General features: G+C 40.4%; 1 protein-coding gene across 3 annotated transcripts; it reads right to left on the bottom strand.

The window, feature by feature from the left end:
- Nucleotides 1-90,078: 90,078 nt before the first annotated feature.
- Nucleotides 90,079-142,048, bottom strand: LOC147636355 (SWI/SNF complex subunit SWI3A-like). 3 transcript variants are annotated; one of them, XM_086801796.1, is made up of 7 exons: nucleotides 141,608-142,048; nucleotides 130,438-130,616; nucleotides 129,625-130,344; nucleotides 129,290-129,465; nucleotides 129,120-129,178; nucleotides 90,706-90,920; nucleotides 90,079-90,618 (listed from the first exon to the last, which is right to left on the bottom strand). In XM_086801796.1, exons 1-7 carry the CDS (start codon nucleotides 141,843-141,845, stop codon nucleotides 90,472-90,474), a joined length of 1,734 nt encoding a protein of 577 aa, XP_086657922.1. In that variant the 5' UTR covers nucleotides 141,846-142,048; the 3' UTR covers nucleotides 90,079-90,471. The 3 variants fall into 3 exon arrangements, with proteins under 3 accessions (XP_086657922.1, XP_086657920.1, XP_086657921.1); XM_086801794.1 differs by having other exon boundaries at nucleotides 129,625-130,616; nucleotides 141,608-142,047; XM_086801795.1 differs by having other exon boundaries at nucleotides 90,706-90,893; nucleotides 129,625-130,616; nucleotides 141,608-142,047.
- Between the last annotated feature and the right edge of the window lie 2,131 nt (nucleotides 142,049-144,179).

The following is a 144,179-nucleotide window of genomic DNA, read 5'->3' as shown; positions in this document are numbered from 1 at the left end:
AATCCAAGAGATCTGTGTCAGCTAGAGATATTTTTGGTCAGCTGAGTGTCAGTTGTGGTCCGGACATGCTCTTAAGTGGAAGTCCAAAGGTGCTGGAGGTCTATGCTAACCTGGGAGGATAGTTTGGGGAGGAGAAAAATGGGCTAGATAGGGAGGTTGGTAGGGTTTTGAAGAGTGTTGAAGTGCTCAACTGTGTCAGCTAAGGATCATGGATTGTCAGTTTGGGGTTGTTGGTGGTCTCTAGTGGTGTTTCTACTGGGTTGTGGTGCTTGTATTAGCCTGCTCCTTTGTATGGGACTATAAAGGTACGTTCTCCCAAACATATCAGCATGATATCTTGAAGCATGTTGTAGTGATGAAATTCAAGAGAGGGTGGTAGGGGCAGGGGAGGTGGTGGGTAATGAAGGGGGCCTGGTTTTGGCCATGGGTTAGAGCTTTAGGCATGGTTTGGACATAAGGGAATCCCATGGGCATGGATATGGCTGGACAAGTGTGGGGGCCCAACATTAATGAAGTGTGAAAATGTGGGCAAGTGTATAAGTTAACAAATTGTAATTAGGGTGAACTAATCATTTTAGTAATCAAATCATAATTTCTTTGAGCTTCAAGCTTCCATGGCTATGGTGGTACTCCCTTGACTGCATGTGGTACTCCATTATGAGTGCATTTCTCTCTCTCTCTCTCTCTTTCTCTCTCTCTCCATCACTACAGTGGTATTAGAGCTATGTCTTTGATCTATATCTACCTTAGTTTCAAGAAAAATTGAGGAATTCTTGGATTTCTTGATTTTCTTGATCAAGAAATGGGACTTGATGATCTTGTTGAAGGGAATTGATCTTGCTTGAGTGGAATTAATATTTTGATTCACCCTTTTCCTAAGCTTTTGGGGCCATGGATTGTAGAGAGCTAGATTCTGAGGGATCTACCCCTAAATTTTGATCTTGGGACCTAAATTGGGGGAAAATTATTAATCTTGATTAGGGAGTTAATCCAAAATATTTTACTTGCTCCTCTTCTTCTTGCTTGATATTGGGAGAAATTAGGGGTTCAATCTTAGAGATTAGCAAGCATTACCCTAGGGTTTTGGTGGTAATCAACCTTCTCTCTTCACGCAAGAAACCAACGTTTCATCACGATTCCATGGACTTCTTCACGTTTTTTTCTACATTCTATTTTCTGTAGAAAAAAAACCTTTAAACGCCGCTAATCACGAGTGTTTTGGCTTGCATAAGACCCTATGGCATGCCTAGGTGTGTTTTCAACGTTTTGTTTTGGTGCCGTCTTGGCCATGAAGATGACTTGCGAACTGTGCAATTTCAAACTGCGAACTGTGTGATTTCATCACCATTATGGCGTTTGGATGTCTGCAGCAACTATGGCATTTCTTCTACCCATTTTGGTTGTGTACATTTGGACATCTGAAGCTATGTTTTAAGGTGCCATTGCTTCGAAATTGTTGCAATCTTATAGTTCGATGATCATTTCTTTCCTCTAGATAAGCTTCGATTAGGTGGAGATCAGGAATGTGTTGTTGCTATCCGAGGAGTGCAATAAAGAAGATAAGAGGATTCCATGGTAGCTTGCATAACATCACCATAATCTACTGTTTCATCAAGTTGATGTTCTTGCATAGCTCCTTATCATTGAAGAGATCTTGTAGCAACGACTGCACTTCGATGTTGGTGAGAAAACCTTATGTTTACATGGAACATGTTGAGGACACTATGCCTACTTCTTTAAGTGTGGAGCTATTTCTTGCAAGTACTTTTGTCTTATGACTCACATGATGTTGAAATCTACTTGGATGTCATTTTGATGTGATTTGGTGTATTGGAGCTATTATGATGATTGGATGAAAGCATGAGAACATGTTCATTGTGTAATTGATAAAATCAAAGTAGCATGAGTCATGCTAAACACATTGTAAGTGCTCCTACCTTCACTTTTGAACTTACATCCACATACACTTCACTATGTACTCTCACTTCAATTTCCTAGCATCAATATGCTTGTGAGGGTACCTCAGGCATTGAAGGAGAGGCCTGAGGGGAGCATGGCATGAACTCTCCTTGTCATGATGAGTGCTTTTGAAAAAGCGGCAAGGAGGGGGATTAGGTACATTGGATGTCAAGACATGGCCCTAACTTGTGCCTAGATTCGGACTAGGTACGAAGGTGGGAAGGCTTGGTTGGGAGATCGGCAAGCATAAAGCACTCCTCCCACACACAACTTGACTACATTGCAAGCATGCCGAGGCTATGAAGGCTAAATGATACTTGATTAGGCATAACGTGGACACTTGGAGGTGATCAAAGCATGAAAGTTGCATTGGCAAGTGAATGCTTGTGGTTGTGAACAACTGGGACATTGTTCATGAATAGACATTGGGAAAATGCTAATGGATTGTTATTAGGATTTGGTCTGTTTTGTGGGGAGATTATGCCCAAAATTTTGTGGTTTTCCTACACTCTGCTCAATGAATACAAAAGTTCAATTTAGTCCCAAAAACCACTCAAGATCTCTCAAGGGCATTGAGAAGATACTTAAGGGCATCTTAAGGCAAATCTAACAAGCCATCAAGTGGTTGATTTGGACACTATTTCAGGCTACAACAAAGAGACTAGTTTGGTCAGACTGAAAGTTCTAATTCAGTCCAAAATAGTGTGGACTGAATTCAAGGTGTTTACATAGCTTGAGAGCACTATCTAAGAGCTTCCAAACTAGCTAACAAACTCCCGATTCCATTACCGTTTGGGTGGTCAACCTCACATAGTTGACTTTTAGCTAAAAGTCAAAATAGAGAGATATAGGGGTGCTCAAAGTGGTAATTTAGGGTGGTAGGAGCGTTCCTCTCATCAAGACGAATGTGGAAAACTAAAGAACTTACCGTTTGCCCTACTAACCACTTGGTAGCATGGGAAACCATGGAAGGCCATCCAAAGTTAAAGCACAAGTGCCCATGGAGGGGAACCAAGTTCAAGATGTTGGAAATGAGGGGATTAGTGCTCAATTAGCACATGTGGTCAACACTCCATTGGGTGATGAACCACATGATTAAAATATGGCACCACATTCCGTTTTTTTACATGGGCAAAGCTCAAGGGAAATGCAACAAGAAAGGATACCTCTACATGACATTAGTGGAAAAATAGTGAATGAAGGCATACCGATGCACACTAGTGGATATGATCAAATCTCATTGGGAGAAACATTACCTTGGATATGTTAAGGATTGCTCTCATCGATGAAATCAAGAATGCACAAAGAGATGCCCAAAAGGAGGTCTTCTACATTAGAAGTGAGCTCGTGCATCAAGGCTATGAGACCCTTGCCCACTCTGCGTGCATCAAACTCTCGAGTGCTAGTAGCAGAAGTAGCAACCTTGCGCGCAGGGCAGAGCTTCCCACTTGAGGCCTCGTCCACGAATGTCAGAACAAGAGACTAATCCGGCGATTCTTCCAAAAACTAAACCCGAAAAAACTTCCCTCACCCAGAAAGCATAGGCGATTCCTCCAGGAAAATCTTATAACGTAGTCAAGGGCCTTATCTATCCTCAAAATTTCGACCGAACCCGTGGGTCACATGGCTGAATCAAGGAGGAACTTGCACTTGGTTCATAGAAATCATCACTTTCTTTCCCTTGAGTGAGGCACACCCGTTGATTCTTTCCCATAGAACAAGAATCTTCCTGGGACTTACTTTAACTACCCTAACTTAATCTTAACTAAACTAAGTTGTAGGAATCCATCGATCAAGCCAACCGTCCAACCACTTTATTGGTGGGATTCCTTTTTATAAAAATTTGGTTGTGTTTTCTCTCGAGTACCAGGGAAAAGAGTTCCCAGGCCCCCTAGCCGGCACTCATGCAAAATACAAAATAGACACACCACTTATGCACCCAATATGAAATTTCCTTTTCTCAGATTCAACTATCTTCAAATAGAATTGGAATGAAACCACAATGTTTCCATCATAATCCTCAAAATTCCAGTTCCATTGTTTTACAATCAAATTGTCATCTGGACTCTCCATTGAAGACCAGCTAGTCAACCAATGAGATCCAATTTCAAGTTTCCAGTTCACTTAGATAATTTCTTGCCAATCCATGAATATCTTCCTCGACATACGCATGGGTGTCCTAGCAGCGCGAGCCCGTGCATCGCCTGGTAAAAACCCTCTAGGATCCTCTTGAGGTGTCCTAGCACTTCACTTAGGGACCGCTTCGTCAGCCCTCGCCCGTCGTACCAAAAGCACATCATTTTTAACCATACCAAGGCTGATCAAGACCTTAGTAAGCTTTGCCGCCCGCGAGAGACGTCCTTTGATGACTCCCCGCCAGCTGCAACGTTAACTCTCCTTAGTTTAACAATAAGCCAAATGCTTCCTCCAGCATTCTGGTATAAGACAGTCCTTTACAAAAACAGAGTTCCTATGCAAGTAAGAATTTTCCATTGAGTTGATTTCACAAGACCCTCTTTCCCAAAACCCAGACTCTCTTTAATGAAAATCACGAATCTCGTATCTCGTTGATCCATCCATCAATTACAAATGAATTTCTAACTATTTCTAGATGGTTTCAGGCTTAGTAGGGAAGACTTCTCTAAGTCAGCCGGTTATCCATTCTTTGTACTGAAGAAATGGAAATGGACACAAGACTTAGCTTAGTTTCTAATTTAAGAGATGGGCAAGCATCTTATTGACCCACCTTTCTCACACGGTCGTGGTCTAACCCTGAATTACTCAGATTTAATCCTAGATTTATTTCTTTAATATTTTTCTCCTATTTATCTGATAAAATAACTGTGATTTCCAATCGTAAGGGTAAAAATCCAAAATTTTAAAAATTCATTCTTTCCTGGACATAATATAATTATGAATGATTCTATTCAAGAATAATGGAATTTCATAAGGATAATTCTTTTTCCAACAGATAAAATATGCTTACATCATTTTATTCTCATAGAAATATTCTAAAATATTTCTTTCTCCATTTGAACCTCGGCATCAATATGCCCTAAATTATCTATGTAAAATATGATAAAACCTTCTCTTTTGACACCAAAATTAATTTATTCATTTTTCTAATTAAAGGTACAATGAAAATTCCTCTTTTTGATAAATAAGTAAAAATACCCATGTATATACATACCATGAATACACCTATTTTGAAATATGACTATTATTCCTCTTTTGATATTTAAAGTGTTTGTACTTAGAGTATCGTGGAAATTTCTCTTTTTTGCATCTATATTTTTATGCATGCACATACTAAAAAAATAATATAACAAAAATTCATCTTTTCTGCATTTAAATCTTTATGCATAAATACTATAAATGTATTTTCCATAAATGTAACAAAAATCCTTCTTTTAGCATAAAAATGTTTATGCCTAGAATATGTGAGAATTCCTCTTTTTGCATTATCAAATTTATGCATGAAATTAAATTCATTCTTTTTTTGGTAAAAGTTTGCCAAAGCTTTGCTGTAATTTTTGAGAATGCTCAAAATTCTACTTTTAAATATTTACACCTAATTATGAAATATGGTGGGACTTCCTCTTTTAAACTAAAAATTCATTATGCATACATAAGCATAATTATGTTTAAACCTCTTATTTATTTTTAAAAATATCCATTTATCATTCCTATATGAAAATAATTTCAAAAATGTTAGCATAAACTCTCTTTCAACTTAAAATAAATAAATATGAATTTTTTAAATCATAAACAAGCTTAAATGAATTAATCCTCATTTTAACTAGATTAAAAATTATAAAAATACTCAATCTTCTTCTCTAGCTTGTTAGGCCTAGAGTTATGGTTAAGAAAATGAGATTAACACTATGATCCATCCTTCCAAGAGGGATTCAACCATAAAGATGAGTAATCTTACAAAAAGAAAATGAGATTAACACTATGATCCATCCTTCCAAGAGGGATTCAACCATAAAGATGAGTAATCTTACAAAAAGAAAGATTTACGAATCAAAAATATTATATTTAAGCATAAAAGATTAGCATTAATCCATTTAAGCAATATGAATCACTAAAAGCTTGGATTTAAGAAAAAAACCATTGATTAAAATGCTTCCCAAGCATTAGAGAGATTGGGAAGAATATTACCATTGAAAAAGATAGAAAAACACCATTGATTAGGCTTACCCTTGGTTTTTGGCTTGATTCTTTAGAGAGAAGTGAAGCCCACAAGAGAAAGCTTGGCCACCAAGAGGAAGAGGGTAATCTCCAAGAGGAAAAAGATTAGTGAAGCTCCAGAGCTTCCCAAAGAAGAGGCAAAATAGAGGGATAATAAAATTACACTAATTTGAAGATTATACACAAAGATGAAAATACAAAGGAATGAGGGTCTATTTATAGGTGAGGGAGACCACCAACCAAGTCCAACTAGGATCTAGAAGCTTTCGGCTTCAGTTTTCTAAGATTCCTCCCTCTGGCTTTTGAGGTGTAAAGGAGTAAGAACCTCCCCTTCTGTTCTTAAAAATATTCCCCTCTCTGGAATTAAAGAAAGATCTTTTTTTACCCTGTTTTGACATGGAGAGAGATAATCCAAAATTGAGATATTTTTGGATATAAAAATCCTCCTAGTGTCTAAAATTGTTTTTCCTGAAACAAAAATTCAAAAAGAACTTTCCAATGTGCATTTGGAATTAATTGAAAATGTGTATAAAGGACCTTAGCCTAAGGGTCTAGATTTTCAGAAATTTCTTGATTATGGTCCAATTAAGGTTTCTATGGACCAATTGAATTAATCCAAGTGTGGGGAGGAGATAAATCCAATGAATATAATAAAATACCCAAAAATGAGTAAATGCCCACATAAGATATGAAGAGTTGATTGAGTACTTCAAGGAGGCACCTATTTCACACATGTGGTAGAGTTTTTGATACATTTTTGACAACTTAAGGAGAGGGGGAGACTTCAAGGAGGCACCTATTTCACACGTGGTGGAGTTTTTAATCCAATAAAATTATGATATTTTTATCTCTCCTCTCTCCTGGATGAAACCAAATCAAAAGGGAGCCAAACTAGGTCCAAATCTTGTCCAAATTCAGCCAAACTAAACTTGGAAAATTCTAGAACCTCGTTGGACTTGGTTAGAGGCCTCCCTCACCTATAAATAGATCCTTAGTCTTTTTTAAAAAAAATATGTGAACTATACCATGCCAGTATTACATTAAAATAATTATATTTTTTATTATCCCTTAAAAATCCTCTACTTTTGGAGAGAGTGGAGCCTCTCTCTCTCTTCAACTATCCTTGGAGCTTTCCTTTCAACACACTAACCAATTGATTGGTTGGGGACTTCTTCTAAGATAGAGAAGCAAGCAAAAACAAGAGGTAAAGTGTAATTTTATGGTTTTTCTCTACTATTCTCAATGTTTTCACTTCTCAACCCCTCTCAAGCTTGAGAAGTTTCTAAATTAAGTGTTTATAATGCAAATCAAGCTTTTCTTAAGAGTTGTAATGAATAATTAAGAAAAGTTTACATTTATGCTTAATTAGGATACTTTTATGTTTATCTCTCTCTCCCCAAAGGAATGGTCATTCCTATGACCAATTCTCTATTCAAATGATGCTTCTCATTGATAAATTATCAATTCACAAATCAAACTCTAGGCTTGTGAAGCTAGAGGCTTTTTATACACTTTTATGCTTCTAAAATTATGATAATCTTATGATTTAAATCCATTATTGGATTTAAGTTTAGAAGATAGTTATATTATCACAATTGTATTACTGAGTTTATTCTTTTCAAAAATATTAAAAATTATCAGTAATAGCGCAGAGCTATGGTAAAATTTTTAAGAAAATGATACATAATTCATTCTTATGCATAACGTGAAAAGAGGACTTCCTACCATATTCTAGGATTGGTCATCCTATGCTAAAAGAATGATTTTCATCACATTCAAAGGAAAACTAATTTTTAAGGTTTATGCATAATTAAATAATTAAGAAAAGAGAAAATAGTGGTAATTTTATTTAAATGATAAAAGAGAAATTTCCATGACAATTGGAATTCAATCATTTAAATGGAAAAAGTGGAATTCTTAGCATATTGAATTAATGAATATTTTTATTAAAGAAAATAGAAATTTTAGAAAAATTTATTTTATGCATGAGAAATATTTAAATGATAAAAGAGGAATTTTCATGATATTTGAAATTCAATCATTTAAATAGTAAAAGTGGAATTCTTGGCATATTGAATTAATGAATATTTTTATTAAAGAAAAGAGAAATTTTAGATAAATTTGGTTGATGATAAAAGAGGAATTCCCATGACATTTAGAATTCAATCAATTAAATCTAAAAAGAGGAATTCCCATGATATTTGAGATCCAAGAAGTTAAATGGGAAAAAGATGAATTTTTAGTATAATTCAATTTATGAATATTTATCAAAAGTGGAAATATGGGTAGAATTGATGTTTGTAAATCCCATGAATTCTTTTATTCAAAAGAGGAATATTGAATATAATTCACTTGAGAAATTGAGAAAGAATATGGAAATAGCCGTCGAGAAAAAGATCTAATCCAAGTAATTGGCAAAAATTTAGAAGAAGTCCCATTATCGGTATTGAAGTAAGAAAAGCTACTAAATGGGAATAAGATGTGAATGGGATGTGATAGCATGTTAATGGATGTGATAAGATGTAAATGGGATGTGAATAGATGTGATAAGATGTAAATGGGATGTGAATAGATGTGATAAGATGTAAATGGGATATGACAAGATATGAATGAGATGTGATAGGATATGAATAGATGTGATAAGATGTAAATGGGATGCGATAGGATGTTATTAACTTCACTTCTTCATCTGAGTAGTTTGTAATACTAATATGCATTAACCTTATCAAAACAAAATTATTTTTTTGATGTGAATATATCTGATATTCATGGCCATGAAAAACCATTCTAGTTTTTCATGTCAGCAAAAATATTTAGGAATGGCTTTTCACACACACTATCTGCATCTTCTCATGACTTACTGAATAACCTTTTATCTTTAAATACTAACATTTTTTTTATGTGAAAAATCAGACTGATTTTTCATGTTAGTAGAAGCTATAAAAAAATGGCTCTATTAAACTTACATTTTTTACGATGCTAATGTTCCATTTCCAATAGGTTTTTGCTTTCCAATGATGACATTTTTTTATTGTGAATATCTACAGATATTCACGACTGTGAAAACCAAACTAGTTTTTCATGCCAGAAGAAGACCTATCTAGATCATAACAAGCATACATATAACCTCACTAACAATAGCTTGTAACACTAATGTATTAACTTTCCAAAAAATAAAAAAGCAGGTAAAGCAATTGAGGAGTCTCCCTCTAGCTAGTTTGTGGCTAACAAGCGTCTTTATCACATATACAAGAGTACAAGGACTTAGACTATGTGTCTAGAGAACTCGAAACCTCTAATGATGTTGGAATCACCTCGGCAAACAAGAAAGGAAATAAGAAAGTCTCAAGGGCACAGACGCTCACCCACCTGGGGCCATACCTCAAGAATGTAGCTAGAAGGACTACAAAGGAAAAGTTATCATTCCAATACAATTCACCCAAATTCTTGTTGTTCATTGAAGCCTATTCATTGAAACCCTAGAGATTAAAGCTAAGCTAGAAGACATAGGGTTGGATCAGTCTGTAGAGTAGCTCCTCAAAGTCATCAATGTGTAGAATTTATTAATTCTATGATAAAAGGATAAAAAAAGGTGAAATGACCTTACTAGATGGGACCATGAAGAGGGTGATGATCAAAGAAGATGATATTAGACTGGATTAGTATGTAGAGTAGCTCCCCAAAGTCATCAATGTGAAGAATTTATTAGGTCCTATGATAAAAGGATAAAAAATAGGTGGAGTGATCTTGCAAGATGGGACCACAAAGAGGGTGATGATCAAAGAAGATGATATTAGTTACCCCTAGCCACACACACACATAGGGTAGGTAGAACATAAGGATCTACCTTTTGATATAATGCTAAAGGATAAGATTTCCAACTAGAATGGTGTGGAGTACACCAATGTCAAAGAAAAAGCAAATGAGCTGACAAGCACGATAATGTGGAGCACTTAGGAAGAAGCACAGGAGCAAAGTGAAAGGTAGAGCTATATTGTTAATTACCAATGGTCGAGGAAAGCAACCCCAATAGGTACCCTTGCATGCACTAGATGCTTTGTCACCTCTGTGAATTTACTTATTATTTTGCTCTTATTGTCTCATGTCCTTGCCATTTGTTTGCATCATGTTTGTGAGCATGAAGAACCCTACTAAAGCACTCAAGTTTTCCCAGCCACAACACCTCATCTTTGTAGCAGTTGACCACAGTAGGAATGGCTAAAAAATAACCAGGTTATGTGACATAATGATGAATTATTACCCTAGATGCTAAAAAAGTAGGAGTAAGAGCTTAGTGAAGTAGGAGTAAGAGCTTAGTGAAGTAGAAATAAAATCTCTAATTTAGTAAGATGAGGAAGAAGAAGGAGTGCAAACTTGCATTAGCAGAGCAAGAATAAGGGAGTCCAAATTAGGAAGAAAGCAAGATAACATGCCCCAATAACATAATTTGAAAATGTTCAAAAGCTACAACAAGAATTGGAGTAACTCAAGGAGACCCTAAAGAGAAAGATCAAAATCTTAAAAAAATAATAGATTTAAGATTGACACTAGAGTCACATTTATTGTGCTTCTAGGACTAGGCAAATATTAGCACTCAATAGACCAAGAAATGGAACTGCACAAACAAAAGGTTGAGCAACTAGAGAAGGAACTACATGATAAAGAAGGACCAAATTAGGCAAAGAATATCAATATAACAGACCTCCAAATACTATAAAAACAAAACAAAATTTAAACTTAAGGAAGATAATCAAAGGCACGAACATCAAAAGTGCCTTGCGTGCTATGGGTTCAAGAGGTTGGCAAGTACATAACTGAGCATAACCTACCCATGTCGCCTTAGTTCTCTACCTTTTAGAATCCTTGCTAACTACACATAATAAGATGGAGGAAGAAAAAAGCACCTCACAAACCAAATAATGGTGTTAGGATGACGTCAGATATGATCCAGTAGCATGTATGACGTCTAGCCTCTCATGTACCCACCCTCATCGAAATTGATACATTTGCAACCAAAGGATTATGTAGAAGAATTACTAATGTTTGCATGGATTGTAGGTATGCAACATAATGTTAAGTATTCAGGTACATTTCTTCTAACACCAATGTGGAGGCATCCTAAAAACATAGAATCATTAGGGACTATAAGGGATGAATGGGACGCCTATTAGAAGTGAAAAGCATTTCGTTTTGATGTCGAGGAAATGGATTTTCCACCACTAGGCGTGCCAAGTGTTGGTGGATCCGACACAATAGCTAGGATCATTGAGGTCTTATTTGATAAATCAATCGTGGACATCTAACCCATGATTACCACTCTCACTATGACATTAGGCACGTGTGCCACTTGTAACTAAATTGTAATGGTACATAGGAGTAGGAGGGCTATTAACTGTTAGGATATTGTTTTGTTGATATTGTTATAGTTGGCCCCACAAGAATATAAGTGGACAATCCATTTAGTAGAATAAGAGATTAAGGGAGTTAGAGAATTGAATCTATATTACACTTATAGTAGAATTTTCATCAAAACTCTGTCTGTCTCCCTGATGGTCCTTGTTATAGTTGGCCCCACAAGAATATAAGTGGACAATCCATTTTGTAGAATAAGAGATTAAGAGAGTTAGAGAATTGAATCTATATTACACTTATAGTAGAATTTTCATCAAAACTCTGTCCGTCCCTGATCGTCCTTGTTAGTTAATTCATATGTGATATTTGTTATAGTTTTCTATAATCTTCTCTTATGTTTTGACTTGTTCTTTAACATGTTTTTCTTTTGGTACTTTCAAGCTCTATGATATTTGTTGGTTACACATGTGTGTAGATAGGTATTGACATAGCCTAACATTTCGTATTAGGTTGTCTTACCATTAGCCACCCACTGACACCATTCTTCTTGGCTTACAGATTTTATCATCAAAGTTCCATTGGAGCCATACTAACCCTTAATGCCATATTGTTGCTATAGCCCAAATGGTACCTATAATATATGTAGAACCACCTAGTCTAGGATAGGTGTTTGAACAAGCTACAGTGGCCAAGTGAGCCCTAAGACCTAATTTTTAACTTTGGCCACCCAAGAGTGTAAACCCTAGTAGCCGCACATAAGAGGCAAAATGTAACTCTCATCACTCATTCTTTTATGCATAAGCTAATAGAAATCTCTTCTTCTCTACTCTCCTATACTATTACTTGTCTTTTTCTTGTTTGAGCTCTTATGTGTGCTTGCTTGCATGTGTGTGAGAGAGTGAGTGTGTAAGATTGAGTGGCAAGGAGATCGAGCTTCCAATGGGGTGCGGTGATGGTAGGAGTGCAGTGGAGCTTTCGGGTGTGGCTGTGCGACAACATCATCTCCTACAAGAATCCCATGCAACTAGCTTTCTCGAGATGAGTGACAAACTTGACTATGCATTTGTATGCTATGCCACGATGGTAAACTAGTTTCTCGATTGAGCTATTGATACTCTCGAGTGTGGTTGGTAAAAATAGGCACACTTGTCTATAAACTCCCCAACATACACCCGAGAGAATTACATGTGGAGGGATTTTTTGGCAAGCGATTTCAGGCAAGCAATTTCCAAAAAATGGTGAGCGGTTTTAAAATAATGGCATCTACAATTGTGTGACATCTACCTCTCTTTCTTTATGCTCTTACTAGCATCACTCTCTCTAGGCATCTCTCGCTTCCTCTCTCTCTCTCTCTCTCTCTCTCATCACATGAGTATGTTCATTATTATTTTCACTCAAAAGCATAATAAAAGTATTTCATTAAAATGATAGCCCCAAACAATCTTGCACTAACTCCATGAACCATTACACACGCCATGCATTTCACTAATACAACTCTCTCTAGCGTTTATCTCTCTCTCTCTCTCTCTCTCTCTCTCTCTCTCTCTCTCTCTCTCTCTCTCTCTTTATCTATCTATCTATCTATCTATCTATCTACCTATCTATCTATCTATATCTCTCTCTCTTTAAATGAGTATGTTCATTATTCTTTTCACACAAAAGCTGAATAAAAGTATTCCATTAAAATGACAGCCCAAAATACTCTTGCACTAATTCCATGAACCATTACATTCTAATCAAAATCAAAATAAAAGTATTCCAATAAAATGATATCCCAAAACATTCTTGCATATACCATACATCTCTTAAGTTATATTTGGAACATGAGTTGTCCACTAAACCAATACAGGATAAGTATATCATCTTTACCTCTCCTATAAACGGTTCTAGCAATCAATTGGTAGGTCTCCGCTTCTTTCAACAATTTCCTTTTGCTAGATCGTGCCTTAAATTTTTTAGTGTTGGAAATCCATTAAAGAGAAAGTTAACAATTCTCTCACTCCACCCTAGCATAGCTTCGACCTTGAGAATAGTGTAGCATCAGGTAGATTGTCATCAACTCTAATTGGTGCTTCACCCATTAGGTACGTGTGATAGACGATCCACCATGACATGTTTTTTACTAAGCATCATAACTATGGTGAAATCAAATTCAAGGAGAATCAATAACCACCTTGTGATTATTCCTGTGGTTATTCAAGGAGAATCAATAACCACCTTGTGATTATTCCTGTGGAGCATGGTTTGTTAAAAAGGTACAAGAGGACTTGATGTGATCAACGTAAAAACAAATTTATTAGCGAGAAGATAATGCCTAAATTTCTTAACATCATAAACCATTTCTCACTCCTAATGCTCTGCACTTTCAGCCTCATTCAATTGACATCTTACAAAACTAATAGGGTGGTCCAATTTATAATCACCTGGCTGGGTTAGGACACTTCCAATGGCAATGTTTGATGCATCAATATGCACATGGAAGATGACATCCCAATTTGGCACTAACAATATTGGATCACTAGCCAAGGCTTGCTTCAATAGATCATAGGTTGCTTGACACTCCTCGATCCACACAAATGCAATGAGTAGCTTGTACACAAAGGAGTCTAGCTATCTTAGCATAGAATAATATGAACCATCGATAGTAGCCAGCATGACCCATAAATCTTTGAACCCCCTTATAGTTTGTGGATGGTGGTAAGTCCAAAATGACTTTGATTTTGCCTTCATCTATAGAAACACCATTTTTGGACACTATATGTCCTGAGATCTCACCATGCTTGACCCAAAATTGGCATTTGAAAGGGTTCAATGATATGCAATATAAATCCTACACCTTTCAAAGATCTTTCTTAAGCATGCTAGATGTTCTTTCCAAGATGAATGAATAGATAAATCATCTAAGGAATCTTCAACAAACTCTCTTAAGAAGTCCTTAACTGCATAAATCACATCAGTCTTTGGTATGTGGATGTTGTGTTGGTTATGCCAAATGGCATAACACGATAATCATACACCCCACCTTTTGTAACAAATGTTGTTTTAGATTTGTCCTCAAATGCAATGGAAATTTGATTGTAGCCCGAGTATCCATCTAAAAAGCTATAAGCTTCCTTGCCTATAACTTGCTCTAGCACATGTTCAAAATAAGGCAAGGGGTAGTGTTCCCTATGGGTGGCAGCATTCACCTTCTTGAGATTGACACACTCTAAGTTTTCCATTTTTCTTGGGCACAACCACAATAGGTGAAACCCACTATGAGTGCTCAATCTCATAAATGAATTTGTATTCAATAAGCTTGTGAATTTCTTCCTTCACAATTTTGGCATATTGAGGATTCATTGGATAGGGTCATTCTGGAGGACTGGTCTAATATTTGGTACCATTGGCATGGTGTGTTGTAGAACACTAGTAGGTACTCATTTCATGTTATAATAACTCCACGCAAATCAGTCCCTATACTCCTTGAGGAGAGCTATAAGTTCAGCCTCCTTGGACTTACTTAAGTCCTTGGCTATGTAGATAGGCTTAGGACCTTCTCGTGGTTTAGCCACAAGTCTACTTCCTTGACCTCTATAGGCTCGTCATAGACTCCTCCACTCTCACTTATGTAGTTACATTTTGCATTGTCAAACACTAACGGTCCCCCCAATTGTAAAAGATTTATAATTCTCTTGGGCAGGGCACGAGTTAGATGTTGGCTCTTGATTTTTATCACCCGCCTTAGCTGCAGCTGTGTAGCTTCCGCTTCCCTCTCTTTTTGGGCCAACTCTTTGTTCTTGTTCCACCTCATGGAATGATTAAGATTTGGTTCATCTGCGACATTGATTTTGGCTATTAACTCAGTGGGAGGATGATTGCAATATAACTTTTTGTAATTCCTCTCCCAAGTTGTCAATAAACTTATGATGTGCTTTGAATACACCAACATATTGCATACACTAGGTGGTAATTTTCCTCTCTTGTAGCCTTCTATGATGATTCACTACATAACATTTACACCTCTTCCATCTTTGGGGATGCTCCTTGGCATTTTGAAGAAATTCCTCTCTTTTATTAGAATGGGAATCTATATTAGATTCAGAGCTCCTCCATGTAGTGTCCATTTCACTTTCCACTATTTCTTTTGATGTTGTCAACTCTGTTTTGCTTGTAGTAATTGAGGAGTTGGTGTCGCTTCTAGTCTACCGAGCTCAAAACTCCAAAAATAGGCACAAATTAGTGATTTTTTATTTCTATATCTTTGCTTCTCCGAGTGCAACCAGTGAGCCAAATGACTCAAGATTAGAGCTGTGTGGAGCTTGGGGGGGATAGCCCAATTTGGAGCGTATGCAGCCAATAGTGGAAAAAACCAATCAAAAGAACGGCGCAGTTTGTAGGCGCAGAGACGAATTTCTCAAATCCCTCTGATGGAGTTGGACGCCTAGGTAAGAGCACTATGTGGCTTGAAAGGCTTGAGCAATGGCTAATGGAATGAGAAGCATGGGGCTTGAAAAATCTAGGCCACAAAGGGGCAAAAGGATAAGATGATGATTAGTGACTAATTACTTGATTAGTGAGGTATTTAAGCTAGTGTGAGCTGAGATTAGTGATATGGGGGTAGGGAAGGCTCTGATACCATGTTGAAATCCATGGGCAACATGTGCATGAGCAAGATGATTAGCATTAATCCTATACTAATCTAATGTGATTAGAGTTAATTAATATAAGGTGGATGTAATCTAAGCTTACTCATAATGATGAGTGTGCGTAATAGACTCAGGCACAATTAGGTTACAAGATTAAGACTTATACTCATAGAGAGGCTTGTGATGTATGCAAGTGATATGATTTCATTGCTTGAAATGGACCTCTTTTATATGAGGAGGTACACCCTTGGGCTTGTACATCAATGTGGGATATATCCCTTTGCTCATGTGGCTTCATGCTATGCTTTGCACTTTCTTAGCTTACTCAACTCACTCCCTACCTCTTCCTTGTGCTCTTTGGTACCACATTTCTCAACAAAGATAGACACTAATGATGGAATCATCAAATTGGAGGTAGACATGGTTCTTAGACTAGTCATGTACCATCTTTGCCTCTCATGAAGGGGCATCCTAAGATCATTTCATAAAATTGAGGTTGTTTGGAAAAGTCCATAATAATGAACAATGTTTAACCCGATGTTTAAGAACCTTGATCTTTAGATCTCATAACATCCCAATAAGTTTGGCGACAGTTCTATCAGCCATCTTGACAATGATCTGAGACTTCTAGATGTGGCTTGTGTTGAGAAATCGAGCTCATCTAGTGAGGCAGTGGACTGGGGGATAGGCCCCACTTACACCACTTGCATGGTTGGTGAGATCATGGGTGATATGTGGCCAGTGGGATGACAGGCTATGTGACAGTCATTCTAGAGAAGACTGGCATAGTTATAGCGCTAGCTCATTTAGTTGGGTTCACACTATAGAGAACCCTAGTATGTATTTGGTTGTGTACCATTTTATCTTGTGTGTACTCTTATCTTGTATATGGTGTGTTGAGTGTTGTGTGAAGAAGAAGAAGATTTTCAGCCTCTCAGCTTGTGTGTTCTCTTTTAGGGTTTTGTGAGTGTGTGTGTGCTTGCAAGAGCTCAAGCTCTCTTCTCCTCTGCATCTTTTCATGGTATCAGAGCTTGGTTTTCATGCTAAGGGCTGAGCTGCAAGTAAGAGAAGCACAGGAAATGGTACGAGGGTAAGAGCACAGTACCACTGCAGAAAATACAGCAATTTGTGTAGGACAGACCAGAGTGTTGTTTCTGGTAAATTTGTGTGTCTGGCAAGATGTCAAATGATGGCATAAACCAGATTATTGCTGAGAAGCTTGATAAGAACAACTTCCATGCTTAGAGGTTCAGGTTAACAAATTTCCTGATGGGAAAGGGTTACTGGGACTACATAGAAGGTGAGCATGAAGAGGCACCGGAGAAACCGACTGCTGCAGATGTGAAAGACTTCAAGGAGCCAGAAAAGTTATGTATTGGCTCTCTATCAGTATACAAGACACCATGATTGGGAACATACAGGATGCCAAGTCCCCCAAGGAGGTGTGGGACACCTTGGTAAAACTCTATGAAATGAATACCAAGGCACGAAAGATACAGTTAAGGAATGAACTTCATACTGTGGAAAAAAAGAGTATGTCTGTGAATGACTATGCATTGAAGATCAAGGGTATTGTGGAGTCCCTTGCATCTATTGGCGTTTCAGTAGATGATGATAAGGTGAAAGTCTATCTACGTGGTCTCGGGCCACAGTACAAGGCGTTCAAGATGTCTATTCAGACTTGGGAAAACATTCCCAATTTTATAGATTTGGCGTCTATGTTGATTATAGAAGAGAAGAGCTTAGGTGAAGACCAACAGTCTTCACAAAACAAAAACAGTTCAGAGCAACAGGCCTTCTACACAAGTAATGATGCACGTGGATGCCTTTATTGTGGTTAGCCTGGACATGTGCAAGCAGATTGTTATAAGAAGCAGGCTGACATGCAAAATGGAAAATTGCAGCAAAACAACTATGCATCCTCGACGAGCAGAAACAATGAGGATAATGAAAGGTTATTTGTTATGGAGCATGTCGTTAATGCCATGTCTGAAAGTGTTGAAGCAGCACATAAAGATGATGTATGGTACGTTGATTCAGGTGCTTTGAACCACATGACAAGTCATGGGGAGTGGTTCAAGGAGATGAAAAACCTTGAAAGACCAGGTTTTGTGGAAACAAGGGATGACACTGCTCATCCAATTGCCCATGTTGGAGATGTGCCATTGTCTATGCAGGATGGCAAAGTGAAGTACCTTGCAGATGTACGCCATGTTTTGAACATAACAAAGAATGTTGGATTCATCACCTTCAAAGTATTGATCCAATTTATTTAATAAATTTTGACCATTGATTTAGTATACTCATCCTCTACTTGGGTTATTGCATCTTCTATTACTTGAGTTGGCAAAATCCCATAGTACGGTTGAGTCATGTGGGTTTTTGCAAATGGTGGTAGTCCTACGTTGAGTTCTCTATTTAAAAGATCTTTCTCCACAAGCACATAGTAATCTTGGTCTTTGTTTCAAAAGCCATGAACTCCAATAATTTAGGGATGTTTAGAGGAGTCTCTGACACCTCTCTACTACCACATGAAGGCACTAGGAAGACTAGACTCTCCACTGCTTCTATGGGGTCAAGGTTTTCAACCTCAAACATTCTCCTAAATAGTTTGGGGCCCATACTTGGAGCCGATGAGTTTTCTTTTTCCTCTAAGATGACACTAGGAATATCTAATGGTTTGTGTGCCTCCACGGGCTAGGGATTATGGATATATACCTCAGAGAGGTAGAGGTAATCCTCATGGTAGAGGATGTTGGCAAGGCCAACAAACATCTACGCAAAATGTGGAATGCCATTACTGTGGGAAATTTGATCATATTGCACGTGATTGTTTCCGCAAACAAAATGATTTGAGAGGGGGTAGAGCACAACATGGTGGACATTATGCACAACATGGTGGAAATTATGCAAGTGGTGGAAATTATGCATCAAGCAGCAGTAATGATGGCAGCGCAAGTCACTTTTTTGCCATGAAACATGTTGTGGGATCTATGATGACAAATGGTGAAAGTGATGACACTTGGTATATGGACTCTGGAGCATCAAACCATATTACTTGTCATGGCGAATGGTTTGAGAATATGAAGCCTATGGATGTGAAAGGCTATGTGGAGACAGGAGATGATACCCAACATGCTATCACACATGCTGGAATTGTACCATTGGTTATGCACAATGGTGAAACAAAGTCTATCTTGTATGTGCCTTCTATTACAAAAAGTTTGGCCTCAGTTGGTCAAATGGTGGAACAGGGTTTACAAGTTCGTTTCAACGAGCATGGTTTCTTCGTTGAGGATTTCAAAAATGGATGTAGAGTCATTGCCAAAGGCAAGAAAGAAGGCAGGTTATTTAAGTTAGATGTTGGGATTCCTGAGTTGAAATCAGCCATGTTCTCTAAAAGTCAAAATGTGGTACACAGGATATTAACATGTGGCATAAAAGGATTGGACATGTGAACATACAAAGGTTAAAGAACATGCAGGCAAGAGGCATTGTTAGTGGGCTGCCTAGATTCAAGTATGATGGGAATATGCATGTTTGTGATGCCTGCCAGTTTGGAAAGCAGGCGAGGTTGCCATTTCCTAAAGAAGGCAACATGAGTAGCAGGCCACTTGAGATAGTTCATAGCGATGTATGGGGTCCTCGCCTGCCAGTTTGGAAAGCAGGCGAGGTTGCCATTTCCTAAAGAAGGCAACATGAGTAGCAGGCCACTTGAGATAGTTCATAGCGATGTATGGGGTCCTGCACAAAACCCATCCATTAAAGGCAGCTTGTATTATGTGACATTCATTGATGATTTCAGCAGAATGACTTGGATTTACTTTCTCAGAGAGAAAAGTGAAGTGTTGGGAAAGTTTATGGACTTCAAAGCTTTTGCAGAGAAGTAATATGTATCTTGGATAAAATGTTTGAGGACAGATGGAGGTGGTGAATACACCTCACATGCTTTTGAGAATTTCTTGAGAAAGCATGGCATAATAAGGCAATTAACTTGCAGGTACACACCTCAGCAAAACGGTGTTGCTGAGAGAAAGAATAGAGTCATTTGTGATGTGGCCAGGGTGATGCTCAATGAAAAGAACATGCCAGACTATTATTGGGCACAAAGCGTGTGCCACAGCGGTGTATGTACTTAATAAGACACCCACAGCCATACATGGAAGTACGCCAGAGATGCGGCTTACAGATTTTAGGCTAGACATTGGACACCTCAAAGTGTTTGGTTGCATAGCTTATGTACATGTGCCTGATGATGAGAGAAGAAGGAAGTTGGATCCTACGGCAGAAAAATGTGTATTTGTTGGATATGCATAGGATAGCAAGGCATATAAATGTTACAATCCACAAACTAAGCAAGTGGTTATCTCACGAGATGTGGTGTTTGATGAACTTGCGAGTTGGTACAAAGCAAAGGATGAGGGTGTCATTGATTTCGTTGATGCTGATGTGCATGTGAACTTGCCACAAGCAAGTTCTATTTCTATGTCTGGGCTAGCAGAGTCTAAGAGTAGCACTATACGTCCATGGTCAGGACGCTTGAGACATGAGAGTGTGAGCACTAGTGTTGTGGATAAAGGGAAAAAGAAGGTTGAAGGAATTGGCATTACAGGTTATGAGTCGTCAAGTTCAGAGAGTTTGGATGAGGAACTTGGCATACCAGTTTTACGCACACTTGGTGCAAGGCAAGATAGATATGTGCCTCCACACACATGCTAGAGTGACAGGTGTTCAGAGTGATCCGCATGCATTACGGAGATCCCAAAGGGTCACGTATCCAGTTGTTGATAGGTTGACATATCGTGATTTTGCTATGCATTATGCATATATGACCTCTTTGGTGAAGCATGTGGAACCTACATGCTATACAGAAGCTATTGGGAAGCATGTATGGGAGAAGGCAATGGATGTTGAGATGGACGCTTTGGTTCATAATGAAACATGGGATTTGGTTGCCTTACCACAAGGTAAAAATATCATTGGTTGCAAATGGGTTTATAAGGTGAAATGCAAATCAGATGCTTTTATTGAGTGCCATAAAGCGCGATTGGTAGCTAAGGGTTATGCACAAAACCAAGGCTTGGACTATGATGAAACATTTAGTCCAGTTGCAAAGATGGGAACAGTGAGAGCAGTCATTGCTATGACTGCAGCAAATGGTTGGGAAATGCATCAAATGGATGTGAAAAATGCATTTCTAAATGGTGATCTACAAGAGGAAGCTTATATGGCACAGCCTACTCCCGAAGTATCCCACTCATGTATGCAGATTAAAGAAAGCATTATATGGTTTGAAGCAAGCACCTCGTGCTTGGAGTGATAAGATAAGCCAATATCTTATCTCCCTTGGATTTCAGGTTTCTTCAGTAGATTCTTCACTCTGTGTGAAGAAAATAGATCATGGGATTGTCGTACTTGTCATCTATGTGGATACTTGATTGTCACAAGAGATCATGCTACAGATGTTATGCATGTCAAGAAGGCATTGAGTGGGTAGTTTGACAACATGAAAGACTTGGGTGAATTGAGATATTTTCTTGGGATTGAAGTGATCAAAGACCATGCAAGTACATGGTTAGTGCAACGCCAATATGCATTGGATATGTTGGCCATGAGGTAGATTTGTCAAATACTAGGTGTAATTCTTGAGTATAGAGTTATACTCATCCTGCATAGCATGCATCCAATGATCATCATCCTGTGCTTCCTCAAAGGAAACAGGTTTCTCCTCATTACATAAAGTAGAAATGAGAACATGACCTACATGAGAATAATCTGTAGGATGAGAACCTGCACAAGTTTTACTAAGTAAAGGAGCTGCCAACTTGCTATCTCTCAATGTCTGCACAAGCCATTTTGGCATATGCCTAGATTCTTTTATGGCTGCTCTCTCCTCATCCACTACATCCTTAATAATTGCCTCATCATCAATAGGCTGATTTTGCACCTACAAAGGCCAAATCTCAACACTTGGTTGAGCATTCAATTGCTCTACATATGGCTGCCCTCCATTAAACAAAGGTAGGAGCAAATTAAACATGTCTTATGAGCATACATTCTGCTATTTTTTGCACATGAAAGCATGGGCTAAACTAAGTTTTTGACAAAAACAACATCACTACTTACCAAAATCCACTTTGAGGCCGGATGGTAGAGTCTATATCCCTTGGTTTCTGAACTGTATCCCACAAATATGCATTCAACTACCTCATCAAGCTTACTATGTTGTTGCTCAGGCACAAGATATTAAGAGACTAAGGTTATGTAGAAGGGTGAGAGAAGGGTGTGAGTGTGAATGGACTTGAGGTCCACTAGCTCACCTATTTAAAGGTGGAGCTATGAGGCATTTTGTAATTGAGCAAGGCCTAGTTGTATTCATAAACAACTTAATAAGCAAGAGTTTGTTCTTGTAATTTGTGAGTCTCTCCTCTCCACACACTTGATCTAACATGAGCACCATGTTTTCTCAACCTGGTATCTAGAGCTTAGGTGATTTGAACCACTTGTGGTGTGTAGATTAGGTCAAAAATCTTCATTTTTCTCTTATCTTTCTTGTGTGGAGCTCAACCCTCTTCCATTGGAGGCCTTCCAGCCGGTAGAGGCAAAATCTCTCTGATATTTCAACATGGGAGATGTTAAGGAGGTCTAGGCGCATCAAAACATACAGAAAATTTCTGAGAAAGATCACTCTCCGTCGCAACATTGTTGACTCAGTGAGCTGCCTGCGTCTGCGCCGCTGGCCATACAAGCATTCGTCGCCTGTGAGTGATTATTGCCTATGGTGTTTGAGGGCTTTAGTAGTCCATTGAGTAAGGACTCTACACATCAAATCTGAGCCTATTTCATCCACTGAAGCGGCGGCTACAATCAAAAGACCAGGCGCCCCTTCTTCTTCACCTTCAAGCTTCCATTAAAGCTTTTTTTTTGGTGTTTTTCTTGCTCATATCATCACCTCCTTTGCTCTAATCAATCAAGTGATGAAGTAAATGTTTGTTGCTGAACTTTCTCTTGATTTTGAAGAGATTCTAACCACATGAGATACTCATAAATCTCATTCCCGTCAAGCTTCAACATCAACATCAACCTTCAAGTCTTCAAAGCTTTCAAAGTGTGCTTTTAAGCAATAATTGTGTTGTTTAAAATTAATTAAGTTGTTAATCCAACAAAGGGAGGCTATTATAAAGTGTTCTTAAACACTAATAGTGTTATTAAACACTAATGGTGAACTAATCACCAAAATAAGTGTTATTTTATACTAAAAATGTACTTTTTAGCACTAATTGTGTTTTATACACACTAATGGTGATATTAATCATCAACCAAAGTGTTGCTTAACACTAAGGTGGTCTTAACCATCAAAGGAGGAGGTCATTTACATTAAGAAGGCTCTTCTTCATCAACGTGGAGGCCAGGCACACACCATAAGTGCCACATTCAAGTCTTCATCTGTCAACCCGTTTCTTCCAAGGAGAAATGGTGCAACCATGAACCAATTGTCTTCATCTCATGAGTCAAAGAGGTTGAAGATCTCTGGTTTTTTCATCAACAAACTCAATACTTGAGTTTTTTAAACTTGAACACATGTACACTAAGTGTTCATTTACAATGTTGTTGTGTATTACCCTTGAGGCTCTTGTTTGTAAGAGGCATGGGCATGTAATAAGCCGTATGCTCTCGTTTCCCAAGCCCAAGGCATTTCATTTCGCTGCATATTCTGTACTTTCATCGTCTAAGATGAGTTATAAGATTGAGCATAGCATCCCTAAGTGCTCTACCTTATTGGTTGTCATGATTTTAAGCATCTTTTGGCATTACTTTTGTAAGAGGCATTGGCAACATTATGAGCCATGTCCTCTCCTTCTTGAGCCAAAGATGATAAACCTTATTTGTTTGAGTATTTACCTCAACCAATTACTCATTAAGCTTGTAACTTCAAACCCTAAAGGGTATCATTTAACCAACATGCATAAAAGCTATTGTAATTGTGGAGTAGACACTGCCCTTGACCAATCCATAAGGCAAGTGGTAAGACCCTCCCTTTCCCTTCCCTATTTAAATCTACCTCATTACTCATGGAGGAGAAGGCCTAGTTGTATTCATAAACAACTTAATAAGCAAGAGTTTGTTCTTGTATTTTATGAGTCTCTCCTCTCCACACACTCGATCTAGCATGAGCACCACATTTTCTCAACACAAGAGAATAAGCAAGACAACCAAAAACATGCAAATGAGCCACAGAAGGCTTCCTGCCATGCCAAGCTTCATAAGGAGTTTTAGACTACAAGGCCTTGGTAGGGCATTTATTCAACACATAGTTTGAGCACATAGTTGCCTCTCTAACCAAAAACTATGAGGTAAATCTTGGGATTTCACCATACATCGTGCCATCTCCATGAGAGACCTGTTCTTCTTCTCAGCCACACCATTTGCTGAGGTGTGTATGACACTGTACATTGATGCCTTATGCCTTTTTCAGCCATATCTACATGAAATTCCTTGGACATATACGCCCCCCCTCAATCTGAATGAAGGGTGCCAACTTTACATTCACATGCATTTCCAGCCATGGATACAAAGTGCCTAAAGCACATAAAAATCTATGTGATGTCCTCATAGGACCACATACATCACTATGTATAAGCTATAGTTTCTTAATAGCTCTCACAGATCCATCCTTTGAAAATGATCCCCGCCCGATGCATTTTACCAAGAATACACCCCTCACATACATGTCTAGCAGGGGTCTCAAGAGTTGGCAACTCAGACATCATATCATACCTTTGAAGGCATAACAAACTGCCATAATTCAGATGGGCAAATCGTGCATGCCATAATTCTGCATCACTCATAGCACGAGTCGTAGAGACTGAGCAAGCATCATGCTACAACTTCTCAAATACATCCATCTTGTATAGGCCATGAAACAAGGTACCTGAGGTAATGATAGAATAACCATCATTTCTATCCTGAACTGTACAGCTATCATCCACAAATTTCACCATCAAACCTAATAAGGCTAAGGTTGAAACTGACAACCAGTTCCTCTTAATGCGTGGCATATATAAAACTTTAGAAAGAGTAAATGCTCCCCCATTTGCAACAGTGAGCACAACTCTACCAACTCCTTTGACCGGATATGAGGAACCTTTTGCACATGTGATGGTTTCTGCACTTAGGGGACAGATTCCAAAGATGAGAACAATTTTTGTATCATTATTATGAAAGTACCAAGCATCTGATTCTGCCCACTGACATGCATACATCACATGAAAAAAAGGGTCATAACTGTAATGTAAAGTCCATGCCCAATCATCTTGAGCAAAACTTGTAGATTCCTTCTTCTCTGCACTTGGTGCAGATGCATCAGCCACAACCATGTGCCCGATTCTTTCCTTTTCTCCTTCTCTATCTTTTTCTTGAGACTTGCACTCATCTATGCAGTGCCCTGGTTTCCTGCAATAGTGACACTTGCTCTTTTTTTAGGTTTATTAGCTTCTTTTTGTACATCCTTACTTGAGGATTCAGATTTTGGATTATAGCCACCATGCAAAGAAGCTTTTCCTTTTCCTATCTGACTGGCAAAAAAATCTTGATCAACAACTTCCATAACAGATCTGTTTTGCCTAGACTGCTCTTCTTGCAAGAACATTGAAACCAACTCATCAAATGTAAGGGCATTTGAATTTCCCTTCATCATGAGTCTAAGGGTAGAGGCAAAACTCTGATAATAATCCAGTAATGCATTGAGAACTATGGGCACCAATGTACTATCATGATATATCTCATCCACACTAGCGAGCTGCTCCTTAAAATCTTTGATCTTCGTCAAGAAGCTGTCCATTGAGTCTCCCTCATTCATGTGCTTAGACTCCAACTATTTGCACAAATACGCAACACATGCTTCATTGTGTACCTAGTATAATGCAGCAAGTGCATCCCATGCCTATTTTGAAGTCTTACATGACCAAATATGAGGAATAATGCTTCACTTCATAGAAAGTGCAAGTAATGCATGTGCCTATGCATCTCTTCCATCCCATCTCATTTGAGTGGCAGTGGGAGGTACTGGTGGTGCATGTGGAGGAGCCACATCTCTATCAGATTCTACTTTAGATGTACTTGCAGCACCTAGTTACATTGGTAGTTGTGAAACAGGATGGGTTTCACTACTACTGACCACATTCCAAAGGCCTTTAGCAACCAGTACATGCCTTATCCCATATAAGACCACAATGGGTAGTTAGTCCCATCAAGTTTGTCCTTAGTAGAAAACATGTTGAATACATCACTACTGTTGCCAGCCATGACTATCTACCAAATGCAAAATCTTTCAACGCACTGCAGGTACTCAGTATTCACTGAATGCAACCTCGGATGGCTGCCAATTGACTGAATCACCTGCAAAGTGTAGGAAAAATAACACAAAGTAGAGAATAGAGTGTTACTAGTGAAAGTATGGTCGATGTTGTTGCAGATACTATAGATGCTGCTGCACACCAAATCTTTGCCACTGCATAGCCCAAAACCCCAAATTTGAGTAGAACCAATCCAAAATGACACCTCTCCAAAACGTATGTAGAACCAATCCAGAATGACACCTCTCCAAAACCTTGCGATGCCTCAAACGTACCCATATCGCATCATAGACCCCAAAAACCTCTTATACAACACACTACAATATATACCTTATTCTCCTAAGAGGGTATCTCAATTAGAGAAAGAAAAATAGGGTCGTGTGATGAGGAGGGAGACAGACTACTAGATCAAGTGTCAAGGAAGCTAGCTCTGATACGAATTGTTGGAATTAAGTTTAGGGTTGCAACAATGCACACACACAAGATAGAGAAGCTTGGGAACACACAAATTCACTAGATTAGAATAAACAAACGTGTGCCAGATATAAAAGATAAGTACACACCCCAAAATGAGTAGATAAGAGGGTGTACATATGCATGGGGGAAAAAACCTCCTAGTGAGGGAAAAAGTGCCCTGGCAATCACTACCATATAATGCTACAATACTATCTAGCACCACCTGGATAGTCTTTGTTGGAGCCATTTGAGCAGCTTAGGCTACTAATCTTTGTTGACCTCTATGTAAGGTCTCTTGCTCTACAGTTATAGCAGCCTGTATGTGGGTCTCTACTTGCTGTATTTCTTCTAGGGTTCTTCCATCAGTTGGAAGTTGTTGCATATGTGGGGAATCAACAAGGCTATTGGTGGAGTGAGGTCTGTCTAGCTAGGAATATCCACATTGATGCTCCCTTCTCATAATGAGGTCTCATTAGGGGTTTCTCGAGATTTCACCTCAACTTCTACATTCGTTGGCTAGGTTATGTCATGAATAGGCTCAAAGGCAGCAGTTGAAGACGAGCCCTTGAGGTAACTAGCCATGCGGTTGAACAAGCTAGGGGTAGGTCTAATAGACTCAGCTCAGGTGGGGAGTTCTCTCCCTAAGTCCCGAGATCCCTCCATTGCACTGTACTCCAACAAGGAGTCACTTGCAGCAATCCTAGACCCCTGCATAATGCTAAATTGGTTTATAGCCGAGGCACAGAGCTAATTGTGGGCTGGTAACTCCCTGGCTCTATGGACCCACTTTTCTCTAAATTGGTCTCTAAAACCTGCCCAAATCGTAGATGCATGTGAGTATGGGGTGTTTGAAGGTCCTACGACTTTTTGAAAATTTTGGTTTTTTTAGGAAAATTTTTCAGATTCTCCAAAGTTTTTCCAAATACATTTTTTGTATTTCTTAACCCATCTGGCACAAAAAATATTGTACTTTTTTGGGATCAGTCAAGCGTTCAGGTGCTTGCTCCCATGGTTAAGCTCAACTATGGAAAAACATAATTTTTATGGGGTGTTACGCAAGTTGTGTCAAAACAATTGCAACGTCCTAAAACACGTTTTGGGTCAACTTGTGTATGTGCTTTTCCAAAAATTTCTATATTTTTCCCCCTTACCTTTTACCTCTTCCCTTTTTCCTTTCCCCTTTTCCCTTTTCTCCTTTTTCTTTTCTTTTTTACATTTTACTTTTTGCTGTTTTGTTTCTTACTTTCACGGTTTTGATTTTTGGTTTTATCAAAAAGTAGGTATTTTTGGAATCTTTGACTTATATTGCTGCCTAAAAGCCTACGTGCATTGAATGCAATGAGCCCATCTCATTTTATCCAAAATTCATTAATGTTAGGATTTAGATTTTTGTGACTAGTTGCCTAAAAGGCTATATGCATTAAATGTAGCCAGCTAGGCACAAGATTTTCCAAATTAGAAAGAGGATTAAGGCTAATTAACCTACAAAATTGTACTAATGTAAAAACACAAAAAACAGAGAAATTTCTGTGTTATAAATTCTCCTCTAATTTTAGTTTTTATCCCAATTTTACCATGTGAGGAGTCAAACAAAATTAGGTTAAAAACTATGCTACGAAGTCAATTCTAAGGTCTATTTAACTAGATTCTTTCCATTATATGTGCATTTGACTGTTTTTAAATTTTAAAATATGCAAAAAAACTATAAATTATAGAAAAACCATTTTAATGCCAATGGCAAAATGAATTGACGGGCGGTTGCCAATGGATGGCGAGAGGAGGCGTCCAATGAGGGTTAACAACTAAGTCCTCATATTCAATAAGAACTCCATGGTTCTTTTCAATTTCAAAGGAAAAAGTACTTCTTGGCTAGGAAATTGGGTGTATAGAGGCAATGCATCTAATACAGATGTCTTTTGTAGACTATCATCAGAATTGGTAGAACTTTCAAGGTTCACATAAGTAGAGGCACCAATTGATGTATTGTATTTTTAGATTATACATACCTCATATTATGTAAGAGAGATTAGGTCATCAAGGATATAGATGTCCTTACCTTCTATGTCTTATAGTGGAACAAGGGCAACACGTGACTCTTTATCTGTTGTAACTGTGACCGCCTCTAAACCCTTGAACTGTGATGGTAAACATTTTCAAATAAGAAAATCCTTGTTCATAAAGCCTTTGACATTGCTCAAATATGCCCTCATCTTACCTATTTCATTGTGGGGGAAAACAAGCTTTGCCTCCATAAAGCCTTTGACATTGCTCAAATACACCCTCATCTTACCTATTTCATTGTGGGGGAAAACAAGCTTTGCCTCCATAAGTGAAATGGTGTGAAGATGTGTGTGTGTGTGTGTGTGTGTGTGTGTGTGTGTGTGTGTGTGTGTGTGTGTGTGTGTGTGTGTGAGAGAGAGAGAGAGAGAGAGAGAGAGAGAGAGAGAGAGAGAGAGAGAGAATCACTAATACAAAATAAGTGAAATGGTGTGAAGATATGTGTGTGTGTGAGAGAGAGAGAGAGAGAAGAGAGTCACTAATACAAATGGTGTGAAGATATGTGTGTGTGTGTGTGTGTGAGAGAGAGAGAGAGAGAGAAGAGAGTCACTAATACAAAATAAGTGAAATGGTGTGAAGATGTGTATGGGGTGTGTGTGTGTGTGTGTGTGTGTGTGTGTGTGTGTGAGAGAGAGAGAGAGATAGAGAGAGAGAGAGAGAGAGAGAGAGAATCACTTATACAAGAAAAAGAACCAAAACTTGTTAGGAGGTCCTAAATAAATGATTACCAAATAGCATTTATGTTACGATTTGTATTAGGATTAGGGTTAGTGTTAACAATTTTAACTTTAGTGTAAAAATAGTAAAATTTTATATTTTTACACAAAACATTAAATTTTCTTTTTTTAAGTCTTTTAGTTATATTTTTTAGTATTCTTTTAATTTTTCTTCAGAATATTCTTGTAATTATTTGTCTGATTATCTTGTCATTCCTTCTCTCTATCACTCTCTGAAACACACACACACACACACACACCTCACCTCTCCCGCTCTCTCATTCTCTCAAAAAGACTCTCTCTCTCTCTCTCTCTCTCTCTCTCTCTCTCTCTCTCTCTCTCTCTCTCTCTCTCTCTCTCTCTCTCTCTCTCTCTCATACACACACACACACACACACATTACAATTGATTATTTTCCAAACGATGTACCAACTTATTTCTTGTATACGATGGGCACATAAAGACACTAGGGAAAGCCTTTGAGCTACCACAGTTTCATATATATTTAGCGCTTTTTGTTGTTATAAGTTATTGAGGAACCTTGTTAAGATATTATTGTCTCTTTGTTTCTCTCTCTCACACACAAACATGTAAATAAACATGCAAGCATACATGGTTAGGATTTTATACATACATATATTGTGTGATTCTAGTTACCATAGGCATAAGAGGGAATACCTCTAGAAGAAAGAATCAGGGAAAAGAACCTCTAGAAACAAGAATTAGGAATTAAAAAAGATGCCATCATGGATTAGGATCAAATAGGTGGCATAAAGTTGTGCCATTCTTAAAAAATCAACGAGAGGAATTGAGGGTTTGACAATATGAAAACCATGTGAATTACATGTTCACTAAGTATTTCAAAGATAGCTTATGTGTGAAATTTGATATTTTAAATGCACCCATTTTATAAGTTTGGAGGTCATAAAGCTACCACTTTGTAGACCACACTTATGGATTTTTACCCTCATCATATATGTTAATGTATCTGTGATTTCATGAAAACCAAAACCCCTTTTACTAAACTGACATGTAAATTTATTTGTGATTTCATGTCTCCTCTCATAGGCCTTCTAGTATTGGAACCAGTAGAACACATTTCTCCCTTTGATCTAGTCATGTGCCCATAGATGGGTAGTGATGGGGCTGATTTGGGGGGTGATAGAGGGCATCCTCAAACCGCCCACATGCAAAAGCAATCACATCCTCATAGAGGCACCACCCCTTTTAACCCACCTCTACCCCACTAACTTAAGGGCCTGTAACCATTTATAAATCAATAGCTTAATTACAAATGTGGAAGGTGATGTGGCAGCTAAATGCCACATTTGTTCACACTTATTAATAAATGAGTGAACATCCTTATATGGTGGGCATTGTACATTTGAGCTGGTTGGGCACCATACATTTGAGTAGGTTGGGCACCATAAATCTGAGCAAGTTGGGCACGCTCTTCCATTAATGAGCCCACCATATAAGGATGTTCACACTTGTTAATAAATGAGTGAACATCCTTATATGGTGGGCACTATACATCTAGGCAAGTTGGGCACCATACATTTGAGCACGTTGGGCACTAAACACTTGAGCAAGTTGGGCAACCTCTACCATTAATGAGCCAAGCAACCTCTCAACCAAGTGGTAGGTGATGTGGTAGTTAACTGCCATGTCGTATTTTTGAGTGTCAGTAATATGACATGGCAGTTAACTACCACATCACCTGTCACATCATGCAATTGCTAAAATGGTCCATGCCACATCAATCGGTGATACTCGTGTTCTCAATTGGCAATGCTCGTGTTCTTAATCCGCAGTGTTCTTTGTTTATGTTATCAATCTATGGTGTTCTCAATTTGGATAATAATAATCAATTTTTGCAGTCACTTATGCAGCCCACCTAAGGTTCAAAATACAACCACAGAGAATTCACGAATGCTACAAAGCATGTGATTGTCATGGTATTTACCTATACATGCACCTTTGATTTTACATATCTTGATTGAGTCGTCTAATGACAAAAATTGTTGCTTAGATCACGTATAATTATGGCTTATAAACTCTTTCTTACAAGCCTTTATCCTAAGTAATTACCATAATCTCTATGGGATTATCATAGTTACAAGTTCTTTCTCGCTAACCTTTGTTTTTTGAATGCATGTTTTTCTAATTTTATGTGATTATCACATTTTGTTTGGGATTATGATTATATATTATGAATTGTTATTCAGAGTTGCTTGTTTTTTCTTAATCCTATGTGTGTTTATCATAATCTCTATTATTTTATGATAGATTACAAGTTTTGCCATGGGTATGGATAGATGGACGTTATAATTTTGACAGGTATAAATTGAACTACTCTTTGTACAATTAAAAAGTCCTAAAATTTTTGGGTAAAAGAAAGAGGTTTATTTCAGACCTATGGGAGAAGGGAGGAAAGGTCTTAACCATTAGGCAAAGGCTTGGAGTAAAGCTAAAATCTTGGCTTAAAACCAATCTTAAAACCAAAAAGAAAACATGTTCTTTTTCCTTGAAATGGCACCTTCTCTCACCTCAACCACACTAGGTTGATCATGTTTATGTTGTTGATCACAGATGTCATAACTCAAAATTTCCATCCAATCCTTGTTTCTCAAAAAAATAGTATCACTCTGGACTCTCCGTTGAGACCCAGCTGGTCAACAACGAGATCCAGTAAAAACAGATTACAATAATCATTGGTCCATCATACAATATCTTCCACGACATACGCATGGGTGTCCTAGGCACCGCGAGCCCATGCATCGCCTGGTCAAAACCCTCCAGGTGTCTTGGCACTTTACTCAGGGACCGCTTCATCGGCCCTCGTCCATCATACCGGAAGCGCACCATTTTAACCATACCGAGACTGGTCAAGGCTTTACCACGTGAGCTATCCTTTGAACACTGCCCGCCAGCTATTGCAACCGAGCTTCCCTTAGAAAAACACATATACCAAATGCTCCCTCCAGCATTCTGGCGTAAGAAAACAGGGTTTCTATGCAAGTTTTCAGTTTGATTTTCTTTTGAATATCTTGAATCAGTATTCCCAAAACTTCTTATCATGATTGTGAATTCCATAACAGAATTCCTTGAATTCTGTAACTTGATCCACAGATCAATTCAAAGGGTCTCAAACTTAGTTTTAGGTTTGGCGAGAGATTGGAGTGTATTTTCCTAAATTGGTCACATCTTCTTTCCTCAAAACTGAGGAAGAAGTTTGGTCTTGGTCATAGTCTGATTCTAGGTTCGAGTCTGATAAGGTTTGTCCTGAACTATCTTTCTCAAAAAGGGGATGATATTTCAGTTAATATTTTATTGAATTTCATTCATTGAATATTCATTTAACTGATTTCTAAATTATTCACGAATTTTGATGAGGGATTAATCATTTATCTGAAATTTTAACTACGATAGATTTTTTGAATTTTCTCTTTATTACAATCCGAGTGAATATGAAACGATAGAAATTTTCCTCTCTGAGTATTTACTTATTCATAAATATTCATGGAAATTAAACATAGAATTAAAGAGAATCTAATTTTGATATAAAAATTAAAGAGAATCTAATTTTGATATAAAAATTTCTTTATACATCTATTCATGCATAAAATCCATCTTCAATGGAACTAACACTTTTATATAAAAGAAAATCCTTTTATGCATCTATTTATGCATAAAATCAATTTAATAGTAATAACACTTTTAAAATAAAAAGAATTTCTATTATGCATCTTTTCATGCATAGAAATTGAATTCAATGAAAATAACACTTTTATAATAAAAAATTTTCTATTATGCATCTTTCCATGTCTAGAAATTAAATCTAATAAAAATAACACTTTTATAATTAAAAAAAATCTATTATGCATCTTTCCATGCATAGAAATTAAATCTAATGAAAATACCACTTTTACAATAAAAAATTTATATTATGCATCTTTCCATGCATAGAAATTAAATCTAATGAAATAACATTTTTATAATAAAAAAATCCAATATGCATCTTTCTATGCATAGAATTTAAATCTAATGAAAATAACACTTTTATAATAAAAAATTTCCAATATGCATCTTTCTATGCATAGAAATTGAATTCAATAATTAATATCAATGATATCCATCTATATTTATAGGTGAATATGTACATGGAGTAAATAAAAATATTTCTTTTAGAATGCACAAACCATGGGGATTACTCTTTTAGAATAACATAAAGATAAACTTTATTTTCCACAAAATTTAAGAAAATTTTATAGAAATTAAAAAGTAGAGTTTTTAGCTTACATGGAGTTTTGTGAACTTTCCTTTGGCTTGAGGGATTGAGGGTTCTACTCTTGTTTGGATCAAGAGTGTCCACCAACTCTTTTGGAGAGGATTTAGTCCAAAACAATTGAATTATCAAATGAATTCAATGTATTTGGCTATGGAGAGGAGTAGAGTAACAGTGCATAAACACTATTAAGCTTTTAAAAAGGGTGAGGATTCTATTTATAGGAAAAAGTGAGCCTCAAACCAAGCAAATTGATCCTAGAATTTTCCAGATTAGTTTGGTCAATTTTTGACCATTTTTGGGTCAGTTCAGCTTACTTTTTGGAACTAGACTTGAAATAGGAGAGAGGAGAGATGAAATATCTCATTTTATTGATTTAAAATTGAAAGCAATGATAAGAAAAAAGGTACCTCCTTCATGAGGGGGAACCCCCCTGAGGTGTCAAAAAATCATTTTTTTAATGTTTCCTTGGTCCTTAGTCCACTCTTCATCTTATGTGAGTATTTACTCATTTTTGGGGGGTTTTTCTTTATTTCTTCAATTTATCTCCTCTTCCTACATTTGGATTAATCTAATTGGCCCCTCAAAACCTCAATCCAAAATTTTCAGAAAATCTAGACCCTTAGGCTGTCGTCTTTTGAGCGGATTATAATTTATTTCTAATGCACCTTAGGAATTTCTTTTTAAACTTATATTTCGGAAAAATTTATTTTAATAAGAAATGATATATTTCCATCCAAAGATATCTAAAAATTGAGTTATCTCTCTCTAGAATATTTTCTCTCTCTAGGCCAAATAGGTAGAAACAAGATCTTTTATTATTCTGAAAAGGGGATTGATTATAGGGGAAGAAACTGGACATCTTGAGGGGCTAGGGAGGAATCTTACAAACAAATAAATTGATTAAACTTTTCTTATTGTTTACTCTCTTGAAAATTAAAAATTGTGTAGATTAGAGTCCTTTATATCTAATTGGGATTAATTTAAATTGAAAATAGAATGTTAAAAATTGAGAAACCGTCAGCCATACAAAGGAGGTTATGGTAAAATTTTCTTGAATTTGGTGGAAAAGAAAGTTTATTTTTATGTTATTCTAAAAGAGTAATTCCCACCGTTTGTGCATTTTAAAAGAAATATTCTAATTTACTCCATGTACATATTCACCTATGAATATGCATGGATATCAGTGATATTAAATTATTAAAATTAATTTCTATGCATAGAAAGATGCATAATGGAAATATTTTTATTATAAAAATATTGTTTTCATTGAATTTAATTTCTATGCATAGAAAGATGCATAATGGAAATATTTTTATTAAAAGTGTTGTTTTCATTGAATTTAATTTCTATGCATAGAAAGATGCATAATGGAAATATGTTTTCTTTATAAAAGTGTTGTTTTCATTGAATTTACTTTCTATGCATAGAAAGATGCATAATGAAAATATTTTTATTATGAAAGTGTTGTTTTCATTGAATTTAATTTCTATGCATAGAAAGATGCATAATGGAAATATTTTTATTATGAAAGTGTTGTTTTCATTGAATTTAATTTCTATGCATAGAAAGATGCATAATGGAAATATTTTTATTCTAAAAGTGTTGTTTTCATTGAATTTATTCTATGCATAGAAAGATGCATAATGGAAATATTTTTATTATAAAAGTGTTGTTTTCACTGAATTTAATCTCTATGCATAGAAAGATGCATAATGAAAATATTTTTATTTCAAAAGTGTTATTCTCATTAAAATTAATTTTATGCACAAAAATATGCATAATGGAAATATTTTTACTATAAAAGTGTTATTTTCATTGAATTTAATTTTATGCATAGAAAGATGCATAATGAAAATTTTTTTATTTCAAAAGTGTTACTCATTAAAATTGATTTTATGCATAGAAAGATGCATAAAGGATTTATTTTTATTTCAAAAGTGTTATTCTCATTAAAATTGATTTTATGCATAGAAAGATGCATAAAGGATTTATTTTTATTTGAAAAGTGTTATTCTCATTTTAAAGTTGATTTTTATGTATAAATAGGTGCATAAAGAATTTTTATATCAAAATTAGAATTCTCTTAAATTCTATGAAATGATGTGAATTAGATAGATGTGAATGAAGGGATGAATAGATGTGATGTGAATAGAGGTGATGAGATGTGAGGTAAATAAATGTGATGAGATGTGTGATGTGAATCAGATAGATGTGAATGAAGGGATGAATAGATGTGATGTGAATGAAGGGATGAATAGATGTGATGTGAATAGGGGTGAAGATGTGATGAGATGTGATGTGAATCAGGTAAATGTGAATGAATGGATGAGATATGATGTCATGTGAATCAGGATGTAAATGAATAATATGGGATATGAGTGGATGTATGTGAAAGAATGGATGTGAATGTATGTAAAAGAATGTGATGTGGATGTGTATGCGAAAGAATGTGATGTGATGAAAAGAGATGTGATGTGACATGAATATATGTGGATGTGAAGTGATAGATATGAATGTATGAATAGATGTGGGTAGTCGTACAGGTGAACGATTGGATGGATGTGTATGAATAGATGTGGGTAGTCGTATAGGTAAACGATTGGATGGATGTGTATGAATGAGATATGATGTGGATAGAATGTATGTATGGGATGGTTATGAGAATGTATGTGGTGGGTATGAATGAACGAATGTGATGGATATGAATGAATGTGATATGATGGGTGTAAATGGATGTGATGTAAATGAATGTGATGGACATGAATTGATGTGATGTCATCTGAATCAGGATGTGAATGAATGAGATGTGATGTCATGTGAATTGGGATGTGAATGAATGAGATGTGATGTAAATTGGGATAGATGTGATATGTGATGTGAATGATTATGATGTGATGAGAATGGGAATACAGATGAAATAAATGAGGATTGATGTGGAACAATGTAGAAAGACGAGAGTTTGCTATAGAAACTATATTTATGACCTGTTTTTTAAAATGACTGTTTTATGTCAAGAATGCTGAGGAAGCATTTTGACCATCTTGTGAATGAGGTCGTGGAGACCTAATCTGATAAAGTTGCAACAGCTGACGGAGAGTCAATGGAGGACGTCTCGCGTAGCAAGGTCGGTCTCGAGGTCTTGACCAGCCTCGGTTTGATTAAAATGGTGAGCTTCCGGTACAGTGGATGAGGGACTAAGGAAGCGGCCTATGAGTGAAGCGCTAGGTCACCTGAGAAGGATCCTAGAGGGTGATAACCATATGGTGCTCGAGCTCTGGGTCATCGAAGATACCCACACGTGCATCGTGGAAGATATTGGAACAAGGAGTAAGAGTGTTTTCTGAATTCGGGCATGGATCTGGTTGATTGACCTTGCTGGTCCTCAACGGATGAGTCCATGGTTCTTTTATATGGATCTGTTGGTTGATCTTGCTGATCTTCAACGGAGATTACATTTTGATATGTGAATATATTACCGAGTACTATGAGTTAGGAACCATCGAAAAGGCCCCTGAGTGGTCAGGTGGTGAGCGTTCTGGTTGCCAATGATGCCATAAGTACACCAATAAAGGAATGATTGAAAATTAGGATTGAGCCGGAGATTTTGGAGGATTATGATCAGTGACACTATGATTTCATTAAATGATTGTTTTAAAGACAGCTGAATCTGTGAAAAAGGCAATTTCATATTGGGTGTGTAAGTGGTGTGACTAGTTTTAAGTTTGCATGAATATCCGGCTAGGGGGCCTGGGAATTCTTTTCCCTGGTACCTGAGAAAAAACCTAACCAAATTCCTAATTGGATCCCATCACTACAGTGGTTGGGCGGTTGGCTAATCCATGGGACTCGATGGGGTTAGGCTCGACTAATGGATCCCTCAATTGAGACTCAATTCTATTATGGTACGATAGATTAAGTAAATCTCGGACAAAAATTGTTCTATGGAAAAGAATCAACGGCTATGTAAGATTCCTCCCCAGCCCCTCAAGATGTCCAATATCTTCCCTCTGTAATCAACTCCCTCTTCAGAATAGTAAAAGATCTTGTTTCTACCTATTTTGGCTTAGAGAGAGAAAAATGTTCTAGAGAGAGGTTACTCATATTTTAGATGTTTTTGGATGAAAAAATATCTCTTCTTATTAAAATAAATTTCCCCAAAACAGAAGTTCAAAAAGATTTTCAGAAGCTGCATTAGAAATAAATTATAATCTGTTCAAAAGGCCTTATCCTAAAGGGCCAGATTTTCTAAAAATTTTAAATTAAGGTTCTGAGGGGCCAATCAAATTCATCCAAATGTATGGAGGAGATAAATTGAAGAAATAAAAAAAATCCTCCCAAAAATGAGTAAATACTCACATAAGATGAAGAGTGGACTAAGGACCAAAGGAAATACTAAAAAAAAGAATTTTTGACAGCTCAAGAGTGGGGATTCCCCCTCATGAAGGGGGCACCTATTTCACACGTGTGGTGGAGTTTTAAAATCTCAAATATTGAGATATTTCATCTCTCCTCTCTCCTAATTCAAGTCTAGTTCCAAAAAGTAAGCTAAACTGACCCAAAAATGGTAAAAAATTGACCAAACTGATCTGAAAATTTCTAGAATCAATTTGCTTGGTTAGAAGCTCACTTTTTCCTATAAATAGAAGCCTCCCCCTTGTAAAAGCTTAATAGTGTTTTATGCACTGTTACTCTACTCCACCCCAGAGCCAAAAACAATGAATTTATTGATAATTCATTAGTTTTTGACCTTTCCCTCTTCATCAAAAGAATTGGTGGCCACTCTTGTTGCAAACAAGAGTAGATCCCTCAAACCATCAAACCAAAGGAAAGCTCACAAAAATTCAAGTAAGCTAGAAATCCTACTTTTTCTTTATTCCTTTTAATGGTTTTCTAATTTTTATTTTATTTAAAATGAAAAAATGATGTTATGCCTTGTTGGAAAGGCTTTCCCCCTCTCTTCATTCTTAAATTAGGCCTTTCTTTATCCTAGATAAGTAATCAAATTGTTAGAGTTAAACTTTTCATATTGTTTCTCTTTTAAAAGTGGAATTTGATTATTTTAGAATGCTTTAAACTATTTGGGATAATTTAACTTGAGAATAGAAAATTTTGAAAAATGGTCAGCTATACAAAGGAGGTTATGGCAAAATTTTCTTAAATTTTGTGAAATCAGTTTTATCTTTTATTATTCAAAAAGAGTAATCCCCACCATTTGTGTATTCTAAAAGTGTTAATTTCATTCTATGTTTCAGTATCTTGACTTCGTTAGAAAATTTTGTTAAGAAAATAAAAATGGTGGAATCGTCCCCGTTTTTTGGGCATGGAAAATTTTCCCGGTTTTGGTTTTCGGAACATTTGAGGGCGAGGCCCCGAGTGGAAAACCCTACCCCGCGCATGAGGGAGCTGCTTCCGCTGCCAGCTATTGGGAATCCACAGTGTGCGGAGGGGGCAGTGGGTTCCCACAGTTGGTATCAGAGCGCTGTTGTAAATTTACGTAACAGCAACAGAAATTGCTTTAAAATTTTAAAGTAAATCTGGGAAATAATGTTCACTTGTTAATATTATGTTGAATGAACTTCAAAAATTGAAAACTCATAAATTGAATTGGAAATTTATAGATGGATACCCCGAATCTATCTGGCATTCCTGAACTCCCAGAGTCAGGATATGATAGCCTTTGCATTCAAGCACCTCTTCAACTCTGCTATGACCCAAGTAAGCAGAGTGAGACTTGCACGTCATTTTGAGGATCTTTACTTTCCTGATCCTGTAGACCGACGTCAGTATATGTGGTTCTTTGGAGGATGATGTATTAATATCAGTACTAATCAGCGTCAGAGACTGAGGCAAAATATTTCCTTAGCCATGATTTTGATAAGGCTAGGGTTCATTCAGCATGTACAACTCTTTAATCATTCACCTAGGAACTTCAGAATTTCATGCTGAGTTTTTAGGCTTCTTAACTGCTTTATCCCTAGAAGTAGAATTACAGTACCTCTTTCTGTAATGAATTGTGTGTACCATGGTATATCTCCTTCCCACTTTCGCTTCTTTATGCGTACGTGATTGAGGCAGTGATTTTGGGAGTCGTGATGCTCTATGTATATATCGAAAACTTTTGATAATAACCGATGTTTCGCAAAAAAAATTCCAAATATGGTTAATAAAATTATCATAGTAAATCTTGTTTCATGAAGTATAATGAAATAATTATCTGTTTAAAGAATAAATTATAAAAATTAAATAATCATAAATCTATTGTCAAAGTTAAGTTGACGAAAATCTCGTTTTGTCAGAATCATGAGGCGCGCAGCCCGTGCAAGGCAACCGGATCCTCTAACTGATGACGAAGAGTTAGATCCAGATGTTCGAAAAGCCCTGCACAGATCCCAACCTAGTCCCTTCAAGGGTGAAGGAGAGCAGTTAGGTGAAGTAGTGGAGAAGTGGATTGAGGCTATGGAAGAATACTTTGATGTAACTGGCTACAATGAGAGAAGCAAGATGGCTCTCGCCAGGTTAAAGATTGTGGAAACGGCTAGGGTCGCTTGGAGGAATCACTGCGAGACTAACCGTCTCGATCGGAATACCCAGACTTGGACCAATCTTAAAGCTTACCTCAGAAAGAGGTTTTTTCCTTCGGGCTTCCTTGAAACTAAAATGAATGAGTTCTTGGAGCTTAAGCAGGATAGCCAGACAATTGAAGAGTACCATCAAGCTTTTGCCCTTCTCCTCAAATATTCCCTGTAATTCGATGAAGAGCAGCTGATAGCTAGATTCATTCAAGGACTGAACGAGCCATTGGACACCTTAGTGAAGAATGCCAAACCTGTCTCAATGGCCGAAGCTATAAGAATGGCAAAGGACTTTGCCAAAGCCTTTGTTGTTAAGGTCCCACCGAAGCGTGCACCCTCTAACTTTAAAAGATTCTAAACACCGGGAAGTACTTCAAACTTTCCTCCCCCAAAGAGGCAGGAAGGCCTAAATCAAAATCAGGATACTGGGAGATTCAGAAGTGAAGGAAGACCCTTCCCACATAACACTTTCTCAAGAGCCCTACCTCTTTCAAGGATTCAGAGGGATGAGCTTAGAAGTGAGAACCGGTGTTTTGGATGTCACGGTTTTGGTCACCATCTGAAAGACTACCCGACTCCTGCTATGTCAAGGGGAAAGGGAAGTCAAGGACCGAGAGTGCAGAGACCAGCCCCTTCCTATTAGTCAAATCAGGGTCAATCTCGTCAAAATCAGGGCAATCCCAGGAGAACTCCAGCTCAGCCATCTACCTCTGTCTAGAGTAGCCTTAGAACTTCTTCCCAAAACTGGGGCAACCAAAGAGAAAGAGTTTTGCCTCAGACTGCAGTAGCTAGAGCAGTCACAATAGCAGAAGTAGGGTGGTTGCAGGATCAGGGTGCCCAGTATTGTCCACTTAGGCACCCTGTAAATAGTAAAAAAGCAGGCATTTATTTACGTTTAGTGGCTAATATCTCCTACTGGTAGGTAATGAAGGAATTTCCTTTCAAGTTCTTTTGTTGGAACATCCCATGCAAAGTTGGGAATATAGTTGCATAATCTGATTAAGCATTAGATAGTCAAAAGATCTCATTTTCCTAGGTACAAAGTCAATGTATACACTCTATCCCAAATTTGGACTGATTCCATAAAATGCTAATATCTTTTACGTATAAAGTCATTTGAGATTCCTAATTTGGACCTTAGATCTCTACATAATATAGAGCTTAACTTGATTTTTTGATAAATCTTTAAGCTATTTATCTATTTTCTTTAAATATTTAAAGGTCTTTAAAATGTTATAATATATGCCACTTTTTGTACCCATAATAACTACCACTTTAAATGCTCAATCTTGTAGATCAAAAGAGTGGTAGATAGTGAGACATTAGTAGAATGTGGTGGTTAGTCAAAATTGCAAATCCAATGGTTGGATTTTTAATAATCTCTTTTCCAAAATTCTTTCGAGCTATCAGAAGGCTTGCAAATATTAATAATCTAATTAGTAAAGTTAAATTTTTTTATGTAAATCATCTAAAACCTATAAGGACTAGTGTACTTGTAATGGTGCATCTATGGGAAAAAAAATTGGATCACTCTAAGTATGGAAAGATCATTTTTTTAATCATTTCATCATATTTTTTATTAATTTTGATTAATTAGACTAATTTATATTAATTTAATTTATACTAGGTTAATTTGCGTGCATGTTTATTTTTTATTAGTTGCTTGATCTTATTTGAAGTAACTTGCTGCCCCAAATTTGCTCGCCGAGTATTGTCTGTCTCAGTCCCAACATAAACTGGGACACCCTGATCTTGCAACAACCCAGTAGGTGGAAGAGGAAAGAGGATAGATTTATGGAGCAATTGAAAACCAAGGGCCAAATCGCCAGTTCTCCGTCATTCATACTCCAGCTGAGTATCAGGGTAAGCCTTTTAAGCTTTTGATTGATTCAGGCAGTACTCATTCTTTCATTTCCTTAGGATGCTTACATAAGCTAGTCTTAGAACAGAAATCAGGGAAATCTATGCAAGTTTAATTGGCTAGTGGGAAGATTCTTTTCACTCACCTTGAGACAGATCGTATTCAATTCAATCTAGATGGGAATTTAACTGACAGCCAGTTCAGAGTTATACCTTTGGGAGTTTTCGACGGGATCCTTGGAATGGATTGGCTCCACAAAAATCAAGCTGACATTCACTGTCATAATGGAACCATTTCCTTCTATGACCTTCACGGAAATAAAGTTCAAGGAATCAAAATTTCAGGATCCCCAAGTTTGTAGTTAGTAAAGGCTTCTAAGTTACTAAAAGGACTTAGAAAGAAGTAGCTCATTTATGTTGTCAAAAAATGAATCCAGTAGACACAAAGTTAAAAGCTAAAGAACCTAAATGGTTAAGTGATTATGATGATTTATTCCCAGCAGAATTAACAGAGATGCCTCCAATTCAGGAAGTAGATCATGAGATAGAAGTGACCCTTCCAGTGGCCCTGCGCACGTACAAAATGCCAGTTCCTTGAAGCCATCAAACTCAAGGAATAGCTTAGACAGGTGTTAGAACAAGGGTTTGTAAGACCCAGTGTTTCACCTTGGGGTGTGTCAGTTCTCTTTCAGAAAAAGAAAGATGGAACGCTAAGACTCTGTGTGGACTATACAGAGGCCTCAATCAACTGACAGTTAAGAATAAGTATCCTATCTCCAGAATTGATGAGCTTTTGGCCAGGCTAAGTGGAGCCCAGATCTTCACAAATATAGATCTCAAATCAGGGTATTATCAGATTAGGATTAATAAGCAAGATATCTCGAAGACACAGCCATCAATACTCAGTATGGGCATTATGAATTCACTGTCATGCCGTTCGGATTGACAAATGCCCCGACTACATTCAATCGCTTAATGCAAGACATTCAATTGCTTAATGCAAGACATTCTTAGAGAATACTTGGATGATTTTGTTCTTGTTTTCTTTGATGATATTCTGATTTACTCAAAGAATGTAGCTAACCATGAAGCTCATGTCAGAAAAGTTCTTGAGATTCTAAGGAAGCACCAACTCTTTGCAAAAAAGAGCAAGTGCACTTTCTCTGCCGACCATGTTGAATACTTGGGCTTGTCTAAGGTATATAGAGACAGGTTTTAGTATGTGAAAGTGTAGGATAAGGCCATCTTATTCCTTTTATACAGGATTTTATTCATATTTCCTAGACGACATACTAGGGAGTTTCAAATTGGTAAGGTATGTATGGGTGGTATTATGGTGGTATGGGACACTAGACATCCCTCACATATATTATCTTATGGGATAATTTGGTCTCAAGATTGTTGCTTTGCTTACATCACTTAGCATGTTGACCTCATTATTCAAAGACAATCTCATTTTTTGAATTCATTTAAAGTTGTTGTGTAGGCATTCTCTAGATAAACTTTTTAACATAGCCTATATGTTTTGATGAGTGTAATTTTATTGGCATATTCATTTGTTGAAATCTCTTTCTTTAGAGTTCAATGAGATTATCTTGTTGTGTTAGGATTAAGGAAATTTGGATTCTTTCTTTGTTGGCATATCTTTTTTTAGTTCCCTACTTTAGGTGATTTATACAATCCACGTGATGGTTTATGGATGTACATATGTGACTCTTCAAGATGTTGATGACTCTCTATGTTGATATAGGTAACTCGGTGTGTTGAGATATCAAGCTCATCTAGTGAGGCGGTGGACACTGATGACCCACCTGGGGGATAGGCCCCACACTTACACCACTAGCATGGTTGGTGAGATCATGGGTGATATGCGGCCAGTGGGATGACAGGTTGTATGACAGCCATTCTAGAGATTGGCATAGTTATAGCGCCAGCTCATTTAGGTGGGTTCACACTATAGAGAACCCTAGTATGTATTTGGTTGAGTACCTTTCATATGGTGTGTACCCTTATCTTTGTATATGGTGTGTACTCTTATCTTTGTATATGGTGTGTTGAGTGTTGTGTGAAGAAGAAGAAGATTTTCAGCCTCTCACCTTGTATGCTCTCTTTTAGGGTTTTGTGAGTGTGTGTGTGCTTGCAAGAGCTCAAGCTCTCTTCTCCCCTACATCTTTTCATGGTATCAGAGCCTGGTTCATGCTAAGGGCTGAGCTACAAGCAAGAGAAGCACAGGAAGCGGTACGAGGGTAAGAGCTTCAACTACTCTTCCCTATTTGTGTTGGTGACTACACCCTTGTCGGGAGCTCTACGGGAGGCACTAGCAAACGATCTCTGATTGAGGAGATTTCTTCACGGAAGTAAAGCTATAGGGAAACTATATTGTCCTATTGGACACCCTTTTTTCGGGCCAAAAACGCGTTTCGGGCGCGTTAGGGCCTCTGTTTTTAGAAAGCAAGCGATTTCGAGCACTGTGGGGGTAAGTCGTCATTCTCTGCAGAACTTTGTTTTAAGAACTGTAGAAAGATAGATTGGTTGTGTAGACATTGTGTGTGCTGCAAGGAGGTCAACAGTTGCCATTGGTGGGTGTATGTATGCACATTGAGGTCACTGGTTATTGTGACATTTGAGTATAGTACAGTACCGCTGCAGAAAATACAGCAGTTTGTGTAGGACAAGCTAGAGTGCTCTTTCTGGTAAATTTGTGTGTCTGGCAAGATGTCAAATGATGACATAAATCAAATTGTTGTTGAGAAGCTTGATAAGGACAACTTCCATGCTTGGAGGTTCAGGCTGACAAATTTCCCGATGGGAAAGGGTTACTGGGACTATATAGAAGGTGAGCATGAAGAGGCACCGGAGATACCAAAGATCAATCTGACTACTGCAGATATGAAAGAGTTCAAGGATTGGAACCAAGGAGCCAGAAAAGTTATGTATTGGCTCTCTATCAGTATACAAGACACCATGATTGGACACATAGAAGATGCCAAGTCCCCCAAGGAGGCGTGGGACACCTTGGTAAAACTCTATGAAACGAATACCAAGGCATGAAAGATACAGTTGAAGAATGAACTTCATACTGTGAAGAAAAAGAGTATGTCTGTGAATGACTATGCATTGAAGATCAATGGTATTGTGGAATCCCCTGCATTTATTGGCATTTCAGTAGATGATGATGATAAGGTGGAAGTCTGTCTGCGTGGTCTCGGGCCACAATACAAGACGTTCATCAAGACGTTTATTCAGACTCGGGAAAACATTCCCAATTTCACAGATTTGGTATCTATGTTAATTATAGAAGAGAAGAGCTTGGGTGAAGAGGCTTGGGTGAAGACCAACAGCCTTCATAAAACAAAAACAGTTCAGAGCAACAGGCCTTCTACACAAGTTCAGGAAGAGGACGAGGTAGAGGAGGTCGTGGACGCGGCCAAGGAGGTGGCCGAACAGGTAATCAGAATTATGGCCATTAGCAGCAACAACAACAATCCCAGAATTCATAAAAACAACAACATGCAGGTGGAAGAGGCCAATTCAGAGGCAGGGGGATTCAAAGAGGTCGTGGAAATTGGCAAAGGCAGTATAATGATACATGTGGATGCTTTTATTATGGTAAGCCTGGTCATGTGCAGGCAGATTGTTATAAGAAGCAGGCTGACATGCAAAATGGAAAATTGCAGCAAAACAACTATGCATCCTTGACGAGTAGAAACAATGAGAAGAATGAAAGGTTGTTTGTTATGCAGCATGTCGTTAATGCCATGTCTAAAAATGTTGAAGTAGCACATAAAGATGATGTATGGCACGTTGATTCAGGTGCTTCAAACCACATGACAAGTCATGGGGGGAGTGGTTCAAGGAGATGAAAAACCTTGAAAGACCAGGTTTTGTGGAAATAGGGGATGACACTGCTCATCCAATTGCCCATGTTGGAGATGTGCCATTGTCTATGCAGGATGGCAAAGTGAAGTACCTTGCAGATGTACTTCATGTTCCAAACATAACAAAGAATCTGGTTTCAGTTGGCCAGATGATTGAGTAGGGTTTGTAGGTTCAGTTTAACCCTGATGGTTGTTATGTTGAAGACTTTAAAGACAAGTGCAGATTGGTTGCAAAAGGTAATAGAGTGGGCAGAATGTTTACGTTGAATGTAAACATGCCTGAAGTGAGTACTGCGATGTTTGCAAATGGTTCAAGAATTGTTGCAGACACAGATATTTGGCATAAAAGAATTGGACATGTGAATGTGCAGAGAATGAAGTCTATGCAGACTAAAGGAATTGTGACAGGACTGCCAAAGTTTAAAGTTGAAGGTATGCAAAAAATATGTGAAGCATGCCAATTTGGAAAGCAAACAAAGCATGTATTTCCACGTAACAGAAATGTGAGCAGAAATGCACTAGATGTTATGGATTCATATGTATGGGGTCCTACGAAGACCATGTCAATGGAAGGCTGCAGGTATTATTATGTGACATTTATTGATGACCACACAAGGAAAGTGTGGGTATACTTCATGAAGGAGAAGGGTGAGGTGTTCACTCACTTTCAAAATTTCAGAGTTATGGTTGAAAAGCAAACAGGGAAATATGTAAAGTGCCTAAGGTCAAATGGAGGGGGAGAGTTCTTCTTCAATGAGTTCTCTGAATTTTTTAAGAAGAATGGTATTCAGAGACAGTTTACATGCAGATACACTCCACAGCAAAATGGAGTTGCTGGGGTGAGCGAAAAAATAGGCACATTGCTGAGATTGCATGAGCATTGATGGAAGAGAAGAATATGCTGCATAGCTATTAGACTGAGGCTGTTTCTATAGCAGTTTACATCATGAACAGGACTCCAACTGCAGCCATACATGATGTAACTCTAGAGGAGAGGTTTACTGGTAGAAAACCTGATTTGTCTCATCTGAAAGTCTTTGGATGCATTGCATATGTGCATGTGCCAGATGAGCTGAGAACTAAGCTGGATCCAAAAGTTGAAAAATGTGTGTTTATTGGGTATTCCCTTGTGAGCAAAAGGGATATAGGTGTCATAACCCTGCTACACGTGAGTTGAGGGTAAGCAGGGATGTTTTTTATGAGGTGAGCATGTGGTATGCTACTAAAAAAGAAGCTTTTGGGGCTGATGTGAGCGAAAATGTGGTTGCACAGAATGCAAGTCAGCAATCACAGTCTTTGGACCAGGAGAGTCCTCATCTAGTGGCTCAGTTGATAGACCATGGAGTGGTAGGCTGCATCATAATACCAGTCCTGCAAATGTGATTAGTACATCACATAAAGGCAAAGAGAAAGTGATTGAGTCCCTTAGTATGCCTGACATTTCTGCAGGGCATTCTCATGTTGATGGAGAGTCTATTAGCTCAGAGATGAGTCTTGATAAGGATCTTGGGATACCAGCTATGAGAACATCTGGTGTAAAGAAGGCTATGGAAGCCATGAATGCATCGATGCAAAGATCTGGGAGAGTGAAGAATCCTATGCAAAGGTTTACCTATGATGGTTATGTGGCACATCACTATGCATACATGGCAAAAGTTGTGCAGGTTGTAGAGCCCACATGCATTGATGAGGCTGTTGGAAATGTGTGTTGGGAGAAAGCTATGGATGAGGATATGGATGCACTATATGGGAATGAGACTTGGGATTTAGTGCAATTGCCTGAAAGCAAGAAAGCCATTGGATGCAAGTGGGTGTATAAAGTAAAACATAACAGTGGATGGAAGCATAAGCAGGTACAAGGCTAGATTGGTAGCCAAAGGATATGCGCAGACATATGGCATTGATTATGAGGAAACTTTTAGCCTAGTTTCCAAGATGGCAACAGTGAGAGTTGTGATACCAATGGCTGCGTCAAAGCAATGGTCTTTACATCAGATGGATGTAAAGAATATGTTGCAGCCACCTGGTTATGAGGATGTGAGTCACCCCAAGCATGTTTTCAAGTTGAAGAAAGCCTTGTATGGCTTAAAACAAGCACCAAGGGCATGGTCTGACAAGATTTCTGAATATCATGTCACTATTGGCTTTCATGTAGCCAATGCAGATTTCTCGCTGTATGTGAGACACAGTGATAGAGGGGTTGTGCTTGTTGTCATCTATGTAGATGGCCTGATCATTATTACGGGGGACCATGATGCAGAGATCTTTGATGTAAAGATCTTGCTTAGACAGAAGTTTGAGATGAAGGATCTAGGGAAACTCAGATATTTCTTCGGCATTGAGGTGATTAGGTCACCACATGGTATTGGATTACTATAGAGATAGTATGGCTTGGACATGTTGTCCAAGTATGGTATGATAGGCTATAAGCCTATCTCAGTGCCATTGGATCAGAATGGCAAGTTGAGTGCAGATTCAGGAGAAAGTTTTGGAGGATCCTACTATGTATAGGTGCATAGTAGGAAGCTTGATCTATACATGATGATCACCAGGCCAGATTTGAGCTATGTTGTTGGGTTGGTGAGTCAGTTTATGCAAGTTCCTCGGAAGCCGCATTTGGATGCATTGAGATGCATACTGAGATATGTGAGGTCTACTTTGCATTGTGGACTATTTTATGAAACTGGGACAGAGATATGTGCACATGGATACACAAATGTAGATTGGGCTGGTAGTATCTTAGATAGAAGATCTACTAGTGGCTTCATGTTTTCTTTGGGGAGTGCTACTATGACTTGGAGCAGCAAGAAGCAGCCTATCCAGTACAGAGGCGCTGCTATGGCAGCATGTGAGGTAGCTTGGTTGAGAAAGCTACTTGCAGATATGGGGCACACTCAAATGGAGGCTTAGGCCATTATCTCTAGATGTGATCTTGGGGCTTAGGCTATGGTCTCTTGATATTATCTTGAGGCTAGGTTGTGTTATGTTCTCTTGTATAGAGGATCATAACTACTCACCTACCATTTCACACTATAACTACATGCTGAATGGATTGGAGATATACCTCTCTTGATGGTATGGGACATCAAGGTAAAGGTATGATGTACTTCAATATAATTCATGTGTGCATCCCTTGGGCTCGGGGGTGGTTGGGTGGATGAGTTCATGCCTGATTTATGCATGTTTATGTATAACAATTATCTAGAGAGATATTAGGGTTTTAACATTCAATCACTTCCAGCATTACTACCTTGGAAGTGGACGGACGATTTGGAAATATCCATCCTTGACTACTTTGGATTGAAACTGAGGGTTGGTTAGAGGGTCTACCTTTGGAATTTCCCTGATTTTGGCGAAAAGGAACCAGATTACTCTAGAAGAAGGAAGGAGCTGGAGTCTGGAATCTTGGTCCTTGATTTCCCCGCCCCAAAAACCTTGATCCAAAAGGAGTTGGGCAATCCATACTGCGATGTCCAAATCCTTGACAGTTATAGCATTTCACTTCTTAATCCAAATGCCATGCGAATTCCTCTTTTATCATAAAATAAATTTATCTAAAATTTCTCTTTTCTTTAATAAAAATATCCATTATTTCAAATATGCCGAGAATTCCATTTTTACCATTTAAATGATTGAATTCCAAATGTCATGGGAATTCCTCTTTTATCATTTAAATTTTCTCATACATAAAATAAATTTATCTCATATTAGTAGATATTTCTGTTTAGATTAATTTTGAATGATATTTTCATGATTTTTTACCTTTGTTTAGCCATTCTTTTTGGACATGTTCCTTAAGTTTTTCAATGATGGCTATAATTTGTGTTCAAAGTGTATCTCACCTTTGACACTTTTCCATGATAATTTATTTTGTACTTTTTTAAGTGTGGTCTATGCTTAATTTCCTAAGCCTACGACAAATTCTATCATGGGTTAGTTGATCGGTTTGTTTTAGTGGCTTTTATTGGATGTTTTCTAAGTTTTATATGGACTCATCAGGTTCTGCTTAGATCACTTGTTGTATCTAGGGGTTTTTTACTAAGTGTTACACACATAAGTTTCACTTGCTTACTTTGGAGTTTTGCTTCAACGACACCACGTTCATATACTCCGGATTGATGAGTTGGCCACCAATTTAAGTGCTTCTTTTGGCATGATTAATGACCATTAGATGGCTGATTTTTATGATCAATTATGGTTTTTATGGATTCAAGGAGGTTCTATGCTTTTATCCATGGTTTTATAATAAGGATCTTTTGATCTTTTGAGTAGCATTTGCCTTCGTTTTTTGCACGTAATTTTGGACTATGTTCCTTGTACTTTTGTACATATTCCAACTTAGATACCTAGTTGCTTATGTATCTAGGTAAGTTATTTTTCTACCCCATCTTTATTATGTTTATTGGGTATTAGAAAGGCACCAATAATTCAAATTCTTTTCTAATGATGTACTATAAAAGAGTTATTCCTTGATGTAGTCTCAGGTATATAGAGACAGGTTTTAGTATGTGAAAGTCTAGGATAAGGCCATCTTATTCCTTTTATACATGATTTTATTCATATTTCCTAGACGATATACTAGGGAGTTTCAAATTGGTAAGGTATGTATGGGTGGTATCATGGTGGTATGGGACACTAGCGATCCCTCACATATATTATCTTATGGGATAATTTGGGCTCAAGATTGTTGCTTTGCTTACATCACTTAGCATGTTAACCTCAACATTCAAAGATAATCTCATTTTCCGAATTCATTTAAATTTGTTGTGTAGGCATTCTCTAGATAAACTTTTTATCTATAGCCTATATGTTTTGATGAGTGTAATCTCATCGGCATATGCATTTGTTGAAATCACTTTCTTTAGAGTTCAACAAGATTATCTTGTTGTGTTCGGATTAAGGAAATTTGGATTCTTCCTTTGTTGGCATCTCTTTTTTTAGTTCCCTACTTTAGGTGATTTATACAATCCACCTGATGGTTTACGGATGTACATATGTGACTCTTCAAGACGTTGATGACTCTCTATGTTGACATGGGTAACTTGGAACACCGATAATTTCATATGCAGATGTGGGTACATCGGCTGCGGATGGATACGTGGCTCCTATTGTTATAATGCCATGTTTTCCTACTTTATTCCGAATGGTTTACAACGAGGAAACTACTTTGAGTATGAATTCCTCTGATCATCCGCAGTAGTTTGATGAGCGAACAAAGCATATGAATCAGATTGTAGAGGATATGCTTCATTTTTATGTCTCTGGAAAAGCATCAAATTGGGGAAAATATCTTCTAATAATAGAATTTGCCTATAACAGTTTTAAACATACGGCTATTGGTTTTAGTCCATTCATGCTTATGTATGGGTATCAACCAAGGACACCTATTGATGTTGATCTTAAGGACATCAAGCTTGATGCATCAAGTGCATGATATACAGGAAATGCTGACCAAAGCTTGGGATTCTATCAGGAGTGCTCAAGATAGGGCACGGTTCTATGCTCATAGAGGACACTCAATTTCGTCTTTTGAACCAAGAGCATTGGTTTATTTAAAAGTTCATCCAGTCTTTCATATCAATAGATTGAAAGGGAATCTGGCAGGTGAGGATAACATAGTTACGCCTCAAGAACTCATTGAAGTTGAAGAATTATCCTATGTTCCACATGAACCTGATAAGGTACTTGAATTTAGGGAAAGGAATCTTTGTAGTTGACTAATCCGTGATGTTAAAATTAGGTGGAAAGATAGGAAAATAGAGGATTCGACTTGGGAGTCGGTTGAGATTATTCAGTGTAGTTCTCCTTCTTTTCATTGCAAGAGTGCAATGTTTTGAGAGAGGGAAAGTATGTTATATGCACATTATATGTGCATATACTAGGAGGCTAACCCACATTAGGCTTGTGAGCATGGGAGCATGGGAACAAGCTCTAGTGGAGCATGGGTAAGGACTAACCTTAAGGGTTAAGGTTAGGGTCAGGCATCCAAGGGTCACACATGGGAGAGATGGAGAGTCAAGAGTCACTTGAGAGTCAAGAGTCACTTGAGGGCATGGGGCACACTCACAAGGGGAGGCTTAGGCCATGGTCTCTTGATGTTATCTTGGGGCTTAGGCTATGGTCTCTTGATGTTATCTTGAGGCTAGGTTATGTTATGTTCTCTTGTATAGAGGATCATAACTACTCACCTACCATTTCACACTATAGCTACATGCTAAATGGATTGGAGTTATACCTCTTGATGGTATGGGACATCAAGGTAAAGGTATGATGTACTTCAATATAATTCATGTGTGCGTCCCTTGGGCTCGAGGGTGGTTGGGTGGATTAGTTCATGCCTGATTTATGCATGTTTATGTATAACAATTATCTAGAGAGATATTAGGGTTTTAACATTCAATCACTTCCAGCGTTACTGCCTTGGAAGTGGACGGACGATTTGGAAATATCTCTCCTTGACTTCCCCTATTTTGAGGCAGAGGTCTTGCATTACTTTGGATTGAAACTGAGAGGGTTGGTTAGAGGGTCTACCTTTGGAATTGAAACTGAGGGTTGGTTAGAGGGTCTACCTTTGGGATTTCCCTGATTTTGGCGGAAAGGAACCTGATTACTCTAGAAGGAAGGAGTTAGAGTCTGGAATCTTGGTCCTTGATTTCCCCGCCCCGAAAACCTTGATCCAAAAGGAGTTGGGCAATCCATACTGCGATGTCCAAATCCTTGACAGTTATAGCATTTCACTTCTTTGTTCAAGGTTGGAACTTCTGAAGTTGAATTCCAGGGGATTGAGTTCTGAAAAAAGGACCTTTCTTCCATTCTGGAACTTTCCATATCCTGAGCTTGACCTTGTTGTCTCTTAGGTGGTGGAAGTTGGAATCACCTTATGGAGCTAGAATTCTTTTGAAAGATGATGGTGCTCGCTTTGGTGGGACCTTGACATCAAAGGCCTTGGTGAAATCCTTCGCCATCCGCCGCACTGCTTCGGCCATGGAAACTCGCTTGGCATTCTTCACTAGGATATTCAAAGGTTTGTTCAATCCCTTAATGAACTTGGCCATCAGCTGTTCTTCATCCAACGGTGGCGAGTACTTGAGGAGGAGAGCAAACTCTTGGTGATACACTTTAATAGTTCTGCTCCCTTGGGTTAACTCTAAAAATTTGTTCATCTTGGTTTCCGAAAAGCCCAGAGGATAGAATCTCTTCCTTAGGTAAATTTTGAGATCATTCCATGTCTGGTTGTTTCGATCCTCCAGATGGTTTGTCTCGTAGTGGTTTCTCCATGCCACTCTAGCTGTTTCTACTATCTTCAGTCTTGCAAGAGCCATTTTACTCTTCTCATTATACCCAATGACATCAAAGTATTCTTCCATTGCTTCTATGCACTTCTCCACCACAACCTCGCCCAAGTTTTTCCCTTCACCCTTGAAAGGTCCAGGTTTGTTGCGATCTATGAGAGTTTTACGAACATCCAAGTCGAGCTCTTCCTCATCAAGTTGGGGGTTATCATTCCTATCAGGACGACCTCGATCCATGATCCTATCAATACGAAAATTCTTGTTAAGTTCCTTTATTTACAATTCAAATTCGACTTTAGATCCACTGATCATAATCCTCAAAATCTCTCGTTGAATCCTTATTTCCAATCATTCCTTCATCTCGGTGTTTCTATGGCATCATTGGCAACCAGAATGCTCACCACCTGACCACTCATCAGCAGGGGCCTTTTCGATAGTTCCTAGCTCATAGTAATCGGCAATATATTCACATATCAAAATGGAAACTCCATTGAGAATCAGCAAGATCAACCAACAGATCCATATAAAAGGGCCATGGACTCATCCGTTGAGGACTAGCAAGGTCAATCAACCAAACCCATGCCCGAATTCAGAAAACAACTCTTACTCCTTGTTCCAATATCTTCCCACGACGCACGTGTGGGTATCGTCGTCGGCGAGCACCTTATGGTCAGCACCCTCTAGGATCGTTCGCAGGTGACCTAGCGCTTCACTCATAGGACGCTTCCTTGGTCCCTCATCCACCGTACTAGAAGCTCACCATTTTAATCGAACCGAGGCTGGTCAGCCGAGGAGACATCCTCCGTTGACTCTCCGTCCAGCTGTTGCAACTTTATCAGCTAGGTCTCCACGACCTTAATCACAAGATGGTCAAAACGCTTTTCCAGTATTCTTGACATAAAACAGTCATTTAAAAACAGGCCATAAATACAGTTTCTATAACGAACTCTCTTCTTTCCACAATAATCAACATTACTTAATCCACATTCATTTCATATAAATTCCCATTCTCATTCAATCGCATCATTTTTCATCTCATTCAATCGTATCATTTTCCATCTCATCACTTCTTTCCTCAAATATCCTCATCAGATCTCATCCACCACTCACATTTACCCATATCCACATCTCATCACATCATATTCATTCACATCTCGATTCACATCATATTCATTCACATCTCATCCATTCATATTTATCCAATTCGCATCACATCACATCACATTCACGATTCACATGACATCACATGACATCACATCCATTCTCATCCCATATCATTCATTCACATCCCGATTCACATGACATCACATCCATTCTCATCCCATATCATTCATTCACATCTCGATTCACATGACATCTCATCCATTCACATCCCATATCATTCATTCACATCCCGATTCACATGACATCACATCCATTCACATCTCATATCATTCATTCACATCTCGATTCACATGACATCACTTCCATTCACATCACATATCATTCATTCACATCTCGATTCACATGACATCACATCCATTCACATCCCATATCATTCATTCACATCCCGATTCACATGACATCACATCCATTCACATCTATCCATTTTACATCACATCACCTCCATCCATTCACATCCATCACATCACATTCAATTCATATCCATCACATCACATTCAATTCATATCCATCACATTCACATCCACACCTTATGCATCTTTCTATGCATAAAATCAAAATTAATGAGAATAAGTCTTTTGAAATAAAAATAAATTCCTTTATGCATCTTTCTATGCATAAAATCAAAATTAATGGGAATGACACTTTTGAAATTAAAAAAAATCTTTTAGAATGCACAAACGGAAGGAATTACTCTTTTAGAATAACCTAATGATAAGCTTTAGTTCCATACAATTTAAGAAAATTTTGCCATAATCTCCTTTGTATGGCTGACCATTTCTCAATTTTAACATTCAATTTATGACTTGAATTAATCCAATTTGAATTCTAATATCTCTAATCTACTCCATTTTCCAAAAATCAAGAGAGTAAACAATGAAAAGAGTTTAATCAATCATTTAATTAAACTTTCTAGGATTAAGAAGGGCTCAATTGTAAAAGAAGAGAAGGGGGTGACCTTTCCATCAGGCATAGCACAAGATTTTAATTCAAACATTTTCAAAGCATAAGATTTAAGAAAAACCATAGATTTAAAATTCACAATAAGTAAGAATTAAGCTTACATGGAACTGGTAAGCTTTCCTTTGGCTTGAGGGATTGAGGGTTCTACTCTTGTTTGCAACAAGAGTGGCCACCAGTTCTTTTGAAGAGGATTTAGTCAAAAACAATTGAATTATCAATTGAATTCAATGTATTTGAATCTAGGGAGGAGTAGAGTAACAGTGCATAAGTTACACTATTAACCTTTTACAAAGGGGGAGGCTTTTATTTATAGGAAAAAATGAGTCTCTAACCAAGCAAACTGATTCTAGAATTTTCCAGATCAGTTTGGTCAATTTTTGACCATTTTTGGGTCAATTTAGCTCACTTTTTGGATCTAGTTGAAACATGCGAGAGGAGAGATGAAAATATCTCATTATTTGTGAGTTTAGACCTCATCCACACATGTGAAATAGGTGCCTCCTTCATGAGGGGAATTCCCCACACTGAGGTGTCAAAAATGCATCATTTCCTCTAAATATCTCTTCTTTTTCAACTAATAAACCTTGTCCTTGCTCAACTCTTCATCTTATGTGAGTATTTACTCATTTTGGGGGGATTTCTCTTTTATTCTTCAATTTATCTCCTCCCTACATTTGGATTAATCTTATTGGTCCATAGGAACCTTAATCCAAAATTTTCAGAAAATCTGGACCCTCAGGCTAAGGTCCTTTTTACCTATTCTCAATTTATTCCAATTGCACACTGGAAAGTTCTTTTTGTGAATTTCTGTTTCAAGGGAAATCATTTTAATAAGAAGGGATATTTTTCCATCCAAAGATATCTAGAAATTGAATTATCTCTCTCTAGAATATTTTCTCTCTCTAGGCCAAAACAGATAGAAACAAGATCTGTTATTATTCTGAAAAGGGGATTGATTACAAGGAGATAAACTGGACATCTTGAGGGGATGGGGGAGGAATCTTATATCCTACCCCACTTAAAAAATGCGAGATGTCCTCATCTCGCGCGCAGGGTGGAGTATGATCTCTTTCATCTTCTTCTTTTTCTTCAATCACTTCCAGCGTTACTGCCTTGGAAGTGGACAGTCGATTTGGAAACAACTTGGAGTGGATGATTCTTGCCTTGTCTTCTCTCTCCCTTCTTCTTGTCTCTCTCTCAATATCCCTCTTGCATACACAAAGACATGGAGTAGAGGTAGAGCTTTCCATATCTCCCTCCCTCTTTTCTCTCTACCTACCTTGTGAAGGCTCCATTTGAGTGACACAAGTGGAGGCAGAGTGAGCCCCTAGCAGCTTGACATCAGGGAGTTAACCCTCTCATTAGGGTTGGCTAAGTGGTAGTCTCTGAACTAACCCTTTCATGCTATCTTTCTCTCCTTATCTCCCTCTCTTGTGCAAGATAGTATGTTGATTTGGTTAACAACTTCCCTTATGCTTCCTGTGAACCTTAAAAAATATTTAAAAATTAACACAACATGTCATCATCAGATAGCCACCATAACTCATGCGTTGGGTCAGACTCAATGTCACTAAGCTCATCATCCTCATCCTCATGGTTTGATTCTAATATATATGTCTCCTCTAGTGTATGAGGCAATAGGCTGAGTGCATCCTCCATGTGATATGTCATGGGTACTACAGGCAAGTGAGCTAAGTAGCTAGTGCTAGGCTAAGCTATCTAGAAATGACCCAACATGCTCTAAAAGGGATAAGGAGTCGATAACATTATTTCATAGAATGAAGGTGTAAGTACATAAGCTTTTTCCCTTCTCCCATGCTCCACAAGCTCTTCCTATGCATTCCTTACTTGATAGGGCCCTCCCACTGGATAAAGTACACTCGCGTCATCATGTCTTTGTTGTGTTTCTCCTACCATGGATTGCAAGAGTCCTATCCTCCTATAGCACCTAAAATAAGTTCTACAATGCCAACATAATTAGAATGCTGCAGACAACATGTGATGCTCACAGCTAAGATGTGGTGCAAGAGGATGAAGTTGTAGGTAGAACATGTCCACGATTTCGATGCAGCATGTGCGGATTCTACATCCTTCGGAACTCAAATCTTACCTTGGGAAATGAGCACTGCTTCCTCCTCAATGAGAAAAGAGCTGAGATCATCAAATTCCAGCTTTTCCTTCGTGACTTGTAAGTGTAGTTCCCTCGACCATCTCGTACTCCTCAAGCAGCTTCATAAGAACCAAGGCAGCTAACTGGGTACTAGTTAACGCACTATTCATAGCCAATAACTAATCATGGATAACCTTTGCCTTCATTAGAAATTCCTTTGGTCCTTTGTCCACTCTTCATCTTATGTGAGTATTTACTCATTTTTGGGGGGATTTTCTTTATTTCTTCAATTTATCTCCTCCATACATTTGGATGAATCTGAAGAGGGAATTGATTACAAGGGAAGATACTGGACATCTTGAGGGGCTGGGGAGGAATCTTACATTCTCTCCCACTTGAAAAATGCAAGATGTCCTTATCTAGCAAAACTAGGAGTAATCCCATAATAGATCGGCTTCTTTCTCCCAGGTGGCATCTTCAAAAGGATAGAACTTCCATTTAACCAATAATTCTCTCAGAATTCTATTCTTGAGAACCTTTTCTCAAACATCAAGGATTTCTTCAGGTTGGAGTTCCATCTGCCCTTGGGTTGAAGAAGTTAAGATTTCATCATCATCAAGCACATGATTCGGGCTTGGTATATACTTTTTAAGAAGGCTGACATGAAATACATTATGTACTTTAAGATGAGGAGGCAGAAGAAGCTTGTAGGCCAAGTCACCTACTTTCTTTGTAATCAGATATGGTCCACAATATCTGGGGGATAACTTCTTGTACTTCCCAAGAGATAGAGAACTTTTTTTTGGGGCGTACTCGAATGAAGACCATATCCGCTTCTTTGAATTTTCTGTCTGTCCTCTTCTTATCTACATACTGCTTCTATCTATCCTGGGTAGCTTTTATATCTTTGCGAATTGACTGCATCTACTGCTCCATGTCGTCATCTGTTTGGACATCTCGACCCTAATCAATGGGTCGGACCAAGTTAATGGAGTTAAGCAATCTTGTCCATAACAGGGCTTTGAAAGGGCTCATCCCAATATTTCGGTGATAAGAAGCATTGTAGGCGAACTCGACTAGGTGCAGATAACTTAGCCACTTCTTGGGTTCCCTGCCCCACAGCATGACCAAAGTATATCTTCAATTACTTGGTTCACCCTTTCAGTTTGACTGTCGGTCTCGTGGTGGTAAGCTGTGCTGAGATCCAAGAAAGTTCCTACTGCTTCGAAAAATGCAGTCCAAAATCTTGACGTGAATTTGGGGTCTTGATCACTTACTATTCTTCTAGGTAGGCCATGCAAGCTGAAGATTTCCTTGAGGAACACTTTGGCCACATCCACTGCAGTGTAGGTTTCTTTTACTGGAATCAGATGGGCAACTTTTGTTAGTCTATCAACTACCACGAAGATGGAGTTGTAACCTGATTGCACTGAAGGTAATCCAGTAATAAAATCCATACTGATACATTCCCACTTCATCTGGGGGATGTCTAATGGATGTAACTTCCCAGGCATTTTTACTCTCTCGGCCTTGACTTTCTGACAGGTGTCAGACATTGACGTACATGATTAAGTACATCCTTTTTTAGACCAAGCCAAAAGAAGCTTTTCTTCACAGACATGTAGGTTTTGATGAAACTTGGATTTCCTGCAATAAGGCTGTCTCATGGGCTTCATTCAGAATTTGACCCTTAGTTCCCTAATCATTGGGAATTCATAGCCTACGATTATAATACATAATTCCATCATCAAGGTTGTACCCTTGAACTCGGTTCAACTCCTGTGGAGTTTTGCTTTCCTGCATAAGTAGGGTAGCAATAGGGTAGCATGATCTTCTCTCTTGCTTCAATAATCAAAGGATTTGACACTACAGTAATTGTAAGCAAGGAGGCTTTTTTGCTGAGGGCATTTGCTACCACATTTTCTTTGCCTGGGCGGTACTTGATTTCAAAATCAAATTCCTGCAAGGTCTGCATCCACCTTCTTTGGCGCATGTTGAGATCCTTCTGAGTGAAGATCCACTTTAAGCTCTGATGATCTGTCATCAAAGTGAATCTTTGACCCAGTAGGTAATGTCTCCACAACTTCAAGGCATATACTACTGAAAGTAGTTCCAGGTCATGGAGAGCATAATTTCTCTCATGCGTTCTGAGTTTTCGGGATGATTCATAGGCCACTGCATGACCTTCCTGCATGAGTGCACCTCCCAGGGCAAAACCACTGGCATCAGCTACTACCTCAAAGGGTAGAGAGAAATCTGGCAGCTTCAGAATGGGATTGGTTCCCAAGGCGATCTTCAGCTTATCAAAAGCACTCTGGCACTCTGGCAAACCATTGAAACAGGATATTCTTCTTGAGAAGATTAGTCAGGGGGGAAGCTATGAGAGCATACTTTGGTATAAAAATTCTATACCAACCAGTCAATCCCAAGAATCCTCTAACTTCTTTCACTTTCTTTAGTTCAGGCCAATCTATGACTGCTTGGACTTTTGTAAAATCTGGGGAAATTCCATCTTTGGATACCAGAAAGCCCAAGTATTCAACATTGTCTCGGCAAAGAAAGTGCATTTGCTCTTTTTTGCAAAGAGTTGGTGCTTCCTTAGAATCTCAAGAACTTTTCTAACATGAGCTTCATGGTCAGCTGCATTCTTTGAGTAAATCAAAATATCATCAAAGAAAATAAGAACTTTTCTGACATGAGCTTCAGCTGCATTCTTTGAGTAAATCAAAATATCATCAAAGAAAATAAGAACAAAATCATCCAAGTATTCTCTGAGAATGTCTTGCATTAGGCGATTAAATGTAGCTGGGGCATTTGTCAATCCAAACGGCATGACAGTGAATTCATAATGCCCATATCGAGTATTGATGGCTGTCTTCTTTGGGATATCTTGCTCACATTAATCCTGATCTGATAATACCCTAATTTGAGATCTATCTTTGTGAAGATCTGGGCTCCACTTAGCCTGTCCAGAAGCTCATCAATTCTGGGGATAGGATACTTATTCTTAACTGCAGCTGATTGAGACCTCTGTAGTCCTCCACACATATTCTTAGCATTCTATCTTTCTTTTTTTGAAATAGAACTGGCGCACCCCAAGGTGAAACACTGGGTCTTACAAACCCTTTTTCTAACAGCTATCTAAGCTATTCCTTGAGTTCGATGCCTTCAGAAAACTAGCATTTTGTACGTGCACAGGGCTACTACATCTTTGTTAATTCTACTGTTGGGAATAAATCATCATAATCACTTAACCATTCAGGTTCTTTAGCTTTTAACTTTGTGTCTACTGGATTCATTTTAACAACATAAATGAGCTGCTTCTTTCTAAGTCCTTTTAGTAACTTAGAAGCTTCACTAACTGTAGACTTGGGGATCCTGAAATTTTGGTTCCTTGAACTTTATTTCCATGAAGGTCGCGAAAGGAAATGGTTTCATATGACAGTGAATGTCAGCTTGATTTTTGTGGAGCCAATCCATTCCAAGAATCCCATTGAAAACTCCCAAAGGTATAACTCTGAACTGACAGGCAGTCAGTTAAATTCCCATCTAGATTGAACTAAATACGATCTGTCTCAAGGTGAGTGAAAAGAATCTTCCCACTAGCCAATTCAACTTGGATAGGTTTCCCTGATTTTTGTTCTAAGACTAGCTTACGCAAGCATCCTGGGGAAATGAAAGAATGAGTACTGCCTAAATTAATCAAAAGCTTAAAAGGCTTACCCTGATACTCAGCTGGAGTATGGATGACGAAGAATTGGCAATTTGGCCCTTGGTTTTCAACTGCTGCATAAAATCTGTCCTCTTTCATCTTCCACTACTTCTACTATTGTGACTGCTTTGGCTGCTACAGTCTGAGGCGACACTCTTTCTCTTTGGTTTCCCCAGTTCTGGAAAGGAGTTCTAAGGCTACTCTAGACAGAGGCAGATGGCTGAGCTAGAGTTCTCCTAGGATTGCCCTAATTTTGATGAGATGGACCCTGATTTGACTGATAGGTCTCTGCACTCTCGGTCCTTGACTTCCCTGTCCCCTTGACATGGCAGGAGTCGGGCAGTCCTTCAGCTAGTGACCAAAACCCTGACATCCAAAACAACGGTTCTCACTTTTGAGCTCATCCCTCTGAATCCTTGAAAGAGGTGGGGCTCCTGAGAAAGTGTTATGTGGGAAGGGTCTTCCTTCACTTCTAAATCTCCCAGTATCCTGATTCTGATTTGGGCCTTGCTGTCTCTTTGGGGGAGGAAAGTTTGAAGTACTTCCCGAGGTTTGGAATCTTTTAAAGTTGGAGGGTGTAGGCTTTGGCGGGACCTTAACAACAAAGGCTTTGGCAAAGTCCTTTGCCATTCTTACAGCTTCGGCCATTGAGACATGTTTGGCATTCTTCACTAAGGTGTCCAATGGCTCGTTCATTCCTCGAATGAATTTGGCGATCAGCTGTTCTTCATCCAATTGTGGGGAATATTTGAGGAGAAGGGCAAAAGCTTGATGGTACTCTTCAATTGTCTGGCTATCCTACTTTAGTTCCAAGAACTCATTCATTTTAGTTTCAAGGAAGCCCGGAGGACAAAACCTCTTTCTGAGGTAAGCTTTAAGATCGGTCCAAGTCTAGGTATTCCGGTCGAGACGGTTAGTCTTGCAGTGATTTCTCCAAGTGACCCTGGCCATTTCCACAATCTTTAACCTGGCGAGAGCCATCTTGCTTCTCTCATTGTAGCCAGTTAGTATTCTTCCATAGCATCAATCCACTTCTCCACTACTTCACCTAACTGCTCCCCTTCACCCTTGAAGGGACCAGGTTGGGATCTGTGCAGGGCTTTATAACGAACATCCGGATCTAACTCTTCCTCATCGGCTAGAGGATCCGGTTGCCTTGCACGGGCCGCGTGCCTCATGACTCTGACAAAACGAGATTTTTGTCAGCTTAACTTTGACAACAGATTTATGATTATTTAATTTTTACGATTTATTCTTTAAACAGATAATTATTTCATCATACTTCATGAAACAAGATTTACTCTGATAATTTTACTAACCATATTCACAATCATGAAAACAATTTGGAATTTTTTTACAAAACATCGTTTATTATCAATATTTTCAATATATACATAGAGCATCACGGCTCCCAAAATCACTGCCTCAATCGCGTACGCATAAAGAAGCAAAATTGCGAAGGAGACATACCATGGTACACACGATTCATTACAGAAAGAGGTGCTGTAATTCTACTTCTAGGGAGGATAAATTGGCTAAGAAGCCTAAAAACTCGACATGAAATTCTGAAGTTCCTGGGTGAATGATCAAAGAGTTGAACATGCTGAACAAGCCCTACCCTTATCAGAATCATGGCTAAGGAAATATTTTGCCTGAGCCTCTGATGCTGAGGGGTATTGACATTAATACATCATCCTCCAAAGAACCACATATACTAACGTGGCTCAATAGGATCAGGAAAGTAAAGACTCTCAAAATGACGTGCGAGTCTCACTCTGCTTACTCGGATCGTAGGTAGCAGAGTTGATGAGGTGCTCGAATGCAAAGGCTATCATATCCTAAATCTGGGAGAGTTCAGGAATGCCAGATAGATTCGGGGTATCCATCTATAAATTTCCAATTCAATTTATGAGTTTTCAATTTTTGAAGTTCATTCAACATAATATTAACAAGTGAAAACATTATTTCCTAGATTTACTTTAAAATTTTAAGCAATTTCTGTTGCTATTACGTAAATTTACAACAGCGCTCTGATACCAACTGTAGGATCCCACTGTCCCCTCTGCACACCAGATTCCCGATAGAGCGGAAGCATCTCCCTCATGCGCGGGGCAGGGTTTCCCACTCGGGGCCTCGCCTCTCGAATGTCTGGACACGAGACTAAGCTGGTGATCATTTCAAAAACCAACACTAGGAAAATTTCCCATGCCCGAAAAACGGGGACGATTCTACCATTTTGAATTTCCTAACAAATTTTTCTAATGAGGTCAAGATACTAAACTAAACTTCATCTGAATAAACCAAATAGAAGGGAAACTATTACAAACTATTAACTTGAAGGGATCAATGCTTTTTTCCTAATTGAATCAGGCACAGCCGTTGATCTATTCATTAGAGAAGTCTTCAGGCTTTTATTTAACTACTCAAGTTCTAAACGTATTCCTATTAATCAATTTTATTATTAAAACTCTACTGATTAGCCTAACCCCATCCGGTCCAAGGGTTAGCCACCGCCCAACCACTGGAATTGGTAGAACCAGACAGCTATCGAGAGATAAAAAGATCATTGATGCCAACATCAAGCAACAATGAGAGAAAAACTATGAACCATAAAAAGATATCCCAAAACCATAGAAAGTAAAGCAAGGCATAGTCAAACCCCTACCTCAATGTAGCAGGCTATGATGTCAATAGTCTGGTGGCATAGAAAGTAACAAGAATCGAGAGAGGGTGAATTAAGCGCGATGCAACAAGAGAGGAGACAAAAGAGGAGAAAAGCAAGAAACAAGAAACAAAGAATGATAATAGTTTAAATGTTCTCAATAAGTGAAGAGGATGGCCAGATGGCTGACTTATTAATAGGGTGGATGTGACACATGTCATACTTTCATTCGTCAAGCTTTTTATGTGAATAAATTATTCACATAAACCAAAAGTTGGTTTTTTGTCATTTTTACCAGATGTAGACCCTTCCCACACCCTTTGGAAGCTTGTTGCCACCGCAATTAACATGTTTAAAGTACTTTTTGGGGCATAAACAACTTAAGATATTCACAGTCGTGAAAACCTCGTAGTTTTTCACGTTGAAAAAACTTTTTGAATTTCAAGTTTTTGAGCTGATATTCAAAATCCCTTGATTATTTTCAATGTGATTTTTTTTTTTGGACCACCTTTTTGGGACATGAAAAACTCAAGATACTCATCACAATCGTGAACTTCTACAAGCTTTTCACATCAAAAAAAACTTTTGATTTTCATTCTTTTGAGGTGATTTTTTGGTCCTTGCCAAGACCATTCAAGGTCACTAAAACAGAATCATCATCATCTACTGTGGTGATCCAATAGAAGCAAGCGCAACTTCCTATTTAGACAATTATTAAATTTTAAACTTTTTTCTCTCTATCTCTACAAACTCAACTAGTATTAGAAGAATTTGGCCATACATATTGAGGGGTCAAGGAGGGATCTATAAGTTGCCTTGGTGGGGGGGAGCATTTTTCATGGTGCTGGAGTCCACTACATGCTGTGATGGGTTTTTTTAGTACCAACAATCAGCTCTCTCATGATTCTTGTGGCACTGGCAAATTGTTTTTGCTTAGGCCTCAACAATGGACACTTTGTACTTATATGATTCTCTACCGACTTGTCTATGCTCATGTCCATAACTAGGACTCTAGCTGGTGTTGATGGGCAACCCTAGTTGATGATAAGGATTTGGATGATATGTCCCCTATCTCTTGGTCCAAGTGGATGACTTTTACATTCTTGTCTTGCAGGTTGTTTACTAGGTCTATTGCCTCACAATGGTGGCATCTCAAAGATGTAGTGCCTAGACCTACAGAGATGGTAATAAATCCTCTTGCTCTTAAGACCAATCATAAATCGATCGATGAATGATCAGTCATCTAGTCTTTTGTTGCACATGATGCATCTCATGTGGAGATACTTGGTTCTAGCAATGAAATCCCACATTGTTTTGCCCTCCTCATGCTTGAGGTTATAGATCTATGTAGTTGAGCTCCATCTAGCTTCATTGAGTAAGAATCCCATAATGAATTATTTTTTAAGACCTAATAGCTGACCTTTTTAAGTGTGTTTAGAGACCTAAACCACTAGCATGCTTTGCATTCAAGGTAAAGTCCAAATGAGCAAATCTTGTTTTGGGATCATCAATTTATCCTATGGCCTCACAAATTTAATAATTCTCTAGGTGCTGAATGGGATGATCTTTGATTCCATCAAAGTTAGTCATCATCCTTGAGATGTGGATTCAATTGGTTTTTCCCAACTGTGAGCCTCTAGGTGTTATGTTGTTTTGCAACCCCCCCTTCCTATTTTAATTGCATCCTCAGTGTATCTTTTGTGTATTCACGTGGTGGTGGAATGTAATGAGGCAGATATGAAAGATCCTTGAGTTTAGGGTACGAGATCTCTTACCCTATGGGGTTGGGCTATGCAATTTTCAATGGCACTTATCAGCCTTGAGGTTGTAGGGTACGAGATCTCTTACCCTATGGGGTTGGGCTGTGCAATTTTCAATGGCACTTATCCTTCACCAGCCTAGCCTTGAGGTTGTAGGCTCATTATGGTTAAGGACATATTCTATGAATACCCTTTTGGATCCTTCTATGTGATGAGGTAGTTTCTAACATTGGCTCTTTACCCTTCCCCACATTCCATGTTCCTCATCCAAACGGAGAAGAACTAGAACTTGGTTCTATGGTAAAGGCAATTCTATAGTAGTGGGCTTCTGTGGAGGGAGGGACCCCTACTTCTTACATTGTGTGCACTTGTTGTTAGGTGTATTGTGTAGCACTTATCCCTAGTGGTAGACATGTCCCGTTTTTACCGTAACTACGGTTGTTAGGTTGTTTCGGCTTGGGATAAACCTCGGTCACAAATCGACACCAAACATTTGAAATATTGTGGCATTAGATATGACAACTTCATGTTGGAGGCGAACCTCAAGGTTCCATGTCCTACTTCAACTCCTTCACTAGATATGTTCATTAAACACTTTCTTCATAAATATTAAGGCACTATTCACAAAGACAATTTTGATGAATCTAGAGTTCGGAGGACCATGGTGGCTCCTATTTCCAAGTGTTCCACTATTCTTCCACTCATGTTTGTGTTTCATTGGCTTATTTCTTCTCAAAGTTCCTTGCTTGAGGTGGATCCAAAGGAGTCTAGCCTTCTTAATGGGAGAACTTTATTCAATGTTGGTCGTTTGCTTAAACCAAAGTCTTTGGTGGGTTTGAGGAGGCATGGTTTGATGTGTTGCAACAAGTGATTGTATTATCATTTCCCCCAATAATTAGTCAAGATCAGGTCCTTGGTGTCTTTGGATCAGGTATGAGAATGATTTTAGATATGTTTTTTTTTTAATGCTACAAGGCTCACATCTATAGGTTCTCATATGCAAGTGCATGTTTCTAGGCTCATGTGTAGATTCACACCTCTAGACTCATGTCTCTTGGGCCACATATGTAGGTTTCACGTGTATGTAGGTATGTTCACGTCTATAAGGCTCATGGCTTTTTTGTATGAACTTGGCTCATGTAAAATCTAGGAATAGGACCTGTGACAAGGTTGGTGATGGGATAATAAGTGTGCTTAATTTCCCAATAAGTGTACTTAATTCTCTAATAAAAGGACAAGAATTTTTGGTAGAATTTGTAGTTGGTATAGATTGTATAAGAAGAAAATCTTTCAAGGACATTGATAGGTATGTTTGTATAGGTCTTTATGGTTATAATAATTAGTCCGTATACTATATTAGGTATATCTACCTCTAGGATCATGTCTGTAGGCTTATGACTCACGTGTCTAGGCTCATGGCTCATGGCTCATGGCTCATGGATTACGTGTCTATATTGACGTCTTTTTGGACTATGGGTTAATGTCCCCTAACTGGTTTAGCCTCATTTTTTGTGATTTTTGTGAGTTTTTAGACTTGATGAGGTGAGATTAAGGGTCCTAGTCCTAGCTGATGATTGTAAGGAAACTAATTAAGTATTTTTTAATTATTTTTAGATAATTTTGCATGCTTCTACTCTAGAAATTCAATAATACATAAACAAATTATAATAAATTACGAAATGCATAAACAAAATTTGACAACTTCACTCTAGTTCAACCTAATGGAGCTCAATGCTCATGTTTTCAAAGTGGATTCCACTCCTAATTATAATTGCTAAGCTAATTCTTGGATCAAACTAATGAAATGTAAGCCTCTTAGGCTCTAATTTCATGCAGATCATCAAAAAATCTAGGTTTTGCCCTACCAAATAGATGAACATAGATTTCTCTTACCCTAATGCAAAATAAACAACAAATGGAAATCAAAATCAACAACAAACACAACCAATGCTCCAAAACCATATGTTTTTGAAGTGTGACCTCCTAATCAACACTTGGAAATATTGGGTGATCCGAATAGCTTGGAATGGACAAAAAATTGGAGCTAAGTCCTAGGCTATAACCTGGCAACAAATATGTTCAAGTCAAGAGCTTAACTTAGCCTTACTGAATCAAGTGTTGTTGGGTTTTGCCTTAGAGTCGCAATTGCAACTTCCCATGTGGGTGTGTGAGCTCGTTCGTCACGTTTTCACTCCATTATCACATTGGAATTCTCCTTTGCTAAAGGGGTGAAGGGAGAGCTCTCAATGCCTAGATGGAGGCAAGAAGAGATGGTCCTTTGTGATGGTCCTCTCTCACAAAAGATGGGAAACAAAAAAGCTAATACAAGAGGAAACTCTACAATCAAGCCTATCCAAAACAAGCATCCATCAAGCAAGGAAGAACATAGTAGCTTGCAAGTAAGCAAGAAGAGAAAAGGGGAAAGATCATAAGAAAACTATTACAAGGGAATGACTGTGTATTGCTTATTGTAAAAAATAAAATATATACAAGTGAGTAGTTTTCACATTGGGCCAAACTTAAAAATGGGCTGGCCTCTTACTAGTCTTAAGCAACTATGTACACTAAGTCTGTAGATTTTTCCTATTTGGCATTTAAGTTCATGGCACCGCATTCTTACAAAAGTTAAGTGCCTTTTGTGCACCATACGATAGGTTGGGCGAGCAAAACCATGTTAACCAATGGAGTGGTTAACAAGTGTACATCCTATAGACTTCAAACTCTTTCTCTTGGCTCCGGCATCAAATATGGCTTCCACCTTGAGTTATAGGAACTCTTTTCTTGGCAAGAGCACCACTGTCACTATTTAATTACCATTTATAACCTTCATTTTGTTTGCAAATATAACCTTCATGACATCCTAAAATGGTTGTTGGTTAGGCCCTTTTTTTGTTGGGAGACTCTAAGCTATCGTTATTCATCTCCACCTAACGGTGGATTTTCTACACACCTTCTCTTAACTTGACTCGTATTTTAATGCGGCCCTTCCACATGGACCTGGGCTAATTTGAGCTTATCTATTTTTTCCTTTTGAGCTCTTATGCTCCAATATTTTGATAGCTTTTCACCTCATTTCTCCTTTGCCATGTATTTTTGAACTAGTCCCAATTCCTTATGTTGGACTACTAGTCATGTAAAGTAGTTTGTTTTTATTTAAAATTACATGAATCTTAAAAATAAATGCTTTTAGGTTTAATAAAGCACAATGGACTTGTGGAAAGCATAGTGAGCCAAGTTTCTCTATAACCTTTTGATTATTTATGTCCTTATGGTGGGCTACTAGTAATGTCAAGTAGTGTTTTTGTTTAGAAATACGTGGATCTCAAAAATGATTGCTTTTGGCTTGAATAAAGCACAATGGACTTGTGGTGGAAAGTATAGTGAACCACTATTTCTCCTTAACCTTTTTATTGTTATGATGATGGCTAATGCTATCCCACAAGAATAGATCTTGGTGGGATCATCAATCCTTCTCAGGGTGGGATCATCAATCCTTCTCAGGGATTCATAGATGTGATCAAACTATTTTAGGCATGGAATGGGCAAATCAATTCCATTAGACTTAGTTATCATCCTTGAGGTGTAGATTAGCTTGGTTTTACCCAACTCTGAGTCTCTAGGTGTCAAACGACATCCGTGGCACTAGAACATAAGGGATGTTGGATTAATACTCCAAAATATCCTTTATGACATTAGGGAACAAGGGAACAAGGTTCATAATGATTTCTATTTAAAGAGGCAACTCATCTAATACAAGTATGCTTGATTATGCTGATCACACCTATGTTGTAATAATCATCAGAGGAGAAATGTACCATTGATGCCTATTTAAAGAGGCAACTCATCTAATACAAGTGTGCTTGATTATGCTGATCACACCTATGTTGTAAATAATCATTATCCTTCTTGCTTAAGAATTTCATTATGCTTCAGCATGGTGTTTCTTGATCACTTTATCCACCCTGTTCACTTCATTTGGTATCAAGAGCAAGGTTACTTCTTTCATTAGTGTCATTATTAACTTATTAGCTTGATTAATTTTAAAATTAATCAAGATTAGGTTGTTCTAAGCTTCTTCTATACAGACTGCTGCTCAATGGTGGGTGAAAATTAACACATACTCCACACCATTGGGTAAACCGTCTTCATAGCTTTGAAGTTGACCCAACTTGGTTTGTTGCCCACCATCAAAGAAGCCCTTTGATTCGAGCTCGAAACCAGTGGAATTTTTGCCTCCAACAAGCGACACGTTTTTTTTTTCCAAAAATGGAGATATTTCCTTGGCCGCTACAAAGGTTTTTGGGCATGCCTGACACGGTGGTAATGCCAACTTCGGCAATAGAGGCCATCTACATCAACTTTCAGGCCTGGGCACTCCTCAAAAACCCACTATGGTAAAATCAAAATTAAACACTTCATTTTTAGGTTAATCTTGTGATTAAGGCTTTCAACCTCATAAAGACTCACTGCTATTTAGTTTCCTTGAATCATTTTAACAACAAAGAGGCATAACTTGGTCTTATTCATCCTCCACTAGTGCACTGTTTTTTTTTCTACATAAAAAACAATGTGAGAGCTCCACTAATAAGAGGTTAATTGGGCCTTGGGAAAGATGTTACAAAGCTCTATCAACTCACATTGTGGTTGCCCATTAGTTTTGGACGCTCATTGATCATTAGAAGTTTACTACTCATTTGTAGTGAAAGATCATGCACATTCTTCTTTTAAACTTTCATTATGCCAAGCTCAAGTGAATCATCTAATAGAAATCACGTCAAAAACAAGATTACAAAGATAAAAAAGAATCCACACTACTATGCTTATGCAAGGGATATGGGTTTCAGTGTTTTTTTTAGTGTTTTTTTGAGCAACAACATGCATGTGTATGATGAGGGTGAATTCTAGGTAGTTTTGCTAGATTGTATTGCCATTCAAATTTGTAAAGGTTCTAGACACTTCTTGTTGGGTATTCATCCCATAAGTAACACCTTCCCTAGAATTTCTTATTCACCTAAGATAGATAAGTTTGAAGGATAGAATTTCGACACATGGCAAACTAAGGTTAAATTTACTTTGATGAAAAAAGGTTTGTGGAATGTTGCAAATAGTAAAGATAAAAAACCAAGCACAAGGGATGCAAAGGCTACATGGCTAACCAAAGATGAAAAAACACTTGCAATTATAGTCCTAGGATTAAGTGATAATCTCATCCACCATATCGATGGGAAAGAAACCTCAAATGAAGCTTGGGAGACACTTGATATACTTTTTGGAGCACAAGCCAAGAACTCCAAAATCTCTCTTCTTACAAAGTTCTTTGAATTAAATATAAATGTGGGGGATTCTCTTCCCACTCATCTAAATTATATAAAGAGCATTCTAAGCCAGCTTGCAGGAATCAAAAAACACATTGAAGATGATGAAGTTACTGCAGTACTCCTAAAGAGTCTACCACAAGATGAGTATGGTAATATTGTTACCACACTCACCAATCTCCCTTCTCCTTCACTACTGGATGTAGAGGCTTCTCTACTTGAAGAAGAGAAGAAGATCAAGCAAAGGCAAGGGCACAATTACAATGAGGGTAATTATTTTAACAAAGGAGGCTACAAGAAACATGGATCAAAGACATCTTTCAAAGGATCTTTTCAGAAAAAGGAGTTCCCTAAGAAGTCTTGTAACTTCTATGGGAAAACTAACCATGAAGAGAAATATTACTTGCAGAGGAACCAAATTCAAGTGAAGATGAAGCAAAGGAAGAAGCAGGAGCCTCACATGAAGCCAACTTTCTTTTAGATAGTTGGGCTTTCTAAAAGAGAACTTTCCCTTTCCACAGACATCCTTTTAGATAGCTGGGCTTTCTAAAAGAGAACTTTCCCTTTCCACAGACATCCTCATCTCCTAAACTAGTTGTAAACATAATTACGATCTAGAATCTAGCATCATAAATGGCATTGTAAACCTAACTGGAGTAAGACCTATGGTCACCAGCATGGTCATTATATCCATCATTGTAAACAGCAACTAGGACTGGCATTATCATCAACTTTAGTCATGGATATTTTGTCAAGGGGGGGTATTGGATTAATACTCCAAAATATCCTTTATGACATTAGGGAACAAGGGACTAAGGTCCATTATGATTTTATCCATGTAAAAGCACTAGTAATAGAGTCAAAAGTCATATTCCATGAGTTATGGAGAGGTGGAGAGAATCTAGCTTTTTGGAGGAGATTTAGGAGTTGCCCACTAGGATTATTCCCATGAGCTCATCAAAGGAGAAATGTACCATTGATTCCTATTTGAAGAGGCTACTCATCTAATATAATTATGCCTGATTATGCTAATCACACTTATGTTATGTTAATCATTATTCAATCCTTCTTGCTAATAATTTCATTATGCTTCACCATGGTGTTTCTTGATCACTTTGATCCACCCTAATCACTTTAAGGGAGTGGTTGCACAAAACCCTCAGTTTCAAGGTTTAAGATTTCTTGTGCCATGGGGTGTGGGTTGTGCAGTCCCTAATGACACTTGTCCTCCATCAGCCTAGCTTTGAGGTTGTAGGCTTACTAGGGTTATGGACACATTGTGGATCCCTTTGGTTTGTGGTAGTCCCATACATTGGCTCTTTATCCTTCCTCTCGTGTTCCTTGTTCCTCATCCAAACGGAGAACTGGAACTTGGTTTGAAGCTTTTATAATGGGTGGAACTCCTTCTGGGCATTCCTACTTGCACTATGTGTTTGAAGCTTTTATAATGGGTGGAACTCCTTCTGGACATTCCCACTTGCTGTTAAGTATTTTGAGTGTCCCTATACTGGTACAATAAAAGATACATGTCCCACTCTTAAGTTTCTTGTTGGGGTCAGCTTGGGATAAATCTAGCTAAGGATTGACACCAAATTTTTAAAACATTATGGCATTCAGCATGGTTTAACCACTGCAAGGGAGTGAACCTTGAGGTTCTTGGTCCTTATCCCGCTCCTTCATTAGAGCTTCAACCAAAGATAGGGCAGTTTAATGCCCTTTTAATAAAATTTATGGCATTGTTTATAGATCCAGTTGGTGAATCTAGGGTTTAGAGGATTATAGGCGGCTCTTGTTTCGAGGTGTGCCATTGTTCCTCCACTCATGTTTGTGTTTAGTTGGGAGATCTCATCTCACAATTCCTTAATGTGGATCTAACAAGTTTTTCCTTCTTAATAGGAAAGCACTTTGTTGAGTGTTGGTTGTTCCAGGTGTGTTATTGTCCCTCCACTCATGTTTGTGTTTAGTTAGCACATCTCATCTCACATCTCCTTTCTTAATGTGGATCCGACAGGTTTTTCCTTCTTAATAGAAAAGCACTTTATTGAATACTAGTCATTCTCGATCCAATTGGTGAATCTAGGGCTTGGAGGACTATATAGTGGCTCTTGTTTCGAGGTGTGCCATTTTTCCTCCACTCATGTCGGTATTTAGTTGGGAGATCTCATCTCACAATTCCTTAATATGGATCCGATAGGTTTTTTCTTCTTAATAGGAAAGCACTTTGTTGAGTGCTGGTTGTTCCAGGTGTGTCATTGTCCCTCCACTCATGTTTGTATTTAGTTAGCACATCTCATCTCACCTCTCCTTGCTTAATGTGGATCCAACAGGTTTTGCCTTCTTAATAGGAAAGCACTTTGTAGAATACTAGTCATTCTCGCTAGGACTAAAGACTTGGTGGGTTTGAGTAAATGCGGTTTCATGCACTACAATCAACTATATTATCATTTCCAATAGTTAGTCCACATCAAGTTTGCGTTAAAGGTAAATAGTGCTCCTAAAGCATGTCTGAAACTGTTTTCATACATGTCTATTATGCTCAATTACAAAAAGTAAGTTTTTTTTTTTGTTTGAGTTTTTTGGTTTTTTGAAATGTTTCTTTTATTAAGTACTAGGTGTTAAGAGACCTAATGTGGGATTAATCATGGTGTTGTGCAACATAGATTAAGCATAAACTATGGTGGGTTGAACCACACTAAGAAATCCATTGCTAGAGAGGGAGAGAGAGAGTACTCAACAATATTCTATTACATATGTTGTATGAACCATACAAATGAGAGGCTTCTAATATAGATAGCCTCAAGCCCAAATATCCATACATGTGTCCACCTATTTGGCACTCTTATCCATCCACCCACTCACAATAATAGCTAGCACCACTTGGGTGCGCTCTCACTTTTAACCAAACAACTCGTTTATTTTACATTGCACATTTCAACACCCCTCCTCAATGTAAAATTAGGTCTGTGAACTAGTCATGTCTCCAACCAATTTGACCAACTCACCTCTCACCCTCAACAATTTGGCATTGCCAATCTCAGGACTCCCCCTCAATGCAAATTGGATGCAAATTGGAGTGTTCAAGAAGTGTGTGAGCATGTGTCTAGCCAACCTTTTAGCCAATAACTTTGCAAGATTAACCTCCCCATTGAGTTCCAAATTTGCATGCCTTCCATTGCATATAGAAGGGTGCTTGGTTTAAGCTTCTCCCAGTGAGAAACTAAGGTGCATATTGCTATGTGAAAGAATTAATGCTCCCACCTCATAATGCTCATTGGTTCTTGAGCATCCCCATAAACACATCCTTCTTGATTGTTAGAAATACACCAAAATACCATGCGACATCGGGGATATGGGCATCTAGTCATTATAGCCAACTTGGTGTGAACACTCTAGGTGTGAACAACCTCTTAGTTAGGGTCAAAAGATAGGGTTTAATGCCTATAAAATGGTATTGTACTTGGTGGTTCATTCATATCTCATTCTCATTCAGTCATAATATAATCACCTTGTGTTGTGCCCAACTTGCTCTCTCTTCTTATTCCTCCTCAACCATGCTCCATGGTTGAACCTGTGATTGCTAACATGGTATCAGATCCATGCTTCTCAGTGTTTATGATTAATCCCTACTCATCATCACATCATAATCATGATTAAGATTAATCTCATTCTTCACCACTATTAGGTCATCTTCTTTTCTACGCCCTGCCATTGCAACCTTATTTGCTCTCCATACGTAAAACCATTTACCAAACCGATGATTGGCTCAAGGGCACACATGGAAGCCACTTCAATCAATCTGATTCGCTCGCGCCATCGCCAGGAGCTACTGATTAAAAGAAGGTTACGTTTTTTGAAGAAATCGACCCAACGCCTCAGCGCAAACCCGCTCGTCTTCGAGGGTTTTTAGGTGTTGCAGATTCATATGTGGTGTCCGTTTTATGAATTAACGCTTGTAGAAGCTGCTTCGACTCTGGGTGCATCATAAAAGCCAATTTGCCAAAGGTGAGATTAATGCAGTGTTAATCAAATGATTATGGGCTTAAAACTCAAATAGAAATATTTCTATGAGTGCCCCTTGAAGGATTTTTGAGGAAGGGCTTCAATTGAAAGGTCCAAGTCGCCCTTTCTTTTGCACTACAAACAGTGAATTGCCTCTTCTAATCAGTGATTAATTGGCACTAATCCTTGTGTTCTTGGACCATTGAGTGTTCAATCATACCATTGGGGACTTTCTATTAATTCCCAAAGGTTTATACACTGAGAAAGACCTTTGATTTTCCCCTCCAACAGTGCTCTCCAAATCAGGGTATTTTTTGTTTAAGTATAGAAAATTACTTTCACTAATACCTTGATTAGTGATGATCATATGAGTTTTTTAGGGCCATTAATGGTTCATATCTCACATTCAAGTGTTGCTAAAACTTTGTAAAGCATCAAATCAGATTTTTCCCTTGATTTGAGTGTCAATTTGTTAATCCAAAATCGGGTATAAATCTGTATCAGCATTGTTTGGGAGACAATGGGATTTCTAAGCTTATATGCTTCATGTACCACATCTATCATGCTCACAAATCAATTATACAAGGTAAAGACACTGGATACTGATGATAAGGCTAATATCACCTTAAGCAAATTCAATGTATTATCATCTGAAAAACATGCATCATCATCATGTGAGGCTTCATGAACACATTGAGAATATGATCCATCTTTGCCTACATGGATTTCATTACACAATGAAATCAAGGATGAAGAAGACGAAGGGCTACATCAACATCAAGATCTACATCGACATGAAGAAGATCAAGAGCAACATCAACATTACAAGCTAAATTAATAAGATATTCCTCATCAAGGGAGATTCTCCCTTTATTTCTAATTCCTATTTTATGTTGAGTCAAGGGTTCTCTGCCCAAGTCGTCCCTCAAAATCTGAATCTTTTGGACTCTTTTGGGTTTGTTATATTACCTTGATGTTATAAAACGCATAGATGGCTTCTTGAACTAGCCAAGGCCTGCCCACCTGTGGTCACCCCTCTATCCTAAGTGAAATATAATCATAACTAGATGTCTATCTTCTGTGATCATTGACTCGCATTGTAAACCACCATGAGTAACACCTACGGGCACTTGGATGGTCATTATAAATAGCTTCATAAAAGCAAAGCTAGCATTGGCATCATAGTAGCCATGGATATTTTATTGAGAGAGGGTGTTAGAAATACACCAAATTACCATGTGACATTGGGGATATGGGCATCCGGTCATTAGGTTTATAGCCAACTTGGTGTGAACACTCTAGGTGTGAACAACCTCTTAGTTAGGGTCAAAAGATAGGGTTTAATGCCTATAAAATGGTATTGTACTTGGTGGTTCATTCATATCTCATTCTCATTCACTCATAGTACAATCACCTTGTGTAGGACCAACTTGCTCTCTCTTTTCTCTCTTCTTCTTTCTCCTCAACCATGGAGAGATTTCATCCTCCATAGCTTCCTGGTTGAAATTGTGATTGCCAACATTGATGTCCAACATGTAAACTCCCATTTGAGCCCATATCTCACACCACCGCGACAAGCACACACCTTCTAAATCTTTTCATAATTGCAAAGATCTTTGAGATTAACAAATCCCATTGTAGCAACTCTTTCATTTGAGAAATCTCCCATGGTCAAAATAGAAAATTAAGGCAAAACTCCATAAATAACCAACCTTCATTTCTTAATCTTCTTATTGGGAAGCTTCTTTGGTGATGATGACTCCATTTGCATCCTCCTTAATGTAAAAACCTCCACTTGAATTTCAATGGCAACTTCAAAATCTTCAAATGGTTGAAAATCTTCAACTGCAATCTCCATGAGAAACTTCATGAACTCTCTCTCTCTAATGCAGTCTTAATGATAATAGAGTGTGCTTAAATTTTCTCATAAGAAAATGCTAAAAATATAACATATGCTTAATCAACAAACCACAATCTAATGTACATAATATTAAACCATGATCAAGAGCCCGTCCTAGCTCTGATACCATGTTAAGAAACCTAATATGTGACTAATCATGGTGTTGTGCAACATAGATAAAGCATAAACTATGGTACACCAAGAAATCCATTACTAGAGAGAGAGAGAGAGAGAGAGAGAGAGAGAGAGAGAGTAGCACACTCAACAATACTCTATTACATATGTTGTATAAACCATACAAATGAGAGGCTTCTAATATAAATAGCCTCAAGCCCAAATATACATATATGTGTCCACCTATGTGACACTCGTATCCATCCACACACTCAAGATAATATCTAGAACCTCTAGGGTGTGTTCCCACAGTCAACCAAATAACTTGTTTATTTTACATTACACATTTCAACACTAGGCTCATGTTTTTAGTTTTAAACCTATAAGCTTATGTATGTGGGTTCACTTGTGTAAGCTAGCAAGTACAAATTCACATATGCAATTTCACGTCTGTAGGTTCACACTTTTTTTATATGAACTAGACTCACAATTTTATTTTTATGTAATAGGCCTACTTGTGGCAGGAAATAATCCTATGATAAGGTCAGTGTGTAATTATTGGATAATAATTATACTTTAATATCTCAATAATTACAAAGGACAAGAATTTTCCTTGGACATTGTAGTTAGTACAGATTGTATGATTGGAAAATCCTTAAAGGACATGAGTAGGTACGTCCTTATAAGTCTTAAAGGTAGTAATAATTGGTTGGTACAATATTGGGTACAGCTACCTCTAGACTTATGTCTGGTTGACTCACATCTACTATGTCATGTGTCTAGACTCACAACTCACATGTCTAGACTCACGGCTCATGTGTGTTGATGCGCATCTTTTCTTATGGGACTGTGGTGGGCTCACATATCCCAATCCAAGAGCTAGGTTAGCTTGGTTTTTTGGAGTTTTTAAATATTTGTAGACTTGGTGGTTTTTTAAATATTTGTAGACTTGGTGGTGAGGGTGATTAAGGTTCCTAATCTTAGTCAGTGGTGGTTAGCAATTGATTAAATATTTTTTATTTATTTCTGGTTGATTTTGTTTAATTCTGGTTGATTTTGCATGAATGTGAGTTGTCATGTCTAAAAATGGATGAAAAAAATATGAAATGCATAAATAAAAAATAACTATCTCACTCTAATCCACACCTAATATAGCTTAATGCTTATGTGTTTGGAGAGAATTCCATTGATTAGAAGTGGATTCCACTCTTAGGTCACTATTGCTAAGCTATTTCTTTATTCAAAAACACAATGAAATCTAAGCCTTGTGGGGTCCAAAATCATATAAATCACCAACAAGAAACTAGGGTTTTACCATTCCAAGATATGAAACAAGAATTCCCTAATATGCAACAAGCTTAAAATCAAATTAAAAATAGCAAACTACCAAGGCTCCAAAACACTATGTTTTTTGGAGTGTGATCTCCTAATCAACGTTGAGCAATATTTGGTAATCCCAATATCTTGGAATGGATGCTTAGAATGAATGGATAATAAACAGAGCTAAGCCCTTAGTCCATGTACATGACGGTGCTAAAAATATTCACGTCAAGAGCTTACCTTAGCCTAACCGAATCATGTGTCATTGGTCCTTGCCTTAGAGCCACAACACAACTCCCCAATGTGAGTGCACTAGTTTGTCCCTCACATCCTCACTCTAGTGTGCTAGCTTGTCCCTCACGTCCTCACTCTAGTGTGCTAGCTTGTCCCTCATGTCCTTAGTGCTCCATCGTCACACCAAAATTCTACTTTACTAATGGATTGAAGGTAGATCTCTCTATGCCTAGATGGAGGAAAAAAGAGAATGTCCTTCACAGTGCTTCTCTCTCACAAAAGGTGGGTAAGCAAGAAGCTAATGGAAGAGGAAAACCTACAATCAAGCCTATCCAATCAAAAATCCATCTAGCATGTATGAATCCAATAGAGAACAAGAAAGCAAGAGAAAAGAAGAGAAGAGCTCACAAGTATTCTATTGCAAGGGAACGAATGTGTATTGCTTTTAGTGTGTCAAAAATGACATATACTGTTGCCATATATATAGGCAGTGATGTGTGTGAACACACTTAGGACCGCCGGGGCACGTTTTCCCTCTTTAGGAGGTTTTTTCCCTCGGCTTGTATATACACCCATCCTTCTAGGGCTAACTTATCTTTTGTACATTGACACAATCTAATACACTTTGTGTTGTGTGCATTCTTGCTTCTTCTTCTCCAAGCTTTGTGTGCTTTCCTGCAACCCTAATTCCAACAATTGGTATCAGAGCAGGCATCGGCTCCCACCGGCACCCTCTGACTCACGTTCTCCGATTGAGGTGAGCTTTCACGAGCGCTTGCAGGTCCCTATACTCTTCAAATGCAAGCGCTCGTGAAAGCTCACCTCAATCGTCGCGGATGCTTCTACAAATGCAGATTCTGCAAATGTTGTGCAGGATACAGAATGGGTGTTTAGCATGTATTGCCAGTATGACCAATCTGTACATGATGCATGTTTGGCAGTTTTTGTTGACTCTCATGTATGGTATTTTGACAGTGGTGCTACAAAGCACATTACCTCGCATCGTGATATGTTCACTTGTCTTGAGGCTGTCCCTAATGGGAATACTGTCACATGTGCCAATAATGCTTCTTACCCAGTGAAGGACATTGGTAAAATTATGCTTACTGCTGCAAATGGCAGCGCTTTCACACTTTCAGATGCATTGTATGTGCCAGGGATAAAGAAAAATCTATTGTCTGTCTCTGCGCTTGCTAGACTTGGACTTGTAGTCAAATTTATGGATGACAGATGTACTGTTCATGATTTGACTTCTGGTGATATGATTATTGTATCTGGCACCTTGTTTCGTGGGCTGCTGTATAGGCTCAATTCTTTGACAAGTGTGTGGAAGATTCAGCAAATGCAGTTTCTGATGAAAAGGCAGTTTCAGATGCAAAACTATGGCATGCTTGTTTTGGTCATCTAAACTTTGCTAGTTTGCTGCGTTTGTAGAAATTTGATATGGTTGCTTCATTGCCCCCTCTTGAGGCACCATTGAAACATGTTTGTGAAGGCTGTATTTTGGGCAAAATGCAACGTTCTGCATTTCCAAAGGATGGTTCTGTGCGGGCCACTCGCAAATTGCAACTTGTACATAGTGATGTATGTGGGCCTATGCAAACTCCGTCATTTGGTAAACACTTGTACTTCGTGACTTTCATTGATGATTACTCAAGGCATGCATGGGTATATCCACTGAAGGCAAAGTCCGAAGTGTTTTTGTGCTTCAAACAGTTTTTGCTTATGGTTGAAAATGTATCCAATTGTAATGTGGGCACCCTCCGTTTTGATCGAGGGGGAGAGTACATGTCTAAAGAGTTTGATGCATTTCTGGCTAGTCGTGGGATAAAACACCAATGTACAGTGCCGTATACCCCTCAGCAAAATGGTGTTGCTGAGAGAAAAAACGGGTCACTTATGGAGATGGCACGATGTATGGTCAAGAGCCAAGCTTTGCCACATGCATTTTGGCTTGAGGTTATCATGTGTGCTGCATATGTGCTCAACAAGTGTCCCACTAAGGCCTTGCAGTCTATTACTCCATACGAAGCTTGGCATGGCAGGAAGCCTTCTATTGGTCACTTGCGTGTCTTTTGTTGCTTGGCCTATGCCTTAGTGCCTATGCAACAACGCAGAAAATTGGATGATAAGGCTATCAAATGCATTTTTGTTGGTTACAGTGCTGAGAGCAAGGGTTACAAATTGTATCATCCATAGTCAAAGCGTATCTTGATTAGTCGAGATGTTGTTTTTGTGGAAGATGCTGTGCAGCCTTTGTTATCATGTACCAAAGAGACAGGTGTGAGCTCACGGGATGTATTTTATACGTTGTTGCCTCTATTTACAGGTGGGAATTCAAATGTAAGTCCTAATGAGGCAAATACTCAGCCTATGCAGATTTCAAACGACATCATAGATCAGCCTATTTCTGATGCAGATTTACAGGATGTAATCTATGAGGATAGGGCTGAAAATGAGCAGGCTAGAGGTATGCCTAAATGGCTGGTGCAAACCTTGCGTGATAGTAAAATTGATGCACCTATGTCTAGTCGTACTCATTCAGGTTTTCAGCATGCCTCTTATGCATTAGATTGTTATGCTTTGGCTGTGTCTAGTATGTGTGAAGAGGAAGAACCTCTTTCATTTGATGACGCACAAAAATCAGAAAATTGGTTGGCTGCAATGCAAAGTGAATATGATGCTATAATGAAGAATGGTACATGGTCTTTGTGTGATTTGCCTATTGGTAAAAAGGCCATTGGATGTAAGTGGGTTTTTAAGTTGAAACAAAAGCCAGATGGCAGTGTTGATTGCTATAAAGTTAGACTTGTTGCAAAGGGTTATGCTCAAGAAAAGGGCATTGATTTTGATGAGACCTTTGCTCTCACTTGTCGTATGACTACCATTCGTAGCATTTGTGCATTGGCAGCTCATAATGGTTGGAATGTACATCAGTTGGACATAAAGACTGCGTTCTTGAATGGAGATTTGCATGAAGAGGTCTATGTATCGCAACCTCATGGTTTTGTTCAAACAGGGCAGGAAAACAAAGTGTGCAAGTTGAAAAAGGCTTTATATGGTTTAAAACAAGCTCCACAAGCTTGGTATGAAAAGATACATGCATATTTGACTGCACAAGGTTTTCAGAATAGTCCAATAGAAAGCACTTTTTATGCTAAACGTGTGGATGATGTACATCTAATCATTGCTCTATATGTTGATGACATGCTGCTCACAGGACCAAATGAGAGTCATATTGCTGATTTTAAGGCTGATTTGAATGCCTCTTTTGAGATGTCAGATTTGGGGCATTTGCATCATTATTTGGGGATACAGTTTAAGCAGTGTGATGGAGGTATTGCTTTGTGTCAAACAAAGTATATTGAGACATTGTTGCGGAGATTTGGCCTTGAAGACTGCAAGCCTATTGCTACTCCAATGGAGACAGGTTTGAAGTTGAGTCTTCATGATGCTGGAGATCACTTTGATGTCACACTCTATCAGACAGCTGTTGGTTGCCTCATCTATGTATGCATTACAAGGCCGGACATTCAGTTTGCAGTCTCACAGGTCAGCAGGTTTATGCATAGCCCAGGGTCTCAGCATTGGAAGGCAGTTAAACGCATCTTTCGCTACTTGAGTGGCACCATACATCTTGGGTTGTTTTATCCCAAGGGGGGATCGTTGCCACCAGATTTGCATGCTTTTTCGGACTCAGATTGGGTTGGTTGCTATGACACAAGAGTGTCCACAAGTGGTTTTTGTTTCATGCTCGGTAGCTCATGCATATCTTGGTTGAGCAAGAAGCAACCTACTGTGGCCACTTCGAGTTGTGAAGCTGAGTACAGGGCAGCTTTCACAGCTACGGTTGAGTGTGTGTGGCTGACTTGGGTGTTGGAAAGGAGTCTGCCACCTCTATCTTCACTGACAGTCAGAGCGTATTGGCAATTGCGAGAAACCCAGTTTTTCATGCTCGCACAAAGCACATTGAGATGCATTATCACTATGTCAGGGAGAGACTATCAGCAGGAGAGATCAGCTTGGCCTATGTGCCAACACAGGACAACCTCGTCGATCTTTTCACAAAGGCGCTTCCTCGTGAGAAGTTCGAAGCTTTCCGCAAAGCTTTGGGCTTGCTTCCCTTTGTGGATTGATCTACTTCGAGCATGGCACTCCCCTATACATGAGTGCCAGCTCTCGTTCACACCATCACTCCTAGGGGGGATTTGTTCGCCCATCCTTCTAGGGCTAACTTATCTTTTGTACATTGACACAATCTAATACACTTTGTGTTGTGTGCATTCTTGCGTCTTCTTCTCCTAATTCCAACATATACAAGAGACTAGTTTTCACACTAGGCCGAGCAACCTTAAAAATGGTGTGACTTGTATTACTAGCCTTAAGCAAGTATGTATATGAAGTTCTTTGACTTTCCCTATTTGACATTAAGATCAAGATAAGGCCAATTTGTATGTTCTAGCACTATCTTTTACAAAAGGTAAAAGTGCCCATTCAAGCGGGTAAGATGGCAAAGTGCCTTATAATAGGTCGGGCAAGATAAAGCTTGTTAACCTATGAAGTGGTTACAAAAGTAAATACACATTTACGCACCTACCATATGAAAGAAAAAATAAGTATATACATAGATATGAATTTACACACACATTCTTATACTTATAAACACACATTTACATTATGTATCTACCCATTTATGAAAGTGAGCAATAAATTTTAAATAGTTGCAAGGTAAACTGCATAGATATTCTCCTCAATGAAAAGAGCAATTGAAAAATACGCTTCCTAAAGCGTAAAGGGAAAAAAGTTAGGCAATTTCCTAGGGCATTGGGCACCTTTTAAAACAAACATATGGCCTCTTACACACAGAGACAAGAAAAAATAAGTGTGGCTTCCTATGAGGTTTATAGGAGATGACCTAAGAGAACTTGTGTTTAATTATTCAAGACCCATAGCTTTTAAGTTTTGCCAAAACCCAAATTTCAAAAAGTTGTACCACATATACATACACACACATTCACACACATGCGCACACACACACACACACACACACACACACACACACATACATCCACACATACACACACATTCACAAACATATATACATACTTTTTCATACACACATACATAAACAATATATACACATATATATGTATATGCACACAATATACACACTTTTTCGTACACACATACATACATCTACACATATACGCACATTCACAAACATAAATACACATGTATACACACTTTTTCATACACACATCCATAAACATACATATAGATACACATACGTGAGACATACATGCACATACTTTCACATACATACATATACACATGTACATATATATGAAAATTTTAGCATACATACACACACATGTATATACATATAAAAAACTTTACATACATACACATACACAACACACACACACACACACACACACACACACACACACACACACACACACAGAGGAAAATTTTTACTTTCACATATATACACATAAATTCACATACATACACACACACACACATACACATACATATGAAAGAACACATACATACACACATATGTTGAGATATCGAGCTCATCTAGTGAGGCGGTGGACACACACTGATGACCCGCCTGGGGGATACGCCCTACACTTACACCACTGGCATGGTTGGTGTGATCATGGGTGATATGTGGCCAGTGGGATGACAAGCTGTGTGACAACCATTCTAGAGACTGGCATAGTTATAGCACCAGCTCATTTAGTTGGATTCACACTATAGAGAACCCTAGTATGTATTTAGTTGAGTACCTTTTCATATTGTGTGTACTCTTATCTTTGTATATGGTGTGTTGAGTGTTGTGTGAAGAAGAAGAAGATTTTCAGCTTCTCACCTTATGTGTTCTCTTTTAGGGTTTTGTGAGTGTGTGTGTGTGCTTGCAAGAGCTCAAGCTCTCTTCTCCCTTGCATCTTTTCATGGTATCAGAGCCTCGTTCATGCTAAGGGCTGAGCTCCAAGCAAGAGAAGCACAGGAAGAGGTATGAGGGTAAGAGCTTCATCTACTCTTCCCTATTTGTGTTGGCGACTACACCCTTGTCGGGAGCTCTACGGGAGGCACCGGCAAACGATCTCTGATTGAGGAGCTTTCTTTGCTGGAGAATTTGCTGGTTTTTGATTATCCATGTCTACATTAAGCTATCAGTTAATTACTCACTAATCACATCTTAATTATCATCTAATCTCTTTGTTAATGATATTGATTCTAGCATTTGATCCACCATAGCTCATCACATTGCTGTAAATTTAACAACTATATTTTGGTACAATTGAGGGTTCAAATTAACCATTGGATATCTGATACAAATCCTTATAACTTCATATTACAATTCGGAGATGGTTTGATACTCCAACCATTCAATAATACAGATTTATTACCCTTGGTTTAATGTAATTTCTGGTAAATTTATGCTGATAAATCTGTTGTAATCATCACCTAAACACCAGATTGAGTTGTAAAAGGGTAGACACTGTCCCTTGAATCTTGAAATTGGATCGAGGTAAGACCCCCTTCACATCATCATGAGCACGACACAAGAGATAGCCAAATTTAATGGTTTTATACATGGCAAACAAAAACCATGTATTTGCTCATGAGGAAAAATCTGTGGGGGCTAGTTGAGGGAAGAGATGAATGCCCAAAGGTGAGTGGGAAAAATGAGTGGAAGAGCAGGAATGAGAAAGCATTAGGACTTATCGCACTCAGTTTAAATGATGAAATCATTCATCACATCACGAGGATACAATGGGCAAAAGATGCATGGGATGAACTCAATAAATTATTTGGCACTCAAGCAAAAAATTCAAAGATAAATCTGTTAATGCAATTCTACATTTTGGATATAAAGGAAAGTGAATCTTTAATCACACACTTGAACAAATATAAAAGCATTAAGCAACAACTGGCAGCCATTGGCAAGAAGGTAAAAGATGATGAGGCACTAGCAATGCTTCTGAAGAGTGTGGACAAAGGTGAATATGAAAACATTGTAGTAACATTAAAGAATGTACCTCAATTGAAGCTGTACGAGATAGAAGGAGCTCTACTAGAGCAAGAGACCAAGGTCAAAGAGAAGAAATGGCTAGACTCAACAGCTGGAGAAGAAAAAGCATTCTTTCCACACCCGAGGAGGATTCTCTCAAGGGGGACGAGGACGAGGACGAGGAAGAGGCAGAGTAGGAGGAAGGACCTTCACTTGCCACAACTATGCAAAGCCAGGACACATGGCAAGAGACTGCTACAGCAAACCCAGTGGAGAAGGAACGACATTGGCAAACTTCATGGAGGCTCCTAAGGAAGTGGAGTCAGATCATCTTTTCTGAGAGAGAGAGAGAGAGAGAGAGAGAGAGGAATCCCACAACCTAATGTAATTTGCCCCAACAGAGTAAAACCACCTCCTCTAAGCCACCGATTATGTAGGCCATGTGGTAGATGTATGTGTGAGCACTTTAGTCAAGGTCACAAGCACTTGCAGTAGCCTTGGACACATAGAGAGAGTGTGTCAAGGACTATGAGTTCAGGGACTTGAGGCACAGGTCGCGGACTACCAAGTAAGAGGGAAACTTGGTATAAGATCCGGGTGTGCTAGGATTATTCACTTGAGGGGAGGTGTTGAAATATACAAGTGAATAGGGGGTGTGTGGGAACAAGCCCTTAGCAAGAGGCTGTAAAAGAGAATCCATGAATGAGTGAGAAGCTGTGAAAAGATGAGAAGTATCTACTGGGAGAGAAGAAAGGGTAGCATAAGAAGATTTAGGATGTGTGGAGATATTCTGGGAAGAGGTGGAGAGAATCAGGCAAAAGAGGTGGAGTGAATCAAGGAGAGATCAGTGGGATTAGATGCTTGGATGATGTAAACTCTATAAATTGAGGCATTGGCCTAATGAGAATTTGCTGGTTTTTTATTATCCATGCCTACATTAAGCTATCAATTAATTGCTCACTAATCACATCTTAATCATCATCTAATCTCTTTGTTAATGATGTTGATTCTAGCATTTGATCCACCATAGCTCATCACATTGCTAGAAATTTAACATTTATAATGTTTTTTTTGGAAAGGAAAATGACTTTACTTTAATGAGGTGAAGATGACAAAACATCGATATAAAACATGTAGAGGAACAAACCAACTTAGAGAAAGCAATCTTAAAGCTCTAGAATGTGTGAATGTCATGCCTCTTCTTTTGTTTCAAGCTACCAGCATCACAAATATTTGGTAAATGCTACTCTAGAGACCTTAGTGAGCATACTTCAAATAGCTACAACCTTTCATAACTATGCCCAATCGAGGAAACTACATAAAGAAACTTGTAAAAAAACACCCTATCACTAAATAAGGAAGTAGTAGTCATGTAACGAAATAATAGCTCCCCCACATTTGTATGCAATTCTTTATGTGTCCTTATTGAGTTTTGTATTCATTGGTCCTCCACCATTAAAAGGCAATACATCTGCAAAACAAAAACTTTAGATTTTAAGTAGTAAGTCATTCCCCATATAAATCACAATGATTAGGTCCTTGTAATTGATAGGAAACCTAATCATACCCTCATGTGTAACATTTGTGGCACTATGTAAACGACACTATGTAAACATGTTGCATTGTCACTTGAGAACCATGGTCTCTTGAGTGCTTAAACCCAAGAATTCTTATGAGTGGTGATCAATATTTCCTCCATCATTATGTAAACATGTTGCATTGTCACTTGAGAACCATGGTCTCTTGAGTGCTTGAACCCAAGAAATCTTCCTTATTACGAGTGGTGATCAATATTTCCTCCGTTATGAACTCTACGAGGGACTATGTTCACTCGACTACATGTAGACCCAAGTATTCTTCTTGAAAGATTGAGTGACCAATTGACCTTGTGCATCTCGCACATTATATTTGCGCAAAGCTATGAAATAAAATCTCTTTTTGATGTCTACTAGAGAAGCAACAAGACATGGATGTAGCACAAGATAAGGGAATCCAAAGTAACAAATTAGTTGGATAAGAAAAACAAAAATATGTAGGGGAGAGTACAAAAGGCAAGAGGCCAAGAATCTATTAGAGAAGGGTGTTGATTGAAATGGTCTATGATTGTCATGAAAGAGAATGTAAAGATTGAAAATAGTGATTTTTGCTACATAGGGTTGTGGGAAGTGGTTTGGGGGGGGAAACTCAATTTTCTAATTAGAACAAGTCAAGGGACTAGGGGGGCTAGTGATGGGACAATGAGGACCTAAAGTCTACCATGGTCCACCTCAATTTTCCTCTTTAAAACATCATTATTTCTTGATCTCATAAAGGATCCAAATCACATCCAAACTCCCCTTAATGCACTAAGTCTTGCCTTCTTTATGAGTTGCCCGTCCTGAGTTCTTTTCCGTGAGTTATACCAGGGTTAAATTATCTATGATTCGTGCCTTTAAGTTGGTTAACTATTTAAAAGCCTAATCTTATCAAAGTAGGTATGATAATTGATTAATGCATTATTAACTTGTTGTGGAACTTTGGTAAATCTTTGGTAGATATCAACTCCCACTTGATCATGATTTCATGTATTTGATCATCTAACCATCCTTCCACATCTCCATCCATGTACCATCCACCACACACACCTTGCTTCACTTTTCTTGTATAGGTGTGTATGGGAACAAGTACTAGCCTAGCAGTAAGTGGTGTATCTGGCTCCTCCTGTCCAAGGTGCCAAAGTCTACTAAAATCTCCTTTGAATGGGGGATGTAATGACATACGCATCCCACTGAGGCGTAAGTGCGAGAACTCTCTAGGTCTGTCCAAGCATGAGCAACCTGGCACTACGCACAGTGTAGCAGCATACTCCTCATGGGATTAGTCACATCAGTCCATTCCAACTCACCAAGGTCCCAATGTAGATATCTAGTAGGTGATCCACCATATAGCCATAGGCACCTCCGTCACTGGGGAAGGGTCAGCCTACCAACGCTTCCCAGAGCGACCCACTACTATCACTGGACGGATCACAAAGCCCGATGTGATCACCTATACATCACATCTCTCCATCCACCATCCAATTTCACATTGCCTTCCATTAGCCACTGCCAACTCATAGAGACTTCACCAGGCATATTGATCACACTACCACTAAACATAGTGAAGCATCAAACACAATGCTCACAAACAGACGGCACTTTCACAATAGCATCTTGTGATTGAACCGAGCCTGTTTCAACTAGTGCCGCCCTTCTCCATCAAGAATTACGGCTAGGAGCCACAGCGTGGTAGTGGCTGCTGCCCGTTCATGAACATACTTTTACTTGCTGTGAGATGTACATTGTACATCAACCACAATAAGCAAGCACATCAATAAACACATTCCTAAGAACCTAAAATGTCACCTAGGTCAAAGAGCCACTTTACCAACGAAAGCCTATGCAACGCCATGATGACACGTGATATTTGCTATGCAGGACCCTCACAATACGAACTGCCCATTGAAGAGTCAAAATTGCTTTGTACAAAAGAACCATGGATAGCAAGACCCAATCCAACCTCCACGTTGAACCGTCATGCTGTGAACCTCCCGTGGCCTTTAGTGCATCTGATTGGCATGCCTTGCAGTCCACATCTCCTCCTAACCATGACAGCCCACACCCCTTCTTTACCCCAATTCATCTGTTGGGCATGATAGTTTTGCTTTGTTTATGCGTTGCTCAAGTCTTCATGCTTCTCACAACAACATTCATCACAGTTTCAATCCACCCAGGATATTTGCCTTGCTATGTTCCTCCTCTGCATCTAAGTCAATCGCTCCCCCTATCGTGGTAATTGCTCAACACTCCCTTCTTGCACTGTCCTCCCATGTGGAGCTTACGTAACACCCACAATGTCCATCTGCCCCCTGGATATCACGACCAAACCACCAAATATGAGCCACCTCCATCATTTTACCAGTTCATGTGTGCTTCAAAGGTGTAGGGCAAGTTGCAGGATGCATATTAGTCTGTGCCAAACATGCTTGTGCGTGGCCAATTGTCCTCAATAAATGTGCACCCATATGCCCATATGAAACCTCTTAACATCATGCCCACATTCGTTTGTGACCCATGTTTTGATTTCAGAAAAAATTAACACAGAACACTTGGTCAAGAAAAAGTGCATAGCATGGCAGAGGCACAATCTATCTGTGTAAAAGTAAGACACAACAGACAAGACATTGCCACTATGTTATAGATTTAGCATCTCATAAAATTAGTGCCAAGGGTGACTGGCTTATGCACCATAGCTTGCAGGGCGCTCTTCACATTAGTACCAAGGGTGGTTGGCCTAAGCATAAAAGCTTGCATGTCGACTATGCCAAACATGTTTGTGTTGTGAATCATACTCAATAGATGTGTACGCAAATGCCCACATGGAATGTCAACGTTGTTCCCACCTTCCTTTCTGACCCAAGTTCTGATTTCAAGAATCCTCCTAACAGAAAACACTTAGTCAAGAAAGACAAGACATGCAACTATGTTACAAGTTCCTGAGTGTCTCATCAAGCTTTAACACAGGCTTCATGATAAATAAACACAAGAATCAATCACAATAATTTCCTTTCAAGGCCCAGAATTGTAATGATAGTGTGAATAACGTATCCAGTCAGCAAGCACTTGCGAGCGTGCCTTCTCTATCTGCAAATGCTCTTTCTCTAGTAAAAACTCCAGCTCCTCAAAATGGTCCACCTTATTTTGAAGCTTTCTTATCTGCAATCATGAGCACACGTACATTTTTGCACACACGTTTAGTGGGAAACCAAACTGCACCATAACTGTTTAGGAGGTCCTTTTTACCTGATTTTCAATTATGCTGGCCACGATGTGCTCAATTTCACGCTCCTCGTGGTCAGCTAACAACTTTGCATTCACTGCTACAGCACCAATAGCCGTGCCAATGCCAGCACGAATATGTGTGACTGAAGAGACTGGATCTGTTGAAGTTCCATTCTCAGTCTCAACATCCTTTGACACCTGGATATGTTCTGAAAGTGCAGATATTTGCATAGGGCCTTGTAAAGTCCGTGAATTTCTATAAGTCTAGAATCTCAAAACAATTTTCAAATTATAAACATAGGGGAAAAAACCTAGAACTTCAGACGAAACAATTTTCAAATTATAAACAAGGGGAAAAAACCTAGAACTTCAGACGATTCCTATTAGTCTGCACACCAAACTATCAACTCATCATGCATAACAAAAGACGGGGGCTATGCAACATCTCATCCACAGGAGGAAACTGCATGGCTTCTCTATCGGTGCCTAATTATCCTAGAAACTTCCTCAAGCCATACTGCTTCATCAAATCCTTTGGGCTAAAATCTTATCGAGTACCATCTGGCCTTCCTTGGCTAATCAATGCTTAAACCTACTGAAGAACCATCCCGTCAAAAATCAACACCTCTTCCACCTCACCTGGCTGATCCCCCTCCCTACTACCGTATGTAGAGGCCAAAGCTTCCAAAGAGAAGGTGCATGAAACCGATGATACAATGTCTATCCACATGGCAACTTTAACGCCCTATGCACCTCATTCATTACTACAGTGTTAGAATTCCTGAAAGACAATGCCGGGCACTTCTTCCCAACTTGTTTGAGCCATTGCTTAGTGAACCTAGTCACCCACCTTAAACTTTTGATCTTGTCTGCCTAGTGCTAATAACTGGCCTAGCATCACTAATCCTCTGTCAACTGAATCTGTTCACATGTGGTTGTTTCTTGATTGGCTGCATCCAAGGTGGCCAGGGAGAGACTCTGGCATTTAAGGATTTGGGAGAGCCAGCCCATCACACGCCTCCAGTAAGACCCGGGGGAGTGGACTCAGTGTGATCCTGCAGAAAGGGAGGAGACTCTGGGCACCCCGTTCTTTGCATACACTGCACGGCTAGGCCGTAGGATCCAGATGCCCGAGGTCAGGGGCACTCTGGCAGCAGCACGACGCTTTCAGTCTCAGACCTCTCACCTCGCTTTCTCTCATATTTCTGGAAGAGGCTCTAGGACAGTTTTTGACCTCGGAAGATCACCCTCTTTTTGTGGTTGCTGGCACATAGGAGTGTGGTGGTTGGGACGTGGTTGGCCATTGGCGGTAGACCAGCAACATGTCCGAGATGTGGCCACCCCCAAGAGTCTCAACGACATTGTCTTTGGGATTTCCCGAAAACTCAACAGGTTTGGCAGCAGATTCTCCACATCTTTACTATGGACAGGGCCTCTTCCCGTACTATTACATGGGGCATTATCGCTTGAGCCACTAAGACGGAGGTTGTCATGGCTTATGAGGAGGAAGGTGGGAGGCTAGCCCTTTAGATCTCTCACCTTCGCATCTCAACAGTGCCAGTCCCAGCTCCATCTGATGGTCATTGGACTCCTAGTTCGAGCCAAAGATGGAAGATTTGTAGCAGCATTGCCGCGTGGCACATCTGGAGAGCTCAATGCAGCAAAGCCATCGAAGGCACCCACACTCTGCCGGTGGAGTCCATCAGGAGCATCTGGCTTGACATCATTCATACCCTCCGCGGAGAATGGAGAAAGTTTCAGGGTGGGTCTAACCGTATGCGGAAGCGTCGGGAAGCCTTCCTGAGGCTCGGGCGACCTAGTCCTCTTCTCACAGATAGTGGTGGTGAGCCCACTTGGCACTACAAACCACCTCTGTGGTCCACCCCTTGTATGAGATAGCCTTCTCCTCAGTGTGGACAGCTGGAGGAGAAGTGCATCCTTCCCCCCCTTTTTTTGTTCTTTGATCCTTGCTCCGTACATGGAGGCGAGTTTGTATCTAGTCTTTTGAGGCTATTTTCCATTAACTAATAGAAGGATCTTGTTTCCGAGAAAAAAAAAGAACATCAAGATTACTCAGCAGCTGCATCAACCATAGTAGCTCATAGCAAGTGTCCAAATAAGCACGGTACTCAACCTCATTGGAAGAAAGATAAACTGCAGTCTACTTCTTGGATCTCCAAGAAATGAGGCCATGACCTAAAGTGAAGCAGTAACCAGAAGTGGAGCAATAACCAGAAGTGGAACGCCTGGTATCCTGATAACCTGCCCAATCAGCATCAGAGTACCCAACAAGCTCAGTGCCTCCTCTAAAAGAGAAACCCTAGTCCAAGGTACCGAAGGGACTTTGTCGACCCTTTTGTGTGGTCGCATTCTCAACCAGAGCCACCCACTCTTGAAAGCGAAGCGAAGCCTAAGATTTTCTGCCAGCAGATGCACCCAAACTTTACGTGAGAAATCATCAATAATAAGCATGAAGTACCTCGCACCACCCTAGATAGTAGTCCACATGGGACCGCACAAGTCCATATGGATAAGCTCTAGGATGTGAGAAGCCTGATGAGTAGCCTTGTGAGGGAAAGGCTCTCTTCGTTGCTTGCCATGCAAACAAGCCACACAAGTGGAGTGGGAGGGTTTCAACTGTGCAAGATCCTTGACCATCTCTTGAGAAGACAGCTGCTAAAGACAAGCACAGTTTAAGTGCCCGTAGACATGCCACAACGTTGTATCCTCCTGAGCTACCAAGGCATGATAGCTTTGAAGAAGTTGTAGCAAATGAGACTATGACTCATTCAAAGAGCCACCAAAGTCCTTCAACTTGTAAAGACCACCTTCATGTATACACTTGGCAACAATCTTCAAGGTGCCAGTGTCAATGATCTCAAGAATTGAACTATCAAAGTAGACACACCGTAGCCTTTCTCTGCAATCCGAAACATTGAAAGCACATTGCTAGAGACCTTGGCAACATAAAGCACATCCCGGATAGTAGAAGGCTGACCGAGAGAAGAGTTAAGTCGCGTGTTACCCACACAAGAGGCCTCAAGGTTGAAAGCATCACCCATGGACACCTTCAAAGAGCTAGGCCGAATATCATGTAGAATGGACCTGTCATGAGTCATGTGGGTAGTGCACCCAGTATCAACCACCCCATCCGTAAGACGTGAGGTGGCAGGAACAGGTGAGTCCGCGGGAAGCTCCTCAATGCCGATGAAGACAGTCTCCTTGGTGAAACTCTAGGATGGGTTGGTAGACGAAGAGGTTTGATTGGTCGGTTGCTTTGCAGAACCACCTTCTCTTCTTCTTGCGACAGTCAGACTAAATGTGACCTTTGTGGCCGCAATAATGGCAAGTAAGATCCTTATGAGCATGATTGTTAGCAGGTTTAGAGTCAACTTTATTGTTGTCGGGACCCTTGGACTACCATTTGCCTTTGCCCTTGACCTAAAGAAGAGTCTCGGAAGCACCCTAGCTTGTTTTCTTCCTCGTAATTTTATCATGAAGCATGCCAACAATAGTATGTAGATCAAGAGTAGAGGGAAGAAGTGAAATAGTATCACAATAAGATGAGAAAGTTTCGGGCAATTTGGCGAGGAGCTGATGAACAAAGTCTTCATCAGTAGCCTTGCTCCCCAAAGAGACCAACAGCTTCTAGATGGTAACAAACTCCGTGATGGAATCCATGGTGTTGGTAGTATCAGAGATCTTCAGGTTGGCAAGTTGATTCTCCAAGGCAATCTTCTGAGTAGAGTTCTCTCCATGATAACCTCCTTTGAATGGCACCCCACAATTCTTCTGCGGTCTCATCATCAATGTCATCAAATTAACGAGCAAAACAGATGGTTTAATGTTGGGGATGATGAATGCATGTGCCCGAGCATCCTTATCAAGCCAGGCATCAATCTCAGCTCGAGGAGAAGTTGCAGTTGGCTGGGCGTCGGCCCCAGTAACAATACCCCATGGCCGATGATACCGGAGTAGTCTTCATTTGCAAAGACCGATCAAGGTAGTTGGTGTCATGGCCCTGTGAAAATGGAGCAGTACAAGTGTGGGCATGGTGGTTGCAGAGTCAGAATATTTTATGATTCACATGGGGGGTGCCCGGACAGAGTTTAAGATGTGTGGACATCCCTAGGTGTGAAGGGGGGAACTAGAAACATTAAACTTTAATGTTTATTAAAGTTTGCCCCTAGGCCTTAGTGGCCCTAGGGAACTTATTAAAGTTTGGGGCCTTAGGGATTATTTTGGGGAAGAGGGCCACTTTTGGAGTGTTTCTCTCTCTTCTCTCTCTCTCTCTTCCCTTTTGGGAGTCGTGGAGCAAAAGGGACACTCTAGCGTGGAAAAGTTGAGGGAAGCTGCAGGCGGCTGCTGTACGTGTGTTTCTGCTGCTGCTTTTCTGTGAGCTGTGTGTTGAAGAAGGCTGTACAACAGCCGTACACCTCTGTACGACTGCTATACTGTTGCTGCAGGCGGCGTCGAACTGAGGAACAGAGGCTTGCCACAGTAGGCGACTGTCAACAGAGGACAGCAGGTTCAGGTACAGGCTGTACAGCCCTGTACGACAGCCGTACAGTGTACGGACAGGGCTGAAGCAAGCTTTTCTGAGTGGAGTTGCTGCAGGCGGCGCTTGTCAGGTTGCTGGACAGACCTGATTGCACTGATTCAGGTTGGTACAGGAGTGGACAGCAGGCTGCTTGTGCAAGTACGACTCCTGGCACGTATCCCGAGGTGGTACAGACGGGTACAGTGCTGCTTTTCAGATCTGTATTTTTAAGGACAGCATAAGAGTGATCATCAGGAGGAGGGTACAAGCAAGTACAAGCACATGTGTGAGGCAGGGTTGTGGATACAAGTGCCTGCAAGTACAGATTGGTGCTGTTGCTTCCTCCAGTGTTGTTTCACGAGCTGAACTTGGTAAGCTCTGTTTCTGTTCATCCATCTCTCTTTCTACTGCTTGATGTCTGTTGTTGCAGATATGTGTTATCTGGCCCCTTGTGAGAGGAGGGGTATGGCAGATTGACAAGGGTTGAGACAGAGTTTGGACAGCACATGTATGTTTGAGCTGAGATGATGAATCATGCACTTGAGTTATGCCAGATGTATGCCCATGGCTGGCCTGCTTAGTGATCTTGGCTGATCAGAGGGAGGCACAGTGTGTTATTTGGAGACACAGATCTCTGTGCATAGATCCTCTGTGCTAAGAAGGATTTGTGGGCCGTCAGATTGGATATACAGGTGTAAACTCTTGGCTGATCTTTGTGTTGTACTCAGCCATTCATTTTATTATAATTGAATAAAGAAATACCGCAAGGGGCGCCAAGCTTTGGGGTCAACAGGTGTCGCTGTGTTTTCAGATTTGGGCACTCTAGCTCCAATCTGCTTTGTTTTCACATCTAGACTACAAGTGGACGGGTGATTGCTAATCTACCGCACTCTGGTTTCTATCAGAGGCCGGTTTCAAGGTTCCGTTGCCGGGACCAATCATCAACTTTTTGAAGGGGGTGAGCTCGTGGTTGCTTTGAAGAAAGCCATCGCTAAAAATTCAGCAAACATGTCTGATACAGAGGATGAGTACTTCTATCATGAAGAAGAAGAGCAAGAGACTTCTCCTGAGAGAGATGTATCTGAGGATATTTTTGCAGGAGAACAGGCTGCAGATGTTGAGCCTTATGAGGATGTAACACAGCCAGAAGATGTGCATGGTAAAGAGGATGATGATGCTCGGTTCAAAGATCGCTTGGCTAGTGTTATGGATATTTTTATGCAGCTCACACAGAGCGGGAGATTTGCTGAATTTATGAGATCTCGCACAGAGCCCCGCACAGAGTCCCAGAAAAAGAAGAAGAAGGTTCGTTCGAAGAATCTTCCACAGGGTCATAGTGGTGCCATCCCATAGGAACCATCTTTTGGCCAGTTTCCGAATATGCAGCATGCTTATGGTGCAAACTCTCAAAGTTCCTTCTATGGACAGCCACCTATTCCTCAGCAGAATATGCATCCAGGTTATTTTGGTGGTGGTTCAGTGGGCCTTTTGGAGCCAATTTTCAGCCTGGCATGCAAGGGAATATGTATGGTGGTATGCAGTCCGGTATGCAAGGAAATGTGTTTGCAGGCATGCAACCTGGGATGCAAGGCAATATGTTTGGTGGCATGCAGCCAAGTATGCATAATGGAATGTATGGAAACATGGCTAGAATGTATGGTATGCCTGGCATGGGAATGGGAAATGTTGACCCAATGATGGGTATGAATGTTGGGGGCAGCAATCTTGCCAAACCACTTCCATATGATAATCTAACGCCTATGGGAAAGGCGAAGGATTACAAGGAAGGGGGAGCTGCAGTGAAGTTTGACACTTTCAGTGGGGCCAAGGATAAATTGAAAGCACTTACCTTTTTACAGCAGTTCGATGCTGCTTTTTCTGGTGGGAATTACACAGAGTCCTCTAAGGTGAGGAAAGCTGCCACTTTTCTCAAGGGCAATGCTTTGCAGTGGTGGTCTACTCTTCTTTTGCAGGGCATAGCACCCACCACATGGGTCCAATTCAAACAGGTTTTCTCTTCCGTATGGCTCACATCTACATTTGAGGTGGATGTTATGACCGCATGGCACAAGCTGGATGCTTTAAAGTGTGATAGTTTGGAGGATTATAACAAGAAGTTTTGGGAAGCTTTACTCCCAGTGACTTCTTATCGTGCCGTGCCATTATCTGAGCAGGTTGAGAAATATTGTTGTGGGCTGCCCAAGGAGGTACGAGATTATTGTATAAAGACAAGAGTAACGAACATGTCACAGATGATTGAAAATGCTATGACAGCTAATGCGTTACTCACAGGTGGTTCATCTGGGTTTAAAGGCAGTAAGAAATTGAGCAAGAAAGCTGAAAAATTTGGGCATGCTTCTCGAGATGCTAAAGGGTCTTCAGAGACAAAGTATAAGAAGTTGCCAATGCCCAAAAGGACTTCTGAGGAAAGACAGGCTTTGAGAGATGCTCAAAAGTGTTTTTACTGTACTGAAGAGGGACATATGTCATTCAATTGTCCCAAAAGAACGTCCAAAAAGGACCCTGACAATAAAGGAGAGCCCAAGCCAAAGAAACAAAAGCCTTCTGCAGGCTTAGTTCCTGATCTTGTGGGGGAGCAGCTAGGTGGTGAAGCTACAGAGTTGTGCAGGGCATGGGGCAAAGTATCAGAATGCCTTGATCTTCTTTGACACAGGTGCTAGAGCCAACTTCATTTCACCAGATTTGGCTGGCCGATTGGGGATTCGCACAGAGGAGATGGGGCCGTTACATGAGGCTAATATGGCTTGTCCAGGGTATGCAGAACCCGTTACTCCTATTATTGGGAAGCTTCGGCTTCATTTGCAGGGTTATGTGGACAGCGAGGAGTTCTTCATCATGCCTTTGGATGGCTGTGATGTTTTGTTGGGGATGCCATGGTGCCACAGGGTACATGCGGTGGTGGATACTTTCAATAGGAAAATTACTCTGACTCATAGAGGGAAAGAGCATGTATTGGATGTAAAACTCAAAGGGGAATCTGTTCCTATTGTATCCGCTTCGGCGATTTCATCAATAATGAAAAAGCATCTTTCCGCGTACTTGATTTATGTAAAGGATGCACAGGATGATGAGTCTAAGTCTAATTTGTCTATGTTAGATAAGGACAGGACTGATTTCTTAAGTGGGTTTCAAGATTGTTTTTCCGAGTCATTGCCAGGAGAATTACCTCCTGAGAGGCCAGAAGATCATGCCATAGATCTCATTCTTGGTAGTACTCCACCGAATAGACCGCCGTACCGTGTTAGTGCAGCCCAACAAGAAGAGATTATGAGTCAGGTGCAGGAGCTTTTGAATAAGGGGTTGATTCAGCCTAGCTCATCACCCTTTTGCTCACCTGTGCTCTTAGTGCAGAAGAAGGATGGTTCTTGGCGCATGTGTATTGATTACAGGGCGCTGAACAAGAATACCATCAAGAATCGATTCCCCATACCGAGGATCGATGACATCTTGGACCGCTTACAGGGCTCCACAGTTTTCAGTCGTATTGACTTGAAAAGCGGGTATCATCAGATACGCATTAGACCCGAGGATGTGCATAAGACAGCATTCCGAACCACGTTTGGGTTGTATGAGTTCTTGGTTATGCCCTTTGGTTTGACAAATGCGCCTGCCACATTTAATAGAATGATGGACAGGATTTTCAGGCCTCATAGAGAGTTTGTGGGCACATTCTTTGATGATATGATTGTGCATTCACAAACTGAGGAAGAGCATAGAAGGCATTTGGCCATTGTGTTTGCAGAACTCAGAAACCATAGATTGGTGGTTAATGGCAAGAAGAGTGAGTTTTCTTGCAGGAGATACATTTCTTGGGGCATATCGTGTCTGGTCATGGAGTCCGTATGGATCCAGCAAAGGTGGAAGCAATACTTAATTGGCCAGCTTTGAGGACAGTGCATGATGTACGCAGCTTTCTAGGATTGTGTTCCTATTACAGGCGGTACATACGGCACTTTGCTGAAATTGCTTCGCCTCTTCATGCTTTGACGAAGAAAGCAACTCCGTTTCGATGGGCTGATCGGGAAATTACAGCATTCAAAAAGCTCAAAGAAAAGCTTACTTCGGACCCAGTATTGGTATTACCGGACCTCCGAAAGGCTTTTGTTGTCCAGTGTGATGCATGTGGAAGTAGCATTGGTGCAGTTCTCATGCAAGAGGGACATGTGATAGCCTATGAGAGTAGAGTTTTGCAAGATGCCGAGAAGCATTTACAGGTGTATGAGAAAGAGATGTTGGCTGTAATTCACGCTCTTTCTACATGGAAACACTACTTGCTTGGGGCTGATTTCACTGTGCAGACAGATCATCAGACCTTGCGTTATTTCCTCACGCAAACTAAGCTTTCAGAGAAGCATATGCGTTGGGCAAACTTTTTGTCAATGTTTCACTTCCAGATTGTGCATGTGGAAGGCAAAAAGAATGTAGTGGCAGATGCTTTGTCACGCAAGCCACAGGTCTCTGCAGTTTCACTTGCTTATCATCATAAGCTTGATGAAATGAAAGAGCAGTATGCCCATGATGAGGATTTTGAAAGGTTGTATGATCAGATGTCTGAGGGTCAGCGGCATGAGCACTATACTCTCAGAGATGGGTTTTTATTGATGCATGGCAGACTGTGTGTTACCAGGCCATTGCGACTCAAGGTTATGATTGAAAGTCATGCTCCACCGTATGCAGGTCATAGAGGTATTGACGCCACGGTCAAAGCAGTGGAGACTTTCTTTTATTGGCCAACCTTGAGAAGAGATGTTGATGCCTTTGTGAGGCAATGCATCGTATGTCAGAAGGTAAAGTTTGACCGTCAGAAGACACCAGGGTTATTACAGCCTTTACCTATTCCGGATAGACCTTGGGAGAGCATTGCCATGGATTTTGTATTTGATCTTCCACGGACACAAACGGGAAATGATGGCATCTGGACTATCATATGCAGGTTCAGTAAGCAGGCACATTTCATTCCCGTGCGGAAGACAATTAAAGTGGATCATATGGTGAAGTTGTTCATGGCGAACATCTTCAAGTATCATGGCTTGCCTACGTCTATCATTAGTGACCGTGATCCACGGATGACGAGTTTGTTTTGGAGAGGGTTGTTTGACAACATGGGTACAACTCTCAAGTTTTCATCGTCATTTCATCCACAGACAGATGCTCAGTCAGAAGAGGCTAACTCTACAGTGTTGGATCTTCTCAAGTGTTATGTGTCAGAGCACAAGCAACAATGGGAAAAATATCTTCCTTTGGTGGAGTTTGCTTATAACAACACTGTACATACCTCGACAGGCAAGGCGCCTTTTGAGATTGTGGAAGGAGGGAAGAAGGTACCACCCATTTTGCATACAAAGGATAAGATCTTTGAGGCTGATCAGTATGTGGAGAACTTGGATGAAGCTTATCGGAGAGTTAAGTTGGCCCTCCAGAAAACTCAGCAGAAGCAAAAGAAAGCCGCAGACCGTCACAGACGTGATTTACAGTTTGCATTGGGTGATTGGGTTCTTTTGCGTTTTGAAAAGGCTAGACTCAAGAAGATGAAGGGTAAAGAGCGCTTATTCCCTAAGTTGAGCATGCGATATTATGGGCCTTTTCAGGTTTTGGAAAAGATTGGTGAGGTAACCTATCGTTTGAAGTTACCAGATCACTGGAGGATTCACAATGCTTTTCACGTGAGTCTTCTTAGACCTTTCCGTGGGGATGTGCCTGAGGATGTATCAGATGAGGCTCAGCCGGAAGTTGAGGAACTTGATGAGGTTCTGATTCCAGAGCAGATACTGGCACATAAAGAAAGGAAGGTACGAGGTAAAGTTTCCCGTCGCTATCTTGTGAAGTTCAAGAACTATTCACCGATGGATGCGAAGTGGATGGAGGAAGGTGACTTAACAGATTCACCTCAGGTTTTGCAGCTTTATCTCGATGCCTTTGAGTTAGAGCCGACTCTTATTGTGGCTCATTCAGGTTCAGCAGAGCATGGGTCTGGAGCATTACCTGATGCTCAAGAGGGGGGTAGCACCTCCACTCCCTTGATACAGACAGGCTCAGATGACATCTAGAGGTCGCTTGGTGCAGTTTTTATCTCACCCGAAGGTACTGAGGCTGACAGTACATCTGTTTATGGGACTTCTATGATATATGTGTACTAGTCACATGAGATTTTTGTGGATATGTATGGTTCACAGTGGTATACAACTTGGACTATTACTATGGACTATTACTATGCCATTGGTTTGCCGTGAATATTGATACATGTGCATGGCTTAGAGAGATTGGGACGCTGATCTTGCCATCTTGTATATTTCACTTTGGATATTTTGATGCATCACCAGAATGCAATCGAGGACGCTTGCCATTTTTCAAGAGGGGGGTATGTCATGGCCCTGTGAAAATGGAGCTGTACAAGTGTGGGCATGGTGGTTGCAGAGTCAGAATATTTTATGATTCACATGGGGGGTGCCCGGACAGAGTTTAAGATGTGTGGACATCCCTAGGTGTGAAGGGGGGAACTAGAAACATTAAACTTTAATGTTTATTAAAGTTTGCCCCTAGGCCTTAGTGGCCCTAGGGAACTTATTAAAGTTTCGGGCCTTAGGGATTATTTTGGGGAAGAGGGCCACTTTTGGAGTGTTTCTCTCTCTTCTCTCTCTCTCTCTTCCCTTTTGGGAGTCGTGGAGCAAAAGGGACACTCTAGCGTGGAAAAGCTGAGGGAAGCTACAGGCGGCTGCTGTACGTGTGTTTCTGCTGCTGCTTTTCTGTGAGCTGTGTGTTGAAGAAGGCTGTACAACAGCCGTACATCTCTGTACGACTGCTGTACTGTTGCTCTGCAGGCGGCGTCGAACTGAGGAACAAAGGCTGCCACAGTAGGCGACTGTCAACAGAGGACAGCAGGTTCAGGTACAGGCTGTACAGCCCTGTACGACAGCCGTACAGTGTACGGACAGGGCTGACGCAAGCTTTTCTGAGTGGAGTTGCTGCAGGCGGCGCTTGTCAGGTTGCTGGACAGACCTGATTGCACTGATTCAGGTTGGTACAGGAGTGGACAGCAGGCTGCTTGTGCAAGTACGACTCCTGGCACGTATCCCGAGGTGGTACAGACGGGTACAGTGCTGCTTTTCAGATCTGTATTTTCAAGGACAGCATAAGAGTGATCATCAGGAGGAGGGTACAGGCAAGTACAAGCACATGTGTGAGGCAGGGTTGTGGATACAAGTGCCTGCAAGTACAGATTGGTGCTGTTGCTTCCTCCAGTGTTGTTTCACGAGCTGAACTTGGTAAGCTCTGTTTCTGTTCATCCATCTCTCTTTCTATTGCTTGATGTCTGTTGCAGATGTGTGTTATCTGGCCCCTTGTGAGAGGAGGGGTATGGCAGATTGACAAGGGTTGAGACAGAGTTTGGACAGCACATGTATGTTTGAGCTGAGATGATGAATCATGCACTTGAGTTATGCCAGATGTATGCCCATGGCTGGCCTGCTTAGTGATCTTGGCTGATCAGAGGGAGGCACAGTGTGTTATTTGGAGACACAGATCTCTGTGCATAGATCCTCTGTGCTAAGAAGGATTTGTGGGCCGTCACATTGGATATACAGGTGTAAACTCTTGGCTGATCTTTGTGTTGTACTCAGCCATTCATTTTATTATAATTGAATAACGAAATACCGCAAGGGGCGCCAAGCTTTGGGGCCAACAGGTGTTGCTGTGTTTTCAGATTTGGGCACTCTAGCTCCAATCTGCTTTGTTTTCACATCTAGACTACAAGTGGACGGGTGATTGCTAATCTACCGCACTCTGGTTTCTATCATGGTCCCATCTAGGATGGATTCCTTGGGAAGTTGGGGAATAGATGAAGAGATGAAAGCACTCAGTGTAGAAGCCATGGAATCCTCCTCTTGAATTAGACACTAGGTGAGCTGAAAGAAAGATGTAGAACTGTACTCCTTCTAGAGATCAAGGCACACGGATGAAGACGACCCGATGCGCAATGAAGTAACCACTAGTCCGGGGTAGGGACAGAATACAAAAAATAGGGATGTTGCAAAAAAAATAAGAATACAAAAAATAGGGATGCTAATAAAAAATTAGGAATACAAAAAATAGGGATGCTACAAAAAAAATTGTGTTAAACTGCAAGGAGGAAGGGAGGGCTAGAAAAAAAATAAAACGCTCGTTGGAAGTCTTCTTGTAGAGTGTAGAAGCAAGAGCTTGAGAACCTCAACACTCTAATACCATGCGAGAATAGTTGAAGACAGCAAGCAGAAGCAGAGGAGAGACTTGGAGCAGCCAGCAACGATCCAACACGTCAGCAAAACGATGAATGAATTAAATGGCAAAAAGCATGTTCTTATATACATCATGAAGGGACAGCCAGCGTAAATACCCATGATTGAGGACAAATTCCTCGATTAGAAAAAACGCCTAATAAAAGATGGAAAAAATACCCAAAAATATCAAATATATATGCTGAATAAAAGGGGGCATAAAAGGGATCAAATGAGACTGGAGATGATCAACAGCCAATTCTCCATTCAGCATTCCCACGTTGTGATAGGGCAAACCAACCGCTAGTACAGGCACACTAGTGTCGTGTGTGGACTCGGAACACCAGGGGCGCCTTTACTTCTCTCTAGTGAGTGATGGTGAATTGTTGAAAACCTTCTTCAACGGAGTTCTTGTATTCATTTCTTTGTTTACGACAAATCTAGCTTTTTTTAGCTTGCGGACATTATACAAATAAAACACTCCAATAATATACTTGGTATTGAGGGGGGGAGGGGGATCGACCCGGGTTCCGGCCCCAATGTGGTGTACACGTGCAATTTTCAGTTTTCAACTTTGTTAAGTTTTGTGCTATGTCCATTTCATTCATTAAGTGCTTTAAGTGATTTTTGTTTACGAGATGGTGCCACACCCAGCGGGGTGAATTACATTGGTATCAAAGCATGGTTATTTCCCTCTCCTCACTGGGGAAACGATCTTGTGGGCTTGGACACTGCGCAACTAGCACACTTGACACTATGGACAGCCAAACAAGGCGTGAAGAAGTGCCCAACGCTAGAGCGCACTCCAGTGCTACTCATGCTTCGAATGCATCTCATGGCAGGTATGTTGCAGACGCTCATGAACCTCATATGGTGTTTGTGGGACAGCCATCCCGTGGCAAAGAGAAGGTACAAGATGAGGAGCCCAATGCATTGAGGCCTCAACTTGATCGTGTGAAGAGGCAATTGTTGGAGGGGCCATCTCCACTATTATGGGTGGTTTCCCGCTGATCCTGCACCTCCAGAGGACCTCCCCTAGCCTAGGAAATTTTTCCATATTTTTCTGGCTTTTTTTCACATTTTTGGCACCTTTTTCTAGCATGTTCCATTTTATGCTCCAGTCGACCTCCTTTATGCTGGCCGACTAGGCTCTCTAGGTGCTATATAAGCATGGCCTTTGCCCCCAGTTGTATCATCTCATTTTTCGCATATTCTAGAATATTGGCTACACCTATGGTGTGCCTCGTGCTGCCTACTCCAGCTTTGTAACCACCTTTTGGTGTATATGATCTTCCTTCAGTTCCTGTGCATCCTGTATTTGTGAACTTCAGTTCTCTTTCATTGTTTGGCACTTTGTCATGGTATCAGAGCGGGTTCAAAACTGAGGATTTTCTGGACAGCACCTATACTATTTTACTTCTCAGAGGAGGTGGGCTGTGGACTCATCTACAGGCTGCGTTTTTCTGCTGATTGCTGCGTTTTCTGCGTGGTCAGCCTACAAGCTGCGTTTTTTCTCCAGAGAGCTGCAGATTGCTGCGTTTTCAGCCCGAGCAACCTACAAACGGCTGCGTTTTCTTCTGGAGAGCTTCCTCTAGTTGATACCTACAGAAAGTCCCTTCTGGAGAGATGCCTCTAGTTGATACCCCCTCTAGGTGCAAAAAGTCTCTACCTCGGACTAACTAGAACGTCACGTTCTAGTTGCCACAACCACCCATACTTCAACGCGCATCACTCCCGTCCTCACCCCTCTACTTTCACCTCAGCTTATTGTTGGCTAGTAGTGGTTGGTTTTTTGGCTGTGTTCTCATCTACTTGCATACTTTTGCTGAATTAACAGCCTCTTCTACCTTTGTCCCACCCATTCCCTCCTCCCTCTTGCTTTTGAACCCTCTCTCTCTTTCATGCCTGGTCAGATCTATAGGCTGCGTTTTCTTACACTTTAGAGGAGTTTTCACACAGAGGATGGCTTCAAATACTTTCACCATTCCCCAGTTGGAGAAAGACTCCAAATTTAATGGCTCCAATTATCCCCAGTGGAAGGATGCCATCTTTAACCCATAGTTGTCACGGTATGAGAATATGATACCGTACGGTACGATATCGTACGGGAATTTGGTACAATATGAGATTTTGGGATACCATATGATTAAATACGGTTTCTTTTTTAAACTTACAAACTATGGAGCTTCAAGCTTGAATATGAGGGAAAGTTGGGGGGGGGGGGGGGGGGGGGGGGGGGGGGGGGCTGGGGGGGGGGGGGGGGTGTCCACAGTGCTTGTAGAACTAGAACATGGAGATGTGTCTCTCCCAGTTGGATCTCCCAATTGTCTCCAAAAAAAAGCCTACATGGGTAATGCAATGCCATAGGTCTCCCAGTATAGTGTTTATGACTAAGGGACCGTCCTTGCCCAGATACGGGTAGTGCATCTAAGGTGATAGGTTTAGCGACTCCTCTACAGATCAAAATGGCCTTGTTCAAATCGTCTCCCTCATACATAACTTAAGGATTTAACTGTGTAGCCTACCTAAACCAAGGATCTCCAAGTGATGTAGCAAGATTCTCTCCTCATCCTACCATCAAGTGTACACTAGCTTGCCATATTTTTTGGGTCTCTCAGCAACCCCATATCGAATGCTGAGTGGACACAAAAGTTGCGACATATTGCGGGCATTTGGGATCTTCCGTCTGTTGAGCAGGATTTCTATTTTTGTTGAGCATTTGGGATCTATTTCACGCTGGGGAGGGGGGGGGGGGAGGGGGCATATCGTACAGTACGATATCATACGATACGTACTATATGAACCGTGCAGTACAAATTGGTTCGTACCAGTACGAGAGATAGCCATGCTTTAACCTTCTGGTGGGTCTTGATCTTTGGTGGTTTGTCGATGACAACTAACTCACCACAGACTGTGAATTCCTGGGCCAACATGGATCTTTGAGAACGCACAGTCATCTCCTACAACTTGAACCAGCCATATCTCTCGGAATTTTCCGGTATGGATAAAGCTGCCCACACATCTAAGGAATTATGGGATGCACTTGCAGCCCGTTTTTAGAGGAACACTTATAGCCAAAAGATTCATTTAAAAGCCCAACTCAATGAGTTGAAGATTACCGAGACGGATGATGTCATGACCAAAGTGCAAGAACTCAAGAAGATCTGTCAACAACAAGCCATCTTGGGTGTCCAAATCCCCAATGATGACTTTGTCATTGAGTTACTAGGCAAACTTCCTCCATTTTATCAATCCTTTAAGGATACCATCACCTTTCGCCCTGTTCTACCCCCAATGGATGCAGTGATTGGCATGCTTCAGGACAAGCTAGATCTCATGAAGATCTCCGACTCTTCTCCTACTGAGTCGGCTTTTTCATCCAAAGGGAAGCCCAAGTGGCAACCGAAAGGAGGTAATACAAACGGTGGCAAATATAAGGAGTCCTCTACTACAGGCTCCAAGGATAAAGACAAAGGCAAAGAAAAGGGCAAATCTACGGAGAGGAAATGCCACTACTGTGGCAAGGCTGGTCATCTTCGGCCCGATTGCTTCAAGAATAAGAGAAACGAGGAGAAAAAGTCAAAACAAGACTCTAACAACAAAGAATCCAAACCCAAAGACAAAGATGTGGCCTTTGTTCTAGTCGAAGAGTGCACCTCATGCACTACGGAGTAGACTACTACCTCTCTTGAGGACTGGATTATGGATTCCAGGGCTGCTTCTCACATGACTCACAACAAGGATATCTTGGAGGACTCTCACTCTGTCTCTATGTAGGTCCAACTTGCTAAGAATCAACTGTTGATACACCAATTATGGGTAATATTCCTCTTGTTACTCCCTCAGGGAGGCCCCAGTCGCTGGAGAATATCATGTATGTTCCAAAGTTATCCAAAAACTTACTTTCTGTCTCCAAGATAGCCCACGGCTTATACTTCGATGATCAGGGTTTGGAGATCATTCACAGAGATTCTCATAGGATTATCACTCGAGGCATACAAGAGGGTGGTCTTTACAAGATCAGCAGTTTTCGGGAGGAACCCAATCTTGATCACTCTCATCTGTTCCAACTTCTAGCCTCTCATCAGGCTCTTCTCACAGAGGAGGATACTACTCTTTGGCATGCGCGTTATGGGCATCTTCCCTTCTCTTCACTAGAGCTTCTTGTCTCCCGCCAAATGGTGGAAGGCTTGCCTCGACTACCTCGGATGTCTGGTATCTGCTCAGCTTGTCTTCAAGGCAAGTAACATCGGGATTCATTTCCACAGGAGGCCTTTTGCAGGGCTTCCACCGCTCTTCAGCTTGTCCATATGGATTTGAGTAGACCTATGACTACGGTCACACCTACAGGAGCCACATATTTTTTCTTATTGGTGGATGATTTTCCAAGGTCTAGCTAGGTCTAATCCAAGCACCTAGGACACAGCCACCTAGGGAAGGTCGAGCACAAAGAAGGCAAGGACAAGAATATATTTGTTAATTGCAATGGTGTAAGATCCCTGTTTCCACCGAGCAACAGATTCGGGATACTAGCAGCGGAAGTAGCACTTCTCGCGCGGGACAGGGGTCCCACATTCGGGGCCTCACCCACGGATATCCGGATAAGAGACTAATCCGTCGATTGTTCCAAAATCGAACCCGGAAAACTTCCTTTACCGGAAAGCACGGGTGATTCCACCAGGATAACTTTTTACTCTAACGTAGTCAAGATCATTTGTGATCAAGCTGATCCAATTGCATCTATAAGATACATGGTCAGATTAAGGAAGAAACTTGCACTTGGATCATAGGGATCAACGCTTTTTTCCCCATTCAAGAGGCACAGCCGTTGATTCCTATCCATAGAACAGTTACTGTCCGGGATTTATTTTATCTATCGTAAAAACAAAAGTTTGAGTCTCGATTTACGGATCCATCAGTCCAGCCTAACCCCATCCGATCCCATGGGTTAGCCAACCGCCCAACCACTGTAGTGATGGGATCCAATTAAGAATTTGGTTAGGTTTTGTCCCGGGTACCAAGGAAAAGAGTTCCAAGGCCCCCTAGCCGGATATTCATGCAAAATAAAACTAGTCATACCACTCACACACCCAATATGAAATTGCCTTTTTCACAGATTCAACCAGTTTAAAACAATCCTTTAATAAAACCATAGTATCACTGATCACAATCTTCCAATTTATCCAATTGATTCTTAATTTCCCATCATTCCTTCATCAGAGTATCTATGGTATCATTGGCAACTAGAACGCTCAGGGGCCGTTTCGATAGTTCCTAGCCCTTAATACTCGGCAATATAATCACTTATCAAGATGGACTCTCATTGAAGATCAGCAAGATCAACCAACAGATCCATATAAAGAGCCATGGACTCATCCATTGAAGACCAGCAAGGTCAATCAACCAGATCCATGCTCGATTTCAGAAAACAACTCCTACTCTTGTTCCAATATCTTCCTCGACGCACGCGTGGGTATCCTAGGCGACCCAGAGCCCGAGCACCGTATGATCAGCACCCTCTAGGATCCTTCGCAGGTGACCTAGCGCTTCACTCATAGGCCGCTTCCTTGGCCCCTCATCCACCGTACCGGAAGCTCACCATTTTAATCGCACCGAGGCTGGTCAAGACCTCGGCCGACCTTGCTACGCGAGACGTCTTCATTGACTCTCCGTCAGCAGTTGCAACTTTATCATCACGACCTTAATCACAAGACGGTCAAAATGCTCCCCCCAGCATTCTTGACATAAAACAATCATTTACAAACAGCATTTACAAACAGTTTACAAATACAATTTCTATATTAACTCTCATTTTTCCACATTATCCCTCATCAACCCACCTTACTTATTCCACATTCCATATCCACATTCACATCCATACATCCCCATCTACATGCATACATTCATATCTACACGCATACATCCACAACTCCATGCATACATCCACATCCACATTCACATTCACATCCATACATTTATATCTACATGCATACATCCACCTCCACATTCACATCCACATCTATACATCTACATCTATACATCTATACATCTACATCTACATGCATACATCCAACTCCACATCTACATGCATACATCCACCTCCACATCTACATCCACATCTACATCTACATGCATACATCCACCTCCACATCCACATCTACTTCTATACATCTACATCTACATGCATACATCCACATCTCCATTCACATCTACATCTATACATCTACATCTACATTCACCTCCACATCTACATCTATACATCTACATCCACATGCATACATCCACATCTCCATTCACATCTACATCTATACATCTACATCTACATGCATCCATCCACCTCCACATCCACATTTACACCACATGCATACATCCACATCTACATCTACATGCATCCCTCCACATCTCCATTTACATCCTCATCTATACATCTACTTCTACATGCATACATCCACATCTCCATGCATACATCTACCTCCACATTCACACTCACATCCATACATCTACATCTACATGCAAACATCCACATCTCCATGCATAATAAAATTCTTTTAATTAATCTAGGATGATAGTTCCTAGAATATGATAGGAAGTCCTCTTTTTATGCTTTGAATGAAATTATTTTATGCGTAATTTCTATAAAAATTTTGCCATAGCTCCGCTACTATGACTGATAAATCTCAATTTTTTCTAAGGGATAAGGCTTATCATTAAGGAAATAATTAGAATGGTCTCTAATTGGATCATCAATCCATAATGGATTGAATCATCGATATATATAAACTAGAGCATAGAAAAAAGCCATTAATTTGGCCTCAAGCATAGCTTAATCTTGGATTAAGGAGAAGCCTTATGAAAAGCTTCATTTGGATTGAAAAGGGTCATGATGAGTATGACCATTTCTTAAGTGAGAGAGAGAAAGACCATTAGAATTAAATATAAATAGAATTTTATGTAATTCTTTACTATCATTAATTAATTAACTTCAATAGCATTTCAAAAACCATATCAATTAAGCTTCTCAAGCTTGAGAGGGGTTGAGAAGAGAGAATCATTGAGAAATTATAGAAAAGATCAAAATTCACTATACTTATCTTATAATTTGCTTGATTCTTTGATCACGGTAGAGGCCCCCAACCAATCAATTGGTTTAGTATGTTGATGGAGCCACCAATGGGGATTGAAGAAAGAGAGAAGTATCAAAAACTAGTGAATTATTAAGAATTCACAGTTCTTGGCTTAGGTAGAGTAGAGTAACAATGCATAAGACATTATATCTTTTTCAACAAGGAAAGGCTTCTATTTATAGGAAAAATTGAGCTCCCAACCAAACAAACTGATTCTAGAATCTTCCAAGTCAGTTTGGTTGAATTTGGACTAGATTTAGACCTAGTTTGGTTACTTTTTGATTCGATTTGGTTCCATTTTGATTTGGTTTGGTTCAAGAGATATGAGAGATAAAAATATCACATTATTTTTGAGTTTAAAACTCATTCAAGCATGTGAAATATGCACCTCCTTTAAAAAACTCCCCTTCCTTACATATGTGTCAAAATTCTATTGCTCATAGTTTTTTACTAATAAACCTTGTACATTTTCAACTCTTCATCTTATGTGAAATATGCACCTTCTTTAAAGAACTCCCCTTCCTTACATATGTGTCAAAATTTTATTGCTCATAGTTTTTTACTAATAAACCTTGTACATTTTCAACTCTTCATCTTATGTGAAATATGCACCTTCTTTTAAGAACTCCCCTTCCTTACATATGTGTCAAAATTTTATTGCTCATAGTTTTTTTACTAATAAACCTTGTACATTTTCAACTCTTCATCTTATGTGAAATATGCACCTTCTTTTAAGAACTCCCCTTCCTTACATATGTGTCAAAATTTTATTGCTCATAGTTTTTTACTAATAAACCTTGTACATTTTCAACTCTCCATCTTATGTGAGCATTTACTCATTTTTGGGTATCTTCTTTTACAATTTGGATTTATCTCCTCCCTACACATGGATTGATGCTATTGGCCCATAAGAACCTTAATTGGACCATAATCCAAAAATTTCTGAAAATCTAGACCCTTAGACTAAGGTTCTTTATACTTATTTCCAATTAATTCCAATTGCACATTGGAAAATTCTTTTTGAATTTCTGTTTCAGGGGAACTTATTTTAATAAGATGAGTTATTTTTCTATCCAAAAATATTCATAATCTGAATATTCTCTCTCTAGAATAATTTTCTCTCTCTAGGCTAAAACAGTTAGAAACAAGGTCTTTATATTTCTGAAGAGGGATTGATTACAGGAGAAGATACTAGACATCAAAAAGGAGTTGGGGGAGGAATCTTACATTCTACCCCACTTAAAAAATGTGAGATGTCCTCATCTCGCAAACTGGGATAATTTCGCAAGATGCACGAATATGAGACTTAGAGAAAAATTTTAATCAAGATTAACCACCAAGAAAAGTCTTAAAGAAAGCAAGATAAGAACAAGATTTAAACTTTATTCAATCTCGAAACTTATACAGTGAAGATAGAAGAACTCTTTACACTTCCATAAGCCCGTCCATCATATGGTCACAAAAGCAGCACTCACAAGCTGCACAAGTATAGGGTAACTCATCTATGGGAATGATTTTGCTGGTTATTGCCGCACCTATCTCAGTGGTATGAGGTGATCTAACAAAAGGACCTCTGAGAGGCAAGCCAAAAACGGGATAAAGGCATATCTTCTCATGAGGAAGAAAACGCGCCAGTAAGAAGACCCGCTCAGAAAACCCAAGATGTCTTGATCTCATGACGCAGTAGTATCGGGGACCCAAACCCAAAGCTTCAATAACCATGGCCAAGCGGACATTGTTACGAAAGTGCTGCTGACCCCAGGGTGTTACCCTAGTTATGTTGTGATAGGTCCGCCATTTGGTCTGCGCTACAGAAGTTCCTAGGTGAGGAAAAAGTGAGCGCTCATACTGTTCTATAAAGTCTTTCTTCACAGACTCTCTTGCGTCTTGAAGGTGAGAAATCATCAGGGATAAAACTAATTCCTGTTGCCAAGCCATGAAGGAGATTAAGAAAGAAAGGAGATTGATGGGAGTACGATTACTGTGAGCGACAAGTAAAAGTTACGACTTATATAAAGGAAGGAGCTAGCGTAACCTAGAAGTCAACGGTAACTTGCCACTGAAGTTTTACCGTCTTTCCATGATTTGGATTTGGCACATATTTCTATGAAATACATTAAGAACTTTGAGATAAGGGAATAAAAGAAGCTTGTAGGCTAAGTCACCTACTTTCATTGAATTCAGATATAAGGCCCACAATATCTGGGAGATAACTTCTTATACTCCCCAAGAGATAAAGAACTTCTTTTGGGCCGTACTCGAATGAAAACCAAAACCTTGGTATCCAAAACACCGATTCTCACTTCTGAACTCATTGTTCTAAATCTTTAAAACAGGTGGGACTCCTGAGAAGTATTCTAGGGAAAGGGTCTTCCTTTTTTAAACAGAAACTTTCTTTTATTTTAGAGAGGGAATAATTATAAGATCAGAAAGGAAGATTCTTACTCCAGTATACCTCGAAGGTTGGGGAGGAATCTTACATTCTACCCCACTTAAAAAGTGCGAGATGTCCTCATCTCGCAAGGTAGAGGACATCTCTTTTTCTTAAGATCCAATTTTATTCTGGGGTTCCTTATATTCTGGTCAACCCAACAGAACATTGGGATAAATATTCCTTATATAGAACTCATCATTAAATAACAATTCATTCAGATCATATCATTCATATCTTTAACATGATGACGGTCCATTAGACCGAAAAGTTTCCTTCGGAACCTTCCTCCACGGAAATTTCAGTCAAGCAAGTTCTCAATTTGACATCCCTTAACTTGATCTACCGGTCAAGTATTAACAGTAGCAATCTAACAGCACAACCCACTAACCTCATAGTGATTTGCTGAATTCATTATCATCATTCTAGTTATGAATATCATCACAGGGACTCGTCCCATTCCCCCTCATTGTGGTTTCATTATATTTCAACTAATTTTTAAAAATCAACATTTTTCAATCAACATTTTCAATCGGAATCCAAATCAATTCATCAATTCTCAAACAGAATTAAAAATCATATCAATCACATTCGAAATCATCATCTAGATAGCATTAACGCTTATAATTTCAAGTCTTAGATTTACTCGTATATACTGTCAGTAAAGAGCTGCAGTATACTCTCGGTATATACGGGTAGTCACGGCCCTTGAATTATAAGGTAAATACTATCATGTCTAGGCCTCAAGCAAGTCAGGGATTCTATATAATTGCGGTACTTCCATCTGAAGAACCAATTACCAAATTATGAATTTCAGTTTGAATATCAAATTGTATGAATTATATCACACAATTATAACTTTTTTGTGTTTCTTGATAAATTTTTGACATATTTGTCTTCTCAGTTGATCTTTATTAACCAAATGCTCTGATACCAACTGTAAGATCCCTGTTCCCACCGAGCAACAGATTCGGGATACTAGCAGCGGAAGTAGCACTTCTCGCGCGGGACAGGGGTCCCACATTCGGGGCCTCACCCACGGATATCCGGATAAGAGACTAATCCGTCGATTGTTCCAAAACCGAACCCGAAAAACTTCCTTTACCAGAAAGCACGGGTGATTCCACCAGGATAACTTTTTACTCTAACATAGTCAAGATCATTTCTGATCAAGCTGATCCAATTGCATCTATAAGATACATGGTCAGATTAAGGAAGAAACTTGCACTTGGATCATTGGGATCAACGCTTTTTTCCCCATTCAAGAGGCACAGCCGTTGATTCCTATCCATAGAACAGTTACTGTCCGGGATTTATTTTATCTATCGTAAAAACAAAAGTTTGAGTCTCGATTTACGGATCCATCAGTCCAGCCTAACCCCATCCGATCCCATGGGTTAGCCAACCGCCCAACCATTGTAGTGATGGGATCCAATTAAGAATTTGGTTAGGTTTTGTCCCGGGTACCAAGGAAAAGAGTTCCAAGGTCCCCTAGCCGGATATTCATGCAAAATAAAATTAGTCACACCACTCACACACCCAATATGAAATTGCCTTTTTCACAGATTCAACCAGTTTAAAACAATCCTTTAATAAAACCATAGTATCACTGATCACAATCTTCCAATTTATCCAATTGATTCTTAATTTCCCATCATTCCTTCATCAGAGTATCTATGGCATCATTGGCAACTAGAACGCTCAGGGGCCGTTTCGATAGTTCCTAGCCCTTAATACTCGGCAATATAATCACTTATCAAGATGGACTCTCGTTGAAGATCAGCAAGATCAACCAACAGATCCATATAAAGAGCCATGGACTCATCCATTGAAGACCAGCAAGGTCAATCAACCAGATCCATGCCCGATTTCAGAAAACAACTCCTACTCTTGTTCCAATATCTTCCTCGACGCACGCGTGGGTATCCTAGGCGACCCAGAGCCCGAGCACCGTATGGTCAGCACCCTCTAGGATCCTTCGCAGGTGACCTAGCGCTTCACTCATAGGCCGCTTCCTTGGCCCCTCATCCACCATACCGGAAGCTCACCATTTTAATCGCACCGAGGTTGGTCAAGACCTCGGCCGACCTTGTTACGCGAGACGTCTTTATTGACTCTCCGTCAGCAGTTGCAACTTTATCATCACGACCTTAATCACAAGACGGTCAAAATGCTCCCCCCAGCATTCTTGACATAAAACAATCATTTACAAACAGCATTTACAAACAGTTTACAAATACAATTTCTATATTAACTCTCATTTTTCCACATTATCCCTCATCAACCCACCTTACTTATTCCACATTCCATATCCACATTCACATCCATACATCCCCATCTACATGCATACATTCATATCTACACGCATACATCCACAACTCCATGCATACATCCACATCCACATTCACATTCACATCCATACATTTATATCTACATGCATACATCCACCTCCACATTCACATCCACATCTATACATCTACATCTATACATCTATACATCTACATCTACATGCATACATCCAACTCCACATCTACATGCATACATCCACCTCCACATCTACATCCACATCTACATCTACATGCATACATCCACCTCCACATCCACATCTACTTCTATACATCTACATCTACATGCATACATCTACATCTCCATTCACATCTACATCTATACATCTACATCTACATGCATCCATCCACCTCCACATCTACATCTATACATGTACATCTATACATCTACATCCACATGCATACATCCACATCTCCATTCACATCTACATCTATACATCTACATCTACATGCATCCCTCCACATCTCCATTTACATCCTCATCTATACATCTACTTCTACATGCATACATCCACATCTCCATGCATACATCGAGCTCCACATTCACACTCACATCCATACATCTACATCTACATGCAAACATCCACATCTCCATGCATAATAAAATTCTTTTAATTAATCTAGAATGATAGTTCCTAGAATGTGATAGGAAGTTCTCTTTTTATGCTTTGAATGAAATTATTTTATGCGTAATTTCTATAAAAATTTTGCAATAGCTCCGCTACTATGACTGATAAATCTCAATTTTTTCTAAGGAATAAGGCTTATCATTAAGGAAATAATTAGAATGGTTTCTAATTGGATCATCAATCCATAATGGATTGAATCATCGATATATATAAACTAGAGCATAGAAAAAAGCCATTAATTTGACCTCAAGCATAGCTTAATCTTGGATTAAGGAGAAGCCTTATGAAAAGCTTCATTTGGATTGAAAAGGGTCATGATGAGTATGACCATTTCTTAAGTGAGAGAGAGAAAGACCATTAGAATTAAATATAAATAGAATTTTATGTAATTCTTTACTATCATTAATTAATTAACTTCAATAGCATTTCAAAAACCATATCAATTAAGCTTCTTAAGCTTGAGAGAGGTTGAGAAGAGAGAATCATTGAGAAATTATAGAAAAGATCAAAATTCACTATACTTATCTTATAATTTGCTTGATTCTTTGATCACGGTAGAGGCCCCCAACCAATCAATTGGTTTAGTATGTTGATAGAGCCACCAATGGGGATTGAAGAAAGAGAGAAGTATCAAAAACTAGTGAATTATTAAGAATTCACAGTTCTTGGCTTAGGTAGAGTAGAGTAACAATGCATAAGACATTATATCTTTTTCAACAAGGGAAGGCTTCTATTTATAGGAAAAATTGAGCTCCTAACCAAACAAACTGATTCTAGAATCTTTCAAGTCAGTTTGGTTGAATTTGGACTAGATTTGAACCTAGTTTGGTTACTTTTTGATTCGATTTGGTTCCATTTTGATTTGGTTTGGTTCAAGAGATATAAGAGATAAAAATATCACATTATTTTTTAGTTTAAAACTCATTCAAGTATGTGAAATATGCACCTCCTTTAAAGAACTCCCCTTCCTTACATATGTGTCAAAATTCTATTGATCATAGTTTTTTTACTAATAAACCTTGTACATTTTCAACTCTTCATCTTATGTGAAATATGCACCTTCTTTAAAGAACTCCCCTTCCTTACATATGTGTCAAAATTTTATTGCTCATAGTTTTTTACTAATAAACCTTGTACATTTTCAACTCTTCATCTTATGTGAGATATGCACCTTCTTTAAAGAACTCCCCTTCCTTACATATGTGTCAAAATTTTATTGCTCATAGTTTTTTACTAATAAACCTTGTACATTTTCAACTCTTCATCTTATGTGAAATATGCACCTTCTTTTAAGAACTCCCCTTCCTTACATATGTGTCAAAATTTTATTGCTCATAGTTTTTTTACTAATAAACCTTGTACATTTTCAACTCTTCATCTTATGTGAAATATGCACCTTCTTTTAAGAACTCCCCTTCCTTACATATGTGTCAAAATTTTATTGCTCATAGTTTTTTACTAATAAACCTTGTACATTTTCAACTCTCCATCTTATGTGAGCATTTACTCATTTTTGGGTATCTTCTTTTACAATTTGGATTTATCTCCTCCCTACACATGGATTGATGCTATTGGCCCATAGGAACCTTAATTGGACCATAATCCAAAAATTTCTGAAAATCTAGACCCTTAGACTAAGGTTCTTTATACTTATTTCCAATTAATTCCAATTGCACATTGGAAAATTCTTTTTGAATTTCTGTTTCAAGGGAACTTATTTTAATAAGATGAGTTATTTTTCTATCCAAAAATATTCATAATCTGAATAATTTTCTCTCTCTAGGCTAAAACAGTTAGAAACAAGGTCTTTATATTTCTGAAGAGGGATTGATTACAGGGGAAGATACTAGACATCAAAAAGGGATTGGGGGAGAAATCTTACAGAGAGAGGACATGGAATGTATAATCGCCCATATCCAAGAAGGATTCCAGGTGACATTTATCCACCACAAAGGCCCGTGCAACCCCGACAACGGCCAGGTCCTCCTCAAGCTTCCTATGTACCCCAACTTCTTAAACGACAACCACCCTCTCAACAACTAGATGACATTCCACCTCTACCACAAGGAGAAGAGAGGACAGTGCACGTGTTAGAACTTGCAGACTTGCTTGAAGGAGAAGAAATGATAGAAGAGATGGATGCCATGCCAATCAAAAGGGAAAGAGTTCAACAAGAGGCCAAAGATGAAGAATCAGAGACCAAGAGGAGGGGAAGCAAGGACCCTGAAGGAATAAGCACGAAAGTTCGGAGACCAAGAAAGAAGATTAATATGGAGGACTTCGTACTAGGAAAAGGTTCTGAGTCCTATAATATTATCTCTAATGTGAGCACTCAACATCCCAACATCATATGGTCACAACTCTTAGAAATAGCACCTAATCTAAGAAAGCAATGGTCAAAGATAGTTAGCACTAGAAGAAAACAGAAAAATTCAGTCAAGTTAATTAAAGCTAATCCTCATGAAGATGTTCCTCTAGTGGATGCTTGGATTAAGAGATACAAGATTCCTAAGGTGTATGTAGATGGGGGTGCCCAAATGTGTGTCATGACAAACAAAACCATGCATAGATTAGAGCTAAAAGTCAATGCTCCATCTCCCTATAAAGCTAAACTAGCCAATAATGTATGCATCAAGTGCCTGGGAGGCATAGTCACAAGGGACGGGGGACGGTGACGGGGGACGGGGACGGGACGGGGGACGCCCATAAGTAGGGAACGGGGACGGGGGAGGGAACGGCACTCAAAAAATACTTTTTTTTAAAAAAATTTCTACTCTACACTTATTCTACTTTGGAAGTACATCAAAATGAGCACTAATTTACACTAAAATGGTAAGCTTTTAAGTCATATTAATAATTAAGTAGATACAAAATGAGTCATAACTCAAGAGTCAGGACTCAGGAGTCAGGACTAAGCCTTAAGGAGGCAAAATACATGGACGGACTCAAATGAGTCAATGACAAAAAAGTGCTGAAGACTAGAGGCTAGAGGCTAGAGCTAAGTAGTAAGGCCCATGAATCATGATCCATGAATGATCATCCACGTGAAGTGCTCGCCTCATGGTCATGGGTAGCTTGTGCCAAAGAAGCATCAAGCTCATCCTCAGTCTCATCCTCACTCGCATGCTGCTCCTGCACCTCATCCTCTTGTTGCTCTTCTTGTTGACTCATCTCCCACTCGGTGAAGGAATCTGCCTTCTTGGTCACGCTCTTGCAAAGCATTCGCAAGTTCGCGCTGACGAAGACAAGGTCATTGGCACGCTCTACCCCGAGTCGGTTCCTCTTCCTAGAGGCAATGTGGCTGTAGGTACTCCAAAGTTGCTCCAAGCAAGAGAAGCTGATGACCTGGCTAAGTATGCGGATGGCAAGCTGTTGCAGCTCCAGTCCATCTGAACCAAAGTCCTCCCACCATAGAGCAGCACCAACTTTGGAGTGGTCGACCTGTGCATCATGACAGCCATAGGAGCCATGAAATGACATGTACATTGAAAGCTGGTCCCTGATCTTGCGCCTAACCGATGCATCAGGCACAAGACGATCCAAGATGATCCTCCATCCAGCGCTCACCTCCCAGTCGCTCTCCTGCTTATTGCCTTGGAATTCTGGGTCCACCACATAAGCTGCTGCATGCAATGGATAGTAGTAGGAATTCCACCTTCCTAGACACAAGGCATGGATCTCCTCGTGTCTGTCTTCGTCAGGCACGAAGTCTTTCAACTTCTCTATCATGCGATCCATGGCCTCGTAGACCTTGCCTATGCATGGTTGCATAGCGTCTACAATCCTCAATAGGTGGACTATGGGCCTCACCATAGCATCTATGGTCTTCACACGCTCCCACCAAGAGGCGTCATCCGCCCGTAGCCTACACTCTTGCCAGTGTTTGTATGGGACTCTTGCATGGCGACAAACTCGTCTCGCTAAGGAAAAGCCCCCTCAAAGCACCGCTACAATCCTTCAACCGGCCCAACATGAGAAAGTTGTAGGCAAACCGGGTGTCGGAATATTTGAGGAGAGAGAGACAGGACCTCTTGTTGAACTCATGCCGAAGTCTTTGGTGGTTGAGGACAAAGGAGACCATGGTGTTGGCCTGTTGTTGGCCGCTTGCTCTACAATGCGCTTCTCCTTCTCGAGCAATGTAGTGCGCAAGCTCTCGGATGAGGGGGGCGTATAGGATGAGGGGGACGTATAGGTTGAACCATACTCCCCAATCTTCTTAACCATGACCTTGAAGTATTCCGACCTATTCAAGAAAGTAATTTACTAATGAGAAGGGGACTAGGATGATGAAAACATGAATGATGAATTGGCAATGATCGATTGCACTTACCTAGCCGCTTGAAAGGCAATGTGGTCGTGGAAGAAGAAGCGGGCCACCGCCATATCCACATCCTCCTTCAACTTAGGGTTCCAATTCTCCCCAAGTGTAGATTGTCGTCGTGGGCCACGTAATGATTGAGAGGCCGTGGAGATGGAGGGTGCCGGTGTCGTGGATGGAGTAACATTCCAACTTGATGGTGAAGGTGATGGTGTGCATGATCTCGATCCACCACATGACTCCATTGTAGAGGCTTGAGTTCCTCTCCCCATCGTCGCGGGATCCACGGCCACTCGTGGTGTCCTTCTTGTCGCTTCGATCGCTTCGTAGACGCTAAGCTTGTCAAGAAGTTCCCGTCTCTTCTCGGGCGTGACATTCGTGCAAAACCTCACCTCATGCCCACTCTCATGCAAGAGGTGGGCTCGCACTTTGTCGGCGCCACCCGTTCGCCGGTACGGGCAAAGCTTGCATACCCATGGCCGAGAACCGCCTCCATAAACGGATGTGGTGTAGTTAACCTCCTCCCACCATGTCCATCCCGTTGTCCTTCTACGAGAAGCCCCGGCACGTGAGGAGGATGCCATGGTTGAAGATGGCTTGACTCTTGAGCCTTGAGGAATGAGAGAGAGAGAGAGAGAGAGAGAGAGAGAGAGAGAGAGCCTTGAGGAATGAGAGCCTGCGCCGTCCCGAATCGCCGTCCCAGCGTTCCAAGCCTCCGTCCCCTCCGTCCCCTGTGACTATGCTCGGAGGCATCAAGGGTGTAAAGGTAATTGTTTGTGGTGTTGAGGTGGAGGTAGACATGTATGTGATCCCATCAAAGGGGGAGGGCTATCCCATTATTTTAGGTAGGCCTTGGCTCATAGCTGTTGGGACCGATCAAAAATTGGGAACAAGGCTACTAATTCTCAAGCGAGAGAGAGAGAGAGAGAGAGAGAGAATGGTGCCAAAAGGAAAAATATCACCTATGACATGAAGAAAAGAAGGAAAGTAGACCTAGGTATGAAACTAGCTTGGACGAAGAAAGGTCATATGATTACTCAGAAACAGAGTCAGGATCAGGTATCAGTGAGGAGGGTTCCTCTATGGAGGTGATGGGACTCATCTTTCAAGGGAAGGAGGCCACCACAACAAAGGGAGACCAAGAAAAGGATGGTGATTCTCTACAAGTTGAGGACAAGCAAATAAAGAAGATGCTAGCAAAGGATTTGACACTAGAGGAGGAAGCAGCTTACATCACCATGCTAAAGAAGTACACCAACCTCTTCATCACTGACTACACCCAGGTAAAAGGAGTGGAAATCATAAAACATCATATAGAACTAAAGCCTGATGTTAAGCTTGCGGCTCAAAAATTAAGAACATTAGGAGTGCTCCAGAGGGAGGCTTTACTAATGGAGGTAAAGAGGCTCTTGAAAGCAGGTTTAATTTACCCAGTGGAAAATTCAGATTGGGTCTCCCCTGTAGTTGTTACCCCTAAGAAGAATGGAAAATGGAGGATCTGTGTAGATTACAAACCCTTAAATGCTGCCACAAAGAGGAACCACTTCCCTCTCCCATTCCAAGATAAAATCTTGAATGAAGTAGCAGGCCATGAAAGGTACACAGTATGTGATAGTTACTCTAGCTACTTCCAAATCAAGATAGTAGAGGAGGATCAACGCAAAACCACCTTCACCACTCCATGGGGATGCTTTGCTTACAAAGTAATACCTTTTGGCCTAACAAATGCACCTCCCACCTTCCAAAGATTCATGAATTATGTTTTTCAATCCTTCTTTGGGACCTCTATTAGGGTCCTACATAGATGATTTCTACATATATAGCAGCAGGGAATTGCATTTACAAAGAGTCGAAGAAGGGTTACAAAGGTTGTACCAATTGGGTTGACAATTGAATCCGGACAAGTGTCACATAGCTCAAAGTGAAGTGAAGCTTTTGAGACACATCATCTCAGCAAGAGGAATTGAAGCGAATTCAGCCAAGATTGAAGATCTTTTAGCTCTACCTTCACCCAAAAATGCAAGGGAGCGGGTCACATTCATTCATAAAACTAAGTACATGTCTCAGTTCATCCATCTTCTCTCAAAAATTGTTTCACCATTGTAGAAGTTAGCACATAAAGGCACCTTCACTTGGGATAAGGAGTGTGAAATTTAGTTTCAAGAAATAAAGAAGGTTCTTTGCTCATTGCTAACCCTAATGCCACCAGTATAGAATGAGGTGTTCTATGTTTCTCCAAGTGTGGGGACCGAGGCTATTGGGGCAGTCTTGATGCAGAAGGACCCAAAGAGCTCCTACATAAAGACTAATCTATTTTTCTAGCAGGATTATGACACAGGCAGAGAAAGGCTACAAAGAAGTAGAACAAAATGGTTTCAGCCCTCATGTTTGAGGTAAGAAAGTTCAGGTCTTATCTCTTGCCCAAGCAGTTTATAATTTTAACAGTGGAGCAGACATTTCCATATGTTGTACAACACATGACCACTTCCCCAATGATAGCGAAATGGATTTTGGAGCTTCAGGAGTATGACTACACTTTTATAGTGGAGGATAGCACTAGGGCAAGTTTGGCAGACATTCTCACCTACAGGTCCCATGAAAAGAAGATCACCATCAAGCACAATGGTGAGGAGACAAAGCCCACAATTCAAGAACAGCTGGAGGGTGCCTTCATTATGCATTTTGATGGAGCCTATAGAAGACAAAGTGATCAAGCAGCAGGTGGAGTCATCATCTACAACCCACAAGGTGAGGTCACTAGACAAGGTAAAACTCTCCTTGGGATCCATTCCAATAATGAAGCAAAATATGCCACTCTACAGTTTGGGTTGGAATGGTGCTTGGAGCATAGTATTAAGAGGTTGATTGTCAAAGAAGATGCCATGTTTGTGGTGAAGCACCTACAAGGAGTTTGGTCTTGCAAAAATGCTAATCTATGTACATGGATCAAGCAAATTAAAGGTTCGATGAAATAATTTGAAGCTATACAAGTGCATCATGTATCTAGGATGAAAAATAAGGGAGCAGATGCTTTAGCCAATGACCAATTTGTGGTGGTAGTGGGAGCAATCAAATTTCAGCAACCAAAATTCCAGGGACAAGAGGAGCTTCAAGACATAACCTATTTCTTCCAGACAGGTGAGTGTCCCAAGCACTTATCCAAGGTTAAAAAACTTAGGCTGGCAAAAAAAGCCATATCTTATCAATTCATAGGAGAGGATCTTTACCGTAAAGGAAAAGATTTAGTATTGAGAAGGGTGCCATCCTCCAAAGAGATAGTTCATATTTTAAACTCTTGCCATGATGAGGTATGTGGGGGTCACTTTTCCCAAGAGATCACTAGCAGAAAAATACTTCAAGCAGGATTCGTGTGGCCTAGTTTGCATAGGGATGTCCAGCATTGGTGCAAAACTTCCAATGCATGTCAGATGGCAGGGAACAAGAGGCTAACTTATGAGCCTAGAATCCCAATATTCTCTTTTGGTCCATTTGAAAAATGGGGAGTTGATGCCATTGGGTCTCTTCCAAGGACTCAATCAGGGAAGGAGTACATCATTGTGGCAATAGACTACATGACGAGATGGGCAGAGGCAACAAGCACAAGCAGAATCACGGCCAAAGATGTGGGGTTCATATTTGATCACATATGTAGTAGATTTGATACCCCACTTGAAATACTGTCAGATCGAGGCCCTGGATTCCGAGGAGAACTCTTACAGGATTTACTAAGAAGATTAAACCATAGGCACTCTAGCCCATACCGTCCACAATGTAATGGCTTGGTGGAGAAGGTCAATGGAATGATATGTAAGATCATCACAAAGCAGGTGGCTAACCGGCCAAAAGATTGGGACAAGCACTTAATTGCAGCTTTATGGACCTACAGGACATCTTTTAAAGCCTCCACCCAATTCACCCCCTTTCACCTGGGCTATGGACAAGAAGCCCTTCTACCCATCGAGCTAGAACTAGCCAGCTTGAGATTGATGGTGGATAGCAAGATAGAGCCCAGTGACAGATTGAACCAGAGGCTTCTAGACCTCCAAAGGCTAGAGTTGGATAGAGAGCAAGCCATGGATTACTACATAGCCCAAGCCCACAAGAAGAGGGACAAACTTCACCAGAAACTCCAGGACAAGGGGTTGAAGTTGGTCCTTAGGTATGATAGTAGATTGGACAATAGACATGATGCAAAGTTTCAACAGAGATGGGAAGGCCCCTTTATCATCAAGAATAGATTTCATAATGGCAGCTACCAGCTACAAGATCTCTCAGGAAAGATGCACAAAACTAGGGTCAATGGCTGGCGGCTAAAACCCTATTTTCAGAGGATAGAGCAAATGGTAGAGGAGGAGGAGCCATCTACTCACTTCATCAATCTTCAGGAAAAGCAAGAAGTCCATAACAAAGATCAAGGAGATATTGCCTCCTCTCTCACCGCACTTTTCAACCAACCATTGGGCTAGAGGTATAAATGCCTCTAGCTATGGGGGAGGACTAAGTATGAGACAGGGTAAATTGAAATCCCCCATGCATTAATTTTTTCTCATAGGGCTTGGGAAAAATGCACAAAATCTTGCCCCCCATCTCCCTTATACCTTTTCAAAATCCCTTAGGTACTATATCTATAACTACACTATAAGTATGCATATTTCTACCACCTACTATTTGTCAAATTTTTTCTCTCATCTTTATATATATATACTTGCGCAAGTAAATAAATCCTAAGTCTATTTCTTCATATATATTTATACCTAAGATATCTTTTTCCTAAAAGTCTCCTTTTGCACCCAACCTACTATGCCCTATCCTAGCTATGCTATGATACTACTATATATATTATTTACACCACCACATTGTATTTATTAGAGTTCCCACCTAATAGATACAAAAGCCATGCTATATATATATACATATATATGCTATATAATATCTTCTTTTTCTCCCTTGTTATCAATCTCTACTCCCCACCCTCTTTTTCCTCGACACCACCTTGTGGGGCCCCCAGGGGCCCACCCACGCCCATGTGTTTACATGGATCCCACTTGTCCTACACGCATGCTGGAAGCTTCCTCCTCACACCCTCATGCATAGCCTCTCCACTTGGGCCCACGTGGATCACCCCGAGCCATCCCGCACAGACATGCTCGCCCAAACCCTCATCAAGCTTCTCTCCCACATGAACAACCCCACACATGCCACCCTCCATGTAATTGTTAATTCCTTTCCTTTTTTTGGAGAATTTATCATCAACTTACAAAAGTCAAAACCATCTTTGGATTTCTTTGGATTGTATATATATATATATATATATAAAAGTAGCCTCACTAGTCTTAGGCCCACACTAGGCCTACTTTTTGAAAAATATGTAAGCCAATAAAGGCACGTGAGGATGCGCACTTTGCTACAAGGATACAAGGCTCCAAAAGAGATATTCAAAGGTGGTCTCCGCTTCATCAACAATTTCCAACCTTCCATTTATGGAATAAGGCATGCAAGGTCTACCTTCCCTTTTTTGTAATAAAGAAACAAAATATCAAAGCTTGGTATTATCTTAAGATTTTCTTTTGTGGAGAAACCCACCGTCTCTAGAAACATCCATGAGGATTCACTAAGCCTCTACACACCATCTACATATCCTTGGAGAGGCTCATTTTGGAGAATTACTTGGAGAAATTTTAGCTCATGTGAGATATTTTAGCTCATGTAACCCCAACTCACCTTGGATATCCAAAGTATCTCCATCTATCAAAATATCCTGATCTATCCAAAGTATCCCGCCACATGGCAGGCTAAGTGTCATGTGCACAATGTGTATCTACCGTGTGCTATACGCATGCAAGACTAGTTTCAAGACTTGGGGAAGCTTGGAACTAGGCAGGCTGATTGACGAGCTGAGTTAGGGAAATACTAACGGGCGGGCACCCAAGTATGGACGGGCGGGCACCCAAGTGTGGACGCCCGATGACCGGTCAAGAGCCTATAAAAGGGTGGCCAAGGTTAGTTATTGTATTATAGAGAGTCTCGCGAGTTTGTGAGAGCTCTATGGTCTGGGAGCCTGGATCTAGTGCAGACGTGCACCTGCTTTGTGCAGCCGAGGCCGGCAGCAGTCTCGAGGCCCGCGAGGGCAGCTTCGTGGCGGTATGGGACGTCGCGAGGAGGAGATTGGTCGGTACGTCAACCTAGTTAGCTCAGCTCGTGGCTCGGTGGGGACAGCCAAGACTGTGGGCTTGCCCACGGCTGTCATGGTTGGGAGGTGAGTCAGGCCTGCACCCCCTTGCTTGTTTGTTTGTTCGTTTGTTTGCAAGATTCGAGTTTAGAACCAAGATCGATCACGAGGGGATCCGTGGGGAAGTGACAGTGGTATCAGAGCATACCTCGTTAACGAGCAAGTCGGTAGGTAGAGAAGATGAGGTCGAAGAACGGTATGTGTTAAAAAAGCTTGCTGTTTTTTCTGTGCATACTGCAGTTTTCAGTTTAGTATGTGTTTTCCTTCATCAAAGAAACCCATGTTGATGATGGGAGATGGTAGTTAAGTAGGGTTGATTGCTTTTGCAAGGAAGAGAAGTTTTGTTGTGCAGTCGCATAACTTGCAGGGAGAGAAACAGAAAAAAAACGCATGTTTGTTTTTCGTTGTTTTTTTGGCGCATGAGAGAGAGAGCGAGAGAAGAGCTGGCGAGTGGGTTGCTGGCCGGGTTCTGTTGACGTGGCAGGCAGGCAGGTACGTTGCAGGTAGGCGGGTGCGTCACCAGGCGGACTAGGCCTGTAGGCAGTCGGGCGGCCAAGCCTGCCAAGCCAGGCGGCTTGCGCAGCCACCCCACGCCGGCCAGGCCTGCGTAGCCAGGCAGCCAGGCCTACGCAGCCTAGCGCACCGGCCAGGCTAGGCCACGCACAGCAGCAGGCACCCAGCCCACGCACAGCAGGCTGGCAAGGCGCACGCTGGCGGACAAGTTGGCACAGGCGCTCGAGCGAAGGTACAGGCGACGGCTGCACCACAGCTAACGTCAGCATCCGCCGGGAGGAAAAGATAGCGCCGACAGCTGACCGTCGGGCTAATCCAGGAGGGAAGCGAAAAAAAACACAAGGAAAGCATTCGTTTTTTTTAATGCTTTCGTTTTTTGTTTTTTTGGGGAGTTTAAAATTTTTAAATTTTAAAAGAACCCCCCTCTCTAAGGTTTCTAAGGTGTTTTATTTTTTTTTAAGAAAAGAGAATATATATATATCCATATATATATATATATATATTTTTTATATTTATATTTATTTATTTATTCAAGAGAAAAAAAAACACAAAAGCAAAGCAAAAGCTAAGCCTAGCTTTTGGAGATTTTTGGCTTTTGGGAAACCTTTATAAACCCCCTGAAGTGGGCTTCTTGCCACACATCTCTCAAGTTCTCAAGTTTTCAAGCTCTCAAGCTCTCGAGTTCACTCGCACTTTTGTTGTGCAAAGATCGAATTTTCTCTCCACGTACCCTCTTCACGATGTCGACCCAAGAATCAGAGTTGGAGCCCCTCGTGGAACGCGAAGGCTTGCCGGCTACGGAAGGAACTGATGCCGATCTTTTTGACGATTTTGTGTCAAAATCAAATTTCCAAGAGTTCAAAGTAGCTCTCGAAGCTTCTTCGACGGAACGTCAGGCACAAATCGCAGCCCAGATGCAAGCTTTGCAGAACTCCATCGCTCTATTGACCACTACCCTCTCTACTTTCTCGGGTATGGATACCTTGGCTTCAGCTTCAGGCCCCAATATTACTCCGGAACCATTCGGGGGCGAGCAAAAGCAACGAACCAAGGAGATCGTGGACACGTGGCTACATAAGTGGCAAGTTCACTTTCAGTTTTATCCATATGATAACGGAAAGAAGATACAATTAGCAGCAGGTTTCCTGTCCGGCAAAGCTTTACTTTGGTGGAAGGAACTCAACCCTAAGCCAACGACTTGGGCACAATTTGAAGATATCTTCAAGAAAGAATTCCTCAAGAAAGAGGATGATTACGATGTTGTTGCCCGGTTTTCAGCTTTGACCATGACCTCGCAGCACCTCACTTATGAGGTCTACCTCCAGAAGTTTCGTGACTTGCAGATGAAAGCTACAAAGATGGATCCCACTACTCTTTTGGGGTTTTTCGTAGCTGGTTTACCCGACTCGTACCGATTACAGGTTAGACATGCCGTGGCTTATGAGAGCCATCGTTTGCATGATGTCGTGCTTTCTTTGGACATCTATGAGAAAGAGTTATTGGTTGTAATTCATGCCTTAACCATTTGGAAACATTATCTTCTTGGGGTTGATTTTACGGTGAAGACAGATCACCAAAGTCTAAGATACTTTCTCACACAAACCAAACTTTCTAAGAAGCATATGAGGAAGGCAAACTTCCTCTCTATGTTTCATTTTCATATTGTGCACACTCTAGGAAAGAAGAAAGTTGTGACAGATGCATTGTCCAACAGACCATATGTGGCAAATGCATTGTGCACACTCTAGGACAGAAGAATGTTGTGGCAGATGCATTGTCGAGGAGACCATATGTGGCCGCAATTTCTGTTGCCTCACATGGGGATCTCTCTGCCATGCAAGCTTCCAATGCAAATTTTGCAAGTTCATGGACTGATTTGATGGGCTGGTCATGCACATGCTTCCAGTTGGTCAAATTATAGAGAGGCTCCCATTCAGGTATGCACAGTACTACAGCTCTTTCACCCAAACAACAGTCATATGTTCAAGACATTGACGAAAATAATGAAAGACGAGACAGGAGGAAAATGCTCTTACCTCCTTTACCTAGTAAGGTATCCTCATCCTCTCCATGCTCCGCTTTGATGCTGTCTTTGCTGCTTCAAAATTCAGAAGGTTAGACAGAAACACAATCACTCAGCCTCAAGTACACACCACACTTTTGGCATCAGTATTTAAAAATCCAACTAAAGGCACAACATATCAACCTTGTAGCCTGAGAAGCACTTATTGGCACAAGGTCTTTGTGGCCAGCATGAGCATTCTGATTACTTGAGGCCAAAATTTGAGAGGATACAGGATCCTCCTCTGCAAGAGCAGCCACAGCTGCTTGTGCTGCTGCGGCTGCAACACGTGGTCCCACCATGGCGGACAAAAAGGCTACCTACCCATAAACATGTGAGTTGAGTGTCCAAGCAAGGCATCACCAAACCATGGAAGAAGTGCAGTAAGCCTTACAAAATAGAACAGGTACTAATGCCTCCTGAATCCACAATGCATGTTCCGGTCAAGTCACCCATGTACGTTCATGAATCATGCTAACCTGAGCAAGGATTGGATTGCTGGAATCAGCCAGTGGCGTTATTCGATTTCTCTTTAAAGGTGGTTCGTCTGCCACCTCCACTGATTTGAGATTCTCGTTGCAGCCATTCGGCTCTGCTAGGGCAATCCTGGCATGACTATCCTTGTGCTCAAGTTCCCTACTCTTCTGGCTAACATCTGCCATGTTCTGGGCATTGTTGGTTAGATTTGGAGGGGTGGCACCAACTTCACTAACGAACTGATCTCCAAAAGGAAGTTTGATAAAATGCATTATACACTCAGCTTTTGACTTTGTCGCCACATGATTTGCCACACGGTTCCAATCTTCCCCATATTTTGCAATAGCTTCAAGCAGGCGGAGGACTTCGTGCATGGTCCAATCATCATGACCAGCTTGAGAATCACCAGATTTAGCCAAGCTCTGGGACTCACCCACAGCTTCGGTCGGCACAGTGGTGGTGGAAGGTCGACCAAACATATCCCTGTGTGAGGGTAAGTTCATAGACTGAAGAATACCTACAGACCTGTCAGTCAATGCTGCTGCTGGCTTTCCTACCTGAGAGGGACCCAACACAGATTCTGGATACACTATCCGTACACCTGGTGGTATGGCCTCCGACCTTGTGTTAACAGTACTCTCTGCCACTGTCTCCTGCTGCTTAATGTCAGATGAACCAGAATGAAAGTTGATCGGGCCCTTCTCTGCAGCAGCTGTTGCCTGCTGCAGCTTGTTTTCAGGCACAATGTGGTGGTTGATTAAGCCCCAGTACTCCAAAAAATCAAAAACCTTTCTTATGAGGTTCACATCACCTACCAGCATTTTTCTCACTTCAGTAAATGTGAGAACCCTCCGAGTATTGTCTCTATATTTGTTGATAATGAATTCGCGGTACTCTTTGTACACCTTGGGAGTCTTTGAAAGAGAGCGCCCATCAAAAAATTCAGCTAGGGCACGACGCTCGATTGTATGAATTTTTCCCCAAGAAAACCAACCTGCACAATCGAGTGCAGTTTAATTCAGCACTGGCCCTGATAAACTCCCGTCAGAGTAGCCCTGCAAATACTGGTTTACAGAAAATGCACAAATGGGACCTAGCTTCCAAAAACTTTCAGAAATAAATGCAGGTTTCACTACAAAATTGCAGCTTTTCTTCCTTTACTTTTTTAAAAAATGAGGCAAGTTTTGAAACATAATTTCCCTCGACAATGTCAACAAGTTCTTTCTTTTTAGTTAATAAAGAACACATACATGCATGCATGCACACCCACACACCTACATTGTGGGTGGGCGGGTGTATGTGGAGAGAGAAATAGTGCCAAGGAGAAACTAAAAAAGAACGTCAAAACTGAAAACTGAAACATGACTCTATAAGCCTCGTGATGGCAGATATGGCTATGGTGAGGGCATGTCATGTCGCCGAAGAATCTCATGGATTTGTCTCTGTGTGGTGGAGATCGTCAATGATCTCCATCAGGGGCACCTGGCACGTGGGATGGAGTAGGCCTGCCCACTTAGGACTCCTCTGGGACACAAGTATGGCTGCATACCCTGCATATCCGCTCCTCAGGTGGGATGTTCTTGGCTCTACTCAAAGGATACTCTGAGCTGACCAATCGCAAAGCCCATAGCATGTGGCATGTGGATCTGCATGTACCTCAGGATCTCAAAGAATCCATCCCCAAATGAGTCTCAAAAGATGCTCACTGTGGAGAACTCGCATTTCGTCCCTATCTCTGATGATGACACCCAAGTCTAAGGGAAAGCTGAGTCAATGTCGATGCTGAGCCTATCTCGACCCCAGATCCCTGTCAGGCCTCACTCGTGCTCCTCTAGGGGTAACTGCCTGTGTGCAATCCAATCTCCAAGAAACCTGGCTAGTCCCGTAAACAGATCAGGGGATTCTAGACCAAAGGCTGCCGGAGTGTGACATGTGAGAGCTTTGACCGTAGTAATCACAACCTTAGTCTATACTTAACTGCACTTAATGATGTTTAAGAGACAAACAGATATACAAAGAGATGGACAAGTTTGTGTCAATGCAGTGCAGCTATATTAAATGAATGAATGCGGTTACAATGAGATCCAAATGGATCTGTACTGCTGAATATGCTGACTATGTGCTGAGAATGCGGGCTGAACTGCTGTCCACTCTTTCCCTTGTCTCCTGGGAAGGAAACACTGAAGGGAGGCTTTGGAACAGAAGCTGAATGCTAACCTGATGATGAAACGCTGACCTGTTGGGCTGAACTGGCTGCGTTTTGCTGATGATGATGGCTGATGGAGATGCGTTAATCTGAATATGCTGATGGAGATGCGTTGAATGCTGATGGAGATATGCTGAAACGCATGATGACCCAGAGGCTGATGCGCTTCACTGATGTGCTGGCTGATGGCTGAATGCTGCTATGATGAGGTGCCTAAAGCTGAATGGAGAGGCGCCTATATATATGTCCATGAGAGGGCTGGTCGGCCAGCACTAGTGCAGTCGGCCAGTACTCATCTCCCATAAAACACTAATAAAATACCATAAAGGTAGTCGGCTGCCCCAATAATGCCTGATAAATGCCTTAAATACCTGAATAATGTCCTGATGATGCTAATGATGCTAATGAATCCATAATGATGCCATGTCACTGTACACCTGACTGGTGTGCACGTGACATTCCCCGCTGCTAAACTGTTGCTGGGTGGATACCTGGCAACCTTCGACTCGTCTGCGATCCTTCTCCTCCGAACCACTGCCCCCTTCTGTCTTCTGCTGGGACTGAGGCCGTCTGCAGGAGTGAAATCCTTGAGCCAAGACTCTATGCACTGCGGGAACTGAATGGCAAATACCTGAGTCGCCCCTGACCTGTTCCTGGAAACCTTTCACCTACCATCTCCGTCGTACCTGAAGCTCTGAACCTCCTGAGGCGATGTTGGAGCAAACTCCCGTCTTCTGTGGAAGAGAAACCCCCTGCTGCCAGTTGAAATCCAAAACTTATGTGCTCCTTTGATGGTGGATGTCATTCTTCCCTGAGAGTTCATGGGTAACATGTATGCAGGACTGACTGCTAAGATGACTGCTAGGATGACTGCTAAGATGACTGCTATGCAAACCATGTGCAACCCTATATGCTGTGCAAGAATGCAGATGGATGGGTTACTCATGCAGACCTAAGGGAAAATCCCTAAGGGTGGCTTGCAAAATTTTGAGAACTGGGTTTAACTGTGCGGAAGCGATAAAACTGATGATTGACTGAATGACTGATGGACTAAACATGCTCTAAGGCTGGTTACCCTGTAACGCTCTGATACCAATGTGACATGTGAGAGCTTTGACCGTAGTAATCACAACCTTAGTCTATACTTAACTGCACTTAATGATGTTTAAGAGACAAACAGATATACAAAGAGATGGACAAGTTTGTGTCAATGCAGTGCAGCTATATTAAATGAATGAATGCGGTTACAATGAGATCCAAATGGATCTGTACTGCTGAATATGCTGACTATGTGCTGAGAATGCGGGCTGAACTGCTGTCCACTCTTTCCCTTGTCTCCTGGGAAGGAAACACTGAAGGGAGGCTTTGGAACAGAAGCTGAATGCTAACCTGATGATGAAACGCTGACCTGTTGGGCTGAACTGGCTGCGTTTTGCTGATGATGATGGCTGATGGAGATGCGTTAATCTGAATATGCTGATGGAGATGCGTTGAATGCTGATGGAGATATGCTGAAACGCATGATGACCCAGAGGCTGATGCGCTTCACTGATGTGCTGGCTGATGGCTGAATGCTGCTATGATGAGGTGCCTAAAGCTGAATGGAGAGGCGCCTATATATATGTCCATGAGAGGGCTGGTCGGCCAGCACTAGTGCAGTCGGCCAGTACTCATCTCCCATAAAACACTAATAAAATACCATAAAGGTAGTCGGCTGCCCCAATAATGCCTGATAAATGCCTTAAATACCTGAATAATGTCCTGATGATGCTAATGATGCTAATGAATCCATAATGATGCCATGTCACTGTACACCTGACTGGTGTGCACGTGACACGGAGCCGCTCCTTTGAGGCAACTGGAACTATCTTTATGAGGCTGGCCTGAAATGATCCCATGTAAACCGGCCTCGGTATTCAGATGAAACCAAAGGGCGGTGCAAAAACAAACACTCGCACACAAAACATTTCAACACCTTTGAGGACCAAGAAAAGGAAAACAAACAGGGGGAGCTAGAGTGCCCCTGCAAACAGTACACAGACACCGATTGGCCCCAAAATGCAGTGGCGCCTCTTGCGGTATTTCTTTAATTGATTAAGAGAGAGCTTTGATTACAATAAGGCTGGAAACTCAACCGTCACAGTAGAACTCCTGAAGCCTGCAAAGACCCTGCATCATGGCTTCATATCCACACGGCATCCACAAACAAGTCCAGCCATTGTTCTCATCAAAAGACTCTCACACATTGAGTCTGCATACAAAAGCTTTCTCCCATGATCAAGGCTGCCACAACCATCCATAGCCTCTCACCCTATGAACAGCATCACACCCTGACACATCCAGTGCTTCTGCATCACAACACAGACTCCCAAACTGTCTCCCAAAAGAGAACTCGCATCACAGCATAGCATACCATACAGTAGACACACCCGTACACTCCCTCTCTACCTTCCAAGGGTACTATCCATCTCTGTCATGGATTCCCTGTCCCCTGTCCAATCAGTAGCAAGGCTGTACCAAACATGTGTCCATTCCTGTGACCGTTGCCTGCATGTGACCTATCTCCTGGAGAACCATAAACATGTTTCCTTGAGAAACCTATGACATGTTTCCACGTGAAACCCTTAGTCCTGTTTCCCTTTGAAACCTGTCCTGTTTTCATATAGAACCATTCATAGCACCATTCAACAACAATGCCAACCATGGCAATGGGCATACATCTAGTTACCTGTTTCCTCATGAAACATCTGGAAACATAGAGATGCCCATAACTGTAGGTCCCTCTGTTCCTTTCCAGTAAGAAAACAATATGCTAAATGAGCATGCAGCCATGCGAGCTTGCACCACTCCCATGCCAAGGAACACATAAAGTGACCTGTACTTGCAGCCGGAAACCCAAGCACATAGTTGAATTTGCTGCCCAGCCTTGTACTCCCTCCTACAGTCCACGCTTCTATGTCCAACACTGTTTCTATGAACAACAGTTCAGCTGACAATCAGCTTCTTGCCAAAAGCAAAGGAGAGAAGAAGAAGATCCTGTAGGTGCCTGAATATTCAGCCACACAGCAGCCAACTTGTCCTCCAAGAGCTAAAGAGAGAGAGAAAGGAGGCATGTGTGTCTCTGTTCTGTAGCACAGCACAGCAGCCAGCCCTTTAATCTCCAAAAAGCATGCCTAAGGAGCTATTCAGCTGCGCTTGTAGCTTCTGTAGGATAGCCCGCCTGCAGTTGTCATGACCCTGTGTTTTTCTCTGGACAGTATGCAGGTGTGCACGGGGACATGGTGGACGTGAATGGCATCAGATTGGAGTTGAAAAGGAAGCCCATGTGTGGACAACCCCAAGTGTGAAGGGGGCAAAGATACTTTAATTTAAAAAGGTTTTATAACCTTTGGTGGGCAAAAATTAAAGTTATAAAAGGTTTTAAAACCTTGGGAGGCCAATAGGCAATATATGGAGGCTCCTCCACTTTTGGAGGCCCACGTCTCTCTCCCTTCTCTCCCTTGCTTTTGGGGAGGAGTCGTGCAAGCTGGCTGCGTGGATGAGAAGGGAACCACACCTGCGTAGAGAGTACCCATATAGAACTGCTGGTCGTACAGAACAGGCGGTTGAGTATTGTACGGAACAGGCGGCTGCATGTTAACTGGCGGCTGGAAGTACAGGCAGAGCTAGCGACCAGGGTACGGGTGCTGCAGGTTCAGACGCCTACTGTGCAGGTTGGCTAGCGGCTGGTACAGGCAGTAACTGCAGGCCTGTACCGACAGTAGGTACAGTCAAGTACAGTATCCCGTACAGCTGGTACAGGCAGCGGCTGCTGCTCGACAGCTGATACAGGTGGCTACAGGTTGAGTACTGTGCAGGCAGCGCATCGTATAGGCGGCAGTGCATCTCACAGGTGGCCAGGCGTGTGCTTTTTGGAGGACGGCGTGTTTTTGAAGAAAGGAGGGGCTGGTTTCCCTGGATTCTCAGGTGGCCAGGACTACAGAGGTACACACAGCTCTTTGAAGGCAATCTTGGATTGTAGTGTACAGCTCCTCTCACCCATAGGTGGCTATTGGGACAGAGGTGCACATGGTGCTGATCCTCCTTGCAACAAAATATTTTGAGACTGTTTATGAACTGTTTATGGGCTGTTTTTGTTTGGCTGCAAATTCAGCTATGTGCTTGGGTTTCCGGCTGCAAGTACAGGTCAATTGAAAGTGTTTCTTGGCATGGGAGTGATGCAAGCTCGCATGGCTGCGTGCTCATGGAGCAGATTGTTTTCTTCCTGCTAGAAAGGAACAGAGGGACCTATAGTTATGGGCATCTCTATGTTGCCAGATGTTTCATGTGGAAACAAGTCGTAGGTTTCTCGAGGAAACATGTTTTTGGGTTTCTCCAGGAGATAGGTCACATGCAGGCAGAAGGTACAGGAATGGACACATGTTTGGTACAGCCTTGCTACTGATTGGGCAGGGGACAAGGAATCCATGACAGAGATGGATAGTACCCTTGGAAGGTAGAGAGGGTTGGTACAGGTGTGCCGACTGTATGGTATGATGTGCTGTGATACGAGTTCTCTTTTGAGAGACAGTTTGGGAGTCTGTGTTGTGATGCAGAAGTACTGGATGTGTCAGGGTGTGATGCTGTTCATAGTGTGAGAGGCTATGGCTGGTTGTGGCAGCCCTGATCATGGGAGAAAGCTTCTGTATGCAGACTCAATGTGAGAGAGTCTTTCGATGCGAACAATGACTGGACTTGTTTGTAGATGCTGAGTGGACAAGAAGCCATGATGCAAGTTCTTTGCAGGCTTCAGGGGTTCTACTGTGACGGCTGAGTTTCCAGCCTTATTGTAATCAAAGCTCTTAAAATCAATTAAAGAAATACCGCAAGGGGCGCCACTGCATTTTGGGGCCAATCGGTGTCCGTGTGCTGTTTGCAGGAGCACTCTAGCTCCCCTTGTTTGTTTTTCTTTTCTAGGTCCTCAATGGTGTTGAAGTGTTTTATGTGCAAGTGTTTGTTTCACCGCCCGTCAGGCCAGTTTCAAGGTTCCGTTGCCGGGACATCGTCGACTTTCTCAAGGAGGCGAGCCCGTGGTTGTCACATTAAAAGCTTCAACATGAGGAAAGTGAAAAGGAAGTGCAGGACACAGTGCAGGATTGTGTGTCTTTGCCTATATGAGGTGAAGAGCAAGAGCTGAAGATGAAGCTAAGGAGAAAAGACACTAAGGACAAGAAGTAGTCGGCCAGGAACAAGAAGCAGTTGAAGTGTTATGGTGCAAAACATTCGACAGTTTGTCACCGGTCGTATCTTCATAGAGGCTTCATGGGTTCGGAAGACAGTTTCTTTCTATGTTTAGCAATGGTGATCTACTATGCTTCATCGAGGACTTGTGCTTACCACTTGGGTGGAGTGCAAGCAGGTTTTGGGTGCCTGAGGATGTATCAGATGAGGCTCAAACGGAAGTGGAGGAACTTGACAAGGTTCTTATTCCCGAGCAGATACTGGCACATAAGGAAAGAAAGGTACAGGGTAAATTTCCCGTCGCTATCCTGTGAAGTTCAAGAGCTGTTCACTGATGGATGCGAAGTGGATGGAGGAGGTTCACTGATGGATGCGAAGTGGATGGAGGAGGGTGACTTAGCAGATTCACCTCAGGATTTGCAGCTTTATCTTGATGCCTTTGAGTTGGAGTCAACTCTTGTTACGGCTCATTCACGTTCAGCAGAGCATAGGTCTGGAGCATTGCCTAATGCTCAAGAGGGGGGTAGCACCTCCGCTTCCTTGTTACAGACAGGCTCAGTTGTCATCTAGGAGTCGCTTGGTGACATCTTTCTGGTGATTTATCAGCATAAAATCACCAGAAATTACATTAAATCAAGGGTAACCAATTTGTACGGAATGGTTGGAGTATCAAACCATCTCCGAATTACAATCTGAAGTTATAGGGATCTGTATCAGATACCTAATGGTTAATTTGAATCCTCAATTGTACCAAAATACAATGATTAGCACTGATTAATCACTGATTAATCACTGATTAACAAATTAATCCTCTGTTTTGTGTGCAGAAAACAGAGTATGCGGGAAACCTAGATCTGAGACAAACGAGCTCAAATCCTTTCAAGGCCATCAATAGCAATTAGTCTAGTAGAGGATTAAGCCAAGAAACACAAGATTTGACCAAACATTGAATGCTTAATCTCTGTTTTACCAAAGTCACCTGCAGATTTGATGAAGAGCTTGGATCTCACTGTAGACTTGATCAAATCAATTTTTCACAGGTTTTCTCACATTTACAGATTCTCTTTTACAGCCTCTAGCCAAGGGCTTGTTCCCGCACACACCCTATTCACTTGTATATTTCAACACTTGCCTCAAGCAGTTGTATTCAGCTTCTAAAGTTATTTATCAGCGTTCTCTCATTCTAATTGATCAATTTTGGTAGAGATGGTAGAGTGGTGATTATGGAGAGGCGCTCTTCATGACAGCGCGAGACCTATGGGACTACACTCAAAGTTGCTACTTGGAATTGTAATGGATCTCTACGCCTTGATGTAGGGGCTTTTGAGGATAGTTTCACTGGAAGGGACATCATCTTCTACTGTGAGATGCATCAGGCTCCTGGACAAGCCACATGTTAGTGGATACCGATGGGGGAGAGCTTGTAGGCAGGAGACTTGTTCAGAGCATAGATGACGAGGCTCAGGAGGAGTGGCAGTATTGTTTAGAGAGGAGCTGCAGCCACTGATACATATAGTCCGCAGAGATGAGCAGGCTAGGTACATGTGGGTTAGACTGAGGGCAGAGACGGGCAGATATCTCTACATTGCTATATGCTATTTTGCTCCTAGTACATCAATGTATGCATCACCTAGCGGGCAGTCTCTCTTTTCTATTTTGGATGATGACATTTGGGAGTTCTCCAGGGATGGTGACATCATGCTCCTGGGGGACTTCAATGCCAGGACCGCCCATAACCAGACAGTATTTTATGATACCTCAGAGGAGATGTTGAGGGAGCTTGATGTTAGGGATATGGGCCTATCTAGACTCTCACAGGATGAGGAACATATAGTGTATGGGCGGTATTTGATAGACATGGGGACTGCACATGGATTGGCCATCTTGAATGGCCTACAGAGATTCCCGACAGCGGGCGGTTTCACTAGCTTTCCACATCGGCATGGTGCTAGTACAGTGGACTATGTTATGGCTCAGCCCAGTCTCATTCCCTCTTTTCAGGATTTTATGGTAGGCACTAGGCCGGTTGGAGTAGCACTGGATCATGCTATCTTGTCCTTCACTCTCACATTTCAGTTTAGCACCGCTCCATTGGGACAGGTCTCCACACACACTCGTTATACCTTTACGGGGAGACTTGACACCGTGTACATGGATGAGATATACAGACGCTTATGTGCCGAGGAGCCGGGACGGCCATTAGATGAGCTCACTCAAATATTGATAGAGACGCTTCATGCTGCAACATCAGAGGCATATCCCCATAGTCAGCCTACATGGAGACGATCTGGGAACATGCCCCAGACCAGCTGGTATGATGAGGAGTGCAGAGAGATGAGGATCAGATTATAGAGAGTCACGGATTACCTTTCGGCGCCTGGTGCGATGAAAGAAGAGGGCTTATCTTGCTCAGTTAGAGAGGGATTTGTATCAGTTATTTATGAGTCAGGACTCAGGCGAGGCATGGAGACTATTCCATGAGCATTCACCATCACCAACCATTACCTCCACAGAGATTTGGGGTGAGTATGCAGCATCCCTGTACACAGCACCAGGACAGCCGCCCCTGCCAGACCTACCAGAGCCATGCCCAGAGACATGTGCTTTCTTTACTGCTGAGATGGTAAGGAAAGCTATTGACAAGATGAGGACTGGGAGAGCATATGATCATGATGGTTTGGTAGCAGAGCGCTTTATTCATGCCAGAGATATACTTGCAGAGCTTATTGCTATGATGTTTAACCGAGCCATGTGTGAGGGTTTTCCTGAGACTTGGAATATGTCCACGATTGTGCCTATCTTCAAGTCAGGGGATCCCATGCTTCCTGGGAATTATCGTACCATCATGCATCTATTCTTGAGCAGGAGTTGAGTAGATGGGCAGAAAGAGAGGGCATACGTGCATCAAGGCGGCAGGCAAGGTTCAGGAGAGGTTTCTCCACTCTTGACCATATCTTGACACTCAGAGCTATTATTGAGGAGGGCAGATTATATGGCAGGAGGATTTATTGTTGCTTTGTGGATTTCCGCAAAGCTTTTGACATAGTACCGAGAGCCAGACTGATGCGCAAACTACAGGAGATGGGAGTGCCCACAGAGCTGATTTGGGGAATCATGGCTTTATACAGGACACTGATTGATCGGGCTATAGAGCTGGGGCGGTCCAAGCGCCCCAAGATGAGATGCCCATCCCGACACCGGCGGAGACTACAACAGAGGATCAGGACCATACTAGCACGGCATGGGAGACGTCCAGTCAGAGTACTCACCATGGAGGACATTGAGGATATCTGCCATCGACCGATGAGAGACATCTTTGGATAGTGATGTATATGATGCTTACCTTTGTTGCTGGAGTTTTCCTTCCCGGATGTTATCCATTAGGAGCTCCTAGTACCTTACTTTTCCTCATAGTTGTTTTAGTTTCAGTTGGTTGTTTAGTTGTTTTAGCTTTTCTTACACAGACATTGTATCAAATCCACCAATTATTGTAAACTTTTTGGTCTCATAGGTCATTTTGGCCTTCTGAGGACGTTAATATATCATTTCATTTCTCTCTCTCTCTCTCTCTCTCTCTCTCTCTCTCTCTCTCTCTCTCTCTTCCAACGTTTCACTTCTTTTGTGCATCTGTTTCCACTACCCTCTAACACTAAGCTCTCTACCAAGCACTATGGACCATTCAAAGTCATTGAGCAGATCAATGACGTGGCTTTGCAGAATCATTGGAGGATACACAATATGTTTCATGTAAGCATCTTCCACAAATATGTGGGACCGGAGCCTAAAGAGCTGGTTATGGAAGATCCACCTGAAGTGGATAAGCTAAAAGAGATGTTATAGCCAGAACAGATTGTGTTTCACAAGGAGCGTAAGCTTGCAAGAAGAATCAACCTTGTGAAGTTCAAGAATATTCACCCATGGTGCTGAATGAATGGATGAGGTACACTTCTAGGAGTATCGCACCTCTTAGAAGCATACCTGGAAGCTTTTCAGTTGTGATCACTGTTTAGAAGACGAGGGTGATGTCACTAGTTGGGCATTCTCTATATGGACAGACTCCATAGTGTGGACATAACACCATGTGGCAAGGGACGTAAGTCTACACCAAGGGTCATGTGGACTAGCACCTCATGGTAGGGGACTGATGTCTACACCAAGTGCTAGTAGGCTGGAACATATTTATATATATACAAGTGCGTGTGTGTGTATGTGTGTGTGTGTGTGTGTGTGTGCGTGTGCACACACACGTGTGTGTGTATATATATACACACATATATGTGTGTATATAACGCACATATAATATACACACATATATGTGTGTATAATATACATGTGTATATATACACACATATATATGTGTATATGTAAATATATATATAGCAATTAGAAATGATCGGCTAGCCTAGATTTATGCAAGTTGTAACACAAAGTTTGCAGATATTTTCTATGAATCTATGCAGGTGTTTTTCAATAAATTATAGATAGATACACGCACGCCCTCCAACCTGACAAAGAGTTCTTCTACCGGGCAGAAAAAGGGTTCTTGTAGAAAAAGATACCTGCATAGCTGGGGATGCGATACATTTCTCTGTTGAGGGCTTCACGAGGCTTGGGAGATTCGGAGGTCTTAGCCGATAGGCCGAGCGAAAAAGGATTTTCCGCAGAAGTTTGCTGCCTGCCATCGCCAGAACCTAACCCTAATTCCGCGGGCGAAGTTGGGCCGTCCGCTGCTTCGGATTTGGGGCGCCTTTGGCCGTCCGAGTTAGGGCTGACGTCACCTCCCCCTTCAGACGCCATCCTCTACACCTGGAGAAACGACTACCTGGCGCACAACGAGAGGGCTTTTCTCGCACATTAAAATGAAGATTTCTGAGAGACGAGCCTAGCTACGGCGCCAGAAAAGACACTTAATGTGTTCAACTACCCCTGTTTGCAGACTCCCGAAACCCTAACTTGTCTAGGTACCATAGCCATGATCTTGGAGTAATTAATAATACTTTTCTTTTTCTATTTTCACCTTTTTGGAAGATGCAAGACCCGCCCCGCGCGCCCGCCCATGGTGACGGGCGGGCCCCAAGTTTTTTTCCTTGGCTGAATTTTAAAATCCCAATTAAGATTTTGCATATACATTTTATTATAATCTCGGCATTTGTCTAGTTTTAATGCTAAATCTAGACTATTACTATTGAGCATCACCTTCGTTTTGATTGGTTGAAAAAAACATCTTGCATTGTTTGTGTATGTATACACATGCGAGAACTCTCTTAACCAATGGATATTTTTTTTAAAGTACAGGTCCATGCTTATTCTCTGATCGTTTCATCGGAAAGGATGGAGCTTGGATGTTGCTACAATATGTTAAAGGAGGGACTTGCAAAGAGGCATGCCATTTGGCGAGACACATCTTTTCTTGGAGAACCACCTTTGTCTTTTCTTTTGGTGCATGTATGTTGTACCCTACTTGAGCATAGGTCAACCCCAAGGCAACACAAAGTATGGATCAACATTGTTGATATCGCATGGCACAATCAAGAAACTTGTTATAAAAAAGATATGCACAGAGCACCCCTAAGAACAAGGTACGATTGTTGCAACAATTTTGGAAAGAGAAAATACTCTTGATATTATAAAAATCTTAGAAATGATTAATTCCAAATTCAAAAGTTCTCTTGAGTGATTCAAAAAAAAATGTGTAACCATTAAATCTTAGAAATGATTGATCCCAAATTCAAAGTTCTCTTGAGTGATTTTAAAAAAAATGTGTAACCATTAAATAGCATTTTTTAACCTTGGGACCCTAGAATTTAAGATTATGCACAAAAATGCGCCATGGGGTAGCATAATTTATAAGGTGACTCTGTAGAGAGAGAAAAGGTCCTAAAGTCAAGGAATAGTATTTTTATACGTGAATTAATAATATGAAGCCCTAGCTATGTGTAAAACCCTTGGTTGAAATTTTTTACATGAATTAATAATTTTAAGCCCTAGCTATGTGTAAAACCCTTGGTATAAATTTTTAGTCAAATAAACCTTGCACATGTGCACATTTAGTGCACATTGCAGATTAAATTAATTTAGAGTAAGGTTTAAGGGGTACACGAGAATTAATAATTTTAGTCATAGTAAAATTAAATTTTAGTCACAGTAGAATTAAATTTAAGGTCCTAATCGTGTATAAGATCGAGGATTAAGGTAGAGATAAATGGGTTCATAAAATAATTAAACTAGAGCCTTGATGATTTGCACATGGTGCATAAATTAAATTAATGTCAAGGGCTAACGTTCATTAAATTAAAAGGGTTTAGATTAAGGCTAAGGCTAAGGCTAAAAGGATAAGGTTCTATTAATAAAAGGACTCCAAAATTGGGGCCTAGGATAAGGCTAAGGTTAAAAGGATAAGTTTCTATTAATAAAGGGACTCCAAAATTGGAGACTAGGGATCCATGTGCACATATTTGGCCCTATATTTGCCATAAATAAAGGGGTCAAGGCTAAAATAAATAGGATAAGGATGAGCACAAGCCAAGAACTCCAAAATCTCTCTTCTTACAAAGTTCTTTGAATTAAATATAAATGTGGGGGATTCTCTTCCCACTCATCTAAATTATATAATGAGCATTCTAAGCCAACTTGCAGGAATCAAAAAACACATTGAAGAGTCAGGGGGGGAAAAACCTAGTCTCCTAGGCTATGTATAAGCTATCAAATCATAAGCTTGATAAGTATGGGCATTACACACATCGTAAGCTTGGTGATATCCCAAAATCTATTACATTCAGTGCACTACCTGGTTACCAAAGATGAGGAGGTGCAATTGCATATCTAGAGGTATGTTAACCAATGTGGTTAACATACCTCCCTTCCTTATCACACTTTTATCCTCATGGGAATTGGCATTAGGGCACTATTGAGAGTGCCTAGTAGTAGATGGAGTAGTGCTAAAGAATTCATAGTATTTCTAGTACTGGGTCATCTGATGAAAGGCTTTGTAGGACGTCCAAAGGCATATATTCGAATGTCATGAGCCATATATCTTGGATCCATTGCTTTCATCTGTATAGCCAAGTGTTTATTTAGAGTTAGACCCTTATTGATGTCAAAGGCAAGGCCTTGGGGACCTTCATCAAATTT

Source organism: Cibotium barometz, chromosome 8, assembly GCF_041138505.1.
Source record: "Cibotium barometz isolate CiBa-2024 chromosome 8, ASM4113850v1, whole genome shotgun sequence".
Lineage (NCBI taxonomy): Eukaryota > Viridiplantae > Streptophyta > Polypodiopsida > Cyatheales > Cibotiaceae > Cibotium > Cibotium barometz.
This window is presented reverse-complemented; position numbering and strand designations above follow the sequence as displayed.

Bases quoted from the DNA above. Each gene is read 5' to 3' on its own strand.
- LOC147636355 (XM_086801794.1), bottom strand. From the start codon at position 141,845: ATGGCGTCTGAAGGGGGAGGTGACGTCAGCCCTAACTCGGACGGCCAA. The intron at 130,617-141,607 runs GTATCTTTTTCT...TCGATTGTGCAG, and splicing joins TCGCATCCCCAGCTATGCAG to GTTGGTTTTCTTGGGGAAAA. The intron at 129,179-129,289 runs GTTGATATGTTG...ATTTTGAAGCAG, and splicing joins AGTGCTTCTCAGGCTACAAG to CAAAGACAGCATCAAAGCGG.